General features: G+C 35.6%; 2 protein-coding genes across 4 annotated transcripts in view; one reads left to right on the forward strand and one right to left on the reverse strand.

Moving 5' to 3' along the window:
• Positions 1-32,430: 32,430 nt before the first annotated feature.
• On the reverse strand, positions 32,431-109,254 carry LOC6040972 (spondin-1). Of its 3 annotated transcripts, none has more exons than XM_038252259.1 (8): positions 109,146-109,254; positions 96,591-96,783; positions 49,897-50,210; positions 34,254-35,755; positions 33,872-34,193; positions 33,647-33,811; positions 33,430-33,584; positions 32,431-33,366 (listed from the first exon to the last, which is right to left on the reverse strand). In XM_038252259.1, the coding sequence occupies exons 3-8, from the start codon at positions 50,120-50,122 to the stop codon at positions 33,058-33,060; spliced, it is 2,679 nt and encodes an 892-aa protein (XP_038108187.1). In that variant the 5' UTR covers positions 50,123-50,210; positions 96,591-96,783; positions 109,146-109,254; the 3' UTR covers positions 32,431-33,057. The 3 variants fall into 3 exon arrangements, with proteins under 3 accessions (XP_038108187.1, XP_038108189.1, XP_038108188.1); XM_038252261.1 differs by having other exon boundaries at positions 109,161-109,251; XM_038252260.1 differs by having other exon boundaries at positions 109,071-109,227.
• Positions 109,255-143,724: 34,470 nt separating this feature from the next.
• Positions 143,725-144,179, forward strand: part of LOC6040975 (ornithine decarboxylase) — a 1,447-nt gene continuing 992 nt past the window's right edge. Inside the window, exon 1 of the mRNA XM_001850243.2 lies at positions 143,725-144,179. This exon is cut by the window's right edge and continues 834 nt beyond it. Coding sequence (XP_001850295.2) covers positions 143,779-144,179 — 401 coding nt within the window. The 5' untranslated portion in view covers positions 143,725-143,778.

Below are 144,179 nucleotides of genomic sequence, written 5' to 3' on the forward strand. Positions count from 1 at the left end.
AATCAATCACTCAAATTTGTTTTATATGGGGTCGCAGTTTTTTGTTCATATTTCGACTATCCAAAGTTTCATATAAACCATTGGATAATCGAGCTTTAGATAAAAGAAACTTCGGATAGTCGAGTTTGGAATGTTACAATACTTCATCCTAATGGGAAAATTGGACAAATTATAATGATCCAAAACGACTTTGTGGTCATGAAAAATCAAAAATGTATCAAAGAATTGTTTTCAAGAACAATCAAATTCATCAGCAATATTGCCACTGAACATTTGTTTGAAATATGGCCAAACATTGTCATCATCTTTTCAAAGGTCACGTTTGCACGATACTGCCCCCATAACCCTTCGCTATAAATCGCGACAGCCACAGATCGAATTCGATTTAACCCGATCAAATCGAGGCAAACAATTCCGCCAAAGGTTCAACAACAAATCAAACGAAACTTTTTCGCTCGCTCTCGATATTTGCACAAAGTCCTTTTCCTGCAATAGCAGGGCGATGGTGGAGGGGTATGTTTTAACAATGTTCAAGTTTTTTTTACTCGCCCCACCCCTCAACAATACCTGAATATCTGAGTGAGAAACCAGGGGGAAAACTTCTTCCCTGCTAAGATTGATGGCCATCGAAAAGGAGCAACTTTTCGGTTCGTTCTGGACAGAAAAGGAGAAAAAAACATCAAGATTTTCATCGGACTGAACATTTTATCAATCAGGACGCGCCGCGTATCTTCAGGGGGTGTGAAACTAGAAAAATACTTTAAATGTAGGTGGGATGTTAAAATTTATGCGGAACAACGAGTGTGGGTGGCAAGTTTCCACTTTGCTGCTTGGGGTAGGGGAAAACTTTTCTCTCTGGATACACTTCATTAGCAGTGTTTGATTGGATGCTCCGTCGTTCGCTTTGTTTTAAATTAGCAGGAAAAGTTCGTTGAGTGCTTTATTGATTTGGAATGTTTAATGTTCCCGGGAAAATCTGGAAGTTGTTGATTCTTGTGAATTGATATTTGTGTCATCTGAGAAAACTTTTGTGCGATAATTAAAAAAGGGAAAAAATGTGTTATCCCAGGAATAATCTTCCTCGCCCACACCTTTATTAAATTCGTTCCAAAATCACCTCTCATTTAAATCATTTTCCGATTCAGGTTGACCTCAATATGCCACCACAACGGACAATTTAATCGTTAAAAAGCGTCACATTCTACCCAAATAGCCTTGCCGAAGGCAATAAAGACGACCCTTGCACACACACACACTTATTTTTTCCCCATTTTGCAATCCCAGAACCGAAACCACCGCCATCCATCGTGGGCAAGGGAAAGCCTTTTATGTAGGTTATCAGTGCCACCCGCATTCGGTGACCCGGGGAATGAACCGGCCACACCGGATGGGACGAAACAAAAATTTTAATGAAAAAATAAACCCTTTTACGAACGGTCAGCTTGATGGCTGGGTCATTTGGTGAATGTGGTCGAATTTAATTGAACTTCATGGAAAAAGGTCATTTTATCGAAATTTGAAAACAGGTTTGATTATTTTACATTTTTGTCAAAATGAATTAAGGCAAATCTCAAATTATGGATTGTTGGGCGTTTCAGTTGTACAGTTTTTTGTCGTAGCAGAATTGCACAAAATTTCATCAAAAAACTTTAAATTATATTTTTGCGATTCCGTCGTGAAACTACTTACTTTTCCTGTCATTCTTGAACGACGAAATAGCCTACTTTTCTGTACCAAAAATAACAGAATCGAATAGCAACACTTTTCAAAATAAATGCTGACAAGTTCTACTTTTCAGCACTCAAATGGGTGCTGAAAAGTTGAACTTTATAGCACTTGTTTCGAAAAGTAACACTTTTCAACACATTTTTGATTTAAACGATTCATTGACAGAATACATGAAAATTTGACATAAAATTTCACTCAGTGTGTCTTTTTGGGAATTGCAAAAAATGTTGTATGGAACTCGTTGCAAAACTTGTTTTTTTTAGCACTCTTCGTATTTATCCAACTCGGTGAACCTCGTTGGATAAATGTACGACTCGTGCTGAAAAATCCTCTTTTTGCAACTTGTTGCATAAACTACTATTGTACCAGCCTTCACGACTTTTAGCAAATTTTGAATTTAGAAACCACAGATATTTAAAAAGACATAAACACCTTTCGAAAAAAAAATCATAATTAGCAAACTTTTGGTAGTATCACAACTGTAGTAATGTATAAAAGCCCTTTGTTGAAAGTTGATACTTTATATTTTTTAATCGGCTAGAATTTTTAAATTTAGTTTTTTTGGCTCCCCTTCGACTAAAAAACTAAAAAAAAATCTTGCCTTATTTTTTTACAATAATCATTTATTTATTGTTGGATACAAAAAATGTATTTCTTCTTTTACATTCGTATCTCTGGTAACAGGTTTATTTTGAAACAGTTACCCAATTTTTAGACAAATTCTATTCAATTCAGTTCAGTTCCTAAACTCGACAGATTGCTTGCAATCGACCTATTTATCGTCAGCAATACGCAGAACATCGTAAATTACTGTATTTTCCTTTCAATTATGGTTCATACCTATAAGCCAAAGAGTACACCCAACTGATTCTCCAAACATTTTTCAAACAAAAAAAAATTTAAGGCTTTCTTAATTTTTTTAGAAAACTGGAAACACATTTTCTTTCCTATTTTCAAAATGTTATTATTCTTGTTCAGCCAAAATCGAAATTCAAATAGAACGTTTGAATAGAGTTAAATCAAATTCAGTAAATATTACCAGGAAACCCTTTCCAATAATTAACGTGAAAAATAATTGCAACATACACTCGTGATTTCACACTGTTCCGAGAAGTGATTTTTATTCGTAAGTAAGGCCGTTGCAAATATTTTTTGAAGTTTATGTCCCTCGACTCTGATCAAAGTTGAAGGGTGGGGTTTAAAAAAGTTTAAAAATTGAAATTACAGGCCACGGTGACAACATTTTAGCGAAAAAAGTGTTTCAATCATTAATTTCCAAAATTTCTAAGCACTGACGAAAATTTTATTTTTGCATTGCGGTTTTATGAAAGTTTTTAAACGAGCCCAATCATGCTAAATATGATTATCAACGCACAAAAAGTCATTTTAGACAGGGCCGTGCACAGGATTTTCGAAAGGGGAGGGTTTTCTCGAAAGGGGCGCATGGGGTGCTTGTTTAGATTGCGAAAGGGCGCTAACAGTCAATCTTTAAACTCAATAAATAATACTTTGGTATATTTTACATATATTTTGCTGGTTCGAATCCCGCGGCGGACGCTCTAAAATTCTAAGTGTAAATATGGGTATCCGGCGCCGTCGCTCTGTGCCTTACTCAAATAGGGCGGCGAAGTCCTTGTAGTTAAAAGGAAGACAGTGGTTGGTCTAGTACCGGCCGACAGATATAAAGTCAACTTCGTTTTTATATATTTTACATTGGTGCAACAGGAGACTACACTTTTTGAATTGGTGCTGCAAATCGTGTTGAATAGCACCATGAAGGGGGGGGGGCGTTAATTCGGAGTTTGAGCGAATTTGAGATTTTTGCGCAAATGAGAGTTTTGGCGTAAATCGGAAGAGGCATGGGCCGTTCACTTGTGGAGCGTAAAACGGGGTTTTAGTGAAGAAGTGTAGCGGTAATTGCTCAAAACAAGTTTTCATAAGTTTTTTTTTTAAATATTAAGAGTAGTTCTCAACGATTTCCCAAATTTTTTTCACGATTTTTAGCTTTTAATTTTTTTGATTTGGATGAAACTTTGCCATGCACCATGCATTCCATATGTCAAAAGAAGCACAATTGCATAATTCGTTTTTCTATACAAATGTCCATACAATTCTGGGGCCGGTCATATTATTCATCTGGTTTAGGAGATATGATTTTTTTTGAAGAAAAAAAACGTAAAAGTGGACAAAAATTGTTGAAGCAATTTTGTTAACAAAATGTACCGTTTTCAGGTTAAAGCTAATTTTAGGACTGCATTTTCAATTTATTTTGGTTTCTTTTCAAGAAAATTTTGTACAATTTTCTCTCTGAAACTTTCAAATCGAGCAATTTGTTTCTGACATACACAATCTCAAAGAAATCAAATCGATGAACTTGATTTTTTCTAAGAGTTAACCCTTTGCTGCCCATTTTTTTTTTCGATTTTTTTTAAATTTTTCCCTTGACATTTTGAGCAACTTTAGTTCTACGAAAAAGTTTACGTCTCTTGTTTTTTGTTGTTTTTGTTTCATTTATAGTTTTAATATTTGCATTTATCTTGTTTAGTTGATATTTGTTTTTGGTAGTATTTGGCCTATTCTAGCACCTAATTTGTCATGTTTTTACAGCCAATTTTTCATTATTTTTTTGCATGTTTTTAATTTTTTTACTCTAGAACAAACCATTATCATTTAAATTGTTAAAAAATGCTTAGAGGTATAGTCTGAAATAATAGAAAAAAAGTACAGAAAATATTAGTGAAAAACACAGCCAAGAAAAATTTACATTGGTAAAGTCAAATAAAACAAGTCACACGTTCAACCCTAAAAAAAAAACAAATTTTAAGAGTTCACCTTTCCAATGCTTTTTAAAGGTCGAAAATTGGTAAAAAAAAGATTTTTGGCTAATTATTAGATCGAACCCCGCCTAGAGGTGGGGTTGGGTTGTAGCTGGATAAACTGAAAGTGTTCAACTGATCATAACTCGGAAACTACTGGTTTTCAATCGGCTTTTCTTTGCATTCCCTATGTCAAAAGAAGCAATTTTGCATCATTTGTTTTATCATGCAAGTCTCCACACAATTTTGAGGGCTGGAATGGGTATGTAAACGTATGAAATTTTGTATCTTTGGACGGAATTTTCTGAAAATCTGAAAAATTAGATAAGAAACTTCATTTTTGGGTCAAACATTTGTAACAGATTTTTTGAGTATAAAAATTAAAAAGATAATTTTGAATATATTTCTATCGATTCCTTGACTTTTCTGAAGAAACGTCCTAGAAAATCGATAAAAAGTAACAAAGTTGCTACAAGAAACAAAGATATATTTCGATTTACCCCAGAAAATGTTCCGAAAAGGCACCTCTCTCATAAACAAAATTTAAAAAATGATAAAATAATTAACATATTAAAAAAAATACTATCAACGCCTGAATAGCACCATAGAAATGATGAAAATATTTTGAAAATTAGATTTCAAAGAAAGTTTCACAACACGTAAAAAAAATAATCAAAAAAAAAGTTAGCTTAAGCAACATAAAAATGATAAAAAATTGCGCCTTGTGATGAAATAATTTTTTTAAAATTTCACTAGAGGTGGCCTCATGACAAAATAAAAAAAATGAAAAAAGTAGAGCAACATAAAAAAAGATCAAAGATAAATATTTTAAAAATAGGATTTTACCAGCGGCGTTTTGTTGATAAAATTATTTGACTATCGGCGCTCCTCAAGCTATAAAGACTATTCAAAATTAGTCAAACAAAGTTTGCCAACCGGCGCAAAAAGTTGTTGTAGCTAGAACACTAAACAGAATTTTTATTTTTTTATGTTACCGTACGCCAAACTTTGTTTTGCTCTTATTAAACAGTCTTTATGTTGCTAGAGGGGCGTCGATAGTCAAACTTTTTTTTGTTTAATGTTTTAATTTTGTCATAATAGCGGTTCCAGTAAAATCTTATGTTTAAAATATTTTTATCATTTTTAAGCTGATTTGGGCACTGATTATTCAACTTTTTTTTCAATATTTTTACCAATATTTTCCCCACTCATAAGGGCGCCTCCAGTAAAACTTACATATTGAGAATTTACATAAAAATGTTTACGTCATAGGGGCGCCCCCATTCAATTTTCCATATCGAGAATTTGCATGATTTTTTTTAAGTCGTAGGGGCGCCTCAAATCAAAATGTTCATATCGAGAATTTGCATGATTTTTTTTAGTCATAAGGGCGCCTCCAGTCAAATTTTCATAAAAAATTTGTATGATTTTTAAAAGTCGTAGTGGCGCCTCCAATTAAATTTTCATAATTTTCATAAAAAGTTTTAGTCATAGGGGCGCCTCCAGTCAATTTTCATAATAAGAAATTGTATGATTTTTTAAAGTCGTAGTCACGCATCCATTAAATTTTTCATAGCGAAAATCATCATGATTCATGATGAAGTCGTAGGGCGCCTTCTGTCAAATTTTTGGTTTTGAAGATTTGTTCTAAAAAATTTAAGTCACAAGTTGAATTTTCATAATAAGAATTTGTATGATTTTTTTTAAGTCATAAGGGCGCCTCAGTCCAAGTTGCCATATCGAGAATATGCCTTTAAAGTCGTAGAGGCGTCTTCAGTCATATTTTTACATTAACATTATTTTTTAAATACATATTTAAAAAAATAATTCATAGGGTGCTTCCAGTCAATTTTTCATATCCAAAATTTGCATGATATTTTTAAGTCGTAGGGCGCCTCCAGTCAAATTTTTAATGTTGAGAATATGTTTAAAAAAAAATAGGTCGTAGTGGCGCCTCCAGTTAAATTTTCGTATTGAGAATTTTCATAAAAATGTTTCATTCATAATTATCATAGGTCACATTTTCATAAAAAGAATTTGTATGATTTTTTTTGAGTCAAAAGAGAGCCTCCATTCATTTTTTCATATCGAAAGTTGGCCTGATTTTTTTAAGTCGTTAGGGCGTCTCCAGTCAAAATTTTATATTGAGAATTTGAATTGGAAAAAAATTAAATCGTAGGGGCGCCTCCAGTAAAATTTTCATAATTTTCATAAAAAATTTTTAGTCATAGGGGCGTCTTCAGTAAAATTTTTCATATCGAAAATGTATGAATTTTTTGAAGTCGTAGGGGAGCCTCCATTCAATTTTTTATATCGTGAATTTGCATGATTTTTTTAAGTCGTAGGGGCGCCTCCAATTCAATTTTCATATCAAGAATTTTCATAAAAATGTTTTTGTCATAGAGGCGCCTACAACCAAATTTTAATATCGAGAATTTTCATGTTTTTTCAAGTCATAAGGGCGCCTCCAGTCATTTTTAAAATATAATTAATATATTTTTTAATGTCGTAGGGGCGCCTCCATTCAATATTTCATATGGAGAATTTGCATGATATTTTTAAGTTAAAAGGGACCTCCAGTCAAGTTTCTATATTGTGAACTTTTATTTAAAAAAAATTAAGTCGTAGGCCTCCAGTTAAATTTTCATGATTTTCATAAAAATGTTTAAGTCAAAGGGACGCCTCCAGTCAAATTTTTCATATCGAGAATTTGCATGATTTTTAAGTCATAAGGGCGCCTCCAGTCAAATTTTCATAATAAAATTTGTATGATTTTTTTAAAGTCGTAGTGGAGCCTCCAATCAATTTTTCATTTCGAGAATTTGCATGATTTTGTTAGGTCGTAGGGGCGCCTTCAATTCAATTTTCATATCGAGAATTTTCATAAAAATGTTTAAGTCATAGGGCGTCTTCAGTCATATTTTTACATTGGGAATTTGTATTTAAAAAAAATAATTCATAGGGTCGCTTTCAGTCAATTTTTCATATCAAGAATTCGCATGATTTTTTTAATTCTAAGGGGGCGCCTCCAGTCAAATCTTTAATGTTGAGAATATGTTTAAAAAAATTAGGTCGTAGGGGCGCCTCCAGTTAAATTTTCATATTGAGAATTTTCATAAAAATGTTTCATTCATAGTCATAGGTCAAATTTTCAATATAAGAATTGGTATGATTTTTTTAAGTCATAAGAGCGCCTCTAGTCAAATTTTCATTATAAAATTTGTATGTTTTTTTAAGTCGTAGGGGCGCCTCTAGTCAAATTTTTATATGGCATATTCGTACTGCAAAAAATTAAGTCTAAGGGGCGCCTCCAATTAAATTTTCATAATTTTCATGAAAAGGTTTTAGTCATAGGGGCGCCTGCAGTCAAATTTTTCATATCGATAATTTGCAAGATTTTTTTAAGTCATAAGGGTGCCTCCAGTCTAATTTTCATAACAAAATTTGTATGATTTTTTAAAGTCGTATGGGCGCCTATATTTAATTTTTCAAATCGAGAATTTGCATGATTTTTTTTTAAGTCGTAAGGGCGCTTTCAGTCAATTTTTTATATTGCATATTCGTATTGAAAAAAAAAGTCTTAGGGTCGCCTCCAGTTAAATTTTCATAATTTTCATAAAAATGTTTTAGTCATAGGGGCGCCTTCAGTCAAATTTTTTACATATCGAGAATTTGCATGATTTTTTAAAGTAATAAGGGCGCCTCCAGTCAAATTTTCATAACAAAATTTGTATGATTTTTTTTAAAGTCATAGGGGCGCCTCCAGTCATTTTTTTTATATCGAGATTTTTCATGGTTTTTTCAAGTCATAAGGGCGCCTCCAGTCAATTATAATAAAATTAATATGATTTTTTAAAGTCGTAGGGTGCCTCGATTCAATATTTCATTTCGAGAATTTGCATGATTTTTTAAGACGTAGGGCGCCTCCAGTCATATTTTTATATTGCATATTCGTATTGAAAATAATTAAGTCTAAGGGACGCGTCCAGTTAAACTTTCATAAAAATGTGGTAGTCATAGGGGCGCCTCCAGTCAATTTTTTATATCGAGAATTTTCATGTTTTTCAAGTCATAAGGGCGCCTCCAGTCAATTTTTATAAAAAGTTAATATGATTTTTTAAGTCGTAGGGGCGCCTCCATTCAATATTTCATTTCGAGAATTTGCATGATTTTTTAAGACGTAGAGGCGCCTCCAGTCAAATTTTTATATTGCATATTCGTACTGAAAAAAATTAAGTCTTAGGGGCGCCTCCAATTAAATTTTCATAATTTTCATGAAAAGGTTTTAGTCATAGGGGCGCCTGCAGTCAAATTTTCATATCGATAATTTGCAAGATTTTTTAAGTCATAAGGGTGCCTCCAGTCAAATTTTCATAACAAAATTTGTATGATTTTTAAAGTCGTATGGGCGCCTATATTTAATTTTTCAAATCGAGAATTTGCATGATTTTTTAAGTCGTAAGGGCGCTTTCAGTCAATTTTTATATTGCATATTCGTATTGAAAAAAGTCTTAGGGTCGCCTCCAGTTAAATTTTCATAATTTTCATAAAAATGTTTTAGTCATAGGGGCGCCTTCAGTCAAATTTTTTACATATCGAGAATTTGCATGATTTTTTAAAGTAATAAGGGCGCCTCCAGTCAAATTTTCATAACAAAATTTGTATGATTTTTTTTAAAGTCATAGGGGCGCCTCCAGTCATTTTTTTTATATCGAGATTTTTCATGGTTTTTTCAAGTCATAAGGGCGCCTCCAGTCAATTATAATAAAATTAATATGATTTTTTTAAAGTCGTAGGGGTGCCTCGATTCAATATTTCATTTCGAGAATTTGCATGATTTTTTTAAGACGTAGGGGCGCCTCCAGTCATATTTTTATATTGCATATTCGTATTGAAAATAATTAAGTCTAAGGGACGCGTCCAGTTAAACTTTCATAAAAATGTGGTAGTCATAGGGCGCCTCCAGTCAATTTTTTATATCGAGAATTTTCATGTTTTTCAAGTCATAAGGGCGCCTCCAGTCAATTTTTATAAAAAGTTAATATGATTTTTTTAAGTCGTAGGGGCGCCTCCATTCAATATTTCATTTCGAGAATTTGCATGATTTTTTAAGACGTAGAGGCGCCTCCAGTCAAATTTTTATATTGCATATTCGTACTGAAAAAAATTAAGTCTTAGGGGCGCCTCCAATTAAATTTTCATAATTTTCATGAAAAGGTTTTAGTCATAGGGGCGCCTGCAGTCAAATTTTTCATATCGATAATTTGCAAGATTTTTTTAAGTCATAAGGGTGCCTCCAGTCAAATTTTCATAACAAAATTTGTATGATTTTTAAAGTCGTATGGGCGACTATATTTAATTTTCATATCGAGAATTTGCATGATTTTTTTAAGTCGTAAGGGCGCTTCCAGTCAATTTTTATATTGCATATTCGTATTGAAAAAAATAAGTCTTAGGGTCGCCTCCAGTTAAATTTTCATAATTTTCATAAAAATGTTTTAGTCATAGGGCGCCTTCAGTCAAATTTTTTACATATCGAGAATTTGCATGATTTTTTTAAGTAATAAGGGCGCCTCCAGTCAAATTTTCATAACAAAATTTGTATGATTTTTTTTACAGTCGTAGGGGCGCCTACAGTCAAATTTTTATATTGCATATTCGTATTGAAAGAAATTAAGTCTAAGGGGCGCCTCCAGTCAATTTTTTTATATCGAGATTTTTCATGGTTTTTCAAGTCATAAGGGCGCCTCCAGTCAATTATAATAAAATTAATATGATTTTTTTAAAGTCGTAGGGGTGCCTCGATTCAATATTTCATTTCGAGAATTTGCATGATTTTTTTAAGACGTAGGGGCGCCTCCAGTCATATTTTTATATTGCATATTCGTATTGAAAATAATTAAGTCTAAGGGACGCGTCCAGTTAAACTTTCATAAAAATGTGGTAGTCATAGGGGCGCCTCCAGTCAATTTTTTATATCAAGAATTTTCATGTTTTTTCAAGTCATAAGGGCGCCTCCAGTCAATTTTTATAAAAAAGTTAATATGATTTTTTTTAAGTCGTAGGGGCGCCTCCATTCAATATTTCATTTCGAGAATTTGCATGATTTTTTTAAGACGTAGAGGCGCCTCCAGTCAAATTTTTATATTGCATATTCGTACTGAAAAAAATTAAGTCTTAGGGGCGCCTCCAATTAAATTTTCATAATTTTCATGAAAAGGTTTTAGTCATAGGGGCGCCTGCAGTCAAATTTTTCATATCGATAATTTGCAAGATTTTTTTAAGTCATAAGGGTGCCTCCAGTCAAATTTTCATAACAAAATTTGTATGATTTTTTAAAGTCGTATGGGCGACTATATTTAATTTTTCATATCGAGAATTTGCATGATTTTTTTAAGTCGTAAGGGCGCTTCCAGTCAATTTTTTATATTGCATATTCGTATTGAAAAAAAATAAGTCTTAGGGTCGCCTCCAGTTAAATTTTCATAATTTTCATAAAAATGTTTTAGTCATAGGGGCGCCTTCAGTCAAATTTTTTACATATCGAGAATTTGCATGATTTTTTTAAGTAATAAGGGCGCCTCCAGTCAAATTTTCATAACAAAATTTGTATGATTTTTTTTACAGTCGTAGGGGCGCCTACAGTCAAATTTTTATATTGCATATTCGTATTGAAAGAAATTAAGTCTAAGGGGCGCCTCCAATCAATTTTTTTATATCAAGAATTTTCATGTTTTTTCAAGTCATAAGGGAGCCTCCAGTCAATTTTTATAAAAAAATTAATATGATTTGTTTTAAGTCGTAGGGGCGCCTCCATTCAATATTTCATTTCGAGAATTTGCATGATTTTTTTAAGACGTAGAGGCGCCTCCAGTCAAATTTTTATATTGCATATTCGTATTGAAAAAAATAAGTCTTAGGGGCGCCTCCAGTTAAATTATCATAATTTTCATAAAAATGTTTTAGTCATAGGGGCGCCTCCAGTCAAATTTTTCATATCGATTTGAAAAAAAAATCTCTTTGGCATTTTAGCAACATAGCTAAAAAAAAATCGGCCCTTCGGGCCGAGGGGCGCATTGGGTGTAACTAACTTAATTTGCCAGGGGGGGGGTTAAACCCCTAAAACCCCCCCCTTGTACACGGCCCTGATTTTAGATTAGAGCAATTTTCTTAAATTTCGGTCTTGCGTTTTTTTTTGTATTTTTAATTTAGCTGAAAAAATGTTGGTGCCTTCGGCATGCCCAAATAAGACATTTTGCATAATTAGTTTTTCCATATAATTTTACTTAAAAAATTTTCAGCTGCCTATACAAAAATTATTTTTGAAAATTCAAAAATATCTATCTTTTGAAAGAATTTTTTGATCGATTTGGTGTCTTCGGCAAAGTTGTAGGTATGGATAAGGACAAGACTGAAAAAAATATACACGGTAAAATTTTTTTGGTGATTTTTAAATTCACTATTTGTCTCTCAAACTTGATTAGCAAAAAAGCACTATTTTTTCTGATATGTTTTAAGGGACATCAAATGCCTACTTTTCAGAAATTTCCATAATGGGCGAAGAATTGTTGACCAAGTTTTGATTTCGAATCAATTCAATCAAAGTACTTTAGTGAAATTTTGATAAAGTGCATCGTTTTCAAGTTACAGCCATTTTTAGGTAACTTTTTTTAAAAATAGTCGCAGTGTTTCATTTTTTTAAATTAGTACATAAGTTTGGCAGCTCGTGGCCGAATGGTTACGCTGTCCGCTTTGTAAGCGGATGATTCTGGGTTCGATTCCCATCTGCTGCAACCTTCCATCGGATGAGGAAGTAAAATGTCGGTCCCGGCCTTGGTTGTTAGGCCGTTAAGTCATTCCAGGTGTAGGAGTTGTCTCCATGCCATAAGTACAAACAACACACCAAACCTCGTGGTGAACGGACACTAGAGCTGCGGTATTTTTTACTACCTAAGCTCAGAGTTATTTCAAAACAAAATTCACAGTCTTTTTAAAGACTACCTGAGTTATTTTCCAAAATTCTAAACAGTCTTTTCAAGACTAACCCCACCTGAAATTTTGTTGTATTTTACAAACGAAGCCATCTTTTAAGAGAACTTTGCTTGCAAAATGCGTCAAAACAAAGGTAAACGCAAATCTTCTGAAGATTTGGTCGTTACGTCGGTGAAGCGTTTGAACGCTAAACCGGCTAACGGAAACAGAAAAAGAAAACAGCCTCTTCTGAGGTCTGATTCTGATTCTGAATGTGAGGTCAATCCTCCAATTCCATTGACAAACAGTTTCGGTGTTTTATCCGAAACTGATGACAAGAACCTTCTCCTCGTACTGAGCCTTCTGCCGTCGAAAAACGAGTAAAGGCTCCGCCAATTGTTGTGACTTCCGTCTCCGATTTGGCCAGCTTTCGAACGCAACTGAAGAATTGCAAGGAAACTTGCAATTTGAAAGTTTCGTTCCAGCTTGGTCGAAGAGGAGAATGTCGCTTGTTGACGGAATCTTTACAAGATCACCAAACTTTTGTTGGTTATTTGAAAAACCACAAACACAATTTCTACACGTATGAGACCAAGAATGCTCGGCCATTCAAGGCGGTCTTGAAAGATCTCTCCAACGACTTGTCGGTGGATGAGATCAAAAACGAACTTAAGGTGTTGCTGGGCTTTGCCCCATCCCAAGTAATACCAATGAAGAAAAAATCAAACGGGAATATTTCTCGCTTTGGTTTGACTTCACAATTTTATCTGATTCATTTCAACAGAAATGAAATCAACAATTTGAAACTTTTGGACAAAGTTCAGTTTTTGTTCCATGTACGGGTAAAGTGGGAGCATTTTAAGAAACATGGCGGTAATGGCCAGAATCTGACCCAGTGCCGGCGTTGCCAGGCATTCGGTCACGGTACTGATCATTGCGCCATGGTTCCAAAATGCATGGTTTGCGGGGATTCTTCTCACGACAAGGACAATTGTCCCGTGAAAGAAGTCACCCAATTTAAATGTGCAAATTGTGGTGGAAATCACAAATCAAATTTCTGGGATTGCCCCATCAGAAAAAGGTTTTGGATTCTCGTGCTAAGCATCAGCCGAAATCCAAACCGAAATTTTCTCAAAGTCAGGTTGTACCTGCATCTTTAAATCAAACGTTCGTGCTGTCTCACTCGAACAATTCTAGAAATACCCCTACCGTGGAAAAGTTAGGTAACAACAATGGCATTTCTTATGCTAACGTCGTTTCGGGTTCATCCACGAATTTTAAATCCTCTACCAATTTTCAAATTGGGCAGGTACCTCAAATCTCATTTGAAAATTTTTCTGCTGGCAACGCTTTGGGATCTTCTGATCTCGGCGATGTTACGTTTGAAAAAATGACTTTTTTGCAAAACTCACTGTTTGGTTTGATTCAAACAATGAGTAATGCTACATCCATGATGGAAGCAATCCAGATTGGATTAAAATTTGCGAATGATGTTGTTCTTACCCTGAAGTTTAATCATGGATCTAAGTAATTCCATCAATATTATGAATTTTAATGCTCGCTCTTTAAAAGCGAAAGAAAATGAATTTTTAACTTTTACGAGTTCATAACGTGCATGTTGCTGTTATAACCGAAACATTTTAAAAACTGGCACTTATTTGAAAAGTGATCCAGATTATAAAGTTATAACTAATAACCGAATGAATCGAAATGGCGGTGGAGTTGCAATAGTTATCCACCGTAGTATGACTTATAGCACGTTACGTGACTTTAAGTTAAAAGTTATTGAAAGTTTGGGCATTGAACTTGAAACTTCTTTTGGGAAAATTATGATTGCAGCTGCATATTTGCCATTCCAATGCACTGGGGAAAATAAAAATTATTTCAAAGGGGATTTGAATAAACTTACTCGGCATAGATCTCGATTTTTGATCATCGGTGATTTTAATGCCAAACACCAATCTTGGAATAATTCAAAAGTAAATTCCAATGGTAAAATTCTGTTCAGAGATTGCACTTCTGGTCTTTATTCGGTTTTATACCCGAATGGGCCAACTTGCTTTTCTTCTGTTAGAAATCCATCAACAATTGATTTGGTGTTGACAAATCAAAGTCAGTATTGTGGTCCTTTAGTGACTCATGCTGATTTTGATTCTGATCATCTTCCAGTAACTTTTTCACTTTCTCATGAAGCAGTTACCAGACCCAATAGTTCTGTGTTTAATTACCACAAAGCTAATTGGGACAGGTATCAGCATCATATTGAGAATAATTTAAATCATGATTTTGTTTTAGAAACCAAAGCTGATATTGATTCAGCCTTGGAATCTTTAACTAATGCAATTTTGGATGCTAGGAATATTGCTATTCCTAAAGTCCAAGTCAAATTTGATTCTCCCATTATTGATGACGATCTTCAGCTTCTGATTCGTCTGAAAAATGTTCGCCGAAGACAGTATCAACGTTCTCGTGATCCTGCACTGAAGCGAATTCAAAAGATTTGCAAAAGGTTATTGACCACAGATTCACTCTCCTGCGAAATGAAAAGTTCGCAAGAGATGTCGAACAAATTAAACCTTATTCCAAACCTTTTTGGAAACTTTCAAAGGTTCTTAAGAAACCTCAAAACCCATCCCTTCTTTAAAAGATGGTGATAATATTCTATTAACTAATGGGAAAAAGCTCAAAAACTTGCTCAGCAGTTTGAGAGTGCTCATAATTTCAACTTGAATGTTTTGAGTCCTATTGAAAATCAAATTTCAATAGAATTTCAGAATATTGTTGAACAAGAATTTTCATCAGATGAAGTTTTTAATACGGATCTGAATGAAATAAAATCTATTATCAAAAAATTTAAAAATATGAAAGCCCCTGGTGAGGATGGCATTTTTACATTTTAATTAAAAATTACCAGAAGCAACTTTAAGTAGCTTGGTCAAAATTTTCAACAAATGTTTTGATTTGGCATATTTTCCCAGTAGTTGGAAAAATGCCAAAGTAATTCCGATTTTGAAACCGGATAAAAATCCTGCTGAAGCCTCAAGCTATCGGCCCATTAGTTTGCTTTCATCTATTAGTAAATTATTCGAAAGAATAATTCTTAATAGAATGATGACGCACATTAATGAAAATTCAATTTTCGCTGATGAGCAGTTTGGATTTCGCCTTGGGCATTCAACTACTCATCAGTTGTTGAGAGTTTCAAATTTAATTCGAAGCAACAAATCTGAGGGCTATTCTACTGGCGCTGCTCTTCTAGACATAGAAAAAGCATTTGACAGTGTTTGGCATAAAGGTTTGATTGCGAAATTGAAAAGGTTTAATTTTCCGATTTATATCGTGAAAATTATTCAAAATTATTTGACGGATCGTACTCTGCAGGTATGTTATCAGAATAACAAATCTGATCAACTACCTGTACGTGCTGGCGTCCCTCAAGGAAGCATTTTGGGTCCAATTTTATACAATATTTTTACTTCTGACTTGCCTGATTTGCCCCCAGGATGTCAGAAATCACTTTTTGCTGATGACACAAGCATCTCCGCCAAAGGCAGAAGCCTTCGTGTCATCACAAGAAGATTACAAAAAAGCTTGGATATTTTCAATTCTTATTTGAAAGAATGGAAAATTACTCCAAATGCTGCAAAAACTCAACTTATTATTTTCCCTCACAAACCAAGGGCTGATTTTCTTAAACCAAAAGTCATCACATTATAAAGATGAATGAGGTAAATTTAAAGTGGGAGGATCAAGTGAAATATCTTGGACTTGGTTTTGACAAAAACCTTACTTACAAGGATCACATTGAAAGTATCCAGGTTAAATGTAACAAATATATTAAATGTTTGTATCCACTTATAAACAGGAATTCTAGACTTTGTCTCAAGAATAAACTGTTAATTTATAAACAAATTTTCAGACCTGCCATGCTTTATGCTGTGCCGATCTGGACAAGCTGTTGCTTAACCAGGAAGAAAAAACTTCAGAGGATTCAGAACAAAATTCTGAAAATGATTCTGAAACTTCCTCCCTGGTTCAGCACCAGTGAACTTCATCAATTAGCCGAAGTTGACACTTTGGATGTTATGTCCAATAAGATAATTGATGCATTTCGACAAAAATCATTGCAGTCTTCAGCTGCATTGATCCGCTCTTTATATAGTTTATAAGTTAGTTTTAAGGTATCCCTTTTCCCTTTTGTACATGTAGGACCTCCTACATTTGAAATCACTGAATAGCGAAAGCTACAATATTTCATGAATAAATGAAAGTTGCTAGTATTTAAAATTGAGGCGAAAAGTCATTGTTTGTGATTGGACACTCAATAATATTTTAACTGAATGAATGTACATGGAAAAGAAATTTGAATAAATATAAATTAAAAAAAAAAAAAAAAAAAAACACACCAAACCAAGCCTACTCCGGTGGAATCGCTGGCGGCGGTTGGACTCGCAATCCGAAGGTCGTCAGTTCAAACACTGGGGTGGAAGGTTCCTTGGAGTAAAAGAGGTTTGGGTGCTCTCCCTATTCAAGCCTTCGGACTCCTAGGTTCGAGCAGAAACTTGCAATAGAGACCACAAAAAAGACCCGGGGGTCGTTAATGTGGCTTAAGTTTGCCCACTTTTGAAAAAAATATTTTTGAGAAGCTCAGAAAATTCTTTATATTTTGCTTTTTTGATTTTTGTTGAAACGACCCTCAGTTGCTGAGATATTGCCATGCTAAGATTTTGAAACAGGAAATTTGTTGTTTTCTAAGTCTCATCCAAACAACCCACCATTTTCTAATGTCGATATCTCAGCAAATAATGATTCGATTTTCAATATTAAAATATGAAACATTCGTGACATTTTCCGATCTTTTCGAAAACAATATTTTTTATTTTTAAAATCAAGTTTAACATTTGAAAAGGGCGTAATATGAAATGCTTTGCCCTTTTGAAATGTTAGTCATGATAAAAAAAAAGAGGTTTTCGAAAATATCTGAAAATTTCATGAATGTTTCATATTCAACATTGAAAATTGGACCACCAGTAGCTATCGAGATATCGACATTAGAAAATAGTGGGTTGTTTGAGTGAGACTTAGAAAACATCAATTTTCCTGTTTTCAAATCTTTGCATGGCAATATCTCAGTAATTAAGGGGTTGTATCAACAATGTTCAAAAAAGCAAAATATAGAGAATTTGTCAGCTTTTAAAAATATTTTTTTCAAAAGTGGGCAAACATGGGCACTTAATTTAAAAAAAAAATAACTGGGACTTTTTTCAAAAAAGTTACCTAACAATGGCTATAACTTGAAAACGGTGCAACTTATCAAAATTTCACTAGAGTACTTTTTGATTGCAGATTCGATTCAACATCGAAAAATGAAGTTGAAAAATTTCTGCGACCAATATTCTGATTTTTGTAAAAATCAGTATTGATGCGAAAATTCATAACTTGGTTGATGTTCTTTTTACCCATTCTGCAAATTTCTGAAAAGTTGGCATTTGATGTCCCCTTAAACATATCCAAAAATAATAAAATTACCTACAAATTTGCCGAAGACTTGTTGTCTTCAACAAAAAAATCCTTCAAAAGATAAAGATTTTGAATTATCATACATCATTTTTGTATGGCCAGCTGCCAAATTTGTATGGAAAATTATATGAACAAACTAATGATGCAAAATGGCTTCTTTGGGCATACTGAAGGCACCAAAAAAGTTTCAGCCAGATTTAAAAAAATATAAAAATTAAACTTAAAAAAGACCGATTTCGTAGAGAATTGCTCATTGTTCTCAGTTGATTTGACTTATATTTCCATTGAAATTTTTAAGTTTTTTGAAAAAAAAAATTTTGTCCTCGAATTGTTAAGACCAAATTTGAAGAAGGGGGGGGGGCTTTGAAAAATATTTGCATCGGACTAAATTGTAATAATAACACTCTAATAAGTACTAACAGAATCACGCTTGCGGTTGTCAATGGGAGCATGTAATCACAATGTCGAATTCGGCGAATTTAATTTAAGTTTTGCTATGATTTTCATGAAAGCTGTCATAACAATAGCATAACCGGTGAAGTGGAAGTTATGTTGACCGGTTCATTGGTATCTTGTTCTGGCATTTTAAAATATGCTTTGTTCAGACATTAAGCATGTTAACGCGTTTTGCGACTTTTTTTTAATACTGTGCAGAGCTGTGTGAAACTTTTGTTTGTATTGTCCTAACTCGAATATCAATCGGCATTTTTCACATCACTGATTGACATATTTATTATCAAAGGACACCCCATTAATGCATCCTCGATAAACATGACAAAATTGGCTAAATTGAAACATCACATTTCAGCATCCCTACCTTCCTCCAAAATGCCATCAACATTAATAATAGCCAATTAAAGGGTGGGCTTTTTGCGTGCTCAACAATCGGATTAGTGTCCAACCCAACCATCATAAATTGCTTTTTGGATGTCCAAAGCCTGCCTCCGCCCTGCATAATTGCTGGGCCAGGCCAACTCATCAAATTCCGCCAAACGACACGGCATCGGAACATTAATCATCATTCCGCGATGCTCTTCAGGCAGGTGTGTAGCTACACGTGTACCCGACCACGCGTGGGCAGATGATGGCAGGTGGAAATCAATTAGGCAGAGCTGGGAACACTGTTTCCTCTCATCTCCGCTGCTGATGGGTACCTGTTCTCCGGAATCGCGCTTTTCGCGTTGGCAGCCAACCACAAACAGCGCATCTGCTGCTCGGCAATTTGTGGTTTTGTAATTGGGGTTGGAAAACATGATTTTCCATTGTTTGGAGCCCTGGTTTGGGCTTCCTGGTGGGGCCGTGATTGAGATATAATAAAAAGTGAGGTTTTCGTGGATGGGAAAATTATGAAATCGTAATTATTGAATTTTTGAGAATGTAGTCAATAATGCCCATTATCTATGCATTGCGTTTCAACAAGTTGAAACGCATGCTACAATTAGGCCAACGTTCTGATGTGGGTTGGTGAAATCCTCCCAATCACAGGAATTCAAGTGGTGCTTCAATGATACTCTAGCGGATTTCCCAAAATCGTGAACAAGCGTTCGTGAAAATGGGAACCACGAACAAAGTGTTCAAATCTCATGGTACGATTTTGAAAAACGTACCATGGCATTTGAACACTTTGTTCGCGGTTCCCATTTTCATGAACGTTTGTTCACGATTTTGGGAACTCGATTTTCTCCGTGTAACGTCTAGCCTGGACTCATTTCGTTGCCATTTGCACTCCATCAGCTGTCACCATCACGAGTTCGCCCGTCCACTCGGACTCTAATTTACTGAACGACCACATGGTTTTAAAGTGGCTTCCCTGCAGGTCCGAAAATGTTTACTCTGGCCTGCGGTTCCCCGAGTTTGTCTTTGATCCGCCCCCTTGTTGAGCCTAGGTTGGGTCCATCATGAACCGTCCGCACAGGTTGATGCCCGTCCACCTTTCGGTTGAGCTTCCAACAGGCGAAAAGTATACTCGTCTGCTGCAGTTTGATCCCCGGGGAATCACCATTAAGCTGCGAGGGGATGATTTTCGGAGAAATTGGGATTTCAGCTGCGAGGAAAATGCACTTTCGAGAGTGAGAACTAGGTCAACTTGGACGGGCATGAACCATAGGCGTGCAGCCTTTACGTGTAACCATATGATAATTCTCGGTAATCCGTTGAATTAGGGATCCCCCAGGGGGAGCCTTTTAGGCGGTGGTTGTTCCTGACTCGAGGGTTGTGTTACCGAGAATCAATTTAGCATCAAATAGTATTAGGCTTGGCAGCACGGACATGATGTAGTGCGGCTTAATTTTCACTACCTATCCCAATTTCTTGGTATATTGTTATCCTAGGTTTAAATAAGCTATTATTGTGTTTATGGAGCCAATTGCACTCGAAAACTACTTTTAAGAAGGGCGTTATTCAAAAATGTATTTTATATTGGGTAATTCTCCACCAACTCACACGAAATCGGAAAAAGTTGCCCCGACCCCTCTTCGATTTTCGTGAAACTGATCACGAATCCGAGGTCCATTTTTCGATATCTCGTGACGGTGGGGCGGTACGACCCCTTTGATTTTTCTGGGTTTTTACTAAGACACGTTTTTCGGTGATAGCTCGCAACCGTGAAGAGATAGAAATTTGGTGTCAAAGGGACTTTTGTGTAAAATTAGACGCCCGATTTGATGGCGTACTCAAAATTCCGAAAAAAACGTAATTTTCATCAAAAAAGTAAAAAAATAATTTTAAAATCGCTGCCATTTTCCGTTACTCACCTGTCAAAAATCGTGAGACATGTCATTTTATGGGAAATTTATAAAGTAGTTTTCGAATCTGAAATAACCCAGAAGGGTATTTTTTTCATCTAGAACAAAATTTTTCATTTTAAAATTACGTGTTTTTTTTTAACTTTGCAGGGTTACATAGAACAGAAAACAAAAATAAAAATTTTGATATATAGACATAAGGGGTTTGCATGTATTCTTCACGAGTTATCAGAATTTTCCAAAAAAGTTTTTTGAAGAAGTTATGATTTTGACAATTTTGGTCAATTCTTCGAATGTGTAACCCCAAAAACTCAATCGTGTGCTTTTGAAAGTATTTTTTCGGAATGTTCAGCTAATTTTGCATAAGAATGACAATAATGATCAAAAACCCATTTTTCCCAATATTTTTATTTTAAATACTGCTGTATCTTCACAAGGATTGGACTAAGAACAATGGTCAATACGCACACTGCGATGTAAAATTGTCTGGAAAATCGAAACCCACTATCGGTTTTCGAAAATTTTGAAGTTTAGACCACTTTTCAAAACAGTTATGGGTAATTCTCTACCAACTCACACGAAATCGGGAAAAGTTACCCCGACCCCTCTTCGATTTGCGTGAAACTTTGTCCTAAGGGGTAACTTTTGTCCCTAATCACGAATCCGAGGTCCGTTTTTTTGATATCTCGTGACGGAGGGGCGGTACGACCCCTTCCATTTTTGAACATGTGAAAAAAGAGGTGTTTTTCAATAACTTGCAGCCTGAAACGGTGATGAGATAGAAATTTGGTGTCAAAGGGACTTGTATGTAAAATTAGACGCCCGATTTGATGGCGTACTCGGAATTCCGAAAAAACGTATTTTTTATCGAATAAAAACACTAAAAAAGTTTTAAAAATTGTTCCATTTTTCGTTACTCGACTGTAAAATTTTTTGGAACATGTCATTTTATGGGAAATTTAATGTTCTTTTCGAATCTACATTTACCCAGAAGGGTATTTTATTCATTTAGAACCAAATTTTTCATTTTAAAATTTCGTGTTTTTTCTAACTATGCAGGGTTATTTTTTAGAGTGCAACAATGTTCAACAAAGTTGTAGAGCAGACAATTACAAAAATTTTGATATATAGACATAAGGGGTTTGCTCATAAACATCACGAGTTATCGCGATTTTACGAAAAAAAGTTTTGAAAAAGTTGGTCGTCATCGAGAAAAATTGTGACATAACTTTTAAAATTTCATGGAAGTGACGTGTATTTTTCTTTCAGTGTTTTTTTTCAGAAAGCTTGTCTAGATTCTTACAAGTTTGTCTCTGACCATTTTTTTATACGATGCATCGGCTTCGAGGTACAGTGTATTTTTAACAACCCGGGAGCATATTGACAGCTCCCATACAAACTGAGCGTTTTGAAAATGGCGAATAGTTTAAATACATATAGTTTTTGCCTTGTTTTGGCTTAAAACGACAAAATAAGCATTTTGGAATTATTTTCTTTAAAGACATATTCATAAATACGCCACGTTCAAATATTAGTCTAGAACAGTTGAAGTGACCATGCCGCAAAAGCCGTCACGAAAAAAAAAATCCTATGCAAATTTTGAGTTGCGTATTTGTTGGCGGACTCCGACGAGGCCCACTTGCCAGCTGTCGGTGAATACGCGCAACTCACGAAAACTGTCATCTTAGGGTCGGGTTGATTTTTAATTACAAAATAACAACAAAGGAAGTTGGGTAATTCTCCGCCAACTCACACAGCAGTTGCCCCGACCCCTCTTCGATTTGCGTGAAACTTTGTCCTAAGGGGTAACTTTTGTCCCTGATCACGAATCCGAGGTCCGTTTTTTGATATCTCGTGACGGAGGGGCGGTACGACCCTTCCATTTTTGAACATGCGAAAAAGAGGTGTTTTCAATAATTTGCAGCCTGAAACGGTGATGAGATAGAAATTTGGTGTCAAAGGGACTTTTATGTAAAATTAGACGCCCGATTTGATGGCGTACTCAGAATTCCGAAAAACGTATTTTCATCGAAAAAACACTAAAAAGTTTTAAAAATTCTCCCATTTTCCGTTACTCGACTGTAAAAATTTTGGAACATGTCATTTTATGGGAAATTTAATGTACTTTTCGAATCTACATTGTCCCAGAAGGGTCATTTTTCATTTAGAACAAAATTTTTCATTTTAAAATTTCGTGTTTTTTCTAACTTTGCAGGGTTATTTTTTAGAGTGTAACAATGTTCTACAAAGTTGTAGAGCAGACAATTACAAAAATTTTAATATACATACATAAGGGTTTTGCTTATAAACATCACAAGTTATCACGATTTTACGAAAAAAAGTTTTAAAAAAGTTGGTCGTCATCGATCATGGCCGTTCATGGTCACCCGCGACAGACACGGACGACGAAACAAAGAGAAACGCAAAAAGTAACTTTTTCAAAACTTTTTTTCGTAAAATCGCGATAACTTGTGATGTTTATAAGCAAACCCCTTATGTCTATATATCAAATTTTTTGTAATTGTCTGCTCTACAACTTTGTAGAACATTGTTACACTCTAAAAAATAACCCTGCAAAGTTAGAAAAAACACGAAATTTTAAAATGAAAAATTTTGTTCTAAATGAAAAAATGACCCTTCTGGGACAATGTAGATTCGAAAAGTACATTAAATTTCCCATAAAATGACATGTTCCAAAATTTTTTACAGTTGAGTAACGGAAAATGGGAGAATTTTTAAAACTTTTTTAGTGTTTTTTTCGATGAAAAATACGTTTTTTCGGAATTCTGAGTACGCCATCAAATCGGGCGTCTAATTTTACATAAAAGTCCCTTTGACACCAAATTTCTATCTCATCACCGTTTCAGCCTGCAAATTATTGAAAAACACCTATTTTTTCGCATGTTCAAAAATGGAAGGGGTCGTACCGCCCCTCTGTCACGAGATATCAAAAAACGGACCCCGGATTCGTGATCAGGGACAAAAGTTACCCCTTAGGACAAAGTTTCACGCAAATCGAAGAGGGGTCGGGGCAACTTTTCCCGATTTCGTGTGAGTTGGTAGAGAATTACCCAGTTGTTGTCTTCTTATTCCAAAATTGTCAATCTTACGGATCCAATCCTGCATGAGGTTGTAAAAACAGTCAAACTTTGTTGTAAAATATTTTGTAGATAGTAATACTAAAATGTATGTAGCAAAAATCCTGCTGCAAAAACCTCAGGGCGATGTGCAGCTTTTGAAAATGAATCATACGTGAAAATTGCGGATCTTTTCGAGAAAAATATAAGCAAATTTTAAAGTCAATTCGGATATTTGAAAGGGCATTTTCATTATTCTTGAATGACAAATTATGATAATATTGTTATCAGAAAGACAGAGAACAATTTACGTATTTTTTTTAAACGGTTGAGGTATCGGAATTTGAAAGTTGAGTAAAATAAGAGTGAAAATCAAAAATTCTTATATTTCCTATTTCTTGTTCAATTTTTCGAGTTTTATTTGAAAAGTTTTTATAAACATAGGGTATCCCATAGCTTATCGAGTTTGAAGAATGGAAAAAAGTTTGGTTTTGTACCTCAGTAACCAATGCTTCAATTTTCATTGGTTGTAGACAAATTGTTAGAAATGTTTCTAATGTTTTCAAAAAAAAAAAAAACGTTACTTAATCCACCTTTAGGTGGTTGGTGCCTTCCTCTCATTTATAGTGATTTCAATCCCCCTAAAGTGTCCACATGTTTATGGATCTCCCCTAACGTTTGCAGCACCTAAGAAGTCCTAATAAAAATAAGTGATGAGTACAAAAACAGACTACCTACAGACTTTTTGTCAAGATTATACAGACACGGCCTTTGAGGAAAATGGCATCCCTCTACATGACTTTTCCGTGACGATCAGACCCAACCAGTTGAGGTTATGTGAATTCAGACAATTTTTTAAACTGCTTGTAATTTAAGATAGGTAAGTCAGATCTTGAATATTATTACTCCACCTAAAAGGTCTTCTCATATGCTTTCTAAAAATATATAACATGTGAGGGTTTCATGAAAAAACCACCCTTTTTACCATAATTTTAATTTAATATGAAACAGTTTTTTTAACATAACTTTTTAAATACATGATCAAACTGCATGATTTTAAATAGCAACTTAGGGGACGATAAGACAGATCGATTAAAACCCTTCCGGCCAAAATCGGTTGAGCCTGTGACAAGATATTCCAGTGACATTGATTTGGTACACATGTCTACATACAGCCAAACACACAGACATTTGCTCAGCTGGTGATTCTGAGTCGATATGTACAAATGAAGGTAGGACTAGGACAGGCCTGCCCAACGTCCGGCCCGCGGGCCGGATCCGGCCCTTGAAGCCATTTTATCCGGCCCACGACGGCTTTTCAAAATAATTCTATGACCGGCCCTTAAGGCTGTTCATAAAATATTAAATAAATAAATTGATTGTCTGAATTAACAAAATAATCTTAAGATCAAATTTTATAATATTATAACAACATTCTTCATGTTTGAATTTAATTCTTGTAATTTCTACATCGATATTTCCAAACTGAAAAATTTTGCAAGAAAACAAAATTATCCATTTCGTAAAATTGTAAAATTTATGAAAAAAAAACTTGAATCGTTGTCTAAAAATGTATAAAATTACTCTGAATTTAAATTTCTTTCGGTTTTTACTGTGTTTACTTCAAATCGAAGTTTTTTTTTCTATTTTCTATATTTTTAAATAAATAAGTAAGCGAAAGCTAATGATTTTTCCAGAACAACTTTTCAGTGATAAAGTTTTTTTAATGAAGCTTAAAAAGGCAAATTATTCATACTGAGAATAGATCGCGGCCAATATTTTAAAAATATAAAAAAAATGTCTCAATAAGAGAGCAAAAATATTTTTTTTTCGTAACTTAGAATTTGAAAAATAACGAATCAAAAATGATTTAATGCATATTTTTTACACTTTTTAAATTTAGCTTGTGTTTAAAATCATTTTAAAATATTTATTAAAATATTTGAATAAAGGTGCATAAAAACGCAAAAAGTTTGTTTTTTAAAAAGGATATACGAATCCAAATTTCGTTTGAATAAATTTTATCATGTCTCATTGATTTTTTATATCGTAGTGTTGAGGAAATTAAACTTAAAAAATTGCAACGACCATTGAAATTTGAATGTTTTTTTTTTTTAAATAAAAATTGCAATCGTTAAAAACAAAGCTATACAATTTTAAACAAACAAAAATTAAAATAACTCAAATAAACTCATTTTTGTATGTTATCCTTGTTTTTCATTCTTAAAATCAAGTTTTAGGAATCTTATTTGCAACACTAGTTTATTATTGGGTTCTTTTATTTTCTTTAAAAGAACCCAATAATAAAAGTTGAGCAAAAATGTGTTAACTTCTTCAACTTTTATCAAATATTAGTTTCGGCCCGCCACTGCTTTAGAAACATCAGATCTGGCCCGCAGGGCCAAAAGGTTGGGCACCCCTGGACTAGGAGGTCTAAATAAAAAGTTCATTTTCCGAGTGATTTTATAGCCTTTCCTCAGTAAGGTGAGGAAGGCAAAAAGGCTTGAGCAACTATGGGCACTATTGAAACATTGCGAAATTTTTGTGAAAATCACCTCAAAACGGTGCCCTTTAAGATAGTATACTTAACCCTCTAGCGTCCAATTTTTGTTCTATGAAAAACTTTACTTTTCTTGTTTAAAAAAAAAAAGAAATGAAATACTTTAATTTCCATTGCAAATCTTTAGTTTATATTTGCTTTTGATAGTATTTGGCTTGTTCTATCAGATCCTATCATTACATTTTGCCTTTTTAGTTTTTTCATGTTTTTACAGTCAGTTTTTTTGTTGCTTTTTAACATTTTCTACTATAGACTACTATCAATTAAATTGTAAAAAATAGCGATGAGGCATAGTCTGGGGTACTGCAAAAAATATTGTACATTTATTTATATATAAAATATGCAAAATGTTGAAATAATTACATTTTTTTAAACATTTTATAGTCCTACGTTAATCAGAGGTCAACTTTGACTACTAAAATTTAGCATATTTTACAACAAGTCAAATCTTCCAACCCTTATTAAAATAAAATTAAGAGTCAATGAGGAAAGGCTATAAAATCACTCGAATAATGAACTTCTTTATTTGACCTCGTAGACACACCTTCATGTATACCTATCGACTTTGATTTAAATTCTGAACAAATGTCTGTGCGTGTGTATGTCTGTAAGCCTGTGCACCGAAAAATATGCACACGATTATCTCCGGACTGGCTGTACCGATTTGTAGCGTTTTGGTCTCATTCGATCCGTCTTGGGGTCCCACAAGACCCTAGTTAATATTTTGAAGTTTAGAAAAGTACTTCAAAAGTTTTGCTAAAAAAACGATTTTGGTTCAAGTCCGGAAGATTGTAAAAAGGGTGGTTTTTGTATGAAAACCCGTCATGTTATACATTATTAGAAAGGTATTGAAAAGACGTTTCCAACGAGTCCAAAACATTGAAGATCTGACAAGCCTATCAAAAGTGTTATTTATACACTTTTCAGAGGCCGGATCTCAGATATTTTGATGAAAACGTTGTCCGGATCTATCATGCGACCCATCGTTGAATGGGTAATCAAAAGACCTTTCTAATGAGTCCTAAAGATTGAAGGTCTGATAATCCTTTCAAAAGTCATGAGCACTTAAGTGTTCATTATACACATTTTTGAAGCCGATTCTCAGTTATTTTGATAAAATTAAGTGTTATTCATACATGTTTTTGATGCTGTGTAGTTTATTCACTTTATAAATGTGAGGAAGGCACCAACCACTTAAAGGTGGATTAAGTAACGTTTTTGCTATGTGTTACAAAAAAGTGTTTCGAATTTGTGGATTTTTATTATTTCCAATGAGGTGTAAAGCGAATCATTACGGTCATTTTTGTGCTGCTGTCAAAAACTTATTTGAATTAATTTAGCAGCACTTATTGTTCTGCTTAAACTGGCAGTCTAAATGCTAAAAGCATGACTTCAAATAGACTGCAATGAATCGATTTTCTTCTTCAGCAAATGACAGGGCCGCTTCCATGTCAAGATTAATTGCTCCAATGTACTGGGACCAGGTGCGTTCACCAGAGAACTTTCATCTTGATGTCGGTCACTTGCTCTGTGATTTATAAATAATTAACATTCTTCTTCGTTCCTGACCGTCCGACCAGCAAATCCTTATCGGTATGTCCTGAAAGCCCTCCAGGTCTCCCAGAGAGTTCTTCTTGGCTTTGATCGAGTGCGGTGCTGTAATTGAATGCAATCACGGCCCATATATTCCAGCTCCCGATATCAGCTCAGCTGCTGCACTTGACAATCTTCCCTCATACATACCTTGACCGCAAATCATTCCGGATTGCAATCTGGGTCAGTTGCACTGTTGGGAAACGATGCTCGTAGATCTGTGAAAGTGGCTTGCTACCATTTACTCTGAAGTAATTTCACAGACAAACAGAGGTGAGTCTCAAGCTAAATATTGAAATCGAAATACACGTATTAAACTTGGGTTAAAATTGATGCCATGTAATCTAAATTAGTTTCTTCACTTTTTGTACACGGTAGGTCAGCCAATCACAGGACGGAATAAACCAAGATGACGAAGGAGTTTCTCCATGGTCGACAGCGCAAACAGCCGGAAGGCACTTGAATTTGTAACCAACCTCTCTGATCTTATTCATTTGCCAACCTACGGTTCGTTCCGTTTGAGTGAGTGTTGAATGGAGTGACGGACGTCTTGTCAGCCGGGGAATGAAATGTAGTAGGATCCTTGTAGCGAGTTGGAAGCTCGGTCAAGATTAGGTACCTTTGGAAAGGAGTGCGTTTAAATTGCTCCTTGATAATCATGGACTTTGAAGATTCCGAAGGAGCTTGTGGTTGTTGACTTTCGCTAAGGGCTATTCAGTGGTAGAGATTGAGTGTTGACGGTCTGAGATATTTACATGGATAATTTGAGCTGAATATTGCGAGCGTTATTTGCTTGGCAAATAATGATAGCGTTTTAATTAATTCCTATTTTTAATTTAACAAAATTAGTAAGAACCTAGGTTTATTTAAATTGTTTGCAAAGCAACAATACCGCTATGTTCGATTTCAAAGCAAACAATTTTCTCATATTTATCAAAGGACTACACACTTGTTTGGTACCTGCTATCAAAAATTCCTCCAACAGAGGATAACTTTTCAAAGCTCCCCTTTCAATCGCAAAAAAGCTGATCCAATAAAGGCGGCGGAAAACTTTCAAGAGACGGTAATATTTATTCAATATTCCGCTTTATCATCAATACAAGTTGATCGGTTTTTGTTATCGTCATCCTCGTCGAGGTCGAGGAAAGCCCCTCTCACGTTTGATTGGAAAAGTTTATCTCTTGAAAGGGTAGGCTGTGAGAGGAAAAGAAGGCTTCTTTCGGACGTGGGCTCTTCCCCACCAGTGATCTGTAAGTTTGTAGGGTGGTGAACTTGATAACCTGACACGTGGCGCTGCATTTGATGTGATTAGCCGTTGTTTACTTAAAAAAACATATTTCTTTACATTTCAAACTTTGAAAGTCCTTTTTTTCATTAGATGTTTGCCGGTGTTCATAATATTATTCAACAAAGCAATTAATAGCTGCTTCACTCATATTAAACTTGATGATATTGATCGACTTCTTACTATAACGGATCCAATTATTTTGAAACCAACCTGGCATATACATTTATAACAAAAAAAAAACCTTACCTGAGCATTTTGACGAAACCACCGTTCAATTACAGGAGCACGGGATGAATATTACATGTTGATTTTCCACGAACCATATTTCATTATTTCTTGTAGGCATGTCGAAAATATAGTCAACAAATAATGTGGGAAACGTATCATGTGGGATTACGGCTCCTGGTTAAAGGGGATAGTATCATAAAGATTCTTTCAAAAACGAGATTTTAATTTTACCATAAGATTGCTTGTTTTATATAAGAAAATAGTGTTCCGAATTTGCGGGTTTTTATTATTTTCGCACACAAAACGTTAAAATTTGCTCGACCGACAACATAAATCAAAAGGATCACGTGAAATTCTTTCGAATGAGGTATGAAGCGAATCACTACGTTAAAATTTGGATAATCTTCGATTTTTTATTATTGACGCTGATTATTTGATTATTAGTTTGTAATGATAGCGTGTTAGCGTTTATACTGAAAAATTGAAATTACATGCCAAGGTATGAACATTTCAATAAAAAAAACCCGATTTAATCCCACCAGGGGTGAGATAGAGCCTTTCTTACTAATGAATATAACTTCTTTCAATTCATAACATCGACTTGATACAAAAAATCTTATGATGAAACCAAGGTATTATTAAAGATGGGTAATTCTCCGCCAACTCACACAGCAGTTGCCTCGACCCCTCTTCGATTTGCGTGAAACTTTGTCCTAAGGGGTAACTTTTGTCCCTGATCACAAATCTGAGGTCCGTTTTTTGATATCTCGTGACGGAGGGGCGGTACGACCCCTTCCATTTTTGAACATGCGAAAAAAGAGGTGTTTTTCAATAATTTGCAGCCTGAAACGGTAATGAGATAGAAATTTGGTGTCAAAGGGACTTTTATGTAAAATTAGACGCCCGATTTGATGGGGTACTCAGAATTCCGAAAAAACGTATTTTTCATCGAATAAAACACAAAAAAAGTTTTAAAAATTCTCCCATTTTCCGTTACTCGACTGTAAAAAATTGTGGAACATGTCATTTTATGGGAAATTTAATGTACTTTTCGAATCTACATTGACCCAGAAGGGTCATTTTATCATCTATAACAAAAATTTTCATTTTAAATTTTCGTGTTTTTTCTTACTTTTCAGGGTTGTTTTTTAGAGTGTAACAATGTTTTACAAAGTTGTAGAGCTGAATTATTGTTTTTTTAAATTGTACTTCTTCAACTGTTTACTTTTCATACATAATCTATTTTAACAATATTTTATTAATTTCATATAAGAGTGAAACACAAAGATTGAAAAAACTGATTCTGTATGTAGAAGGCCTTATTCACCATAGTTCTCTCCTAAAATTTATTTTTATCATGTTGTTTATCGAAGCTGATTAACAACAAAAGGCAAAGTCATGATATATTACCCAGTGAAAAATGTTTTGTGAATCCGAAATCCATTCATTTTTATTTAGTAATTTTAAAAATATGTTTTTTTTTCAGGAACTACATTGGAATTGATTAATTTTTTATGCTTTTCCTTTCAAATAGGCAGTCAAAATTATTTAAAGTTTATGTGGATCAAATATTTAAAACCGAAATGTATTTAATTATCATTGATAAAAACAAAGTTTTCAAGTGATAGCCATTTAAAAATCAATAAAAATAAAAATATTTTTTTTATATTTTTTCATCATCTGTAGAAATTGACAGTCCTGTAATAAGAGCTCAGCTATTTTCCCGAAAAAATTTCAATATATCTGAGACAAATGTTTCAATGTTAAAAATCAAACTCAGTGAAATTTAAATCGACTAATATTCAGATGCAGAAATGAAAGCCAATGTAAATGTCACATTTCACATTTTCCTTATTTTCAGTTACAGATTTCTTTAATTTGCTTGAGAAAAAAGAACTTGCAAAGTAATGTCAAAGCAATGTTTTAAAAACATTTTAAAACTTAACGTTTTTTTGATAAATTTCACAATTTTAAAGAAGAGCCGCTGCAAATATTTGTCAAAGTTTTTGTTTGGCTCGTATCGCCTATAACTATTTTCAATAAAAATTATACGTGAAATTCACAATATCCAGATCGGTACAAAAAAAGTAACAGCATAATTTTTGAAAAAGCTATCGAATGAGCTATTAATAAATAATTAGAAATGAATACTTAAATTTAAATTAAATGTTTTTTATCGTAGTGAAAAGTAGTTTAGTAATTTATGTAATTAATTATTTGGGACCAGTATATTGAGTAATTAATTGGCAGACTGGTAAGCAATAAACGCTTCTGGAAATCCTTGGATCTTACTCCGTTAATGTATATTTAGTATCTAGCTAATTCTTCAAAATTAAGATATGGAAAACTATATGTCCACATCTCAAAACTTCACGTCTGGAGTTTTTTTTTAAAAAGGACCAATAAACCAAATTTTGAATTTTTGCTTTTTGAGTGTTTTTTAATACCCCTGACTCAAGGCGGTTTTCAAAACACCCAAAAAGCAAAAACTAAAAATTTGGTTTATTGGACCTTTTAAGAAAAAAATCCAGACGTAGTCTACGCCATTCCGGTTATGTCTGTGACATAACTACTTTGACTTTTTATTAAATTTACGACTAGTGCTTAAATAATCTTAATTTAGCAACTTGTTGCATTAAGGCCGTTGCAAATATTTTTCAAAGTTTATGTCCCTCGGCTCTGACCAAAGTCGTGGGGGGGGGGGGCAAAAAAATAAAAAAATATAAAAAATGAAATTACAAGCCTAGTTTTCAACACTTGGATTGAAAAAGTAAGAGTAAAATAATAAAATGAAAAATAATCATCAATTTATATTAGTTATGGAATTTGGATTAATAAAAGTTTAGCGAAATCGTTTTAGCTGCACCACTTTGGACTTTCTTTCTTGTTAATTAAAACATCAAAGTTCCAATACGTATTGCCATTCATCGATCCAAATTTTTATTGTAACATCACTTTGATTTCATCTGGTTTTATGCAGGTGTGAATTACATTGTTGCTTTATTTATTTCGGCATGCACAAAAACCAATAGCTATATACAAATAAACTTCGTTCACTGTTTTGAATATTTTTTTCAATTGTGTGTGTTGTTTTTTTATTGTTCATTTCTCAAATTACATCGAATGTTCCAATTTGAAGCGTTGTTTTTGGCTGCCCTAATGTGTGTACAAAAGTTGCTTCCCTACTTTACTTACATCTTGTGAGTGTGTGTGATATTTCTGGTTACATCTGTTCATTAGCCAAGTGGCTGTTAAAATCAACATTAATCTGCTCCTAAAACCACGTCACCGTTCCAAACTAAATCTAGCTCGTCAAAATTCCGCTCATATGTGTTCTAACTTTGCTTGCGTGATGAAACATCGTCTGTAAACTAAGTTGCGTTTTAAACTGCATCCGTGAAAGAGTGCATAAATACATGGTTGTGTGTTGTCTGTTTGTGTGTGCGCGCTAATATAAGTAATATTGCGAAAAGTTGAAACAAAATCTTCTCGCCTCCTTTCCCGAAAATTCTCCTCCTGCTCCTCCTCCTCCTCAATTGCCCAGCAAGCAAGGCATTATATCACATTTCCGCTCCTCGAGCCGGTGCGGACAGTACCGGGCGTTCTCCGGGTTCAGCACGTACCGGGTGCGCTGCTGGACGGCAAAGTCGCCGCACGTCTTGCTGCACGGTGACCACGCCGACCAGGCCGAGTACTCGCACTCGATCGGTTCCGGCGAGTAGCGGGTGCTGGGTCCCCACGACGGGTTCGTGTCGTGCCGGGACGAGTCGCAGTGGACGAAGCAGCGCTCGAGCTTGCGCAGCTTCCGCGGGCAGCGCTGGCCACCGTTGGCGGGATGAACCTGAAATTTCGCGTCGTCGTAAGATCTAGGAATGTTTGGTAAATGGGGTTGTGGGGGACTTACGAGAATGGTTCTGCTCTTGGTGCGGAAGCCCTCGCCGCAGGTTGCGTTGCACGGGCCACGCTTCCAGTGGGAAGTCTTGCAGTCCTGCTTGAAATCGGCGGAGAAGTCGGAGCTGCTCTTCTGGTCGCGGATCGGGATGTTGGTGAATTTGCGATCTAGTTGGGAAACAATGAACGAATCAGCTTTCGGGATTTTTCCAGGATGTAGTCCAACCTACCTTTACTGCACGTGTCCAGACAGTCCTCGCGAGACATAAAGTTGTTGTTGTTGCCTCCGCAGCCGGTGAAGAACAGGATCGAGCAGTCGTTCTTTTCGCTGTCAAAGTACCATCGCGTCTGCGAATCCCGACAGTGACCCGGCTTCGGTTCCAGGAAGCAGAGTTCTGTATTAAAAAAATTTCATTGAACAAACTACAAAAATAAATCTCCCGAATCGCTCTTACCCGGCACCCCGTACAGCCCATCGCAAGCCGGCAGATCATGTCCACAGAGAACTTCCTCGACGGTGTCCATGCCGTAGCACGGATCGTTCGCGTCCATGATCTGAAGGCTGTTGTCCCCATCTTCTTCGTCCTCTTCCTCATCGTCGTCGTCTTCGCTCGGTCGTTGCTTCGTCAGGTAATAGTTGACGAAGCGTTTGTGGTGCAGCCGCGTGTTCAGCGCCTTGCTGATCGGCATCCGGGTTCGCATCCGACGGCCGAGCCCGCACGTCACGCTGCACGGTCCCCACTCGGACCACTGGGTCATCTTGCACATCGGGTTGTTCTGTTCAAGGGGGAAGAATCGTTAAAAAAAGTCGTCAACATGATCGTTTCCTCAACCTACATCGGCACTTCTAACCGCTTGAGAAATATCTCCAGCGCACTCCTCACTACACGGTACGGTCTGCTGCAGCAGCGGTGGATTCGGCATCCGTTCGCACTTCTTGCGGGCGCCCTTCTTCTTGTACTTCCTCGAGCGGGTCTTGTTGCCCTTTCCGCAGGGTGTGCTGCACTCGCTCCACGGTCCCCACTCGGTCAGCTCGCACTCCGGATCGCTCTGGTAGCGTTCGTCCAGCTCCTGGCTCGTCTGGTAGTCGCAGTCCCGTTCGGATCCGACGCACGGACGGCGATCGAACAGCTTCTTCTTGCAGTCGCCTTGTTTGGCCTTGTTCGGGTACTTGTACGTGCGACGTCGGGTCTGCTTGCCCTTGCCGCACCGCGAGCTGCACTCGGTCCACTCACCCCAGGAATCCGTCTCGCAGGCCTGCTTGTTTTCGTTTTCTTCCTCGTTGTCCGAGTCACAGTTCTTCTCGTACAATCTCTGTCGCGATAGGTAAATCCTGGCCAGCGGCTTCATCTCGGCTCCACTTGGCTCGTAGAACGGCGATCGAGGGTCGTTCGGATAGTTAGACTTGATCCGGCGGATCGCATCCGGAGGATTCGTTGGCTGATCGGGAGAGATGTACGTCGGACCACTGTCGGTACCGGCGTCCCATGGGTAGAGATTCAATATCTTGTTCTCGATCCAAGAGCAGTTCGTGAGGCAAAGCTCCAATCCGGACACCCCGACAATCCAATCCGGTGAAGGATCCAGCATCGACACGATCGACACCAGATGGTGGTTGGAGTCCACCCGGAACACCGCAAACGTTTTCCCAGTCACATTCGGATAAGAGATTCCACGTGCCTTGATAATCGTTCGAATTTTGTCACTCTGATTCTTGAGTTCGCTCTCCAGCATTCGCGTCGAACCATGTTCCGCGACCTGCTTAAGTCCCTCACTCGCCACCTGTCCGTACTCCCAGAACCGGTAGTCCACAGTATGCGAAGCTCCAATCACGTCGCTGAACCTGGTCAACCACCCGTTCGACGGAAAATCCTTCGGATGGGTATGCCGAGACCACAGTCCCTCAAACGTCAACTCGTACTTGGCCTCATCACAAGCGCAGCACTCCTTCAGTACCGGCGGCTGCGTGTCCACCGAGTCCGCTTCGTCCTCGCAGAAGATCTTGCTCAGCGGGCCGTCGTCCATGTACCAGACGTCCCGATGCTCCACAACGGTAGCCCGAATCGCAATACACCCACTTCCGGCCGGAGGTGCGATCCAGTTGACCTGAATCTCACTCTTCGGAATCGAACTGGTCTGGGTGACTGCGTTCGGGCAGCGCTCGCTGAACTTGGTCAGCGCATCGCCCAGCAGGTGGAACGTGCCCACGTTGTGCAGACCGTTGCCACCGTTGTTGCCCTGCAGCTCCGGACGGTTTAGCGACAGTTCCTTTTCGGCGGCCAGGAAGAATCCGGAAAACTTGTGCGGCACCTGCATCGACCGGATGCCGACCAGGCTGACTGGAAGGAGAAGAAATGAAATGCATTGAGAGTTGTGCAGTGTTGGGATTCGAGTGAGAAGAAGGAATGGTTTTCTCACTCGCCACGAGCGCTCACGAGCACCTCGTGCTAGCCATTCGTTCCAAAAAAGCAATTTGTTTATCAGGGTTATGAATGTGAATGACACAATGGTAAAGATGTGTAACTTCAATAGTTGTGCTGTTTTTATTTTCGTTTCGGTTTGGTTTAAACTTCTAGCGAGCTCGCCCGTTTGCGAGCCGAGGAGAGAACGGGCAATCGGCGAGTTGCTCTCGGCAGCTCGGGACTCACGGCGAGAACATGAGAGAGAGGATTTTTATCGCGAGAGTGCGAGAATGCCAACACTGGAATTGTGAATAACCAAAAAGTTTTATAAGTTTTTGAAAGAGTGCATTTTTAATTAAATGTCTTGCAACATTTTTTTTTTCTTGTACAAATCCAACTGATAAAATTGCAAATTTTTCCGAATTTGTTCCAAAATAAAATGATGACTATAATGAGTGTTATTCAAAAAAACAATAAAATCGAAATATTTTATGGTACTGAAAAAACATGTCCTGAAATGGAAAGGTCCGATACAGAAAACAGAGATGAGTTGAGTTGACCCAAATAAATAAACCCAGTAAAAAAAAAATTAAGGTGGTGCTCCTTACAATACGTCATTCAATGTTTGCCAGCGGTTTCTTGGAAACATGCTAGAAAAAAGAAAACAATAATAGCTCATTTTACCTTAAACACGATTTTTCCCTCATTTCACATGGAAAAGCATTTTACAACTCATCAACCGATTTCGAATGCTGTCATCCCCTTTCCCCAATCCTTTTTCTTCTCTCCCCTTTTATTGTAATTGGGTTGCTTGCTGATTTTACTCTTTATTTCATATCTCAGCATTTTTTTTTGTGTTTTACTGTTTTAATTGACAATTAACCCGGGCGTGGAAATGACTTTTCCATTAGGGCGAACAAAGAGCTCTTTAACAGAGGGAAAATTGCTGCGCTGGTGCGAGTGTAGTGTAGTATTGCTAAAACGGATTTATAGGTGGGCCAGTGGCGTTGTTTGAGATTGATTGCTTTTGATCAGATAAAAATGTGTTTTTCAATTATATTTGCAATAACTATTTTGAATACAAATCCTTAATTTAAAAAAATAAAGCAGAATTTAAAAATCAAACTTTTGTAAAATTGCTACGCTCATGGTTCTTTTTATAGATTCGCATACCACCACGTAATCTCATTTCAATAAACACTAGCGAGGGAAAAATGGTTTGTTTTATGTTGGATTCACCCTGGCAAGACCCAGTTCCTATCCTCCAGTAGGGAGCTGATGGCACCGACAGGGTAAAAATAAATGATCGGAAAGCAATAATGGTAATGACTTTAGTTATCCGGGAGAAAATTTGAAACGGAAGTGGCACTTGGGTAGAAATGGGTTTGTTTTGGGATGGACCGGTTTTTTTTCTGGCACTTTTGTAAATCGAAAGACAGGGACATTGCTGGAAGGGTCGTCGCTTATGGGATTTTGAATGGCTTTGATGGGGCCATTAAAGTTGTTCGAGTAAATGAAAATCAAATCCGTGGTTGAGCTTCCAGCTTAACTATAGATGGGAAAATGATTTTGCAAATGGTTTTATTTTTATTTGCTTTTAGTGTTAATTCTGCCCATGTTTGTGCCATAAATTGTCAATTCTTCGAGATAGTGCTGTGTTGTCACACTTGCATATTTAGCAATAATGTACTATTTACCAAGAAAACCATGTCAGAAGAAAATTCTTGATTGACTAAAGCAGATTAATTTGATGATTTTTTTAGCTTAAAATTATATGTTCAGCTCTGAAACAGTGTTGGAGATGCAAATTATAATTTTGTTGAATAATTGCCTTTGCCTTGCTTGTGTTCACTAATATGAGCATCTTGAAATGGTATTTTTTATCTACTTGAGCAGACAGTCTAGGTCTTTCAATCATGGATTTGATCAAGACAAAGGGGGTAGTTGGTTGCACAACCCATTGCTATGATATTTTTTGAACAGGTTTCATTGTTTCTTCTTTTACTATTTCAGATCCAAAAACTCCCTAAATGGTTTCATTATCTCGTGAAAAAAAAAAATATCCACAAAAATTACATTTTGTCACCAAATCATTGACAAATTCTCTACGAAACCGGTCTTTTTTGCAATTTTAATTTTTGCATTTTTTTTAATCCGGCTGAAACTTTTTTTGGTGCCTTCGGTATGCCAAAAGAAACCAAAGTTTGTCCATATAATTTTCCTTACAAATCTGGCAGCTGCCCATACAAAAATGTTGTGTGAAAATCATAAAATCTGTATCTTTTGAAGGAATTTTTGATCGATTTAGTGTCTTAGGCAAAGTTGTAGGTATGGATATGGACTATACTGAAAAAAAAGGTAAACGGTAATTTTTTTTTTGGTGATTTTTAATTTCACTTTTTGTCACTAAAACTTAATTTGCAAAAAACACTTTTTTATTGTTTTTTTTTTTTTCATTTTCTGATTTGTTTTAGAGGACATCAAATGCCAACTTTTTAAGAAATTTCCAGAACGCACAAAAAAATTTTGGCTAACTTTCGAATTTTTGAATCAATACCGATTTTTTCAAAAAATCGAAATATCGGTCACAAAAAAATTTCAACTTCATTTTTCTATGTAAAATCGAATTTGCAATCGAAAGTACCTCAGTGAAATTAGAATAAAGTGCATCGTTTTCAAGTTATAGACATTTCTTGGGAACTTTTTTTGTTCTAAAAAGTCGCACTTATTAATTTTTAATAATTAGTGCCAATATTTTTGTAAAATTTCCTATATTTTGCTTTTATGAGCTTTGTTGAAACGACCCTTAGTTGCTGACATATTGCCATGCAAAGATTAAAAAAACAGGAAAATTGATGTTATGTTTTCTAAGTCTCACCCAAACAACCCACTATTTTCTAAATTCATATCTAAGCAACTAATCATGCGATTTTCAATGTTTAAATATAAAATATTTGTGAAATTTTCCGATCTTTTCGAAAACAATATTTTAGTTTTTTGAATCTAGATTTACATTTTAAAAGGGCGTAATATGAAATTCAGCTTTTCAAAATTATTTTGTTCAAAAGTGGGCAAACATGGGAACTAATTTCAAAAAATGAATAAGGCCGTTGCAAATATTTTTTGAAATTTATATCCCTCGGCTCTGACCAAAGTCGAGGGGGGGGGGTCAATAAAAATTGAAATTACTAGCCTAGGTTTCAACATTTGAATGAAAAAAGTGTTTTAAAATGAATTGACATCATTTTTGTATGGGCAGCTGCCAGATTTGTATGGAAAAATATATGGACATACTAATGATGCAAAATGGCTTCTTTGGGCATACTGAAATTCATCGAAATCCAACAAATCGAATATTGATTTTTTTTTACGGAATTTCCCCAAAAATATTATTGGTTTTAATTAAAAATTTTATTGAAATACTAAGTCGAATCGAAAATGACTTTTTTCTAAATTTCGCCAAAAAATATTATTGGTTTAATTTTATATTTTTATTTAAGCACCGTAGAATCGATTGCAAAATTATTTATAAACATTATGGAACACAAAAAACCTAAAACTCGGGAAAAACAACATTTGTTTGTATTCATTAATTGAAAGCAAATTTGTGACAGGTGCAGAACTGTATAATGTGTGAAGTATTTTGATACTTTTTGCTCTTAAATTTTGAAAATCTGACTTTTAGTTTCCAGAAGTGTTTTTTTAAAATAAAAAATGATTTAGTAAATACATTTAGAAAAGAAAATTCTTGGCACAACAATCATATTGAAAATACATTTGCAACGATTATCTCTTACTTCAAATGAAATAGATAGAGATAAATCCTAATCCAAAATACTTCAAATGAATTTCTATGTTAAAAAAAAAACACGGAAAACCTACAGAAAAACTATGCAAAAAATTCTGAGACACTGCAAATTTGTGCAAGCATTTTGTTACAGGGACATTGATAAACCCCGTAGATAAGATGTTGGAAATCTAAGGCCCACTTTTTCTCTTTGGTCTTGTTTAGTTTTAAGGATGGTCCAAAATTTTTTGACAATTCAGCTTGGAATTTTAAGCCAATTGATTTTGCAGGACTTTGACTTGAAATGAACAATTCAGAGTGGTAATAATTGGAAAGGGGAAAAAAATACTTTAATGGCAATATTTTCTGGAAGCAATAAAATGTTATTAAAAAAAAATCAACTACATGACCGTAGTAGGTTAAGTACTTCTGGTCTTGACTGTACCTTCTTTGCAATCAGTTGCAAATAGAGCGTCCAATTTCCCGGGGTTACAAAATTCCCGGGAAACGGGAAATTTTCAACAAATTTCCCGGGAAATCCCGGGAATTCCCGGGAAATTTGAAATTTAACGAAAATTATTCTGATCCTGTTTCTGATAAATCTTTTGCAACAAAATTGTATAGAACAGCAACTTTAATGGTCAAAATGAGTGTGAGGATCAATGAATGGCTTGACTGCTTGTCAAAAATCATGCAACTTTGAGAAAATATATAAACTTTCTAATTTGAATGCCGTCTTTCCAATCGTCCCTAATAAAAGAAAAAAATATTAGTATTTTTGTTGAAATGAAAATCTATGCTCCAAAACCATAAAATTGCTTTGAAATTTGTCAAGTTAAAATGAAAAAAAAAAAAAAAAAATCATGCAGAAATTTGGTTTCTCATGACAAATAATTTATCTCAGAACAAGTATTTTCAACTTGTGAATAGATAAATAATCATTGAATTTAACTTAGAAATTTTATTTCTAGCGCTTCTTAACTTGGAACACTATTTCATGAAATCACAACTCATAGTTTTCAAATATTTGGAGGGAGTTTTTTTTTTAAATATAGTTGCATTCTTTGGATAAATTTCATATGATACGAAGTTGTTTTTTAATGGTTTTGCATGGGTTTATAATATGATTTTATTTATATATGGTATTAAATATGGTAATAAATAATTTTGAGCATTTAAAAGTGGTTGAAACTAAACGACATTTTTTTATATTTAACAGTTTATCAGTTCAATTTGCATCCTCAAATCTCAATGTTGATCTTGGCCGGAACATGTAAATATTTTATTTTCAAATGATATTACAAAAAAAGTTTAAAAGGTTGTAAAAATAAAATAGTTTATATTTGTTGTCCAACATATAAGCAAACAATTTTCCTAGTGGTGAATGCTTCAAAAATAAATATTATCTGAATTAAACCTTGACAATTTATTTTACAGACAAGCTGATTAGTTCAATATGAACAGTGTATTGAAATAAATAAAATCAAATAATTTCAAAACATTTGTGCCAAAAAGGTAGGAAAATGTATACTTCTGCTTGTATTTCGGGAATTCCCGGGAAATTTACAAATTTCCCGGGAAACGGGAAATATTTTTTTCCGGGAAATCCCGGGAATTCCCGGGATTTTTTTCCCGGGACGGGAAATTGGACGCTCTAGTTGCAAATGAGTTGCAATGAGATTTTTTTAAAGTTGTTACTGAAATGTTCATGTTCACCTAAATGAAACGTCTGTAGCAAATTTTTGTTATCAAACTTTTTAAATTTGAGAAAAGGAAGTATTCATAATTTCATCATAAAACCGTGAAGATTTATTTTTATGTTTAAATTTTAAAAGTAATTTTGATATTTTGTTTTATTTGAAAACAAACATCAACTCGAAACTTTTAAATTCTACGAATAGAATCTGAAGTTCCGATATGAATTGATTAGCATGCCTTCCGGATTCCGATACAATAACAATAACATAATAAAATCATTTCCGGTATGCCCAGCAGAAGCAAACCGAAAAAGGGCCTATCTTTGTACCATAAGGCAGATGATTTATTCCATCCCACATCCGCAGGTCTAGTCAAACAGAATGTTTATTTGCAATTCAAATCAAATCCAAACAGAGAGAACATATCGACGTGATAGTGCTATCTTGTCGCATTTTGACGCTCCAAGAAAAAATGGGCGTTTTAATGTTTGACAAAAATTGGAGCACGCAAAGAAAACAATGAAAAACACGTTTTGTTTGGCTGACCGATTTGTGTATTGTCCAGACATTTGGTTGCTTCAATCCCGAGTCATAATCAAAAATTCGACTCAGATGCAGATGTGACAAAACTGCATCGGAATAAAACCACAATTTATATGAAGAGTGACAACATTGCATGAGTTTTTTTTTACAGTTTATGTTGAATATCTCAGGATTGATATAGAATGTTGGGAATCTCAACTTGGTCCAAACTCGACATGCGACAATATAGCACGATTACGATGATATGATATATGAGTTTTGTTGAATCGGAATTCATGTTAACTGGAAAAACTCCAACAGATTGTTTGCAATTGACTTGCAATAGAAACACACATTGTGTTTTTACTGAATGAAAATATTTAATCATAAACTGAGGCCCTTGTGTACAGTTCAAATCATTGGCTAAGATAACATTGTTTTGTGGCATCTGGAAGCAATTTCATGGCATTCGTCAAGATTTTACGAACTTAGTTTGAGCTGAAGGCTGGTAGTGCTAGCTAGTTACTAGTATGAGACCTGAAAGAGAGTATTTTACTGTTTTAAACCATTCATATTGCACACACAGAAGTACTTCATATCGCCCAACCAAGAATCATATATGACCAGATTCCGTTTAAGGACATGGCAACAAAAAATGTTGATCCATCGAGAGCCGAATTCCTCCCATCAGCAATTCTGTGTGCAATCAGCGTTTTAAAAATTTTATCCAAATTGTCACAGAATGTTATTAAGTTGAGTGAATTTCGTTGAGAATAAAAAAAAAAGATTATATGTTGTTCATATTAAAAATTAAAAATATGTTAAACCAAACGTTGATATTTAAAATTCGTTTTGTTAAATATATTTTTATTCCAGAGAATTGTTCATATGAAATCCAAAAAGGGGCCACCAGAGGAAAAAAACATATCCCAACTGGCTGGGCCAAGGCCATCATCATGCCCATGCTGAATTTTTCAACCAACCTCGCGTGGAGGGAAAAACGGCCGGGAAAATCCCGAGGCAGACGCGGGGAAATTTACATACTTTTCATGATGAAGTGGGTCGCACATATTCCGCAAACATACTCGCACAAATATTCTCGGGAGTTTTTTTTTCCCCAGAACTGTGAAAAAACGAAACCGATTTGCTCGAGTAAAAAGGTCAAAATTTATGACCCGTCAGTGCGAGGCGCACGGATTCGGTGGATCGGATCTCGCTAGACTGATGATGGTGGCGGTCTGCGAAGGGCGCCGCGGGGAAAGTAGTTTAGCTCGGCACTGGAACGGATCATAATCTGAAATTTAAATTTTTCCAATGCAGTTGGCGGTGGGCTTTGGGTGGAACGGGCGAACTTTATAGGAAAAGCTCTAGAGTTGACACCGCGCTGTCGGGAAAGTTTGTTTGGTAAACATGGGTGAAATTTATGGAGTTATTTTGCATTTTGAAATTGGTTTGAGGCAAGTTTTGGATGTTTTTGGTTTCAAGTGAACAAGTTTAATAACCAGGAAAAAGTTGGGGAGGATCAATTGCTCAGCATTGGAAATACTTTATATCGCGGAATGTTTGAGGACTTTGTAGAATATTCTATTAGTTGGCTTATATGTTTTATGGTCTCTGGAAAGCATTCATATTTTTTTCATTGCAAAATAGAAACAAATTAAGCATCAATAATATTCAGTCAAGTTTATATCACTGTCATGTTTATATCACCGACATAAGTTAAAAGTTTCGTTTAAAAACACCGACCAACAAAATTTCTACTCAGACTCAACTCGAGGGGAAGCATGAACTTTGGGGTCCTTAGAAACACGTACACTTTGAATTTTTCAAAACTCAAGATATGTTTAGAAGCATGACCCTTATATATCAAGAAATGCAAGATTTTTAAAATCCACAAAGTTAGCAATTCAGTTAAGCATACATAAATCCCAGCACTGCTTACATTACACATATTGATTAGTTTAGGTTCGAATCATCAGGAAACAAAATTTGGAGGATCGAAGTAGCCATGGACGAGTTTGGACGTAATTTTTTTTTCGGTGTCGTGAATTTGACGTTTTCTCCGGTTTTTTTTTTTTTCAAGTTGTTGCTCGCATCTTTTGGCCATTTTTTACAAAATTCCACGACGTTTTCGGATTTTTTCTTCGGATGACTTTAATCTGCAAGAGAATCTTAATATGGCTGAAGACAAAAGTGAAGCTCTCCGTAAACTTTTTCGTATGGTGGAACGGTGAAGATTCCCTTCCGGCAAAGCCAGAAGCTGTTTGCATCCTGCAGAGCCTTTTCCTTCACTTAAACAGCCCCTAAATGGAAGCAGATTCTATTCGATTTGGTTCGTCGACGGAAAACTATCAAGAACCTAGAGGAGGTGACGATCGCCACGCCGTCAGGCTGTGTCCAATTCCGGTTGCAGGAAAATGAAGATTGAAGCTGCCATTTAAAATATCCAGATTTTGGTGAGATCTTTCCATAATTTTTTTGATAATTTTTTTTTACATACTTACCAAACCAATATAAATCATATACTATTGAATCAATGAAATATCTTTCCTACCCCTTCTCCATCTTCCATTTTCCCAATCCCCATTTCTCCATTTTCACGAACCCCATTTAAATATAATTATTTGCCAAATTTACACTTACACACCCAACCACTACTATTTCGGAGCGTTTGGTACGGTATGTCCACGCATCCTTCCTCCCTGTAGATTCTGTGAAATGTGATCCGTTCACAGAATCCTCTTTGCGGTAAACACAACGCAGTAGGGCTGGCCGCTTTAATTTTGCAATTCATTTTCGGGTGTTCTCGGATGTACTGCAATTATTAATATTGACAAGAAAAGTGCTTGGGGCGTAATCTTATCACAAGACTTTCCAGCATGCTTTCATCGGACTGGCTGCGTTTGTGTTAGATTAGATTAGATTAGATTAGATTAGAATCATCAGGAAACAAAATTTAAAATAAAAATTGGGAAGTTATGAGCATGGTGAGCAGTTCTCTATGGAAACGATCTTTTTTCTTTAAATTTTAATTTTTGTATTTTTTAATTCCGTTGAATTTTTTTTGGTGCCTTCGGTATGCCCAAAGAAGCCATTTTGCATCATTAGTTCGTTCATATAAATTTCCATACAAATTTGGCAGCTGTCCATACAAAAATGATACGTAAAAATTCAAAAATCTGTATCTTTTGAAGAAATTTTTTGATCGATTTGGTGTCTTTGGCAAAATTGTAGGTATGGATATGGACTACACTGAAAAAAATAAAACACGGAAAAAATTGGTTATTTTTAATTTCATTTTGTCACTAAAACTTGATTTGCAAAAAACACTATTTGTAATTTTTTTATTATTTTTTATATGTTTTAAATGACATCAAATGCCAACTTTTCAGAAATTTCCAGAATGGGCAAAAAATCTTTGACCGAGTTATGAATTTTTGAATCAATACAGATTTTTTTCATAAGATCGAAATATTGGTCGCAAACATTTTTCAACTTCAGTTTTCGATGTAAAATCGAATTTGCAATCAAAAAGTACTTAAGTGAATTTTTGATTAAGTGCACCGTTTTCAAGTTATATCCATTTTTAGGATTTTTTTCTGAAAATAGTCGCAGTTTTAAATTTTTTGCCCAACCTTTGAAAAAAATATTTTTGAAAAACTGAGAAAATTCACTTTATTTTGCTTTATCGAACATTCTTGATACGAACCTTAGTTGCTGAGATATTGCCAGGTTTAAAAACATGAAAATTGATGTTTTCCAAGTCTCACCCAAACAACCCACCATTTTCTATCGTCGATATCTCAGCAACTAATTGTCCGATTTACAATGGTAAAATATAAAATATTCGTGAAATTTTCCGATCTTTTCGAAAAAATATTTTCAAAAATTTCAAATCAAAACTAACATTTCAAAAGGTTATAGAAATAAAAAATATATAAAATATATTATATAATATATATTGAATGTTTGAACCGTTTGAAATATTAGTCTTGATTTTAGATTTTCGATTTTTTTTAGATCGGAAAATTCCACGAATGTTTCATATTTTAACATTGTAAATCGGACCATTATTTGCATGGCAATATCTCAGCAACAAAGGGTCGTATCAACAAAGTTCAATAAAGCAAAAATATGGAATTTTTTTTCAGCTTTTCAAAAATATTTTTTTCAGAGGTGGGCAAACATGGGAAGTTATTTAAAAAAAAATGGAAAACTTCGACTATTTCCAAAAAAGTTACCTTGAAATGTTACCTAAAAATGGCACAAACTTGAAAACGGTGCACTTTACCAAAAATTCACTAAAGTATTATTTGATTGCAAATTCGATAACTCGGTCAAAGATTTTTTGCCCATTTTGGAAATTTGTGAAAAGTTGATTTAGTCCATATCCATACCTACAACCGAAATCGCAGAGTATTGCTCTGGTTCAAAAAACTACAATACAGCAATTCCATTTGAAAAGGGCCTAAACCGAAAAAAGGTCTCCGACCTGGCACAATTTTTTTTTCTTGGGGTTCCTTGGCCAAAACAATTAGACCTGTTTTTTTTGTTTGGCCATTAGGGTGACCTACATCGTGCTAGAGTGGCTAAAAAATGACAATTTCGTAATTTTTCGCAAAAACCACTATTTTCAAATAATATATCTCCGCACCATTTCATCCGATTTTAGCTGTCTAAGACGTAAAAGCAAGGTTATGAGTTTGGCTATTTGGGGAAAATAATAAGAAGTTTTAAAAATCTAGATTAACATTTGAAAAAGTCACATGAAAACTTAAAATGGCGTTTTGACTTCTTCAGGAATTTGGAAGAGTACTTGAAGAGAGTTTTATCCTACCGCGGTCCAAACTGCTATGCTGTAGCTATCTTGAAGAGCTCTTGTAGAACTCCTGGAAAAAATGTTACTTGGGAGGTGACTGTCAAGTCACCTCTCCTTTAATTTAAACAAAAAAAAATGTGAACCGATTTTTTAAAGCACTGTCTAAAGAAGCTTCATTCAAGAAAAACCGTATCTATTTTTCGAATCATACAGTGTCAATCTCCCAGAATAAGTGTTGTAAACCCTTTTAAAAGATTATTCTAGATTCTAGTAAAATAAAATTATATTTGTAGAAAAGAGCCCAAAAGCTTCATTTTTTAATATTGAAAATCATAATTCGAGATATCGAAAGTGAAAAAAGAGCTCGCAACATTGTACAGTCATATCTCGGTTTAGCACCGCCAATGGGGGATGAAAAACCGAGGCAAACGTCAAACAATTTTGGTTTTTTGGAATCGAGATGATGGCAGCTATCCATAGTTATTAAAGTTACAAAAAAAAATTTCACAAAAATACGTATCATTGTAAAAATGCTATAGCAATATGGGTATGAAATGATCGTGTTTTTGTGAAACATTTCGAATGTCATTTTTTTAAATACTGTAAATTTTCACAAAACTACGTATTTTTGAAAAAAATAGTACTCTAAATTTCAGTTTTTTGCAATATGTTATTAAATGATCGGGGCTTTTTTATACATTTGGAATGTAACTTTTTTTGAAAACACTAAAAAGGTTTTACAAAACTACGTATTTTTGAAAAAAAAACCCAATTTTTTCAGTTTTTACAATATAGGAATCAAATGATCAGATTCTTTCATACGTTTTGAATGTAATGACAGCTTTTTTTTTTGAAAATATTCAAAATTTCAGTTGAGTAACATTTGCTCGGATTTTTTTCAAACGTTTCGAATGTAATACATTTTAAAACTATAAAGTTTTGAGTGTTTTTTAGCAAGTATGATATATCTTATAAATTTCTTAAAATATATCGATCATTTGGTACCCATATTGTGAAAAACTGAAACTGATTTTTTTCGAAAATACGTGTTTTGTGAAAAAAATTAGTGTAACTATCGAAATATATGAAAAAATCCTAATCGTTTGATATCCATACTGTAAAAATTCAAATCTTAAGCTCCAGTTTTTTTTAATTTGAATATTTTCAAAAAAATTGTTATAACTATCGAACTGTAGGAATTAATCCTAATCGTTTGATACCCATAGCGTAAAAAACTAAAATTTGGATTTTTTTTCAAAAATACGTAGTTTTGTGAATTTTTTTAGTCTTTTCAAAAAATTATAGCATTCGAAATGTTTGAAATATCCCGATCATTTGATACCCATATTGCAATAACGATAATTTTGAGTATTTTTTCGAAGAACATTACATTTTAAAAATACTGGAAAAATACGTATTTTTGTGAAAATTTTCATGTAATTTTAAGTGCATTCGTGCTCTGGGCTTCAGTTAAGCACTGAGCCGTGCTTATCCGAGGCAGCTGAACGAATCAAAACCGGGGCATGACTGTATGGAATTTATCAAAGGGATGTTTTTGGCAAATAAGTTGAAGATTTTAAATTTTAATCTATTAGAATATTTCGATGAGACAATTTTGTGCCATTTGTTGCTAGTTTTTTTTTTTTTTTTTTTTTTTAAATAACAATTTATTATGCTACAATTATTACTGACAAATAAATTTCCTTTAGAAGATATTTTTGAAAATGAGAAAATAGAAAAAATATATTGCTTGGTTTTGTTTGTCTTCAGGTTTTAAATACACCAAATCAATAATTCGTTTAATGTTAGAATATATAACGAAGCAATACTGGTGTTTCCAGTGAGGATTTGTAGTTATTTTTTTGTTTCATTAATATGAATTGAATTTAACTTTCATATAGAGCTTAAAAAGTTAATCCTGAAACAATAACGAATTTCTCCTAAAAACTATTCTTCGAGCTCCACACAAAAGTGGCTTAACGACGTGCTCTAAATTTTTAAGGATCATTCAATCGCAATAAAAATGAATGTTTTGCGAGCACACCAAACTTCAATATGGTTGGTATGTTTGTTTCTGCTGGACATAGCTAGGATTGGATTTCCTATTTGCATTTTTATTTGCGTTCTGTTGTTTTAATGTGCCATAAAATCGATATGGGACTGCAAAAACTATCGGAGGGACACATGCTAAACAAATAGTTTTGTGTTGTTTATTTTTTGTGTCGATGGTGTAGTGTTTTTTATATCGTAGATATTTTGATATTTTTGTATCGTTATGGATCCACAGAACAATACTGCTCCAGCATTTTTTTTTTTTTTGCAAAAACTATTTCGAATCGAATAAATTATTCAATTCCAAATCACAAACCAGATTTATCGAACCGGACAATCCCACACGTCCCCGACATTTTAGTGCGTATCGGTGAGCTTGTCCCACCACATTAAATGGCCCCCTTGGGACCAATCACAAGACTCGGGTGTACTTTGAAAACCAGGAACTCGGCTTTATTGCCCCATCACACCGCGGGCAACCACGTCGTGAAATTTTATGACGCGTTACTTATTCATCGACATGACCGCCTCGATGGGCTCTTCTGGTCCGATGTCCTGCTCTTTTGGTCATTGGGGCCGGAGTCCATCCCGAAATCAACTGGGGCATTGATTCGAACGACTTTGTGTTGTTTGGTGTCCGAGCAGTACCACAGAGATGTGATGTTGTTCTGATGAAACATTTGAATTTGGGTTACGTCGAACCCCTGACTCAAGGCGGTTTCAAAAACACCCAAAAAGCAAAAACTGGAAATTTGGTTTATTGGACCTTTTTTTTTAAAAAAACTCCATAAATTCCAAATAAATATTTGAAATCATCGATTTTAGGTTACATTTTTTACCAGCAAACCCTAATAAAATATTACCCTTGAATTGTTTTTGGGGTGATTGCTATAAACTTGCTGCCCCACACATGAGGTTTAGGTTTATGTCGTCACATATTTTTCACCTAAATGGATGAACATAAATTGTAACCAGGTTCGAACAGGCCATTAAACACGGCAGTAACGTTTGTTAACAGGGACTTTGTGCTCAAAGACATGGTGTAATTCTGATAAAAGGTTCCCATGGAATGAACATATTTTGTCGTAGAAATCGGATATTTATTTCACCTACTCTGTGAAATTTTAGTAAAGCTCGTTTTACTTTAAATTTGAATATGAACCATTGACATTGTAACAAAAAAAAAATCATAGGTACTCACTTGTGTACGACTCGCCCGGCACGTACTTGTCCGGGTTGCCGGAGATGCGCAACCGGAATCGCCCATCGGCGGGGGATTTGCTCGCGCCGGACCCTTCCGGCGATCGGTCACATCGTACGGCCGACGCGGGGTGCAGCTGGCCGGCCAACACCACCAGCAACAGCAGGACCAGCGATGCGGTCTTCGTCGTCGTCGTTGTTATCGTTTTTATCGTTTCAGGCTTCATTGGTTGTTTCGACTTCTACTCGGCTGAGAACTACATCCGGTCCGGAACAGGGGTTTGGACCCACTTTGGGAACTTGTTTCGGGGGGTTCTGCAAAAGAAGTGGGCGAGAGAGAAATAAATTCGTCAATAAATAAAACATGGCTTTGTTGTTGTCTACAAATTTTCGGGGGGTAAAAAGCTGAACGACGGGGCGACAAATTGATGCCTGATGATTGATGGTGTCATTTTTCTTTCTTTCACCCCCCCCTCAGGGGGTTGGGTCGAAACCAAAAGGAATTCAATAAGTATCGAATTCCGTTCTTATATCGGAGTTTTTTATTCATGCATTTCGAGTCTTCAAGCATCGCCTCAGCAACAAAAAAAGAACCTGAATCCCAGTGGATGACAATGATTGGGAATGCTCCATTTCCATCCCTTTTTTCTACCGAAGCGACAGAGAAAAATCGGTTACGATCATCACATGGCTTTGTGAGCGGTAAATTTTCTTCGAAACCAACCGAAAACCAGGACCAAGATGACACAAGCTGAAAGAGAGCTTTCTTTGAACTTTTCGCATGTACGTCAATAGAGCGATTCTCTGCAAAATCAGTGATCGTTTTTTAATCAACTCTTCACAGATCGTTGTTTTCTTATAGCCAGAATCCGAAAGTATTAAATTTTTTGAAATACAATTTAAAAATAAAACAAACATGATAAAATTACAACACCTTGATCGATTCTTCAGAGACCTTCCCTTCAGCTTAAACGGATGTCTTTACCACTACTCCCTACCCTCCCTCCTCGTTGCGGAACACACAGGTCGTTCCGGGACAACAATACGGGTTGACAACGATGAATCGAGCAAAGGAAGAGATTACGTTTCTCCCACCTGAAACCTCCCGGGTGACAGCCGGCACCGCCACCGACCGACGGTTAGGCTCTCTTGTCTTTGTAGTCGATGTCATTCATCCCCGTACACCACACAGATTCAAGGAAATCCTTCGAGGTGGACCACAAGCTATAGAGAAGAGAAGCCACACCGTTCTCATACCGGTGCCACTTCCGATAGCTAGGCGTTGTCTTGTCTTCCCTGTCGGTTGTGTGATGCCTCTTTGGTACGCTGTCGAAATCAGTTTGGTGCACTAGAAGAGATACTAGTTGGGGCATTGGGGTGTAATATGACTTTATATAGTTTGTCCATATAATTTTCCATACAAATTTGGCAGCTGCCCCAGTGCCCATACAGAAATGATTTATGAAAATTCAAAACTCTGCATCTGTTGAAGGATTTTTTTGATCGATTTGGTGTCTTCGGCAAAGTTGTAGGTATGGATAAAGACTACACTGAAAAATAATGGTACACGGTTAATTTTTAGGTGATTTTTCATTTAACTTTTTGTCACTAAAACTAGTTTTGCAAAAAAAAACACAAAATTTTTTTTTTTTTATATGTTTTAGGGGACATCAAATACAAACTTTTCAGAAATTTCCAGGTTGTGCAAAACATCTTTGACCGAGTTAAGAATTGTATAATACTGATTTTTTTCAGAATCGAAATATTGGTCGCCGAAATTTTTCAACTTAATTTGTCGATGTAAAATCGAACTTGCAATCAAAAACTACTTTAGTGAAATTTTGATAAAGGGCACCGTTTTCAAGTTCAAGCCATTTTTTGGTAACTTTTTTTTTTAAATAGTCGCAGTTTTTCATTTTTAGGTTCACATGCTTGCACCTCTACATTCTACATTTTGCTTTTTGTTGGCATTGTTGATACGACCCAGAAAAATTCTAAATGTCACCCAAACAACTCACCATTTTTTAATGTCGGTATCTCAGCAACTAGTGATCCAATTTACAATGTTTAAATATGAAACATTCGTGAAATTTTCCGATCTTTTCAAAAACAATATGTACATGTAAAAAATCATAAAATTTCATATTACTGAAAATTTATTAAATCAACTTAAAAGATGATTTTCAATCACTCCTGAAAGTTTCATGAAGATATTTTATGATTCATGTAAGTTACAGACGATTTAAGCTAAAAAATTTGCCATGCGCAAAGCGAACTGTCAAACTTTGCTAGCTTTTTTCTCTGAACACCGAGTTGATTTACGTGTGCCACGTAAAGACTTGCAAGCCATATCCCGTGTGCATGACGGAGCCCGAATTGAAATTTAGCTTTTTTTTCAAATACAAAAATAAAAAACTTTCGATTTTTATATGAAAAACATAAAAATATTTTTATTTTTTTAAATAAACTTTTCGAAAATCGGCCTTCGTCATGCACACAGGACCGGCTTAACGAGTCTTCACCAAAATTTTGAGCCGATTTGGTCAATGCGGTGTTGAGATATCGGGGCACCCGTTTTTTTGAAAATGCTAACTTCATATAGCTGTATATCGGCAATGATACAACTAAATGTCTTCAAATTTATTTTGATTATATTGAAAATGTATGTTTTAATGTTTTGAAAACAGATTTTAAAAAAGTTTAAGTTTGTGCTCAAGCCAACCTCTCACATTGTTGCCGATTTACATGTATGTAACCCCTTAAATCAAAATTTCATCAACAACAACATTTCAATAGGTCGTAATATTGAATGATTGGCGCTTTTGAGATGTAAGTTTTGATTATTTTTTTCGATTTTTTGAAAGAATCAGTATTTATTACATAATTCATAACTCGGTCAAAGATTTTTTGCACAACCTGGATATTTCTGAAAAGTTTTCAGTTGGCATAACAGATATTTAAAAAGAAATTAATAATAGTGTTTTCGTGCAAATCAAAGTTATATTAAAAATCATAAAGTTTGTTTTTAAAGTGCATCATTTTTTTCAGTGTAGTCCTTATTCATACTTACAACTTTGCCGAAGACACTAAATCGATCAAAAAAATCCTTCAAAAGATACAGATTTTTGAATATTCATGCATCATTTTTGTATGGACAGCTGCCAAATTTGCATGGAAAATTATATGGAAAAGCTTATGATGCAAAATGACTTCTTCTGGCATACTGAAAGCACCATAAAAGTTTCCTCCGGATTAAAAAATAAAAAATTAAAGTTAAGGAAAAAGCACAATTTCGTAGAAAATAAACAAAACAAAAAAAAGAGAATTGTTCAGTTAACAGAATCTACATTCGAGGTACGTCAATTTTCTTCAAACCCAAGTTATTGTAATAAATCATAATCATGATTTTACTTTAAATTTTGTTGTTTGTTTTACCCCAAACACCCCTTCTCAAGTGCAAATGAAGATAGATGCACTGGTGATGCACTTTTCGACAAGACCATAATTCCTCGACATGGAGCAATTGTTTCTAGCTCTTTTGTACGAACACTGTCAGGCTGGTATCGTTATTAATATCAGGGATGATCGAAAGCAGGATGATTTAATTTTGCGGTAAAGTAAAATGATAAAGAGCTGGAAAATGCTAAATGATTTCAATTGGATTCAGATTTGTGACAGAGAAAAAATCGTGTAATTTCATTCTTTGCAGCTTGAAAATTTTTGACGAGCATGACATGGTTGACTGCCAAATGAGGTGCTACTCCGTTAGTGACAGATCAGCTGCAGTTATACACAGAAAAAAAAATCAATTTCCGAAATCGTGAATTATAATCATGACCCACGAAGGAATTTATTCATGAGTATGATGCATTTTCACTTTCAATGAACTCACGACTTTGAGAATTGACTTTTTTCCGTGTAAACTGAACCAAAAATGATCACTGTTTATTTTTGATTCATTGTTCTACCAGTGTGATAGCACTTCAGAAAACCCCCCAATAAATGCATAAATAAATAATAAATACAATCAAATACAGGTTAATCTCTTAAGGGGCTGCTCTACAGCATTTGGAAAAAGTGCCGTGAGGACCACTGATTTAACCCCTCAAGGTCCCTATTTTATTTGTCAATACCGGCGCCTTCTAAAACGCCTCGTGGCGCGGTGGTTAGAGGCTTCGGCTGCGATCCCTAAGTTGCTATGGGGCGCGGGTTCGATTCCCGCCTTATCCTTCTGGTCTTCTATTGGATGGGGAAGTAAAACGTCGGTCCATCTGCATAAAAGAGGTTTTGGGTGACTCACCACACATAACCTTCGGATGCCTAGAAATGAGCAGGAACTTGCAATAGTGACCAAAAAGACCCGGGGGTCGTTAAAGTGGATTGCTTTGCTTTTGCCTTCCCAAGAAGCCTGCAGTCATCAGACATGGAGTTTGTCGCTTCCTGACGACACCGCATGAGACGCTTGAATACACAGCATCTCATCCAAGCATCACGTGAAAGATATGCTTCTTTTTTATGTTAGTAGGATAAGGTATTGGGGTGTCGAAGCCTCCCGAGTTACGATTCTATGGGGAGGACTTTAACACTATAGTCCCGTCGCCAACCCTCCAAGCTACGATGCAATTTTTTTCACCGCGATTAACTCGAACTCAGCGTGCATTTCAATATACGATTATTTACAAAATAGTGAAGCAAAGGAAATTTGGACATTTTACGCAACATTTCATACATAAATACATTAAATTTAAAAACGCCGTGCCTACTGTTCAATGATGATGTAGCTTCTTGAAAACACCAGACAAGTATGGATTACAAAGGGAAACACAAAACAATCACGCGGTAACGCTGCTAATATTACTACATTAGACCACCACCACGAGCCTCCACTGCAAACCATGCACACAACTCACAACTCGCTGACCAATTAGACGAATACGAAATTGTTGTCAAACACGGGGATGAGAATCTCTTTATCTTTCTTTTTATATTTATTCAAATTTCTTTTCCATGTACATTCATTCAGTTAAAATATTATTGAGTGTCCAATCACAAACGATGACTTTTCACCTCAATTTTAAATACTAGCAACTTTCATTTATTCATGAAATATTGTAGCTTTCGCTATTCAGTGATTTCAAATGTAGGAGGTCCTACATGTACAAAAGGGAAAAGGGATACCTTAAAACTAACTTATAAACTATATAAAGAGCGGATCAATGCAGCTGAAGACTGCAATGATTTTTGTCGAAATGCATCAATTATCTTATTGGACATAACATCCAAAGTGTCAACTTCGGCTAATTGATGAAGTTCACTGGTGCTGAACCAGGGAGGAAGTTTCAGAATCATTTTCAGAATTTTGTTCTGAATCCTCTGAAGTTTTTTCTTCCTGGTTAAGCAACAGCTTGTCCAAATCGGCACAGCATAAAGCATGGCAGGTCTGAAAATTTGTTTATAAATTAACAGTTTATTCTTGAGACAAAGTCTAGAATTCCTGTTTATAAGTGGATACAAACATTTAATATATTTGTTACATTTAACCTGAATACTTTCAATGTGATCCTTGTAAGTAAGGTTTTTGTCAAAAGCAAGTCCAAGATATTTCACTTGATCCTCCCACTTTAAATTTACCTCATTCATCTTTATAATGTGATGACTTTTGGTTTAAGAAAATCAGCCCTTGGTTTGTGAGGGAAAATAATAAGTTGAGTTTTGCAGCATTTGGAGTAATTTTCCATTCTTTCAAATAAGAATTGAAAATATCCAAGCTTTTTTGTAATCTTCTTGTGATGACACGAAGGCTTCTGCCTTTGGCGGAGATGCTTGTGTCATCAGCAAAAAGTGATTTCTGACATCCTGGGGGCAAATCAGGCAAGTCAGAAGTAAAAATATTGTATAAAATTGGACCCAAAATGCTTCCTTGAGGGACACCAGCACGTACAGGCAGACATGCATCCGCTCTAACTTCTCTTTTAGAAGAAATTGTTTGGCATTTCACGTAGAAGATACCCAGCATGTTGTGCCAGTGATTAGAATACGCTAATTACGCTTGTCTTCAAGGCTCCCGAAGACCCTAAGAGATTATTTTGAAACCCAACTGAGATATAGGTTAAGAACTCTTAATTGCACTCAAAGAGCTTTTAAGAAGTTCTTCTTGAGAGCTTAAGAGAACATTTACATGAAAATATAGCTAAAATCGGGTTTACCAATGAACCAATGTTTTCTACACATTATTCAAGTCAAAAACAAGAGATTTTTACCTAGCAACAAGCATAACATTACTTTAAACGAAAATGCCATCTAGAACAAGCTGAGTGCCTTTTGTAAGAGCTCATAGTGCCGATGCATGTCTGCGTACAGCTACTGTTGAGACAGGCGGGAAGGTGCTACTCCGGGCACCGTTTTCGTGAGCAGGGCGAAATAAAATTCTTTTATTTCCCACATGCTACAAAACTGTAATTTATTATTACTCTTCTCATTGAAAAGTGCCAGCGACAAAATTGGGCGAAAAGTTCATCGCCCGGAGATCGCGAGTTGGCGCGAGCGAATGAACACCGCGAAAAAAGATTCGGGGGTGCATTGGGGTTAAATGATTATTTCGTTATTCGATTTAATTAGAAAATAATTATTTTTTCGTAAATATCGCTACTTTGATGCGATGTAATTAATTTTACAGTAAATTAGGCATTGTTACATCAAATTTGACCTTTCAAACGCACTAGAATGGCCAAATTTTAAAACAACAATGTTTGCCAATTTGACCATTTTACCCCAATTCCCTTGTAGAACAAAAGAAAAGTTCATCCGCGGACTGTCAGCAGCGCGCTGTTTTGTTTGCTAGATCAACATTTGGAAATGTCGAACGTTGAAGGAAATCGCTCAAAAATGGAAATTAACCGATTTCAAATGTTTTGGCCGCAAATGAAAGTTTAGGGTGGCTAATTTTTATTCCGATCTGTAAAACTTGCTCTGGCGAGGGTTCTGGGCACTGCGGCAATCGATTTTAACGGCGGGTTGCTTCCGGTTGCATTTGATTTGCGGAGAAGGTTTTTCAATCCATCAGGGGCTTATTGGGGGCAACAGTTTCGGTAATCCGGAACTTCTGGTAAGTTTAATATTTGCAGTGTTTAGCATGAAAAACAAACATAGACTAACTACTTTTTTCGAAAAATCATAACTCCTCGACATTTTAACCGATTTCAATTGTCTTATACGCAAATGAAAGGTGATAAGTTAGCCTTTCAAAGAAAAATAGTAAAAAGTTTCAAAAATCTAGCCTAACATATGAAAATGGCGTATGAAACTTTAAAATGCCGTTTTGACAGTGTCTGGACCAAAGAGCCTATGTCTGGAAATATTTTTATCGGATTCCACGGACATTTTTACATAACATACTGAAAAATGGGAGGAGTTCATTAACAGGATTCCAAGATATGATTTTTTGAAAATAAAATCCGTGTTTTTTTACGCGCCGCGCGCAAAAACCGGAGAATGCCGAAATTGGCAAAAAATCAACTTTTTCACTAAAACTGCGATAACTTTAAAATTTCAACGATGACATGTCTGGGTACCAAAAGTTGCGTCTTTTAATTAAAACAATTTTGATCCCCAAACAGGTCATCGCTGAAATTTTAAAGTTATCGCAGTTTTAGTGAAAAAGTTGATTTTTTGCCAATTTCGGCATTCTCCGGTTTTTGCGCGCGGAGCGTCAAAAACACGGATTTTATTTTCAAAAATCATATCTCGAATCCTGTTAGGACCATCCATATACCACGTGGACAATTTAGGGGAGGGAGGTATGGCGATTGTCCATGCTCCAAACAAAAAAGTTTTTTTTTGTATGGTCAATTGTTCACGAGGGGGAGGGGGGGTTTGGGTTTTCCAAAAAAAGTGTCCACGTAGTTTGTGGATGGTCCCAATTTTTGGTTTGTTACGTAAAAATGTCCGGGAAATCCGCTAAAAATATTTCCAGACATAAGCTCTTTGGTTCAGACACCGTCAAAACGGCATTTTAAAGTTTCATACGCCCTTTTCATATGTTAGGCTAGATTTTTGAAACTTCTACTATTTTTCTTATCACCAGCTTATCACCTTTCATTTGCGTATAAGAAAATTGAAATCGGTTAAAATGACGAGGAGTTATGATTTTTCGAAAAAAATGGTTTTTGCGAAAATCGACGAAAATTTCCATTTTTCAGACCACCGGCGCAGGTCACCCCAATGGCCAAACAAAAAAATACGGGTCGAATTATTTCGGCCAGGGAACCCTCAGAAAAATTTTGAGCCCGATCCGAGCACTTTTGTTTTTTCCATGCTGTTTTCGTGGGGAATTGCTGCATATAGACCTCCATTGATCACGCATGATCTCAGGGGGTACCGGAAAACAAACCCCGTAATGGCGGACAATAGGGTCCTAAAGCCCTAAGTCAATTGTTATGTTCAACGGTAAAAAAACAGATTAAAAACCATCTCTGATCACTTTTTTCATTTAAATGCAAAAAATAGGACAGGACTGTTGCCCCCCGAATAAGCCCCTGGTGGATTGAAAAACCTTCTCCGCAAATTAAATGCAACCGGAAGCAACCCGCCGTTAAAATCGATTGCTGCAGTGCCCAGAACCCTCGCCAGAACAAGTTTTACAGATCGGAATCAAAAATTAGCCACCCTTACCTTTCATTTGCGGCCAAAACATTTAAAATCGGTTAATTTCCATTTATTGAGCGATTTCCTTTAACGTTCGACATTTCCAAATGTTGATCTAGCAAACAAAACAGCGTGCTGCTGACAGTTCGCGGATGAACTTTTCTTTTGTTCTGCAAGGGGAATTGGGGGTAAAATGGTCAAATTGGCAAACATTGTTGTTTTAAAATTTGGCCATTCTAGTGCGATTGAAAGGTCAAATTTGATATAACAATGCCTAATTTACTGTAAAAATTAATTACATCGCATCAAAGTAGCGATATGTACGAAAAAATAATTATTTTCTAATTAAACCGAATAACGAAATAATCATTTAACCCCAATGCACCCCCGAATCTTTTTTCGCGGTGTTCATTCGCTCGCGCCAACTCGCGATCTCCGGGCGATGAACTTTTCGCCCAATTTTGTCGCTGGCACTTTTCAATGAGAAGAGTAATAAATAAATGAATTACAATCAGAACGTTCACAATTTAACAATAAACTTACAATTATGGTGTCTTTTCGCAGCTGACCTGTCCAGCTGCGCCCGTGCTCCCGCTTGCTCAGATTGTTTTGATTCTTCTAATCGTTTGCCAAGCGACAGCACGGGCACCAGTCAAACAAAACAAACACTAACACTGACGTAGAACGAGGGGACTGCTTCGGCCGTATTTGGGACGTGCTCCGTCGCAACAGGTACAGTCATCCCACATATTCGGAACGGTTTCCAGATCGGCCAATGTTCAAAAAATCATAGCACATCGATAATTGAACTTAATGATTCGCTTTTACCTTCATTTGAAAGCTTTTCTTGCGATCTTTCGAATGCTGAATCGAACATCTGCAAATTTTAACTTTTATATGAAGTTTTTGAAGAATTACTTTGACCCTTGAAATCCACAAATTCGGAACACTTTTTTCTTACGAATGTAAACAAACTTTGGATCTCTCCAGGAGTACATATTTGTTACCAAATAATGACTTCACACTCTGAAACCAATGAAACTCAAGCTTAGTGATTTTTTATACATGGTTTGATAACTTTTTTGTGAAAATATCAGTTAAATTCAGGAGTTCCACAATTGTGGGAGGCACAATAACATCCCACAATTATGAAACAGGCCATTTGGAGGCAGTGTTTTGGTGCTCTGGACAAAATAGTCTTGGAATGAAGTTTTTTGTTCAAAAAGTACTACTTTTACTAGTGAAATAGCAAGATAATGTCCAAATGAAGGTTCTAAAAATAGTAAGGTCAACAGAAAAGCTGCATTTGGCATGCTATTGACAAATTATCATAAAAGTGTTCCGAATTTGTGGGTGTTCCAAATATGTGGGATGACTGTAGTTGATCGGATTCGCTGTTCTGATAACATACCTGCAGAGTTCGATCCGTCAAATAATTTTGAATAATTTTCACGATATAAACCGGAAAATTAAACCTTTTAAATTTCGCAATCAAACCTTTATGCCAAACACTGTCAAATGCTTTTTCTATGTCTAGAAGAGCAGCGCCAGTAGAATAGCCCTCAGATTTGTTGCTTCGAAATAAATTCGAAACTCTCAACAACTGATGAGTAGTTTAATGCCCAAGGCGAAATCCAAACTGTGCGTCATCGTTCTATTAAGAATTATTCTTTCGAATAATTTACTAATAGATGAAAGCAATCTAATGGGCCGATAGCTCGAAGCTTCAGCAGGATTTTTGTATGGGAATCTCTTACGAACTCTCAAGTGATGAGTAACTGAGTATACGAGAATTCTAAAAATCTTTGTCTTTTATTATGTAATGCTAAAATTGGGATTAAGATGTACAGATTTCCTAAAATCTAAAAATTGCTACTGTGTTTTAAATGAATTAGTCGTTCCGGAGAAATGATTTTTGAAAACTTTTTTTTCTAGAAAATTGTCAAAAAACGCAATTTATTCTCCACCCTAAGTCGGTAATGGTCACCCTAATCACAAAAAATACGGATCTTATTATTTTACCCAAAGAATTCCCATACCAAATTTGAGACAAATCGGAGCACTTTTTATATGGATTCTGCTAATTCAACTTGGAAACGCAAAATCCTTAAACAGTCTTCTTGATTTTATTTGGCGGAGTTTGGTAAGTTTTTCGCTTAAGGGCATCTCCAGCGCTGGGGTGCAAATCAAATTTGCACCCGGCTCATGAATTTCGAGATCAAATTTGCCACCTTGAAAAAACTCCGTCATCCCCACCGCTAGGGTAGCAAATTTGCCACCGAAACAAGGCCACCGCGGGGGGCAAATGTGGGTTTTTAGCATATTGTGCTCTCGTTTACCTTCAAAATCAATAATTATGTGTTGATTCATGCCTAGAAATGCTAAAAGTTCATTAAACTTTTTAATCCTATTGAAAATTTCAAAGAATTTTATTTTTCGAAAATGTCGAAAGTTAAACAATTTGCTACCCGATTTGATTCCCACCAAATTTGCCCTCGAGTTTGCCCCCGAGTCTCCCACCGCGCGTAGCAAATCAGGTATCAAATTTGATCTAAAGTTCATCTATAGAAGAAAAATATGTGTCGGTACCTGTCGGGTACTCATTTTCTGATACCCGACAAGTACCGGCAAGCCGAGGGCAAAGTTTTGAATGAGTGTTTCGGAGATTTTGGTATGTCTGCACTTGTGTATGATTTAAAAAAATTAAAAACACAATAATAATTCAAAAATACGAAAATTCCAAACTACAAAAATTCAAAAATTTGAAAATTCAAAAATTCAAAATAACAAAAATTAAAAAAATCAAAAGTTAAAAAAAAACCAAAAATTCAAAAAATAAAAAAAACAAAAATTCAAAAATTTGAAAATTCAAAAATTTAAAGATTCAAAAATTCACAGATTCAAAAATTCAAAAATTCCAAAATTCCAAAATTCTAAAATTCTAAAATTGCAATTCGCAATTTTCAGTGTAAGAACGGGCCTTGACCGATCTTTTGCACCAGGTTTCCGACGAACACGCACTGCCCTTACACCTACATCTCACCCTTGCTCTGAGTCAGTACGAGCAGCACGCTAGAACACGCTTTGAGTGTTCGTGCCAGGCATACACACCTTCTTTTCCGGTTACGCATTTTAACTCGGCCGGGGGTGGTACATTACGTAGGGTTTGATGTAAGTATAAGCGCCTAACCATTTAGAGTGTGCCTAACAAATTTCATTAAAGCAAAAACTGTTTTATTTTTAGTTTGAATTCAAAAACTAATTGTTATTTACTGTGTTTTGATTTCTACTGAAAGCTTTCCTAGTGTTGAGTCGTGTTTATATGTTGCTATTTCTTTTGTCGCAATGTGTTGTTACAATTTTTGGTCCTAAGCATGTTATAAAAGTTTACCAAAAATACAATAATAATATTTGTGTTAATTCTTTAACCATTCCATAAATTGAGTGAGGGCTCAAACCTCACTTGTTTGAAAAAGGGTGAAGATTGAAAACAATTGACATCAAGAGGTTGAACTTTTTTTCCGCTCCGCGTCATTTTTCCCAACTTTGGAATTATTGGTCTTGAAGAAAAAGTGAATTTTGTTAAAGTCGTCGGGAAGTGAAGTGGTTTTCTAACATCCTGGATGGATCGCTGTGCTGGAGGAGGACGGTTCAAACAAGGACGTGTGCTCGTTCCAGGGTGGCCGTCGAAACTTCCCGGAAGAGCAGGGTGGTGTTGGGTTCGACCGGGAAATATACAACAACCGGAAGCATGCGGAACCTGGCCCGAATTGGAAAGATGGCGAGCGCAGCGAGCGAGGCGGTCCTCGGTCACAGCGTGAACGATCCCCGTCAAGGTAAAAGTCTTGCGAGCGAAAAAGAATCGGAGCCGTGGGCACGGATTACTGCGCCGGCACCGTTTTACGTGGCAAGTTCGCTTAGAGGTGGAAAAGGAGGACGACGGAGGCAAGCGGAAGCAGCCCAAGCGCAAATCTGGTGTCTGCTGTTGTTACAATCCTCCTGAAGACGTTTGGAGAGAAGCTATCTGGTGAGCTCGTTCTTTTTATGAGACAACCATTCTTTCATATATTCTGACATACACACACATCATTCAAGACAACCACGCCAAATTATTACTATAAAGGAGCGGCCGTAGCTGACTGGTTACGTTGTTCGCTTTGTAAGCGAATGGTTCTGGGTTCGATTCCCATCTGCTCTCAACAAGAAAGTTTAAGAAATATTAATTGAAGCTCTGAACATGAACATTGAACATTTTTTTTTTCTGAACATGAACAAAAAATCAAAATTGCTCGAGTCGGGGTTCGATCCCCCGTCCTATGGATTGTTAAGTAAAAATGCAAAACACTGAGTCATCACGACTTGGTGAGCTACGACCGGAATTAAGGACACTGTTACCACTAAAACTATATACGTGCTGGGTCTTTGTCCAGTTGACAAGGGTTCAGAAGTTCTAAATAACGTTTGAATCCGATTGATGCAAACGTTCTTTAGGGCGGGGCTTGTCGATTCAAGCTGAGGTACCTCGCGCTCGGCTAGCCAGCGTAGAAATGGGTCACCGAAGCTCGGCAGAGCTAACACCATCCAAATGCCTATGCGAGTTATTTGCATGTATAGAATGTAAATCTATAATACATGGAAACAACTCAATTTGTAAGAAGCGACCGCGTGGTCCCGTTTGGTCGGTTGCACACACACACACACACAGATTGAAAACAATTGACATCAAAAGAGAATTTATTTTATAAAAATCAAGTATCAATAGTAAGAGAATGATGAGCGTATTTTGAGGAATAAAAATGAGAAGCTAGATGTATTAGATGTAAAATTAGACAATAGTTAATAAATAGAGATACAAAACAAGCTTAGATTATAGTAATGATAATTTATAGGACAGATAAAGAATTATTCAAATAAATAAATTCGCAATAAAATCAAAAAAGATTAGGCAAATGATAAATAGACTTGATATTACTCTTACATTAAGGAAAAGTATATTTTTAAGGAAAAAAAACAAAACAAAGTTTGTTACAGCAGTATCAACTGATAGAAAAGAGTAGAAAAGCTTTGAGAGATAAGAGAATCAAAAGTTAGTTAAATTAAAATCAAATGTTGGAAATTAAATAGAAGAATCAGTGAAGAATTGGGCATCAGAAGAGCAAAATAAAAATAGGAGATAGGTGGTAGCTGAGAATTAAGAGAAGAGAAACCCTGTTGTGCGATGTTTCAGGTACATCCACAACAGTTGACTCAACATACTGCGAATCAAAACAATACCGTCTACAATCACAAATTACTTCCCTTTCCCACATTGTCGCGCCCCTTTCTTTTAGCCGTCTCGACTCTGACCCGCGGTGGTCAAAGGTTTACGTTTCCACAGGCCACCAGCTAGGTCATCATGAAAACGAAGCCAACGTGAAGGTAAGAAAATAGGACACTCGCAAGGAACCAGAGCTATACTGTTCTGATCAAGATAATTCGGATGATCTAACAGAACTACGGATGTAGTTAGTTACGCTCCTTCCAGGATGTTCCTTACGTGGACGTCAACCGAAGAGCACGCAACAAGATCAGTGCCATTGCATGCTCTTAGGTATCAATCCTTGGCCTGCAAAAAAAAATCTAAAATTCTAAAATTCTTAAATTCCAAAATTCTAAAATTCATATTTTCAAAAGTTCTAAAATTTAAAAATACAAAAAAGGCCGGATCTCAGATATTTAATGAAAACGTTATTTTTTTTTATTTTTGTAAATTTTCCATTTTTTTACATACTTTTAATTTTTTTTATTTCTTTAAATAAGTTAACTTTTTTAAATTTTAAAATGTTTCATTTTTTTGTTTTTTTTTCTTTTTTTTATTCTGATTTTTTTTATTTTGATTTTTTTAATTTTTATTTTTTTTCAATTTTTTTTTGTTTTTTTTTTTAATATTTTTCAAATTTTCTTTAATTATTGATTTGTTTAATTTTTTTTTAATTTTCTTTAAATATGTATTTAAAAAAAAAAATGTAATTTTTTTCTTTTTATTTTCAATTGTTTTTAAATTTTTCAAAATGTTTTTGATTTTTAAATTTTTTTGTTTTTATTTTTATTTTTTTTAATTATTTTCTTTTATTTTTAATTTTTTGTTATTTTTTTAATTTTTATTTTATTTTTCTTGATTTCTTTTTAAATTTTTTTTAATTTTTATTTTATTTTTTTTCTAATTTTATTTAAATTTTTGTTTTAATTTATTTTTTTTATTGTTTTTTTATTTTGTCATTTTTTTAATTTTTTATGCATAAAAAACAATTTAAATTTTTTTCCGTGTTTAATTAAGTTTTCCGTGCATCATTCCATTTGCCGCAGTAGCAAACCAGCAGAATAGCGGGTAGCAAAGTGAAATCCCGAAGAACTGAGAGCAAATTTGCTACCGCGACAGGTACCGCGGTGGGGTTGACGTCGGGTGCAAATTTGATTTGCTTCGATGTTTGCTACCCGCGCTGGAGATGCACTAAATAGCCCTTATTTTGATATTTTAAACAAAGCATTAATTAGAACGAAAAAAATTCATCGTTTATTTTGCCATCATTCATCATTATTTTTTTTTAAATAAAGATCATTCATTTATACCAATTAGATTATGATAGAGATAGATAGCATGGTCGTAAAGATTTGGAAGAGTTTTTTTAAATAATTTAAATTCTTAAACAATCTTTTATCTTGACTGTTGCTTGGGTTTTTCTTGTACACATCAAGAATTAGAGCATGTAAAACGTACCCCATTTCCGGTGCATCTTCAGCTCACAAGCTTTCTCGCCTCTATCGCTTCAGTGCTGCTCGCGTTCTTCATAAAGCATGGTTTAGCAGCCACCAACCAACGCTACAGTTTCTATCTTCTCAACCCAACATTGTCATGTGGGGCATGCATGGCTTCCTTTTCCTTGCGGGGACGCATTCTCACCTCTTCAATGACACCTCGGGCAAAACGAGAAGCCGGAAGCAGCAGCAACAGCAGCAGAATGAGATGCTCTGATTAATGCTGATCATGGAAAGAGCCTCGATTTACGATACGGCACGTAATCTTGCCGTGGAGAGGTTTACGGCTTAAGAAGATTGATGTTTTAACTGCGGTGTTATTACTAAGAACTTTTTTTGGAATCCCTTCCAAGTTAGCGTACTCCTTTACAAATGTTGATGAACAATTTCATTCCCGGAAGAACCCCCTGTTATTTGTCCCATCAATTCCAATCGTTTACGCCGGACGCGGTCCAGTTGAGCAATGGATCCTACTGTGAAAATCAATTTTCACGAGTCATCACCACTGTGAGCTGCTGTTGTTGATACTCGATGACAGGCCGTTCGATTTGCAGAACTGCGCTATTTTGAGGGAAATGAATATTATCGATTGCGTTCGATAAAACGCCGAGCTGACAAGGTCACAGAGCGTGTAACGTAACAATACAGACAATCAGACGAGAAGTTTTTTAAAGTACAGATTCAGCTTTTTAACGGTCAATTTAAAATGTCTAAAACGGAACATGGTCCACTTAAAGCGTTTCAAAAAGATGGCTTAAAGGAAGAGCGGATTTTAAATAAAAAATTTCAATGATTTTTAAGTCTTTTTGTATGTAGTATCAAGTTGGCCAAATTTCATGAAAAGCGAACCCCTTTCTGTCCCTAAAGTGATCGCAACTAACGACGACTCGCAAGCCACGAGCATGAGAAATTGATTGCTGTTTTATGAGCTTCCGCGCATTTCATGCATGAAATTGAATGGAGCTCTCACCCACTTTCTTCACTCCTTCCCAGTGATGACAGAATTCCGCAAAGCTCAATTCACTTTCGGCACGTGGGCTTTTGCTGGCGGCTCTAAGCTCGTATGAAATATTCGATTACCCTTCCCATTGCTGTCAACGAATTGGTACCGTTTTGCAAAATCTGCACCGTCGTCAGCACCGGCCAGGTTTCCAAAAACACCCAGAGGAAACATTAATTCCACCGATGATGATGACGTAGTGGGTGGTGGGTGCCATTTTCTCTAATGAACCACCACTGGCAAAACATTGCGCTCATTAGTGCAGTTTTAGTGCAGCAGGGGAGAAATGAATTGTGCCGGAAAATACAAATTTCCAAAATAATTTGGCAGTTCCGTGACTAAACTGGCGCCTTCCGCGTTCTACCTAGTTGCCACCCTCGTTAAACTATGCGATTCTCACATTTATAGCCGGCTATGGCGGGCCAAATTGGACGGTGTCGCTGCATGGAGGTTGTACACTTGGAATGCAAATATTACAAATCAGGTTTTTAAAATTTTACATGAATTTGCATGTAACATTTTATTGAGGTGAAAATTACAGGCTAATTAGACAATACTAAGATAAACTCATTTTCATCGATTTGAATTCTTTGTGAGGCTGTATCTCAAATACTAATAGCCCGATTTTTGAAGGCTTGGAGAGAAAATGGTAAAAAATGTGCTTAGCTTTTCAAAAAAGGGGTGCTTTTTTTTAAAAAAGTATTTTTGAAATGCAAAAAAAACCTATAAGAAATTCAGCTGCGTGTAAAAGGCCTGGATGTGAAATAAATTTGTCATTTTTTTGTATGTTATATTACACCATGAGATATGTAGCCTAACAGTATGGGACACTTTCTTCTACATCGGATTGATGGCCGAGCAAATTAAGGCGCCAGTCCTTACTGTGTACACAAGTGTCTTTTTTCACAAAGATGATGTGCATTCTTTTTCATGCGATTTTACCATACACAGCTAAAAAAGAAGTAATCCAGCTGCTTGTAAAAGACCTGGGTGTAAAATAAATATTGCATTATTTTATGCAATTTAATGTAATTTTACACCCTGAAACATGTAGCCCAACAGTATGGAAAACCTACTTTACCGAAATGTCAAGCCCATATATTATGTCAAGCCCAATATATGCGTTTATCCTTTCAACTTTACATCGGTCTGATGACCGAGTGGACTTAGGCGCCAGTCCTTACTGTTGGTGCTGGGTTGGAATCCCGTCGGTTGCAACTTTTTTTTTGTGTATACAAAAATTTTACATGCAGTCCCAAGCAACACACTTTGTCAGATAAACGTATTTCCTAACTGGTTGTATAACCGAACGGCCTCGTTACCACAACTTGTTCTACAACTCCTGTGCATTGGAAAAAGCGCACTTTTTTCTTTTGTATAACTTGCCAGAATAAGATGCAAGTTATCAGAGTAAGTTGTACAAATGTATCTGACAACACTGTTCTAGCTAACAAGAGATTCGACGAAAAAAGGGGGCGTGGTTAACGGCTGTGCTGTCAAATCAAAGCGCACACTGAAAAGGAAAGATAGATTGAAAACAGTTGTCTAACCGTTACCCAACTTACATGTAAACAAACAGTTCTTATCAGAATTTCAATCAACGACGAAGCCAATATGAATAGTATTTCTGACTATTTTGGTACGCTTGTTTCTGCCCGATTTATTTAAAAATTGAAATTGTATGAAAAAAAAATAAAATAATATTTTCGTGCTCTCTAACTGTGATTCTTGTGAAACCCTCTTCATGGCGAACTTTTAGATCTTCATTTTTTTGATGAACTTTGTCTTTCACAAGATTCGATCCGATGACTTCGACGACTTTTTGTTATCTCCACGGCAGGTCCAGGCGCGCTTCCACATCTCTCCACGAGGCTTCATAGTAAACAAGCTGGCCTAAACGTCAATAAGAAGGCTGCTGTCAGCTTTGTTATACTGCAGTGAGCTATACAACTTAACTCCAGAAAAGGCTGTCATTGGAAATAATGTTATATAAGTTTGTTTCAAGTCAGTTTTTATAACTCCATTATGTAACTTTGTTATAACAAACCGTTTCAACTGTCATTTCGATTGCCGTACCACGGAGTAACATTGAAAATTGGTGTGATTTTAATTTGTTGTTTTCTCTATCATGAATTCCGTAAGCTGATATTTTTTGTAGCTTTTACCGGTGATATTTTTATAAATAATCGGTCAACGATTAAAATTATTGCAATCTTTGACAAATAAACATTATTGAAACTCTAAATTCCTCACGTACAAATTTACACCACCTAACAACACGCAATGTCAAGTTGAATATGTTTGTTGAATATCAGTTATATAACCTATTCTCCGATAACATTTATATAACAAAGCGAGAAAACCTAAGGTTATTTATAGAATGGTTGGCCACGCCCATTTTTCAAAAGATGCCGTCACATGGCAATGTTAGATAAGCAGTGAAACAAACAGTGCAATATTATTCTTATTCAACAAACTGTTTTCGAGGAAAACAATGCAGATGAGGGAACAGCATCATGGCATATCAAGATTTTGACGTTTAATTACAGCTCATAAAAAGCGTTTTCGACTGAAATCAAGTGATAAATACCTCAAACGAAAGTGAGCAAGCAAGTTTATATCGAAGGTGTTCCAAAATAAGTTGTTTAAACAGTGTAAATCAGCAAATTGGATGGAACCCTCCAAATAGGTGAGATTTTTTCCTATGTTGTGTTTTGTTGGAAAAGAGTGAAGTTGACTGTGTTTTAACACTTTTGAGGCACAAAACACGATAGTTACATAAGTCAGTTATACAAGCAGTAAAACAAACTATTATTTAAGTTATGTTCAGATTTTTTTCTCGTATGTTTATCAAAAACAATTTTCTAACTATTATTCAACAGTCGACAAGTTATGAGTGCTACTTGGGGTGTGTAATATTAAGTGTTTATTTTGACGAAGGTGATGTGCATACTTTTACATGCGATTTTACCATCGGATTTTTTGCTGTGTAGGATTTTTGCTGTGTAGCTACAGTGGACTCTCTCTGTGTTGAGAGCGGGAGTTATCAAATCATAGAACGAATAATTCAAAGCATACTTTTGAAGGGACTGGAGAATTCATTGACAGGTAGAGCAATATTGACAATTAGAGAGTCGACTGTATTACTTAAAAACGGTACATTTTATCATAAATTTGTGATTTACTTTTCAATTGCATTATTTTTGCTTCACTAACAAGTATCAAAAAGATTTTTTTTCCAGCACAAGTCATACATTTATCCAACAAGGTTCATCGAGTTGGATAAATACGACGACGAGTGCTGAAAAAATCATGTTTTGCAACAAGTTCCATACAACATTTTTGCAATTCCGAGAAACGACTATTGAGTGGAGTTTTAGGTCAAATGTTCGAAACAAGTGCTGAAAAGTTCAATTTTTCAGCATCCATTTCAGTGCTGAACAGAACTTTTAATCATTTATTTTGAAAAGTGTTATTATTCGATCCTGTTATTTTTGGTTCGGAAAAGTAGACTTTTTCACTGTTCATGAATGACAGGAAGAATAAGTAGTTTCACGATGGAATTGCAAAAAACAAAAGATTTTTAATAACTTTTTTTAGCCGGGATCGATATTTCCAAAGAAAAACATGTTTTACAAAAAAAAAAAATTATAAATCATTAACCAGATTTTTCACCATTATAATGGCTCAGAAGAAGTCTTTTTTAGTCCCCAAAAACATCAAAAAGATTTGAAAATTAAAAAAATGGGAATTAACTTTTAGTGATGAATTTTTCCGTGAACCTATTTTTCCGAAAAGTCAAAATCACAACTTGCAACTTTGCCCAAGACACAAATTGAACAGATTTTCCCGTACAGATTTTCATATATTTGTATTTTGTACAAAGGACCATCCATAAACCACGTGGACACTTTTTTGGGATGTTTTGTGAAATTATGGAAATTTACAGGTCCTTTATTAGGGTACAAATTTTATTTAAAGTTTTTATAAACCCCCCCCCCCCCCTCGCCCATCAATATTAAAAAAAACTGAAAAATTTCAATTTAAATTTAAGTGCAATCAGCTGAAATTGATTTAAAATGCATTCCCCAGCGTTTAATCTAATCTAATCTAATCTAATCCAATCAGACCCTATCGCAGCCAATCTTTCGAAGCGATCCTGGAGAGTGCCCTTGGTTAGATTACGCCTAGCACTAGAGGTGAGCAAAATAAAAGCGAGCCGCTCAAAGAGCCGGTTCACTGAAAAGAGCGAACGAACCGTGGCTCACAAAAAACCACGGTTCCTTTTTAACTTCTTTTGAAAGAACTGTTTCAAGATGACATAATTTATGTTATAAATATAATTAATTGAATTAAAAAAATGTATTACTAAATTTGTTTTTGAGAAATGAAAAAGCAATTTCAAATAATTCAATGCTTATAAAAATTCAACCTAAAGGTAAATGATTGTCTGAACAAAATGAAGAAAACTTTTTATTGTTCAACTGATTGTACATTAAAGTATTACCGGAATACAAGTTTGAGCATTTTAAATTTCATAATTTGTTAAATATTGACAAAAATTTACTAAATTGTTTAGAGATTTTGGTGTAAAAATAAATCATTTTGTCTGATTAAACTTGTAGAATGTAGAAAAGAGGTCACAGAATACTTTTTCTGAATAAAATATTAGCACTACTTCAATTCTTGCAGAACTACACGCAATATAAAATAGTCAATATATAGTTTATATATAATATAAAATAAATAGTCAATTTCGAGCACCCTAGATTTAAGTTTGAATGTCATTCAATTACTCTAGTGTTTAGGTTTGAGTAGAAATCTTGACCACCAAAATCTATAGTTTTCAAGGGCATCTTCTCTTTTTCAGTTTTTGTTTTATCAAATAATTTATAAAAAGTCCAATATGAAATAGCATATAAAATTACACGATTCTTCAAAATATACCTTTTCAATCAAATTTTGAAAAAGAGCAAAAGATCCGTTTAAAAGAGCGGCTCTTTTTAAAGAGCGAGCGAAAATGCGCGGCTCCAAAAATAGAGCGGTTTTGCCCACCTCTACCTAGCAGTCTTATTGAGATTTATTAAAATTTGTAGTGCGCCATTGCATTCGAATGCATTGAAACATCACAAGCGTTAAAGCGGCCAGGCCTATTGCGTAAAGCCGAATCGCCGAGATGATTCGTAATTGGGTTGAGTTTGAGCACTGAGTGTTCGAACAACAACACAATTCTGGATCGACAGGGGAGGAAGAAGCGTGGGGACACATCACCATACGCTCCGAGGTTTTTGTTACCAATTCAAAGGACGGGGCATCGAACCCCGCCTCGAACGACTTTGATTTTTCGTTCATATTCATCATTTCAACATTCCTGTGTTCTAAACTTTCTCGTTGGGAGCAGATGGGCATCGAACCCAGAACCACTCGCTTACAAAGCGTACGCCGTAACCAGTCAGCCACTGCCGCTCCCCTAAAATGCATTCCCCTGCGTTTAAAATCATTTTAGCATATTTCAGTTGATTTAAACATCTTTTAAATTTTGGAAAATTTTCGATGTTTTGTATTTTTTTATTTTCGTCAAATCTAACTTTTTTGAATACTAATGATTGCAAAACAACTGAATTTGTGCAAAATGCATTTAAAAATACGTTTTGCATTCAAATGTTGAGACTATGGCTCGTTATTTCAATTTTTATATTTTTTTTCTTGTTTTGCCCCCTCGACCCCGGCCAGAGCCGCAAGACAAAAACTCGGAAAAATATTTGCATCGGCCTTATTATTCTGATCGATTTGATGCCAATCAAAAAGCTTTTAAAATGTTGGAATATTCATTCTTTAATACATGAATTGTCTGGTAAATTAATTACATTCTAAAGCATTTTGTTTACGTAAACTTTACGTAGCTTTTTTTTGTAAGTTTGGTTTGCAAAACTTTAAAAATAAATTTGTTTGATCCAAGGGTCCTGATTGCTCAAAATCAACCACTCCATTCGCGAGCACAAATAGCAGGCAACGCGATACTGCCCTGATGAATTCCTACTGTTTGTCACTTTGAAACCATTCGCTCCCGAACACTCTCTTTTCTACTCTCCTTCTCTCTCTGATCGGCTCAGTCTCCGAACGGCTAAGGCAGGCCGAACGTCGCCGATCACTCTGAACTGAAAACATTTTTTCTCTGATGCGCTGCGTTATACTCATTGATTTGGGTTGCCTAAAATCAATGTTATCAATTAAATTGTGCATTTATTTTGATTTCATAACATTATAGGCACCAATCAAAGAAACATCCACCAAGAAAAAATCAAATTGATGACAAACTGAGGGCGGGAAAACAAAAAGACTGCCGCGCTGCCGTTTTGTGAGAATGGCTCTTCGCTGAGCGTGGTAGTGTGTGAGTGTCGTCGAGCTACGGAGTATGCAAAAAATTTCACGATGTATTTGTTCGCTGAGTGAACAGTTCGGGCCACTCGCTGACTGCTTGCGAGTATCATTCGCTCATGAATGCTAGCGGGTTAGAATAGGCGACGAATGGATAGGCGATGAGTGAGTGGTTTCTGTTCATCGAACCGAAAATCAGGACCCTTGGTTTGATCACTTTCTACTTCGATAAAGATGCTTTTTTTAAACTGTTATTGAACGACAATGTGCTGATATGCCTATAATAGCTGTTTGATGGAAATGCATGTCGTTCTCCTTTTTTTACACTCATATGTTATAATGAATTGCTTATAAAATCCTTTGGGAACCCTGATATTTTTTAAAGCATATTGTTACAAGTGATAACTTAATTGAAATTTGATTTTTAATTTTGCGATTATAATAAAACAAAATAATAATTAACGAACACCTCCAAACCCACTGTGTGTCCCAAAAGTTAGCGCACATCAACGGCTTTAATTAACGAGAGAAGGTTTGCGTAGTCGAATAAATAGTGCTGCTTGTTGATGTTGCTCAACTCGCCGTGGTTTGTTTGAGCGCGAAATTCCTCTAATCAGTCCGGGTTTGTAGAAATCACAGAAAACGTGCTTCCTCCTCCGTACTACTCAGTGCAGTTTTCTACTGTACTTCCTGGGAGCTCGTTTTGTTTTTGCCCCACTGCACGATTCAACCGGGGTGCAAATGGTACTCAGTTGGCACAAGGGGTCAACAGCTGTTTGTGTTGAGTTCGTTGAAGCATTTCGGCGGATGCAGAGAAGTAAAACTTCCCCGTGGAGTGAATCTATGGAATTGAATATGGATTAAAGTTAATTCAAAAGTATTCTTTCTACAGTGAAACAAATTTGTCACACCTGCATCATCTCAAGTGGATTGCCACTTTGCACCGTTGTCCTGAAATATAATCCGGTCCGCTCACGGAACGCGACATACCAACATGTTAAATTCCGAGCATCTGCCGAAAATGGTGAGACATGCACGGCGTGGAATTCCAGGCCAACTCGAGACAACCCAACCGAGCAAAGCTATTTATCCGAGATGGATTGTACATGACCAGAATTCCAAATTATTTCAGGTCAGACCCCTGGCAGGTATTCAAAACAGACAACACCAGGGGGACGGTATTATCGCCGCGGCGGTGATGGTTCTCATCCGTCATAATGGCATTAAAGTGGATGATGTTGATTGACAGCACGTGCGGGGAGCAGTGTTGCCATCTGCTGGATTTAGGCTTGAACCGTTATAGTGTTAATATGGTTAGTGAAAATTGTAAAACATGTTTTTTGAAAAGATTTTTCTAGAACAAAAGGAATCAAACGAAAATACTTTTCAATAAACCCCCTTCTGTATTCATCCAGATTTTCTGAGAACGCCATGAATGAACTTGTGGAGTGGGAGGATATTGCGTTCTGTTTGTGCCGATTAATTTGCTAGCTAATTAGCTCGAAGGAGCTCTGAATGGAATTATTAATTAGTCGTCTGTGGATTATTAAGGATTCCATCGAGTGAGAGAGAGAAAAAAAACCGTCCAAGGCTAAGCTAATGATTGGCACGTGCCGAAGTTCATTGATTGCCATATTCATTTAAATCAATTGGGGCAACATGAAATAATTGAATTAACGAGAAGACAGTTATATAAATATAATTAATGTTGTTTCTTATATGAAGTTAAACACCTTATAGAAATTACAACAGATGGAATTTGAAATTGTAGTCAACAATGTTGAACAACTTTTCAAATTCTACCTAGTCAATTATTTTTTTCTTCAAAACTTTAATTTATTATGTCAAAAACCTATTTTTTAACTTCTAAATAAATGGATTCTCTTAAGGTCATGTGATTAACTTATTTAGAAATATTAAAAAAATACAACTGCACAATTAGTTTTTCTAAACAGTTTTGTATTTCATTGTATTTCAATAAGCACACGTCTTGAAGAAAAAAAGGGTTCTCACAACCATCCCAAATCCACCCTCTGACATCACCCGACAAGCTGCTGACATCGGCACGATGCCGTCACATACTGAACTGACAGTTGATTTTGATGTCAAACAAAGATTCCATGAACAGTATAACAATACAATCCCATTGAATGGTGTACATGTACAAAGACGCCATCAAACCATGACAGCAATCGAATTTGCCCTCAATTTCGATTATCCCGAGTGTTCTGTCCCTATTCTAGATCCAACGCTCGTTTTGTGCGCTCAGTCGTCTCACCTGCACCAGATTAAGGTCCAATAAATGGCCCGCCAACCCTACCGGTGTCCATCGGCCATATCCATACCCGAAGCGATGCCGTCAGTCAACCCATACAAGAGCTGATTCCAACTCACTTAACCTGTTGTTGTTAGTGGTGGTTATATCCCAGGACACTGAAGTTGAGTGAAGAAGAAGAAAAAAGGAGAATCAACAGCACGGTGTTCGGCCAAGCGGCACTAAGCTTTGGGTCGGAACGTGGAGGGATCACATCGTTTACGGGGGAGAAATGGAGGAAAAACTGGTGGAAAAACCACTTCCGGTATTACATTATTTTCTCATATCTCATATCCTGTGTGTGAGTGTGTGGAGCGGTTTGGTTAAGGATGGACCGATGATGATGTGAAAGAGCATTGAAGGATTGTGCGAAACTTATATGTCGACGTCATAAATTTGACTAGCCATGGGAAAACTCGGTGAGGTTGCCTTGAACCTGAGCTTTTAAAGCTTGAACTATAAACTTACTTACTAAAGCTTGTACACATTTAAGACTGAAAGTACCTAATATGTGCACAATCATGCAGAGCAGTTCTCTACGAAATCGATCTTTTTTTAAATTTTTATATTTGTATTTTTAATCAGGCTGAAACTTCTATGGTGATTTTGGTATGCTCAAAGAAGCCATTTTGAATCATTAGTTTGTCCATATAACTTTCCATACAAATTTGATAGCGCTTCATACAAAAATGATGCATGAAAATTCAAAAATCTGTATCTTTTGAAGGAATTTTTTGGTCGATTTGGTGTCTTCGGCAATGTTGTAGGTATGGATAAGGACTACACTGAAAAAAATCATACACGGTTAAAAAAATTTGGTGATTTTTAATTTAACTTTTTGTTACTAAAAATTTGATTTGCAAAAAAAAACACTGTTTTTATTTTTTTTAATATTTAAGGGAACATAAGCTTTTCAGAAATTTCCAGGTTGTGCGAAAAATCTTTGAACGAGTTATGAATTTTTGAATCAATACTGATTTTTTTCAAAATATCAAACTATTGGTCGCCAAAATTTTTTAACTTTATTTTTCGATGTAAAATCAAATTTGCAATCAAAAAGTACTTTAGTAAAAATTTGATAAAGTGCACCGTTTTCAAGTAATAGCCATTTTTAGGTAACTTTTTTTGAAAAAAGTCGCAGTTTTTCATGTTTTTAAATAAGTGCACATAGTTGCCCACTTTTGAAAAAAAAATATAATCTTTGTGGGATCCTTCGCAATGACCAAACTGCCCACCATTGAAAAAACGGCTAATATCCACTTTTGGCAAAAACGAGATATTAGCACCAGGTGGTAGAGGACGTTCCAACGCATCTTCTGGAACTTGAATTTTACTGAAATAGTGTCTAGACTTGGCTGCCGATGCGAAAAACCAAACGGCTAATATGCCACTCTTATGGGAAATTGCCTTGACGGAGATTTTGTGTCAAACACTAAAACGCGTTTTTCTCGGAATACTTGATTTGGCATAATAGCCGAATTTTCAATTATGGGCAGCAAAGAAGCCATTTTTTGTCATTGATTCACCCATACAAGTCTCCTTACAATTTTGGCAGCTGTCCATACAAAAATGATACGTAAATATTTGAACAGCTGTAACTTTTGAGTGGATTTTCTGATCAATTTGGTGTCTTCAGCAAAGTTGACTGTTCACACGGAGAAAAAAGAGTTCCCAAGTCGTGAACAAGCGTTCATGAAAATGGGAACCACAAACAAAGTGTTCAAATGTTAGGTACTTTTTTCTAAATCGTACCATGGGATTTAAACACTTTGTTCGTAGTTCCCATTTTCATGAACGCTTGTTCACGACTTGGGAACTCTTCTTTCTCCGTGCAGAAAAAATAGGCATATGAAAAAATTACTGATTTTTCGCAAAAAAATCTGATATTCCGTTTGGTTTAATTTTCAAATTTTTGTGATATGTTTTAGGATATGGACGTTGAAAAATATTTGCAACAGCCTAATGATTGTTTTAAAAAGTGATATTTGGAAAAAATAAGTCAAAAACTATTTGAGTAAATTAAAAAATAACAAAATTTTACGGATTACATATTTTTTATGAAGTGCACCATTTTCAAAGTATAGCAACTTCAAATTCAATTTTTACTGCAAAATTCCAGTTTTTCGATTATTTAAAAAGTGTCCATGATTGTCCATTCATAATAATATTTTTTTAAATGTTCAGATATTTTTCAATAAGATTGCCAAAGAAACATTGAAGGTTGGACATCTTATTGGAGAAATGCAGTGAATTAAAGAAAAAGATAAAAAAAGGTTTTGAAGTCTCGTTCAAACATTCCCACATTTTCTAATGCTAATATCTCAGGATCTAATGATCCAATTTTTAATGTTATAAAATTAAACTTTTGTGAAATGTTGTAAACATTCCGATTTTTTTTATTAATTTGTTTTTTTGCCAAATATTTAATATTATGCCAATACGAAATGTTAGACCTAGTTTTTTTTAAATATCACAATAAATTGTTACAAAATCTGTCAACTTCTTTTCGATTGCAATATCGATATGAAAACTCAAAGTAAAAAAATAATATTTTTTTCCAAAAAACTAACTAATTATAAAATGTGGATTTTGGGAAAATGATTTTGTTTTAGGTTTCTATCGACGAAATACCGAAAAGCTTAAAAAGTATTAAAAACCGATAATTTGCCATTATGGTCAATTCTGAGCACAGATATAGATTTAGCGAAAAATATTGAATGAGAAAATATATAATTGAGTAATTTTCGATTTTTTGTAAGTTAGACATTATCAAATTAAGATGTCTCAACTTGAGACTCTCAAGTTTAAACTAATATCCTTGAAATTTTTTTAGCGTTTCTAGAGCAGACTCTTGTCTTTTGAAAACAACCTGGCGCTAAAATTTAGACTTTCGGTTTTTCGAGATATTTGAGTTTTGAATTTGTTTTTTACCTAAAAATTGCCATTACTTTTTACCTTTAATTCCAAAATTAGTTTTCGAAAATCAAAAATGTTTGTTTTTTAATGCTCTAAAAGCGTTCAACTACTGCTCTGAAGCTATTCACAAAATTAATCGCGGAAGGCGTATTTATATTTCGAGATAAAGTTTCGGTATCATTGACAAAGTTGCTTGGATTGGCATGCCCAACACATTTCTAGAAGAGAAAAAAAATCTTATTAGTATTAATGCAAAGTTATATTACACAGAAAAAAAAAATCATGGTAATATTACATCTGGGAAGGGGTACATCTTTTATGTCAGAAAAAATGTGTAATTTTACCTCTGGAAATGTGTTATTTTACCACTTTTCTGGTGTAATGTCACTTTTTTAGTCTAAATTGAGGTAAAATCACATCATAAAAGAGGTAATAATCAACCTTCCAAAATTACAGCTTCCAAATTTACATTATTTTTTTCTGTGTATTTAAAAAAAAAACGAAATCGTTAACGGGTTATTATGAAAAAAAGAAAAATCCACCCAAACTAGACGGTGACGAGCGGGAATTCCCGGGAAATCGACTATTTTTGACCCTCTCGATTCCCGGGAAATTCGGTCGAGACTCCCGGGAAATTTTTAACTTATAAATATCGAAGCAAAATTATATAAACTAAACAGAAAAAAAACATTTGAACAATTCAAAATTGTTTTGAACATTGAATGCTAAATGTTCGATGTTCAAGTTCGAATAAACCAATGCTTCTCTAATCTTATTATTCAGAAAGTGTAAATTTTAACATGCCAAAAATTCCAAAAACTATAATTTAGAGAAGCAAAAAAATAAATTTGGACCCCAAAATTCACCTTTAAAATATTTAGCAGTTACATCCCAGAAAGGAAACCAAACGTTTTATTTTCAAATATTTTTTTGTAATTTTTTTCTAAGAGGGAAAAGATTTTTCAAGTTGAGTTCAATTCCCATGTCTTCTCTTGAGCATAGCAATCCTCATAATCTAGTTTTTTTTTTAAAGAACGTATGGATTTTCTTGATAACTGTAAATATTTCTTCAATGAATAAAAACAGTTGACGTTAAAAATTACAAAAAAAGGGTTTAATTTGTTGTTTTGAGTCGTTGTTTATATCATATTGCGAAATTCTCGATACTGGGAAATTATATATTAGCTGTATTAGTTATTTTTTTTTACAAAAATCTAATAACAAGTTTGTGCAACTTTTGAAAAATCACTCAGTGCGAATTAAGATTCGTAAATATTTTAAACTACAATTTTGAGTTTTAAAAAACTTAGGAATCGATTTTGTATTTGCAGATTCAGAATAAAATCGAAAGGTTTTCTTTAGAATCTCCAAATAATGAGGCTACTTAAATTAACGTTTCATAGAATTAGTATGAATTAATTGTAACTGAATTTATTCAAAAGAAACAAATTTAATACTTTTCATTTTAAATTTTGGCACTATTGGCATAGTAAAAAAAAAACTCCCGGTCCCGGGAATTCCCGGGATATGGCCAAATTCAACTCTCGATTCCCGGGAAATTGAAAATCTCGAGGATCGTCACCCTCTAACCCAGCGATTCTCAACGGGGGTACCGAGCCTACTTGATTTACATGGCAGGGGGTACCGGCGTAGAAAAAGGTTGAGAATAGCTGCTCTAACCCAAACCAATGATTTTCTGGGACCATTCTGCACTCTGGGCAGAGTTTCAATATTTGCAACGATTAAACCTTACAATTAAACCCTATCGAGATTGTTATACAATCGTAAATTTTTGTACAATGTCACCCCTTGGCTCAAAGTTACCCCATTTTAAGTTTTTTTTGTGCAATCTAGTATTCCTTGTCTTCAAATTCCCTGATGTAGGAGTTTTTTTTAGATATTTCTGTATAAAGGCTGTATTAGGCTTAATCCGGCTAAGTCAGTGCCGTTATTCGTTTTTATATCATTCTGATACATGTTAGTACAATATAAAACCATGACCAGTAACGTTTTGGAGTTTAAACATTGAAACTTTGATCTTTTCCTACGCATTTCACATGCGATTTCTCCTTTATTTCTACTCGAAACACTAAAACTGACCGTAAGTGCCAAGCCAAAAGTGTCATGAATCGTTCAGATTTTTTGCGTTGTACTTTTTCGTCAAGGTTATAAATATCCTTCATTTTAATAAAAGTCTAACAAAAATAGCAACAAAAAAAGTTTCCTGGAAAATCAAAAACAAAACGTTGCCACAACTTCTCACATGAGTGAATACACATCTGCTAAAATTTAATTTTTAATATCGATTCTAAGCAAAACAAACCCGAAACTGTGCCACAAATGAAGCAGAACAAATCTTAACTGAAGTGAACCCAAATAAAGGCCAAAATCATGGCACAAAATAGGGAGCGCAAATGAGCCTTTCCGTTTTAATCAACGTGACATGGTCACTGAATTTGGCGCAAATCAATGCCAAATTTAGCTGAACGAAATTGACACGGGGGACCCCAAAAAATGGTTCATTATTTCGACTCGCTCAGGTGGAAATGGGCTGGGTAAAGCTCACTCAAATTGAAACTAAACATGGTTCCGTTGCTGCAGGGGAATATAAGAAAACTTAACGGCAGAGCTTTTCTTGGAAGCACATTTTCATATAACTGTCACTGCTGATGCCAACCGGCAACATACACTCTCCATTCACACCAGCAGTTGCAGCAAAGCCCGGCAAGTTGCCGCAAAATGGGAAATTTAATTAAAGAAATTTTTCCACCCGGCAGTCCCTCGCTGCTCGTCGCCATCCGATCCACAAGTGTCAGCCGATGGCCACCCAACACAGTTATAAAAATCTAGATTTTTTAGTGGAAAAAATAAGTATCTCAGTTTAATTTTTTAAAAGTTTCTAACTAAATGAAATTGAAGTCTCCCAATGAAAAAGTATTCAAACTTCTCATTATTTTTTGCTGTGATCCCTGATGTGGTGTGTTCCATGAAATGGAGCTTACTTTTTGACTCTTCTCCGCTCTGTGTGTGTGCTTTTCCAGTCTTTCCCCCTTTTTTGGGTAGCAAAAAGCTCTTCATCCACAAAAAAGCACGCCCGTTTGCTTGCTTGGTGCTGGTGGTGTTTCTGCTCTAAATTCGTCTGGAATGCTCAACCAAAAAAAAAGAGCAAAACTCACAATTTTTGCTCTATGGCTGCTTGGTTTGCAAACATGGGAATGGTGGTGTTGCAAAAAGTTCGGGCTTTAGGACGCGGCAAACAGAACAATTGGGCACTACTGTTGGGAAGGGGCTTCCGTTGATATTGTAGGACTTTGTTTTGGAAACTGTTTTTTTGTTGTTGCGAAAACGAATTTTGAATTAACTAAAAGAGTTGCATTAGGTTTAAAAGCTGTGTTTTTATGTGTTGATAAGTATTATTTTGATTGCTAAACCTAATTAAAAGCCATTTTTGAATCCAACGGAATCATTTATATATTCAGCAATTCCATACGAAAACAGCATGGAAAAAACAAAAGACATAGTAAAAATGTCCAAGGAATCCGATAAAAATATTTCCAGACATAGGCTCTTTGGTCCAGACATTGTCAAAACGGCATTTTAAAGTATCATACGCACTTTTCATATGTTAGGCTAGATTTTTCATACTTTTTACTATGTTTTTTTGAAAGGCCAACTTATCACCTTTCATTTGCGTATAAGACAGTTGAAATCGGTTGAAATGGCGAGGAGTTATGATTTTTCGAAAAAAGTGGTTTTTGCGAAAATCGACGAAAATTGTCATTTTTTAGACCACCCTAACACGGCGTAAGGTACTCTAATGGCCAAACAAAAAAAATACGGGTCTAATTATTTCGGCCAGGGAACCCCTAGAAAAATTTGGAGCCCGATCCGAGCACTCTTGTTTTTTCCCATGCTGTTTTCGTGGGGAATTGCTATATTTTAAGAAAAATATTACGAATATTATTTTTCCAACGGTCTGACAACCATATCAAAAGTTTTGATAACTTAAGGATCAATTGCTCACATTTTGACGCCGGATTTCAGATATTTTTATGGTTATTATAATGAAGAAAAGATCTATAAATTTATATAAAAAAAAATACAGGTGAGCAGTTCTCTAGGATTTCGGTCATTCGATTTTTTTTGTATTTTTTAATCCGACTGAAACTTTTTTGGTGCCTTCGGTATGCCCAAAGAAGCCATTTTGCATCATTAGTTTGTCCATATAATTTTCCATACAAATTCGGCAGCTGTCCATACAAAAATGATGTATGAAAATTCAAAAATCTGTATCTTTTGAAGGAATTTTTTGATCGATTTGGTGTCTTCGGCAAAGTTGTAGGTATGGATACGGACTACACTGGAAAAAATAATACACGGTAAAAAAAATTTGGTGATTTTTTTATTTAACTTTTTATCACTAAAACTTGATTTACAAAAAAAACACTATTTTTAATTTTTTTTATTTTTTGATATGTTTTAGAAGGCATAAAATGCCAACTTTTCAGAAATTTCCAGGTTGTGCAAAAAATCACTGACCGAGTTATGAATTTTTAATCAATACTGATTTTTCAAAAATCGAAATTTTGGTCGTAAAATTTTCAACTTCATTTTCGATGTAAAATCAAATTTGCAATCAAAAGTACTTTACTAAAATTTTGATAAAGTGCACCGTTTTCAAGTTATAGCCATATTTAAGTGACTTTTTGAAAATAGTCGCAGTTTTCATTTTTAAATTAGTGCACATGTTTGCCCAGTTTTGAAAAAATATTTTTGAAAAGCTGAGAAAATTCTCTATATTTTGCTTATTTGGACTTTGTTGATACGACCTTTAGTTGCTGAGATATTGCAATGCAAAGGTTTAAAAACAGGAAAATTGATGTTTTCTAAGTTTCACCCAAACAACCCACCATTTTCTATCGTCAATATCTCAGCAACTAATGGTCCGATTTTCAATGTTAATATATGAAACATTTGTGAAATTTTCCGATCTCTTCGAAAAAATATTTTGGAATTTTCAAATCAAGACTAACATTTCACAAAGGCCAAACATTCAATATTACGCCCTTTTAAAATGTTTGTCTTGATTTGAAAATTCCAAAAATATTTTTTCGAAAAGATCGGAAAATTTCACAATTGTTTCATATATTAACATTGAAAATCGGACCATTAGTTGCTGAGATATTGACGATAGAAAATGGTGGGTTGTTTGGGTGAAACTTAGAAAACATCAATTTTCCTGTTTTTAAACCTTTGCATTGCAATATCTCAGCAACTAAAGGTCGTATCAACATAGTCCGAATAAGCAAAATATAGAGAATTTTCTCAGCTTTTCAAAAATATTTTTTTCAAAACTGGGCAAACATGTGCACTAATTTAAAAAAATGAAAAACTGCGACTATTTTCAAAAAAGTCACTTAAATATGGCTATAACTTGAAAACGGTGCACTTTATCAAAATTTTAGTAAAGTACTTTTGATTGCAAATTTGATTTTACATCGAAAAATGAAGTTGAAAAATTTTACGACCAAAATTTCGATTTTTGAAAAATCAGTATTGATTAAAAATTCATAACTCGGTCAGTGATTTTTGCACAACCTGAAATTTCTGAAAAGTTGGCATTTTATGTCTTCTAAAACAAATCAAAAATAAAAAAATTAAAAATAGTGTTTTTGTAAATCAAGTTTTAGTGATAAAAGTTAAAAAAAAATCACCAAATTTTTTTACCGTGTATTATTTTTCCAGTGTAGTCCGTATCCATACCTACAACTTTGCCGAAGACACCAAATCGATCAAAAATTCCTTCAAAAGATACAGATTTTTGAATTTTCATACATCATTTTTGTATGGACAGCTGCCGAATTTGTATGGAAAATTATATGGACAAACTAATGATGCAAAATGGCTTCTTTGGGCATACCGAAGGCACCAAAAAAGTTTCAGCCGGATTAAAAAATACAAAAATTAAAATTGAAGAAAAAAGACCGATTTCGTAGAGAATTGCTCAGGTTTGACTCCAAGACAAAAAAAAATGCATTTTTTAATTTGATTTGCAAACACTCATTTGTCCAAAATGGGGTCGCAGAACTCAAATTTGATGTTAAAAAAATATAAAAAAAAAAACAAAAAAAAATATTTTTTCATGACTCGATTCTTCGAAATCCCATACAAACCTTCGGATGGTCGAATTTCAGATAATCAAAACTTCGGATAATCGAGGCATCCGCAGTAGAGTAAAGTAGTCATAAATGAGACACTTTTGCTTTTTCAAAACTGGTCTTAAATGTGTGAATCACGCTTTTTTAGTACTTCATATCTTTTGACAGGAGCGAGATAGCAGCATACTTTCTTCGGCAAAATTTTAGAGCCGGGGTGCCGAACCTTTTCCCCTGCGGGCCAGATCTGATTTTTTTGGAGCAGCGGCGGGCCTAACCAGTGTTGGATAAAATTTGGAAAGTATACAAACTAATAAAGTAGTTTAGCAAATTAAAATTATATGTCTTCAATTTTAAGAAAGAAAAACAAAGATACACCGACAAAAAATCAATTCCTTTAATCGTGAATTGTATTCATGAATTTGAGTACCACGATGGAATTTATCCATGAGTATGGTGAATTTGCACTATAAACATGAATATATTCCTTGGTGGTTCTCAAATTCAAGGATTTCGATAATTAACTTTTTTCCAAGCAACTATAAAAAATGCGAGAATTTCATTTATTTTATTTTTTTTTTCAATTGTATTAAATTGTATTTTCACTGAAATAAACTTACAATGAAAAACCCTGATATCATGAACATTTTGAAAACATTCAAATTTCATTGGTCGTTGCCAACTTTTATGAAGTTAAATTTCCTCAACACAACAATATATAAAAAAAATCGATTAGACATTGTTGAAATTTTTTGAAGCGAAATTTGGATAAAAGTCTTATTTACATGAATAAATTGGCAAACAAATTATTTACAATTATTTTAATATGTTTGTTTATCAAAAACGAAATAAAAACAGTGTATTGAATAGTTTTTAATGTGTTATTCGTTAAATTTCTATGAACTATAGTAGTTTACAGATGTTGATTGATGTTTATTAAACATTATATTGTCGCTTTCAGATTTTTTTTACTAATTTTGAGATTTTTGTCTTATTTTTTTAATATTTGTAGCTAGTAAAAGATTTTTCAGTATGATTAATTTACTTTTTTGTAGCATTTTTCAATCACAACTTTTTCGCCTAAAAGTTGTTCTGAGAAATAATTTATTTTTTGCTTGCTCATATAATCAAATATCAATTTTATTCAAATTAAAAAAAAAAAAACAATTTGAACTAAACACAGGAAAAACTTTTAGAAATTCATCAATTCCCACGAAAACAGCATTAAAAAAAACATAATTGCTCGGATCGGGCTCAAAATTTTTCTGGGGGCTCCCTGGCCGAAACGCAAATGAAACGTGATAAGTTGGTATTTCAAAGAAAAAAAGTGAGAAGTTGCAAAAATATAGCCTAAAAATTTTCAGGTTTTTCTAGGTTTCAAAATTTGGATGAAAAAAGTGTTTCAAAATGCATTTTACACGCGTCCAGTTGCTTTCCAATCAATAGTTTTGAAAATATCGATGAATTGACGGATTTTTCTTTTTCGCGAAGACTGTACATTGGTACTTATTTTATGAAAATTTAAAATTTCGTCAAAAGAGCTCAAACACAGGATTTTCATAATATAAACGCAGGAAAATGCATTTTTGGTGGTTTTCGGTTAATTGAACTTTAATTTTCATTAAAATTTTGAAGCTGTTCGAAAAAAAAAATTAGGCCGTCTTCCCTTCAAAAGAGGGGCAGCCTAAAAGGTTAGTCATTGAGCAATTTCCAGAGGCAGTCATGGGCCGTAGGTTGGGCAGCCCTGTTATAAGGTGATAACGTCGATTTTGTTCCGTTTCAAGTGAACAACAGTTTTTTATCTGCAATACTTTTCAATGCATTTTTTTCAATTTCAATGTGATTTGTGTTGAAAATTCAATTGTTGTTGTTTTCATTGTTAGTTTCAAAAAGAACCAAAATATTTATGAGATGCAGCTCTTTAAAAATCCAAAGCAATTTAAACTGTAGACCACAACTCATCTTTTGGGCCACAAATTCTCTTTGCTTGTAGGTTTTTTTGCAATTGAATTCCATCGCCATCATCCTCAACTGAAAAACTCAGCGTCAAAATACGTGCGTTCCAGTCGGGTTTCCCTGCATAATTTATGCTTGTTACCAACCAACTCCGCCGGGTCAAGTCGAACACACACACACACACGTTTTTGTGCATCGTCATCAGCACCATCGGAAGCAAAAATTTCCAAAGCTGCTCCTTTCCGAAAGGATTCCGAACACCAACACCTGAAGTGGCATAATCATCACTTGGGTTCCTTATTTTTTACTCTCTCTCTCTCCCTTGCAAGGGTTCTTCCACCTCGAGTACTTCTTGCCGAGCTGAGCTCGAGCTTTTCGCAGAAACTTCTTATTCATATTCCAACCGGCACATGCATTCATGCAAATCAAATCAAAGTGGGAACTCTGGTTGCGATGCTGCAAGGGAACAAGTTTCTACCAGCGGTGCTTGCTCGAAAGTGGAGGGTGGTAGCCCGAGATAGGGCTTGTTAGGAAAACGATATTTCTGCACTTTTGAAAGCGTTGTGAAAAAAATAGGAACTCACTCTGAAAAGCTATTGAAAGTGGAGAGGAATTTCCAGTGCCGGTGAGCTTTCATCGTCGTCGTTGTCGTGGAAAGTGATTTTTCCTACTCAGCAACTTGTACCAAGTGACTCATAAAATGAGAGATTCCTGATGCTGGCAACTAAGCGAAAAGCGCCAGACATTGGCCTTTGAAGCACAAATATAAGAGTGCGAACCATAATGGGGATAGGTGGGAGCAGTGCCATCATCAGTTCAAGTCGCTGCCAAAGTCATCCAGACTCCACTGGAAATCGGGTTTTTTTTTCATTCCGTTGTGTTTGACTTTTATCCAGATAGGGACGACCACCTGAATGACTTTAGGTTAAATTGCGCTGAGGAGCAAGTTTACTGAACGAACATGCACGGAAAAAATGTGGTTCGCAAAACTGAGAACAAATATTCTCAAGATTGAAAAGCATCTGATTACACCTGATTTAAGTTCAAGTATGTTTCCATATTTCTATGGTGTTTACTGAAACTATTTATTTTTTAATACAAGTTAAACAAATGGATCAAATATCAAATATACTGAAGTTATCATTACTTTAGGCAGGGTTGACAGCTGTCAGTAAATACACAATATTAGCTCAATGTGATCAATCTCTGAAGTTGCTTTTAAATGAATAGTTATGTCAATTTTAAACCTAATGACTCCTACCGATTATATGTTCTGTAATTTATATTATTATTATTTTAGAATATTATATATAATTCTATTCACAAATGAATATTTCGATTTCAATAGAAATATTTTTTACTTTTTTTAACATTTTTTATTTTCGAGTTGTTTGTTACGTTTTCGGATACCTAAAAAATCCTTTCAGCCATGATTCTTGTGGGGAAAAATCTGGTTTGAGAGAGTTTTGAAAAAGAAAAAAACATTTTTAAAAGCAAAATCGATTCAAAATCAAATGTACTCAACAGAAAGCCACTTTTGAGTTAAGGTTTTATTTAGTTTTTCGTTATTTTTGTGTTTTGTGCACTTCTGTAATAAATATCTGTGAAAAGTTGGATAAATGTCCTATAATTTTGCCTTTGGCACTTTGAAAATCTGGCAATTAGTTTTTGAGATACAGTCCTACAAAGAATTCGATTCTAATTGGACTGTAATTTTCAATTGACGATATCACGGAAACTTTTGGTTCGATTTTCAATGTTAAAATGGTATCTTTTGTGAAATTTTCGGGTCTTTTCAATAAACATAAATTTTAATTTAAAATGTAACTTTACTTTTGAAAAAGTCTTAAAAAGAATATTTAAAAATTTCACGAAAATGACAAAAAAATCACTTAAAAAATTCAAAAAAATCGCAAAAGTATCAATTTATAACATTTAACAGTTTTCGAGACATCGAGATATAGATAGTTGAAAATTTCAGACTAATTAAATGACACTTAAAAAAATAACTGTCATCGATTCGAGTTTTTTTTGAAGCTGTATCTTAGATATTAATTGCCTGATTTTCGAAACGCCAAAAAGTTTTCTTTAAAAAAATATTGTTTAAAAAATTTAAGAATCAAAAATGTATACCTAGATTTCAGTCATTCGATTTTTTTTGAATTTTTTAATCCGACTGAAACTTTTTTGGTGCCTTCGGTATGCCCAAAGAAACCATTTTGCATCATTAGTTTGTCCATATAATTTTCCATACAAACTTGGCAGCTGGCCATACAAAATTGATGTATGAAAATTCAAAAATCTGTATCTTTTGAAGGAATTTTTTCATCGATTTGGTGTCTTCGGCAAAGTTGTAGGTATGGATATGGACTACACTGAAAAAAAATGATACACGGTAAAAAAAAATTTGGTGATTTTTTATTTAATTTTTTGTCACTTAAACTTGATTTGCAAAAAAACAATATTTTTAACTTTTTTTAATTTTTGATATGTTTTAGAGGACATCAAATGCCAACTTTTCAGAAATTTCCAGGTTGTGCAAAAAATCTTTGAGCGAGTTATGAATTTTTGAATCAATAATAATTTTTTCAAAAAATCGAAAAACTGGTCGCAAAAATTTTTCAACATCATTTTTCGATGTAAAATCAAATTTGCAATCAAAAAGTACTTCAGTGAAATTTAGAAAAAGAGCACCGTTTTCAAGTTAAATCCATTTTTAGGTAACTTTTTTTGAAAAAAGTCGCAGTATTTCATTTTTTTAAATTAGTGCACATGTTTGCCCACCTTTGAAAAAAAATATTTTTGAAAAACTGAGAAATTTCTCTATATTTTGCATTTTTGAACTTTGTTGATACGACCCTTAGTTGCTGAGAAATTGCCATGCAAAGGTTTAAAAACAGGAAAATTGACGTTTTCTAAGTCCCACCCAAACAACACACCATTTTCTAATGTCGATATCTCAGCAACTAATGGTCCGATTTTCAATGTTAAAATATGAAACATTCGTGAAATTTTCCGATATTTTCGAAAAAAATATTTTCAAAATTTTCAAACCAAGAATAACATTTTAAAAATGCGTAATATTGAATGTTTGACCCTTTTAAAATGTTAGTATTGGTTTAAAATTTTGAAAATATTTTTTTCGAAAAGATCGAAAAATTTCACGAATGTTTCATATTTTGACATTAAAAATCGGACCATTAGTTGCTGAGATATCGACATTAGAAAATGGTGTGTTGTTTGGGTGGGACTTAGAAAACATCAATTTTCCTGTTTTTAAACCTTTGCATGGCAATTTCTCAGCAACTAAGGGTCGTATCAACTAAGTTCAAAAATGCAAAATATAGAGAATTTTCTCAGCTTTTCAAAAATATTTTTTTCAAAAGTGGGCAAACATGTGCACTTATTTGAAAAAAATGAAAAACTGCGACTATTTTCAAAAAAGTCACCTGAAATGGATTTAACTTGAAAACGGTGCACTTTACCAAAATTTCACTAAAGAACTTTTTGATTGCAAATTTGAGTTTACATCGAAAAATTAGGTTGAAAAATTGTTGCGACCAATTTGCACAACCTGGAAATTTCTGAAAAGTTGGCATTTGATGTCCTCTAAAACATATCAAAAAATTAAAAAATTTAAAATAGTGTTTTTTCCAAATCAAGTTTTTGTGACAAAAAGTTAAATAAAATATCACCAAATTTTTTTTTACCCTGTATCATTTTTTTCAGTGTAGTCCATATCCATTCCTACAACTTTGCCGAAGACACAAAATCGATGAAAAAATTTCTTCAAAAGATACAGATTTTTGAATTTTCATACATCATTTTTGTATGGCCAGCTGCCAAATTTGTATGGAAAATTATATGGACAAACTAATGATGCAAAATGGCTTCTTTGGGCATACCGAAGGCACCAAAAAAGTTTCAGTTGGAATAAAAAATACAAAAATTAAAATTTAAGAAAAAAGACCGATTTCGTAGAGAATTGCTCCCTAACATAAGCTGTAGCTTGAAAATGGTACATTTTTAAAATAATTTTTAGTTTTATTTCACAAAAAACCGCATTACTTCGATGATTTGAAGGTTTCGGGACAAAAGAGTTCATGTTTGTAAATATTTTTCCTTGATTCCTTGTTATATTTTACATATAAATGTAATATGATGTTACATGATAACATATAACTGCAATAACTTTAAAATTTAAGCGACGACCTTAACTTTTTCGGGTATCAAAAGTTGCCTATTTCATGTACGACAGTTTCAGTCCTTTTATCCTTTTATTACAACCTATGTTACATACAATTTCCATAGGAATCCGATAAAAATATTTTCAGACACAGGCTCTTTGATCTCGACCCCTTAAAAATAGAGTTTTCAGTTTTGTCTGAAAAGCCTTTCTAATAACCTTTCATTTGCATCCAAGACAGCTAAAACAGGTTGAAAATGGGCGGAGCTATGATTTTTTCAAAAACTAGGTTTTTGCGAAAAACGAAGATTTTTTTAAGGATCACCCCAATACGGCGTATGACATCCAAGCCAAGCAAAAAAAAAATGTGAATCATGTTGTATTATAATTTTCAGTTCTATGAAAAAGTTTTGTGCTTTTCCCAATTTTTAGAAAATATCCTCTCAACCTAATTTCTTCCGACCTTTTGTCTTTTGACCTTTTGGCTTTCGACATCCATTTGATTTGGAAATTCGTAATTCAAACAATTTAATTTTCTTCAAAGGTATCTGTTGTCACATGCATAAGTTCAATGTTTTGATTGTGAATTAGTTTTCAGCAATATTTTTTTACATTGCTTGACATTTAAAAAAAAAAAAACAAGCCCTTGTTTAAACGTCGTTCCCGGGTAGAAATCCCTATTACGGAGTTACTGCTTTGCTGCAGAAACATCACGAATGGCGGCGAGCTTCCCGTTCCCCTCGGTTGGCCCCAGCTCGCGTGGCTGGGTACATGCCGAATGTCACGATAAAAGGAAACGCTTGTCGAAAGGCTAAAGTCCACGTGGATGAAAGACCGTCTGTGGGTGGATTTGTGATGGGTTGGTGGAAGCTGCAGAAGAGAGCAAATATGGCAGCCTTTTCAAACTCAAGATGATTATTATCGTGCATCGAGGTACATCTGTGTGGTGCCAACCAACCACACTCACGTACACCACCTCAGAAGGCTTGAAGGAATAATGCAATGCTTGCATTTCCAGTAATTGGGACGAGAAATGCTGTAATTCATTTTGCATTCATAATCAGGCTCTTCCACATTGCAGTTTCATGCTGAAATTGTATGAATTCCATGAAAGCTTCTGGTTTCGGTGAAAGGCACAGGTACTTTTCATTTCCACAGAAATTCGTGCTGAATGCAAAAGTATCCCGTCATAAATTATTTAAGTCAGATTTTGCGAAATGGTACTGTTCATTTCCAATTAAACACACTTTTATTGAGTACGGCTTATTTGCTTGCTTTTTTCGACGAGCTTTTCCTTTTATTTCAGACTCAGCAAGCATAAAATATCAGGACAGTAGATAAAGCAGCAAATAAGCAGCTCTGTGACATTCTGTGTTTCGCAGAAACACAGGGAGAAACCACATCGACTTTTCGATTCCTGGGTTTGGTTGGTTGAGCAACTCGTTGTGATAGCGCTATCGCGCCACATGTGAGTTTTGTGAACAGATCAAATTTAAACAAATTTCGGGACAACTCACATCAAAATTTTATCCTGTTTTTTTTTTTCATTGACATGTCGAAAAGCGACGTGAGACAAGCTAGCACAATCACAACGAACTGACAGTCCCGACAGTCTTTCTTTGCACATAGAGAAGAGCCAGTGGTAACACGTGGTGTGGCTGGAGCTTTCCGTACGCCCACACTTATGGCTGCGGGGAGAAGTTGCCCTTGGTTCATTGAATATTTCCTGTCGGAAAGTTCATATGGGGGCACTTTTGGTGGGCTGGATTCGTGCAAACAACCTCGGGGTCCTGGGACCCGCAGCTGTTGATGGTGGTGACACACAGTTGATGTGGTTTATTGGAGGGACACAAGTTGACATTACTTTAATAGTTATATTTTCTTTTAAACAATGCTTATCAAATTGAATGAGTTCAAATTTGGAATTTAGCCTGGTGGTGAGTCAATTTTTGATTTAAGGGGATAGCTCCAAGGAAGCCCGGATTTAGACCAGAGCGTAGAGCCAAAACTGATACCGGAGATATAACAAACTCAAAAATCATGTTTACACGCAAATCAAATTTACCATCGAAAATGACTAATCATTTTTGCTTTTCTCATTGAGGAAAGGCTATAAAATCACTCAAAAATAAAACTTCCTAAATACATCTAATACCTTCACGTATCGAGAAATTAAAAGTGCAACATGAAGTTAAACTTTCTGTCAAGGTGCTGTGAAGTTTTCCATGACAGCTGCGAAAGTTTCACTCCATGTTACCGGCTCACATTTCTCTTTTTAATTTCTCGATATATTTCGACTCAGAATCATCTTCTGAGCAAATTACTGTGGAGATGTGTGTAGACATGATTTTCTTTCCACACGCATTAATCAGAACTGGCTGAATCGAATTTGGCCAGGTTTCCCATTTTATTCCTCCTTAAGGGTCCAATAAAACCCTATTTAAAAATTATTAGGTTAAGTGAAGTATTTTGAAAGTTGTGCTATGAAAAAGTTTTTTTGTAGATACAAAAAAAGGCGATTTTATACATAACCTCAAAAGGAAGAATATTTGTTGTTTACGTGCGAGAGTCACGCCTGTTGCGAAACGCCTGGATGCCACATTGCTTTAAATTAGAGTCTGCATATTTTCTGGAAATGTCTGTATCAGGTATATTTTTTTATTCATAAACTTATTTTTATCAGTTCCTTTTCGGTGCTGGTACCTGTTTTGGACCAAGTCGGCTCAATAAGCCGTAAGGCCGTAAACAGTGCAAATCTGGATTAGGACAATTTAGGAGTTGAACTACTTGGTAAATGTGAGGAAGGCATCAACCACCTAATTGTGGATTAATAAACGTTTTTTTTTTTATAATGTGCACCGTTTTTTTTTCATTTAGACATTCTTTATTAAGGAAAACAATCCCAGCAACATTTTTTTTCGAGAGGTTGAGAATAAAATTTATTGTTAGACATTGTTGACAGGGTTGTTAAAATATCAAAATATCAGCTCTCAGCAACTACAAATATCCCGACTGAATATTCATGCCTCAAATACAACTGCTCTTCTCTCCTTATTGAAACTCTCAGCGCCGAATATAGCCGAACCCGTTTTCTCGTTTTCTCTCTCATTCCCACTTCCACGATCATCATACCGCAACAGCGTTTAACCACAAAACCAATTCCGCAAACGAAGTTTAACGGGACGTCATGCGTGGTCGGCTCCTAATCGCCATCTCACGTTCTTTCATTGCAGTTTTCAGAGAGATTAAGAGACTCTGCGTTGAGAGCGCATAGAGCGAAAAGGGGAGGAGTTATAGAGAGAGAATTACATCGCTGGGAATCACTAGACACAAGAAGAGATCTCACAAGCTATAGTGACGGCCGCTATACCCTCGGATGTTTTTGGTGCAGAGATAATCAATTGATAGTTTTTCTATCACTCATTTGCAACACTGATTTGGCATTGGGGTTGTTTTTGCCTCATAAACAAAGAACCCCAAGTTTGGTGACATTTGGTGATCCGCGCTCGTGGCACTCTTTCTTTTTCTTAGATTTTTGAAAAACCTCATTCCGACGCTATCGTGCTATCTTGTCGCACCCGCCATTTTGACGTTCCGAGCAAAACGCGTTTTAATGTTTGACTTTGAATAAACAAAAACGAAAGCACGCAATGTAAACCATAACAAACACGTTTTGTTTGGCTGACCATTCTTTGCATTGTCCCGAAGTTTGGTTGCAGTTGGTTGACGGAGTCCAGAGATATAATAACAAGTGTTTACGATAGTCGGGCATGTACGTGCGTCAAACGCGTTCTGACCTGAAATCCATTTGGGCCAGTTGTCGCACTTGCATCAATTTTCAGGCTGTTTCAAGATAGCACGACCAGATTGAAACTACTTTCACATGTAAAGTGACAAAATTCACGGAGTTTTTTTCGGAATTCACTGGATGTTTCAGGATTGAAATCAAATTTTGGGGATCTGTGAAGGTCAAAAGGAGAGGCATTGTGAGCTACATAAAATGGCGTTCTTAACTCAATTTGGCCCAAAATGCACGTGCGACAAGTTAGCACGACGGTGACGATTTTTAAGATATCACGTTTTTAAGTTAGAAAGTCCTGTATTGGTTAGCAAATGTTTAACTTATCCATCCATTTTCTACAAAATATTTCGTTAGAGCATAGTAGGCCTTGAAATTTTAGGATTTTTTTTTTTGAATTTCGATACTAAAACAATTAAATGTTCCAAATAAAATGTTTGCCTGGAAAACGAAAACAGGGTTTTCTACATTTATTCTGGTTTTTTGAAAGGTCCAATAAAACAAATTTTCAGTTTTTGCTTTTTGGGTGTTTTTAAATACCCCTGACTCAAGGCGGTTTCAAAAACACCCAAAAAGCAAAAACTGAAAATTTGGTTTATTGGACCTTTTGAAAAAAAAAAAAAAAAAAACTCCAGAAATCATCCCAAAAAATCAGAGGACAAAAAATGTTTTTTTAAACTATCAAATTCTGATGGAAATAGAAGTCTAACCATCCTGCGTTTTCCTGCGTTGTTATCAATTTTTTTTGGGACCTTTGAAAAATATTTGAATTTTTTGATAAATTCCAATTTTGAGGAAAAAAAGCGCTAATTCTTGCATACATACTTTGAAACTAAATGATTGCCAGTGTAAAAAAAAAATTAAACTTTTTTTGGTTTCAACAAAAAAAAAAAAACACCCCTAGAATTGCGGATTTTTTTGGTTTGTAAGGATGACCATCTTAGTTGAATTTTTCAATATTTTTAAAAATGTATCATTTTTCTCAATCTTACCCCTTGAACATGCGGCATATAACATCCAGTATTTTGTTCTAGAAATCAGGAGGAAATCTAGTTTTTTCACGAAAACTTAACACGTAGCCTTATGTGTGGGACAAACTTCAAATGCGTTTTTCTCAGCTTGCTTTTTTTGCATATGGGACATTTATGCGAACATGGACAGTTTGAAGATTTTAAATTTTTTTAAAATTTCATTATCACTCAAAGATTGCTTCCAACTTTCTCCTGAGAAAAACTTCTATTTCTATCTTTTCGGCCGAATTCCTCGCTTTGCTTACGCTCTGAGTTCGGTAAACATTTTTAAGGCAATATTGAAATTCAATCTGATTTGTTTGCTCTACTTCAAGCCATTGTACATCGTGGCGGTATATAAATCAAACCCCGGGAGAAATGTATTCTGCCAACGAAAAAAAGATACCACACTGCGAGTTTGGGGGGTGAGGAAACCAAATCTGATGGAGATTTACTGTTTGTGCAACGAGAAGATGGATGAAGCTTGCAGCCGGGGCGGAATGAGCGGGCAGGGATTTAACGTCAAAATAGATGTGTATCATAACAAATATACCGAGAATGAGTTTAAATCGCAATATGCAGATAACATGAGGCGTTGACAGGGGTGAAAGCATATGAAGGAAAAATAAACTTCGGGTTTTGAGCATATAACATGAGTTGATTTATGTGCTAGGGTGGTTTGGGAAAAAGGCTGAGCTTTAAACGTTGGAGTCGATTTAAAATTCATAAAACCGGAAAGCTTAAGGTGTTTTTTTGGACTGACCTCAAAACGGTCGAACCTTCCAGACGTTGTAAAGGTATCTGAACCGTGAAACATGATTATTTTTGTTAAAAGCTCTCTCCACAACATCCTTTTAATTAACCAAAGTAATTAAAGCACAACATTTTACTCAAAAGACCACAGATTAAAACGAGTCGGTTTGTAGTTCTCAGCGGTGAAGAGGCCTTTCACCGAAAGAGATTATAAAACTTTATTTCCACCTTCATGCGAGTATATAAACATACGAAAGGCCTTTCCCCAGGAATTTAATTGAAATTTCCACCCCCAATCCAACCCAAACTTACTAGCGGGCCCAGTTAGTAGCGGTGGGCCGCAAATTGTGAAAACGACGCCGAGCAGGGAAATTTATGGTCCTTTTTTGACCCAGACACCGTTTTTGTTCTGGATTCCGGCTGAAGCGAAGGAGCAACTTTGCCGCAGCATTGCAGATGAATGTTGGATGCTGCTGATCGTTCGTTGTGCTGTTTGTGGAACTTGTAAAGTTTAGAAACTTTTGTGGTCATTACGATTCAAAGCGTTTTTGGAGATGAAATGTTGGTTCTTTTGTCATCAAGTTTGTTATCCTGAAAATCTTCGTAATTTTTTTAAGCAATGATAATTGAATTACAGTCTCAAATAACCAAAGACGAAAACAAACACCACCAACTCAACACCAAAGCAATCACTCTGCACAGTGTCACCAAAAGCATCAAATCTACACAATAAACATGCCCCCCCTACCTGTATATATCCGGTTGAAAAGTAAGCTTCGCTTGAACTTACCTGAACCTTCCGGTTGTGCTGTGCTAAAAGTCTGTTTTTTCCCTCTTCTTTTCCACTACTGGTTGCTTCAACTTTTCACTAGAGCCGGAAAAGCTCGTAATCCAATCGTGCGTTGCGCGTCGGGTTGGGAAACGGAATCCCACGAAAGAAAAGCTGCTTTCTCACTGTCTACGTTGGGGGAAAATCCTTCGCTCTGCACAAGAAAAAAAAAGTATACGGGGGAAAATAATAATAAAAATAACGAAAAGCAGATATCCAAATGATGCTTGCTCAGGCACTCCGGCCGTACCGAGTATTATCCTTTTCCGTTTATCTCGTTTTTCACCTTATTTTTTCCACATTCAAGATTCTCACAGAGTCTCACCGGAGAGCAATGCCAATCTTCTATTTCTTCGAGTTGGAAGCTTCTTTTTTATGACATTTTGTGTGCACTTGCTTTCAACCTTGTTTTCCTTGGCGATGATAAAACTGTACAACCTTATTTTACGGTTGAGCAAACACCCCGTACCTTGCCACTGCACAATTTGCCTCTCGATTTTCCACCCCTTTTTTTCGCCGAGTAGAGAAAGTATTATTTTACGGTTTTTTTTTTTCATTCGAAATGATGTTTTCCTCACGAAACTCCGAGCACATACTCAACTCGACAAAACAGGCTCATCCCCATGCCGACAAGCGAAGGCTTTTTTGCTTCTTCCAATTGGAATCTATTTCTGAAGGAATTGGGGTTTGACTATGTGTGGTACTCAATGTTGATCAGTTTCAAGTGATTGAATTCTGTGGGTGGGAGGGGATGGGTAGACAATATCGGCTTATCTTCCACAATGTTGGAAATGAGAAGGGACGATCTGGATTAGAAGTTATTGGAAAATTGAAGATTGGCTTGGAAACATAGAGAGCATCCGAGCGCTTATTGTCTCATTGTTGATAGGGCTTATCGGGGAAATTGTGTGTTTTGTTTGTTTTGAAAATACTGATAGTCAATGGAGATACGGGGGGAAATAGAAATCGTTAATGGATAACAAGTTTTAATTTACTTTTTCTGAATAACCAAATTAATGAAGCATTTAAACAATTGAACATCAATATGGCTAAATATTTTTCCTCTTTATTGAATAGGACAGAGAATTACCAAGAAGGTTAAATCAGTCAGAAATAAATGAATTAACAACAACAAAAAATTGTATAAAATATATGTCATCTAAATTTTTTCTGCTTTCTTTATATTATTTTGCTTCAATATTTATAAGTATAAAAGTTCCCGGGAGCCTCGACCAAATATCCCGGGAATCGAGAGTTCCAAAAATGGCAAATTTCCCGGGAAAATTTCCCCGCGATTTCCCGCTCGTCACCCTCTACTCTTTAGTTGTCACTCTTCATATGAAAAATATTTCAAAAATCAAATCAAATCAAATTATTCGCTCTGCAGCATTGCCTTGGCGTTCTCGATTGTGAGATTCCTACTCGAAACAAAGTGTCCGAAGGCTTGATTGTTGAGGCAATTGCAAACCTCTTTTGCCTTTCTTACTAATTTACACCTTAGCTTCCATCCACCCTGGGATTCGAACTGACGACCTTTGGATTGTGAGTCCAACTGCCTACCAGCGACACCACAGATACTGGACCCAGGGAGACGACTTCTACACCTGGACTGAGCTATCGACCTAACCCTCTAGGTTAGACCGGGCCAACATTTACTTCCCCATCCGACGGAAGGCGTGGTCAGACAAATCTCGTCTCGAAAAATGCCACCGGGACCGTCTGGGATCGAACCCAAGCCGACTGGGTGAGAGGCAACCACGCTTACCCCTACACCACGGTCCCGGTCATGTTTGTTTCAATCGTGATGATGTTTCAATCGTGTCGTAATACCTTCCCACAGCATGAAAATTGTAAGTGTGACAAAGGGCAAAGGGATTTCAGATCAGAACGCGTTTGACAGACGTACATGCCCGACTAATGAAAACATTTCAAAATTTCAGTTTTTTACAATATGGATATCAAACGTTCGGGATTTTTCAAACATTTTGAAAGTTGTAACACAATTTTATGAAAATACTACTTTTAGTCATTTTGAAAGTTGTAACACAATTTTATGAAAATACTACTTTTAGTCAAAAAACTACGTGTTTTCGAAAAAAAACTCAAAATTTCAGTTGGGTATCAAATGATCGATATATTTTAATAAATTTTGAAAGCTGAGCAATTCCAGCTCAAATCAGGAATTTTTCTGGTACTTTTGTACCCGACCCTCCTGATTTCAATGAAACTTTGTAGACATGTTATCCTAGACCTATATAAGACATTTTTGTGTATATGGAGCCAATTGTACTCGAAAATGACATTTTAGAAGGGCGTAAGTTATTTAGATATTTTTGTATTCTGTAATTAAAAAACGACTGTATCTCGAAGGCGTTGCATCGTACCAAAATTGGACGGGCTTTCTGAAAAAAATACACTGAGTGAAAAATACACGCCACTTCTATGGGATTTTTCAATTTTTATGATAAAAAGTTAAAATTTAAGGTGAAGTCACGATTTTTTTTGATCAAAATTTTTGAGGCAATAGCCTAAAATGTGACAAAAAGACTCACGAAAAATACAGGATGGTATGTCTCTCCTAAAAAAATACAAAAATCATTTGCTAAAAATGTTTTTTTTGAAAAAAAATGGTCTAAACGTCAAAATTTTCAAAAATCGATAGTGGGAATCGATTCTGCAGACAATTTTACATAAAAATCTCCATGGGCTTGGTTTGGATGCATGAGCTTACAGATATAAGCTTAATTACATTGCTCATAACTGAAAACAGAATATTTTTTTCATTGCGGTAGAAATCTGGATAGTAAATCATCTTACGTAAGTATTAAAACGAGTCAAATTGGAAAGCTGTCAAAGGCAATCTTATGGAAAACTGGACGAGCTTTTTTTTTTTTTATTTTTGAGACTGAAAAATCAAGTCTGTCATATAGAAAATGCCAAAAACCACCAAAAAGCTGTTTTTCAACATTTTTATTTTTAAAACCGCTGTATCTTCGCAAGGATTGGACTAAGGACAATGGTCAATATGGAGACTTTTATGTAAAATTGTCTGGAGAATCGATTCCTACTATCAATTTTTAAAAATATTGACGTTTAGACCATTTTTCTAATAAACATTTTTAGTAAATGATTTTTGTATTTTTTTAGGAGAGACATACCATCCTTTCATCCTTTCATTGAAATCGGTGAGGGTCGGGTACAAAAGTACCAGAAAAAATCCTGATTTGAGCTGGAATTGCTCTGTTATAACTTTTTTTTTTTGAAAATGCTCAACTTTTTAACAAAATTTTCTGATTAAATACTCAAAATTTCAATATCTTTTTTTTTTTTATTTAAGAAATGTTTGAAAAAATTCCGATCATTTGTTAACCAATTGAAATTTTGAGTGTTTTTTTTCGAAAATACGTGAAATCTTTCGAATTCGAAAGGTATGATAAAATTCCAATCATTTGAGATTTTGAGTATTTTTTCAAAAATACGTAGTTTTGTGAAAATTTTCAGTATTTTCCAAATGTTTTATGACATTTGAAATGTATTACAAAACCATTTGATACCCATATTGCAATAACAAGTATTTATTTTAAGTATTTTTAGTATTGTTAGGTTTTTTTTTAAAGTAAAAAAACTGCATTTTCAAAATACAGGAAAAATACGTATTTTTGTGAAAATTTTCATGTTATTTTAATAATAATGGTTAAATGCCATCATCCCGATTCCAAAACAATATATTTTTTGTTGTTTGCATGATTTTCCATTCGATTATAGTCAATGTCTCCCATATAACCAAAATCCCATAAGCTCTGTGCTTCAGTTATGCACAGTTGTGCTTCGGTTTCGCATCCCCCATATGCGGTGCTATACCGAGGCATTACTGTAATTACAACTCGAAACTTCGACAACCAAATTCAACCAAACTTCGGGAAAATGCATAGAATGGTCAGCCAAATCAAACATGTTTGTTATTGTTTACATTGCGTGCTCTCGTTTTTGTTTATTAAAAGTCAAATATTAAAATGCGTTTTTCTCGGAACGTCAAAAAGCAACGTTCGACCAGGGTAGGTAAACCATCACCATCGCACTATCATTGATGCATATTTCGGTGCGTTTCTCGTCTCTTAAAATTTCTCTTCTCTTTCGCAGCCGAGTGATGGTCGGCTTGCTATCGCGAATATCGAAAGCCCATCACATCGACGAGAAATACCCTCTCGTTGGCTCCGATGGAACTATCGTTCCAACCGGAGAGGCACGCACACGAAATTGCTGTATACATACACTGGAGCTCACGCACACAAATGAACTCATTTCTACAGGGCTTACGGACGAGAGAATTTAACGATTGCTCTTTCTCTTGCTTTTTGAGCGAGGGGACTGGCTGTGTGAGAGATTTTTTTCCGTCTTACGCATCGGTTTGTTCGTTGCTCGCTATTTCATCGGCGTCGTTTTCGCTTCGCTCTCTTGATGCAGTTTTGGGAGAACGCCGAAAATTTGATGATTTGAGCGAGGGACGATATCTAAAAGCCCTCGCCATCGGCGAGGAAACGAGAAAATACCATCCCTGCGTTCGACAAGTTAGCACGACGGCATCGAAATGGCGTCTTGGGCATCGTGGATATTTTTATTTTAAAGTATTTAAAAATAAAAGAATTTAATTGAAAATCAAGAGAATACATCTTTTTGATAGGCCTAATTTTCTCCTTAAACAAAGGGAAAGTAAAAAAATATGGCATGAGAGGGTTGATTCTTCAATTCCAATGTTTACATAATTCATAATAGTTTAATGATGGAAGCATACCTTCCTCATTTGTATACGAGTCTAAGCAGATCAAATGTTTAACAACACATCATCAAATCAGTTGCTAGCTTAATCTAGCTCTCTTGCGAATCCTGGAACTTGAAGCTTCTTTTTTTTCTTCAAACATCTCTGCCAACTCTTCCCCGGCACAGGGTACTCGCAATCGCAAACCTCCCGCGGCTAATTAACTTATATATTAATGGCATTAGCATAAGGATTATGCTGCCAACGAGACCATCAAGCGCCAGCCCAGTTCCAACGCTGGAAAGTCGGCGAATCGGACTCGGAGGCCCGTTTATGCAAATATTTGCTTTCGAAATCCACCCGACTTTCGCGCGCGCGTTCCTTTCACCGAGCAGCGACGAGCGGATTCTTTTAATTATTTATAAAACATGCTGAACCGAAATGGAGAAAAAAGATCGTTGAGGTTTTTTTTCCCGTCGAAAGCCATCCCCGAAGAGGGACCTCCTCTATTGGCGCTTTAGGACAAGGCAAAAAAGCTTATCTTTCTTGTCGTCGCTGTCGTGCTATCTTGTCGCACGTGCAATTTTGGCGAAATTGAGTTAAGAATGCCATTTTATGCAGCTCACAATACTTCATCTTTTGACCTTCACAGATTCCCAAAAAATCATAAATTACCGGAAAGCTCCGTGCATTTTTGGAACTTTTTATTGGTATTTCAGGTGAGAACGTTTTTGACACACGTACATGCCCAACAAACGTAAACGTTTTTAATTATTACTCGGGACTCCGGCAACCAAATTCAACCAAACTTCGGAGCAATGCACCAAACAAAAAAGTTTGTTATTGTTTCAAAAAGCGACGTGCGGCAAGATAGCACGACAGCGTCGTTGTGTGATTAAATATTTTCCCCCAGAAAAAAAACGGCGAGGATGCGGGCGAAAGTTTTTACCATCTTTGGGACACATTCACCACAAACTGTCTTAATCTTGGCGCTGGTTTAGAGTGCCATCAGGGGGTTTTCCGTCGCCGCTAGCCAGCCGTTGTTGGTTCTTTGATTTATGCTTGTTGCTGGGGATCCAAAGAAAACCCGCTGAAGCGCGTGTACGTTGAAAAAGATGATGTGGGAAAGGGATCGTGTTTTTCAATAAGTTTTTTTTTAATTGCCGGCAATATAAGGCCAAACTACAAAACAGTATCGAAAAAGGTTGAAAAGTTGATCTTTTCAGCTCTCAAATGGATGATGAATCAGAAGAATTTTGTCATTCAAAAATGACAGGAAAAGTAAGTTATTTCGCAACAGAAAAATGTTGCAAACATATTTTTAAATAGTCACAATTTCCAACAATTGAAATTACTCTCAGGTTTTTTTTTCACAAGCCTCCCCCAAAATCCAGCAAACACTTGATCTAATTTCGGAGTTCTTAAGCTGTCGAGGTGTGAGACAGCTATTTTTTTTTCGGCCCAGCACAGAATAAAGAGTCGGAAAACTTGTTTCCAACTTCCATGGAGTGGTTCTGGAAAACTTGGCTTTCACAAAAAGTGAAAGCTCTTTATCTCATTGTAAACCCACCCTAAAGCCGGTAAAAAACCCATCGGCGGGAAACTTTTTTTTCCGACGACAAGCCTGGGTGCGGCATAATTGATGCGAGATGAGTTAATAGAAAATTTTGCAACTCCTAAGCTTGACAGAAGCTTGACGGGGACGTTTGGCTGACGTGTGACGCGGGAGTGACAAAAATGGGATAAAATTTTGAGTTTTGTTTTGGTGTAATTTTTGGAGTATTTTGGCATTTGAGAAAACTTATCGAAAGTTATCATGAAAATACACTCATTCAGTCTGAGTTGAAATCGTTGTTGTTGCTACAACTATGTTGAAATTTAATACACAAAAGGCGTATGATCAATTGAAGGGCAGACAGTTGAATAAATGAAGGATTTCCTGCAGATTAAATTTCCACGAACGTCAACTAGATGCAGGTTCGTACTTTACCATGGTCAGGGCCTTAACAATAAGCTTTAATGAAAATTAATTGAAGCCATCTTGAATCGCATTACAGATTATGCTTTTGTGATGATAGCTCTCAATTGAGTGCTTTTGTCCTGTATCTCTAGTGCAACATATGTTCCTGCTTCAAACTTCACTGTCTTGAACAGAATCAAAATCTTCAATCTATATTACCTTCTTGACTGGCCATTTAATCCAAAACTTCATCCATTAGCTGGTACACTATCGGTTTAATTAACAGTAAAGCTGAACGTCATCACCGTAAGCGATGAAATCGTTGCTCCGTGTATAGTGTTTCTTGGCCAACAGGAAGCAGTTCATGAATATTGTTTACATTGACTGCGGAAATTGTTCGACCGAAGTAAATCACCCAGATTGGCTGTTAAATACCATTACTGGATGAGAAATCTTTGTTGCCTTTAAGAGGTACAGTCATCCTCAACAGTTACAAAATGTTTGTTTTAGTTGAATTAAATTAGGTAAAATGTGAAATTTGATAAAAACAAATAAATTAAATAAAAATGAAGTATTTTCAAATCGAGGGATAACTGTACAGTTAATTTTTGCACCGGAATAAAGCAGCCCCACCGGGTCCAGCCGAGAGCCAGCACGTCACGCTACAAGTTTGTTTCGGTGCGCACCAGCAGACACGTTCCATCCAGTGTTTGAATTGTCTGCCGGTTGAGCAGTCTACTGAAGCGGTCGTTCATAAATTACGCAACGCACAACCCAATACAATTTTATACCTTTAAAAGCATCACAACTTTTGAACCATCCGTAGCTCTATAAAACAGCGTTACGTAATGTATGGACGCTCCCCAAAGTGAAATTGAGCATTCCAAGAACTTTGGACAAACTCGCTGCACCGGATTTTCCAACTGAGCACACAAGACAAACTAGAAACGGTTGTCTTGTAGTTTTAGTGTACCAGTTGACACGGAAAATCGGCGAAGGATGTCTTCCGAGTGTGACAGATGAAGTGCTGGGCGACTCCATCAAACCATTCCGTTTATCACGCTAACGAATGTCATATTGTTGAGGAAATTTTTATTACGATGCGGTTGCATTGTGGACGTTACCTATGTTTGATTTCGTTAATGATGGTGATTCCATTGTGGTTTCTGTCAAAAAAAAAACACATAAAAACGCGTTCTTCTCGGAACGTCAAAATGGCGGGTGCGACAAGATAGCACGTTGACGTCATAATCATAATTTTCTATGTATTGCTTTCCTTTTAATAATAAAAATTTATAAAAATTGACTTAGCACAAAAATGTTTATGTTCAGTCAACTTATTAAGTGGAATCAATCCATAACCTTAATTGACGTTGCACAACAAATTAATTCTCACAACAAGTTCAAGATCGCACTCGTTGGCTCCTCTACTCAATTCCATCTAGCCCAAGCTTTGGGAATCTCCCCCCGGCAACTCAATTGGTTCAATTCAATAGACTCCCTAACACGCCGGCCATCGTGTCGGAGCACGTGTTCGGTCCACAAACCGCGCATCCCGAGATGACGCATTAATTGCCTTGATATGAATTGAAATGACCCCCGCACCGGGGAAGACTGCAACAACGCGTTCGCGGAGCCGGCCGTCCGTCAACCGGCGCGCCACTCGTACTCTGATAAGAGTCGCACGAATACGCCGACGTTTGAACTTTCAAGATCCGCTCCGTCCGTGTGGACGAGCGTTGCTGGGTTTGTCTGCACGCGGAGGGTTGTTTTGTGTGAGTGCACCACGATTGGACTCTCGTGAATCGCGTGAACTCATTCGTGACCCGCGAGGCGTCAGGAATTGCGATGTTGATTTGGCGTTGTTATGCGCTCTTGGTGCATTTATTTTTAAATTTTGGAAAACATTTTGTTATAAAATAAAAGTCACAAGTCAAGATATTTTTCTTTAAAGTTTTGAACCAACCCTTGAATAATTTTCAAAAGATCTTGATCTACACAACTCAATATTTTTGAGGTTGATGGTGGATTCCGACTCTCTGAACACGCTCCAGTCGACAGAATTTAATTTAAGTGAATTCTCAGCCAATAAATAAAATTGTAAATTGCATTACCATTAATTTACAATTTTATTTATTGGCTGAGAAATCACTTTATTTCAATTTTTTCATTGGGGTGTGTTCAGGGATCCTGAATCTATCATACATTGAAGAAATAAAAGCGTTTCAAATAATGTAATTATTTTGGGACAGGAATGTTTGTTAGATTAGCTCTACAAATTTCTAGAAGACACCAACTCGATACAACGAAATCCTGAATTGATAAATAAAAAAATTGTAAAAAAACTCATTTTATCAAAATCGTTTTAACTTGAATTACAAAAATGGCTCTTATGCCCTTCAGATGCATTTGGAATTTTGAAATTAAATTGAATTTTGCCTAAGTAGCAGTCTTTTAAAATTCTTGGCGTTTTTGAACCTTCAAACTTTGTATCCCGATTTTCCCCACTTCCCGTTGACCTAGAGTGCTCATATTTTGGCAAGATGCTAGTTTTATATGTACATTTCAGGTAGATTGGTGAGGTCCAAACTGTTCGTGGACTCCCTCTTAAAAACTTCAAAAAATTTCTAAGTTCTCGCTATTTGCAATTCTCATAAAAAATGCCTTAACAAATATAAAATATTGATTACTTGTTTAAAAAGTAAGTTTTTATAATTTTGTATTTCACGTCAAATCATTGCTTGGAGTCTCATCAATTATGATCTGTATTTGGGTAATTCTCCGCCAACTCACACAGCAGTTGCCCCGACCCCTCTTCGATTTGCGTGAAACATTGTCCTAAGGGGTAACTTTTGTCCCTGATCACGAATCCGAGGTCCGTTTTTTGATATCTCGTGACGGAGGGCGGTACGACCCTTCCATTTTGAACATGCGAAAAAGAGGTGTTTTTCAATAATTTGCAGCCTGAAACGGTGATGAGATAGAAATTTGGTGTCAAAGGGACTTTTATGTAAAATTAGACGCCCGATTTGATGGCGTACTCAGAATTCCGAAAAACGTATTTTCATCGAAAAAACACTAAAAAGTTTTAAAATTCTCCCATTTTCCGTTACTCGACTGTAAAAATTTTGGAACATGTCATTTTATGGGAAATTTAATGTACTTTTCGAATCTACATTGTCCCAGAAGGGTCATTTTTCATTTAGAACAAAATTTTTCATTTTAAAATTTCGTGTTTTTCTAACTTTGCAGGGTTATTTTTAGAGTGTAACAATGTTCTACAAAGTTGTAGAGCAGACAATTACAAAATTTTTGATATATATACAAGGGGTTTGCTTATAAACATCACAAGTTATCACGATTTTACGAAAAAAGTTTTAAAAAGTTGGTCGTCATCGATCATGGCCGTTCATGGTCACCCGCGACAGACACGGACGACGAAACAAAGAGAAACGCAAAAAGTAACTTTTTCAAAACTTTTTTTCGTAAAATCGCGATAACTTGTGATGTTTATAAGCAAACCCCTTATGTCTATATATCAAAATTTTTGTAATTGTCTGCTCTACAACTTTGTACAACATTGTTACACTCTAAAAAACATCCCTGCAAAGTTAGAAAAAACACGAAATTTTAAAATAAAAATTTTGTTCTAAATGAAAAATGACCCTTCTGGGACAATGTAGATTCGAAAAGTACATTAAATTTCCCATAAAATGACATGTTCCAAAATTTTTACAGTCGAGTAACGGAAAATGGGAGAATTTTTAAAACTTTTTAGTGTTTTTTTCGATGAAAATACGTTTTTCGGAATTCTGAGTACGCCATCAAATCGGGCGTCTAATTTTACATAAAAGTCCCTTTGACACCAAATTTCTATCTCATCACCGTTTCAGGCTGCAAATTATTGAAAAACACCTCTTTTTTCGCATGTTCAAAAATGGAAGGGGTCGTACCGCCCCTCCGTCACGAGATATCAAAAAACGGACCTCGAATTCGTGATCAGGGACAAAAGTTACCCCTTAGGACAAAGTTTCACGCAAATCGAAGAGGGGTCGGGGCAACTTTTCCCGATTTCGTGTGAGTTGGTAGAGAATTACCCATTTATTATAAAATTTTGATTCATAACATGAAAAAGGAACGTGATATACTGTCAAGAATTTCCAAAAATTACTCAGTGAAAACAACCTATAAAAATCTACAAAAAGCGATGCATAATCCGATAATTGTTCCTGAATATCTTAAGATGTGTTCTAACCTTATGATATTTCTGATTTTTGAACGAAAACAATGTAGAGTTTTGGCTTGTATTTATAGGTACGTCGATTTAGGTACAAATTGAGTAGAGGATGTCATTTTGTGTAGCTTTCTAGATATTCTAGAAAATCAGTTAAAATCCGTGAAATGTTGTCACTCTTCATAGGAAAGTAGTACCGATCTGATCATGCTATCTTGACACACCCTGCATGTGTGACAACTTGCAAAAAAGAATTTTAGATCGCATGTCACTTTTGCATGCACGTCTACTATTTTCTATTTTGATTGGAACTCGGGACTATAGCAATCAAATTAAATCAAATTAATACAAAATTTAAAAAAAATCTTATCGGAAGGGTGAAATTTGGGATGGTTGAATATAACCTCTTTTTAAAGTAATTTTACCTAAAAAATATGTAAAAATGTTAAATTCAACGGAAAGTGTTGTAAATTTCACCAGTTCACAATTCAAAGAACGGCAGTAAAATATTTTTTTCTCAATTGTTTTGTTTATTCATGGTCAAACATTAAAACGGGGATCTCTTGGAACGTCAAAACAAATTCTAAATAGCACGATCTAATTATCTAATAAAAAAGACAATGTTTTAACTTGTTTTATTTGACTTTAGGGTGCCGCTGGGTAAAGCATGTCTAACAATAAAACAGCATAGTAATACAATGACGGTTATCAAAAACTACTCAGAAAATATTTGAAAACTTTACATGACAACCGATTAACAACAATTGTATAATTAACAATTGAAAATATGTATCACAGAAACAAGATATGTTCAGTTTGTCATCGTAAAATGTTTTATAAGGGAAAAACTTGAAATTTAAAAAGGACAGAAATAAAACTTCAATTCACATCCATTGTTTCTTAAGCATTCGGCATTGTAAAATTTCTTATTTTCCGTAAAAAAAATCTCCAATCAACGGTGCAAACGTCATTTCACTATGACATACGCGATTTCTTGTTTGCAAGTGATTTTCCTTGCCTCCGTTCCGTTCCTTCTTCGCTGTTTTTTTGCATCACTACCCTCTGATAATTCGAACAATTAATCGCAGCACCATAGCAAGAGCACACTCATTCTTGTTTACGACTTACTGGGTTCTGTGTGTGTGTGCGTGCGTGTTCGCGCACGCCAGACAGAGATAGTGGTTGAAAAGTGTGTATATATTATTTTCAAATTCTTTTTTTCCCTGTATTATCAACAGCAAAATCACAACTGCGGTGGTTGCCCACGGCTTCACAAACACGATCCTGGGGCAGAACTTCAAGCTGAATGCGATTTTTTAATTTCACTTTTCCTCGTAATTTTCCTCTCTCAGCATCGTTTCATTTAATTTCATTCACACTTTTTTCCTCTGAATGATTCCCCAGGTAGCGCACGAGCACAATGCGAACTTTCATGGGGTTTCATCAAATTTCAGTTATCCCAAATCGAGCGTGGAGGTCAAGTGCACTCACTTTACACACTGTCGTAATCCTGAGCAAGCAATCAAAAAAGAATTAAAACGGCACCAAATTCCTCCACAAACCAACCTCCAAATTCCTCACCACTCTCACACACAAGGTCTCTTTTCCAAGGTCGAAAAAATTCGCGTCCGAACGGTTCGGCGGTCAAAAATAAACTGAACACGGTCCCACCGGGAACGTTGGTCAAAATATTGCGAATCTTGAGATTCTTTTGCGGAGAGCTGAGCGTAAGCAGAGGGATGCTGCGTGAGAGCGTGAGAAAGTGAGCTAAACGGAAGCAAAAGCCGGCGTGATCGGGGAGGAAAATCTTCTCTGTTTTGATTTCGTGCCATGGGTTTGGATGGAGACGGGAGGGGTGGTGGAGTTTTGTTTTGACCAAGTTTTAGTGAGAAGGGAGGAATTGATTCAATGCGGTGGGGAAGCGTGGTCGGGGGAACAGTGTGTGGCAGCGATGTGGGGACGTTTGGTTTATCACAAAATTAGAGCGTGAGAAAAGAATTTGGTTTTTGCTTGGATTGTTTTCAAAATGAATGAAATACTATTTCAGCAATTCCCCACGAAAACAGCAAGGAAAAAAACAAAAGTCCTCGGATCGGGCTCAATTTTTTCTGGGGGTTCCCTGGCCGAAATAATTAGACCAATATTTTTTTGTTTGGCCATTAGGGTGACCTACGGCGTGTTAGGGTGGTCTGAAAAATGGCCATTTTCGTCGATTTTCGCAAATCCACTTTTTTCGAAAAATCATAACTCCTCGCCATTTTAAACGATTTCAATTGTTTTATACGCAAATGAAAGGTTATAAGTTGGCCTTTCAAAGAAAAATATTAAGAAGTTTCAAAAATCTAGCCTAACATATGAAAAGGGCGTATGAAACTTTAAAATGCCGTTTTGACGGTGTCTGGACCAAAAAGCCTATGTCTGGAAATATTTTTATCGGATTCCCTGGACATTTTTACATAATATACCGCGCGCAAAAACCGGAGAATGACGAAATTGGCAAAAAATCAACTTTTTTCACTAAAACTGCGATAACATTACAATTTCAGCGATGACCTATACATGTCTGGGTACCAAAAGTTGCGTCTTTTAATTACAAAAATTTCTCCACCCAACCACAAATTACTTTGTAGACATGTTATTCTAGGCCTATATAAGCCATTTTTGTGTATATGGAGCCAATTGTACTCAAAAATGACATTTGAGAAGGGCGTAAGTAATTTAAATATTTTTGTATTTTGTAATTAAAAAATTACTGTAACTCAAAGCCGTGGCATCGTATCAAAAAGTGGTCAAGGACAAACTTGTAGAAAATTCGACGGGCTTTCTGAAAAAAATACACTAAAAGAAAAATACACGCCACTTCTATGGGATTTTTAAATTTTTATGTTTAAAAGTTAAATTTTAAGGTAAAGTCACGATTTTTTTTGTTCAAAATTTTTGAGGAAATAGCCTTAAAGGTTACAAAAAGACTCACGAAAAATGCAGGATGGTATGTCTCTCATTAAAAAATACAAAAATCATTTACTATGAAGTGTACGGACTCGGACTAAATTATGCACGCGTTTACTATTAAACTAAAACTTTATTAATATTAAGAAGGGTTTACAATTTGGACTTGACACGACGACGGTCGGCAGGGAAAGAGATCGACTCGAGATCTGCTCGTGCTCTCCAGGTCTTGTGCTATAAAAGCTATTCTCAGTACCTACAATAATGATACCAACTGACAATTAGGATTCAGCTATTGGCAATACTTTTATAGTATACGAGGGATACTACATCTCTCCCACGACAAACTAAGACTCACCAAAGTTTCCGGATAACTTTTTGAGTGACTACTGACGACTGACGACATTATGAAACTTGACTCCAGATCTGGTTAATTTTTCTTGCTAGCATTTTGACAACGACTTGACTTTGACGACTACTACTGACGACTACTACTGACGACTAATACTGACGACTCGACCTTGAATTTCTTTTGAAACTAAGACTATTGTTTCTTCTTCGACTCACTTACTTCCGAGCACATGTTCAGGCGAAGTACTTCCACGCTTTCTGACAACTCTGCAACGCGGCGATCCTCGTTTCGGTGGTCATCAGTTTCCGAACCAGATTGCTCAGACTCACCTTCGCGTCCACACCTGAAGCATGGTCCGAAACGACTGTTACTCACCTGACCTTGGCCTCTCCTTCCGCTCATAGACTGTTGACCACTTACCTTCTGAACTCTTGCAAACCTTACCTCGGACTGGATCGACATTTCCTTGTTCTGATTCAGGGCGGCCTCGTAGCTCCGAGCAATGCTGCAAGCCTTGTCGAAGGTCAAGCCGAACTCTGTCAGCAGCTTCTTCCGCAGGCTCTCGTCGTAGACCCCCACGACGAACTGGTCCCGCAGAGCATCGGACAGGAAAGTCCCGAACTCACACGACTGTGCTTTAGCTTTGAGGTTAACTACGAACTCCGCGATCGTTTGGGACGCGAGCTGTTCACACTTCCCGAAGGCGTATCGCTCCGAAACCACGTTTGTCGTCGGTGCTAGGTGCGCCTTGAACAGATCAACCAACGCACTGTACGTCTTCTTACGGGGACTATCGGGAGCACACAACCTCGTGGCCAAAGTGTACAGACTTGGACCGGCAACCGTAAACATCACTGGCACTTTTAACTCTTCCGAAGTTTCATTGACCATGAAAAACATCTCCAGACGGTTCTGGTACTCGTCCCAGTCTTCACCAACCACAAACTCTTCGATCTGTCCAAACATACCAGTCCGGATGACCGGGGCTTGGCTACCTTCAGCTGTTGGTTCCTCTTTCGGCGGCATGTTTCTAGGTTATGTTCACCGCACCACGTGTTCACTTGCCGGACGTTTTATCACTTTTTGCACACGCGACAACCAAAATAATCATAATTTACTTACGACTCACTTCGTTTATCTTCGTCGCCAAGTTGAAGTGTACGGACTCGGACTAAATTATGCACGCGTTTACTATTAAACTAAAACTTTATTAATATTAAGAAGGGTTTACAATTTGGACTTGACACGACGACGGTCGGCAGGGAAAGAGATCGACTCGAGATCTGCTCGTGCTCTCCAGGTCTTGTGCTATAAAAGCTATTCTCAGTACCTACAATAATGATACCTACTGACAATTAGGATTCAGCTATTGGCAATACTTTTATAGTATACGAGGGATACTACATACTAAAACTGTTTAAAAAAAAAAACGCCAAAATTTTCAAAAGCCGATAGTGGGAATTGATTCTCCAGACAATGTTACACAAAAGTCTCCATATTGACCATTGTCCATTGAAGTTACAGCGGTTTTAAATATGAATATGATTCTTCAGTCTCGAAAATATTTTTACCGGAAAGCTCGTCCAATTTCTCATATGTTTGCTTTTGACAGCTTGAAACTACACAAAATTTCTCAAACTTACAAAGAATTACTTGGAATTACTGCCTAGCTTCTAGCATATTAAAAAAAAGTATTTGAAGGATTGATTGGTAATTTCTGAAACGATATTTCTTTTCTCACAAAGCATGGCCGACCGGTCGGCTCACTGCTTCACTACTTACAACTTTATACAATTTGTTCGTGTTCCGCTGGCTGAGTGACTGTGAGTACTGTCCTTTATTCGTAAATCAGGTTACTACTTGAATTAACACTTGAATTCTGACTGTACAAAATTCAACTGGACTTCGGTATACCGGGTAGATTTCTTATCATTTTCAACGGGATTTCGGTAAACATTTGAAACAATCGGCAAAAAAATAACAATTTTTAGCTCTATTTTTAAACCAGATAATCTTTAAAGACAATAAGTATACCAATGTTTTTAGTATAATTTAAGTTTACCGATGAGATCGGTTGTTTTCTGCGATTTTGTTAGCGAATATGTCAGCTGTCATCGGACGATAAGCCTTAATAACGAGCTATCAGTCGCATGACAAAAAAAAATCTATAAACAGAAAGCAGATTTGCGGTAAACAAACCAACTTCAGTAGCACTCAGAGGTGTGGATTATTAGTAGCCTTATTGGATCGACTGACAGCTGTCAAAAGTACAAAACCACATGTTTGGAAATCATCCAACAATGGGGTTGAATAACAACGTCAAGTTTTGAAACTGGTTTTGACGTTTGAGTGCTTTTTTCAAATTGGTGAGCTTTCGCATTAGCGGACATTCGAAATACCGAAATCCGATTAACCGAATCTGCTCTGTACTTCTTACGGCCATCAGGCAAAAGCAAAATGCAGATTTCCCTTTGACCCACCGGCAGTAGCGTCTGTGTAATTTATACACAATTTGAAAGAACACTTGTAAGAAACGCTAAAACACGCCACTTCCGAAAGGTTGAAGAGTTACCAGAATTACTGGAATTATTGGAAATTACCATGATTGCTCCGGACTTACAGAATTACTTGCTCAAACTCCAAGTAAGTCCGAATTAGTGACCAGTTTGAAACTATGCTGGAAACCCCTTGATTGAAGTTTTCTTGATGCTAATGGTTATTACAGATGATCTTTCGTGTAAAAGGTTAGTGGGAGAGGAAAATTTTCAGTTTTAGAAGCAACAAAAAGGAATGAACCAAGCCATTCGAATGATATTGTTTTTTTTTTATTCTGCATCAAAATCATCAAACTATCAATGTGACCTCGAATGACAGTGTCACTAGTGCGTCCATCCCTCTCTAAACCGGCAATTCCCGAATCCCGGGATTTTTTATATTTTGTCCCGGGAATTCCCGAAATTGAAAAAAAATCCCGAATTATAATTACAAATGTTTACAGTACTCTAACTTGTACGTGCGTCAAACGTGTTTTGACAAGAAATCCCTTTGGTCGCACTTACATCAATTTTCAGGGAGTGCAAAATAGCACAACAAGATTGAAATTACTTTCATATGTAAAGTGACAATAATGCACGAAGTTTTTTCGGATTTCGTAGAATATCTCAGGATTGAAATCGAATTTTGGGGATCTGTGAAGGTCAAAAGGTGAGGCATGGTAAGATGCACAAAATGGCGACGGCGACCTATTCTCATTGTTCGTCCAATACTTTCCAAATGAGGCCAATTCATGAGGTATTTTTATGGGAGCGTTCTTTTGTTACGTAACGCAGTTACAAGGGGGTGCGCCATCTGTTACGATTTGTTACGAAGGGGGAGGGGGTCAAAAATCCCAAATTTTGCGTTACGTAATAAAAGAACGCTACTATGTTAATTTAATTTTCTTCTGAGTGCAATTGTTTTTGAAATGATTCTTCTTGTATGTTAATATTTTTTCTAGTTTTTTGGCTTTTATATTTGCTTCATTAAAAATGACAATATTATTATTATTTTGATGATTCTGTTGTTATTTAACTGTTATTATATCGTTTAGCAATGCATGCTTTGAATCATCCCTAAGCTTAAGTCTAGATTGTTATATCGAGCTTTCATTAATAAATTTCATAAAAATATTTAATCCAATAATCTCTAAAAATGATCACACTCTTACACTAATCCTAATCCTAAAATTATTCGGGCTGCGCTCCTTGCTCATCCCATCCGATTAAATTTCAAGTGACAACATGCATTCATCATGCAGTGCTGCATCTTCCACAGCATCCGACTGCCCATCGTGGAAATGCATTGTGGAAAACATGCAGCACTCCCATCTTGGCAAATGTTCACTGCTCAATTCTCAAGAGACCCTCCAGCAGCACAGAGGCTCCAACAACCAACATGGTAAAGTTGGTCGAAAGCCTTTTACCACGGCACTATTTGTACACTTTGAGCGCGTTGAAACCGATGTTTATGCAAATAACGTCATGATTCGAAATCCGGACACTTAGTAGCATATCATTTTTGTTATAGCTGGCAAAAAATCATGTAATAAGCTGGAAATGTAGAAATATCATAAGGATGTAGTATAAACAGTCAGTTTCAAGAAAATGCATGCAAAATATGTCTTTTCTAACAATTTTTCATCAGAATTTTAAAATTAAAATGACTTGTTGTGCTTCGAATTCCGGACACTGATAAAAGCTGATTCGAAATCCGGACACTTTTGCTTCGAATTCCGGACACTCGATTTTACTTATGAATCGCACAAATTTGGACTGAAATGCTAGTGAATGGCATTCGTTAGGTCTCAAATAGGCTGTTAACATCAAAACAATCGATAGTTTATATAAAAATTTGCTAGAATTTAAGGAAATCGAAACCATAAATTTCTGCTTTGCCTTCCCGGTGCTTCGAACGACTATGAAATATTTCAAGTGAAATGTTTCGCATTTTTGGTAAACTTATAATTTTGTTGTATTTAATTGTTTTGGCATTAACTACAGTATTCAAACAAACTTTAAATGAAAGTTGATGTTGGAATTCATCAACTAACACAGTTTTGACATTCATAACGCAAACTTATTTCCAAATAATTGATAAAACAAGATGAAGTGTCCGGGTTTCGAAGCGTCCGGGAATTCGAATCATGACGTTACAATGTTGAGTGTGCGAACAAACGAACGAACGGGCATGAATCCTACCATTTTCTCAGCTCAACGAAATATACGCAGACAGCAACAATTTGGTCCGGAAGTGTTGTGTTACGATGTGAATCTCTGCCGCGCTCTTGGATGTAAGTGTCGCTGGAGTAATGTTTGAGTTGGGCGTATTGTGAGTATTTTTTTCTGAAAACTTGTCAAGGTTAGCTCTTAACTCAAGCTTACTACAGTTTTAAGATTAAGGACATTTTTTTTTGTTACACCTTTCCCAAAACAAACAGGTTGTAGTCCTTCATATGGGAATTGTCTTTTCAAGGGTACGTCTGCAATTCTGCCGAGCCCAGCTCGCCAAAAACGGAAAGATGTTGTTCCCCAGAACTTGAAGCAGACACAGACAATTCCCAGCCGGTGAGGACGATCTCGTTCTCGTCTAACAATTGCACTAAAGTTGTAGCTCCCAAGCACCCAGCAAGTAAAGTGCAGAGATACTGAAGTTGCTTTGGATGCCCATAAGAGAGTAGTACCGAAGTACATTTTCTTACAATTTGGTTTTGCTTTGCGGTGAACATACCACACTCGAGGCTTTAGCGTTTCACAAGGCAGAGAGGCACACATACTTTTGGAAAGAAGTTGGTAAAACTGTTTTATGTGCTTGGGTTTTTCGGTTGGTTGGAAGAGTGATTTGTTTCTGCTGCAGACATGGAAGGCCGGCTTTGCTCGGGTTGGCTCGGAAAATGTACTAAGTTAATCGTTCTATTTTGTGAACAACTTGAGAATGAAGCGATGGGTTTACATTTAGTTGGGAGGTTTGCAGTTGATCCAATTTATTGGGCTCCTGTGAAAAGAATTACTTTAAATAAGACAAAATGTATACTTTTAGGATACGTTCGAAAATGCACTTAATTATCAAAGAAGCATCAAAGTAAGGCCATTGCAAAAAGAGATCTGAAATTTATCACTCCCTCTATTGCTCCAAAAACTCTGGAGACTATCATATATCTTGTGTATAAATCTTCAGTTAATTCAAAATACATTTGTTTTCATATATGGTAGGTACGTTCAAGCTAATTTTCCAAATATTATTAAAATAACTGACAATAAGAGAACATTAGTATTAAACAAAATCAGCAGTTCTGATTACTGGCACCATGAAAGAGGAGTGAATCGAAATATTTCGTCGGGTGGTCTCAAGCAACTTTTTTCTTAAGCTTTTTTTCGAATTCATAGGATATACTTCAAGAAAGTTGCAAAAAATCGATGGATTAATAAAACTTATAAAATAGTTATCGTAAATATTACTTAAGTGTTTCAATAAATATTATCATTATAACATTTATCTGAGTAGACCCGTGCACCATGTCAAATGTAATCAAATCCAGACATTTTGAAGAAAGTCAGTTTATATTTTACGAAAGTTGTGAATAACTCTGCCATTATTGAACCAAAATCGTTATTTTAAAGTTCTTACTGCAAGCTGTTGTACAATCATAAAACAAACAATTTGTGCTGCATATTTCCCCAAAAATCTAATTGCATCGAAATGGTGTTTAAATTAAAAATGACGGAGATTGCTATATTAAGTATAATTTTTAAGTATATTTTTTTATCGTATAACTCAATATTTTTACTATTGGGGTAATTCTCCGCCAACTCACACAGCAGTTGCCCCGACCCCTCTTCGATTTGCATGAAACTTTGTCCTAAGGGGTAACTTTTGTCCCTGATCACGAATCCGAGGTCCGTTTTTTGATATCTCGTGACGGAGGGGCGGTACGACCCCTTCCATTTTTGAACATGTGAAAAAAGAGGTGTTTTTCAACAATTTGCAGCCAGAAACGGTGATGAGATAGAAATTTGGTGTCAAAGGGACTTTATGTAAAATTAGGCGCCCGATTTGATGGCGTACTCAGAATTCCGAAAAAAACTATTTTTCATCGAAAAAAACACTTGAAAAAGTTTTAAAAATTCTCCCATCTTCCGTTACTCGACTGTAAATTTTTTTAGAAAATGTCATTTTATGGAAAATTTAATTTACTTTTCGAATCTACATTTACTCAGAAGGGTCATTTTTTCATTTAGAACAAAATTTTTCATTTTAAAATTTTGTGTTTTTTTCTAACTATGCAGGGTTATTTTTTAGAGTGTAACAATGTTCTATAAAGTTGTAGAGCAGACAATTAAACAATAATTGATGTATAGACATAAGGGGTTTGCTTATAAACATCACGAGTTATCGCGATTTTACGAAAACAAGTTTTGAAAAAGTTGTTCGTCATCGATCATGGCCGTTCATGGTCACCCGCGACAGACACGGACGACGAAACAAAGAGAAACGCAAAAAGTAACTTTTTCAAAACTTTTTTTTGTAAAATCGCGATAACTCGTGATGTTCATAAGCAAACCCCTTATGTCTATATATCAAAATTTTTGTAATTGTCTGCTCTACAATTTTGTAGAACATTGTTACACTCTTAAAAAATAACCCTGCAAAGTTAGAAAAAACACGAAATTTTTAAATGAAAATTTTTGTTCTAAATGAAAAATGACCCTTCTGAGTCAATGTAGATTCGAAAAGAACTTTAAATTTCCCATAAAATGACATGTTCCAAATTTTTTTACATACAAGTAACGAAAAATGGGAGAATTTTTAAAACTTTTTAGTGTTTTTTTCGATGAAAAATACGTGTATTCGGAATTCTGAGTACGCCATCAAATCGGGCGTCTAATTTTACACAAAAGTCCCTTTGACACCAAATTTCTATCTCATCACCGTTTCAGGCTGCAAATTATTGAAAAACACCTCTTTTTTCACATGTTCAAAAATGGAAGGGGTCGTACCGCCCCTCCGTTACGAGATATCAAAAAACGAACCTCGGATTCGTGATCAGGGACAAAAGTTACCCCTTAGGACAAAGTTTCACGCAAATCGAAGAGGGAATTAGTGCACCGTGCAGGCCAAACCGTAAGAAATTGGGTTTTCAATATTTTTTATTTTTTATATTTATTTTTAGATTTTTCCCATACCAACTTCACCTTCGAGTATCAATGGGTAAGTGAACTATGGTCAGGGATGGTATTTACTCGTTTCCTCGCCGATGGCGAGGGCTTTTAGATATCGTCCCTCGCTCAAATCATCAAATTTTTGGCGTTCTCCCAAAACTGCATCAAGAGAGCGAAGCGAAAACGACGCCGATGAAATAGCGAGCAACGAACAAACCGATGCGTAAGACGGAAAAAAATCTCTCACACAGCCAGTCCCCTCGCTCAAAAAGCAAGAGAAAGAGCAATCGTGAAATTCTCTCGCCCGTAAGCCCTGTAGAAATGAGTTCATTTGTGTGCGTGAGCTCCAGTGTATGTATACAGCAATTTCGTGTGCGTGCCTCTCCGGTTGGAACGATAGTTCCATCGGAGCCAGCGAGAGGGTATTTCTCGTCGATGTGATGGGCTTTCGATATTCGCGATAGCAAGCCGACCATCACTCGGCTGCGAAAGAGAAGAGAAATTTTAAGAGACGAGGAACGCACCGAAATATGCATCAATGATAGTGCGATGGTGATGGTTTACCTACCCTGACTATGGTACATTGGGTGGCCAAGTTTCAAAAAAGTGACCTTCTCCAAATATTTTTTGGTATTTTTTTCTCGAAAGTAAACATTCTAACTAAGAAAAATCCAAATTTTCAAAGCTCTAAGTTTGTTCATTACGGAGATACGCAAGGTGAAACTCAAAAAATGGAGTAAAAAACTAGCATTTTTCGTAAAAAAGGCTGATTGTTTAATTTTAACATAGCTCAGCCATTTTAAATGTTTTATTAGGACAACTATACATCGTTGGAAAGGTAATGAGATAAGCTTTGAAACTATTAATAGATAAAATGTTGTTTTCGAACCAAAAACTGAAGTTTTCATCGAATAACTGGAGCATTTTTTTGACAAAACATATTTTTTTGTGTTTGTTATCGAGTACTTTTTTTGCTAACCGATGCTAAACATGAAACTAAGATCACTTGAAAGATTGGATTATAATCTAACATTGCTGAAATTTCCAGCCTGCGATTTTTTGCGTTTTCGGAGTTATGCCATTTTGAACATTTACGTTTTATCAAAATTTGCTGCAATCTACGCCTGCAATATGCAATATGCGCCCGTTTATTTCACTTGCTTTGCTACCTACTTCGTGGGCATCGTCGCTTCAAAAATCAATACCTGGTTTCAAGAAGTTCGAAATGACTTTATTGGAATTTTCTGTTGCCTACATTTAAAATTGAGTAACTTAGTCAAAATAAGGTATTCGTACCGAAGTTTCTTAAGCGAAACTGGAGAATCTCAGTTTGATACCGAAAAAATTATTCAGCAAAATGTTGACTTAGCATGATGAATTTCTGCGATCAATCCATGAAACTGATCAACATTTAAGTTCTATGTTGGTTAGGACAAAACATCATAAAAAGTACCTTTAACATATCCTGAAGCTGTCACAAACTCTATAATCAAATGAATTTTAAGAATATGGTTTGTATTTTATCGTTTTACTTCATAATAAATATTTTGAATAAAATTAATTTTACTGTTATTTGATTTAACAATTAAAATTTTCGCAATTTATGTCCGTAAGGGTGGAGGGGTGGGGTCTCAAGTTATATGGCATGGACTCACAAAAAGAAACACACAGCAGTAAATAATAAATTTTTGACTTAAAATGAATTTATTACGCTTAACCAAATTTTGTTGGTGGGGAGGAGGAGAGGGGAGGGGGGTGAAAGAAAGAGGAGGGAGGGGTTGTGTCTTTAAAGTGGGGATGTATTAGCTTATCCATAATTTAATAATATAAACTTGCAATACAATATATAAGCAATTCTGTTGCACTTGCAAATGTATGAAAAGACTATTTATTATAAACAATCAACTATTGAAAAACATAAAAAGTCATAAAAATCGACGTATAGCATTTCAATACCATACAATTACCCAAATTTGTATGAAAAACATTTAAAAACCAAAAAAATAATTTGGCCGCCTGTTTGTATGGAGATGGCCCATAGTGAAGTGTTGACCGATTTTTCTCATATTTGGCCCAGAGTCCTAATATAGCTCAAGAAACAAAAATCAGCTTGTGGAGTGAGGTTTTCAAAATAAAAGTCCTATATTCTGGGCACCCTAATAAACACTTATTTGTAAGAAAAATCATGCAACATATGTCTTTTCTAACAATTTTACATCAGAATTTTAAAATTAAAATGACTTGTTGTGCTTTGAATCCCAGCTGATATTATATAGATTTGAAACTGATTCGAAATCCGGACACTTTTGCTTCGAATTCCGGACACTCGTTTTTTCTTATGAATCGCACAGATTTGGACTGAAATTTTAGTAAATGGCTGTTAACATCAAAACAATCGATATTTTGTAAAACAAAAAAATGCTAGAATTTAAGGAAATCTGATCCATCATTTTCTGCTTTGCCTTCCCGGTGTTTCGGATGCCCGTGAAATATTTCAGTGAAATGTTTCACATTTTTTTAAACTCTTTTCCAAACCTATTTGAAATGAAACGTGATGTTAGAATTCATCAAATAACACAAGTTTGACCATATCGCCAGCTGTGTGCTATCTTGTGACATAGACCATTTTGATCGATAATGAGTTAATGATTACGTTTTGCTATACTTAACAAACACTACAAGATGCTTTAACCCGATTTTGGAAACTCGCTTCCGTTTCCCGGATATCGCAATACACATTTGTGACATAGACCAATTTATCATCAAATTGATCGTGCACACTTGTGACACGTCATACATGTTGTTGGAAAATGTGGAAAATTTTTCTTGTTTTTCACAAAGTCATGTACACACATATTTTCTAAAGGCAATGCAACCTTTTGTTTATGAAAATATACTGATTAAGTCGATTAAACCATTGATTTTTTAAGCTTATTCTAGTTTGTATGAGAATTCTGTGCACACTTGTGACACGTAGTACAATTTTACTTTCGAAACACACTTGTGACACGTGCTTTTCAGATTTTTGTTTACATTATTTACTGTATCTTTTAACTGGTGTAACCAAATTAATTGAAATTTGGAGCGTTTGTTAAGCGATAGTATACGAACCGATTGCTTCAAAAGGTTTGGCTCTATCATTCATAGTTTTGAAATTATTTACCAACAAACTTTAAAAATCGATTTTCTCGAAAAGTACTAAATGGTTGTTGTCACAAGATAGCACACAACTGACGCTATGCGAACTTGTATCCAAATAATTGATAAAGGTCCGGAAGCGTCCGAGAGTTCAAAGCATGACGTTATGTAAAATCGAAGAAAATTGTGATTTTTCGTACCACAACAACACGGCGTAGGTCACCATTATTGGCATTTGCAAAAAGTGATTGGTTTATCTTTTTTCGGCACCCTTCGCAAACGTCCAACCATACAAAATTGCTGGCGGATCTTTTCCGGGAGGGATCCGGATAAAAGATCCGGCAACAATTTGTATTGATTTGCGTTGGCTGAGGGTGCCGAAAAAAAACGGAATCGACGTAACACCTTATAATGTGGCCCTCTTAAACCTTGCGGTTTCGTCAACGGATCCACAGGCGTGTATCGTTCTTTTTGCGACAAGACTCCGCCTCCCGGGTCTCCTAAGTGTGAAGGTATGGGCACGGGGAGAGGGCACCGAATACCTATATTTACACTTAGAATTTTTTGCGTCCGCCCCGGGATTCGAACCGGCGACCTCTGGATTGTGAGTCCAGTGCGCGGTCCGATTGATCCACACAGGCAGACAAGGGTGCCGAAAACAGGGACTTATTAATTAGGCCAAAGAATCCTCACTCCAATTTTGAGCCAAATCGTAGAACATTCCTGATTTTATTCAACTTCAAAGATAGCCAAAGAACTTTAAATAAGAAAATAAAAAAAATAATTGCTCCCCCAGCTACAACATCCAAACGGTCCAGTTCGAATCTGCAACTGTCAGTAAATTATTCCAGTACGTGATCGAACCCGCTGTCACGTGCCATCCGTTTCTTCTTTCATTTAAATCTGGCCCTCATCAGTCTCAATTTCACAAGTCCTTTTACTGCAATGCACTGGGATTGCTTGCTGCTGCTGCTGCACTGATTGGAGAATTGGAACATTTGCTCGTAATAAATTATCAATGTTTCTGTGCTCGGGGGGCTGCGTCAGCTTTTGCTTTCAGCAAAATTTCCAGAAGTGTCCTGTGCTGCTGATTGCTGCTGACATGTCCTGAGCATTCTTTTTTTCCAGCTCTTTTCTGGAATCAGACTCAATTTTGAATTGCGTCGCTTTGTTCGTTTTTATTCGAGTACTTTACTTATTTCTTTTATGTTTGAATGCCATTAAAGTGGACTGCAATCTGCATTCTCTCACGAGTTCGGTTCAATTTTGTTGAAAAGGGGAAAAAATGCAGTGCTGTTTTTTCACAAATATTTGGCATCAACTCTAAGAGATAAAAATGTGACAGGAAAAATCAATTCCGAAAGTTATCCTTTCGTAAATTATGAATCACTATCGGAAACTTTCCCCGGTGGTGACGACGAGCAACAACGTGTTGATTTTCCCACCAAGGCTAGAGAGTGTCCTGGCGCCCCAGACAGGAAGACGCTTTCAGAAACTTTTCCCTGCTTTACACAAGCCAAAAGCTGTTGCTTTTCATTTGCCCACCAACCAAACACTTTACTGGGAAGGGTGAAAAAAAGGGACAAAAAACCTCTCTCTGGTGTGAACTTGCTTCTCGCAAGCTTGTGGCACTGCTCGTCACCTGCTTGGATGGTTGGGGTTGGGAGGGTGAAAAAGGTGAAATTAAAAACAAATTTTCCTCCCAAGGTGTTTTTCGTCAACAAACAGCAGTAAATGGCGAATGGAGCAACAGAGTGGAAAAACTTGGATGAAATAAAAAAAGCCAGCACTGAGGTTGTGGGTTTACCACGAAAAAGGTTTAAGAGTTTCCCACGACAAACACCTCCGTGGTTTGCCTTGTTTTGTGTCCTGAGCTCACACTTGAATATGAAAAATTGAGCAGCTTTTATATTTTTATTTTTTCTATAATCAAAATAGTTTCTTTTTTTGTACTTTCATAAGTTTGAAGAAATCATCAACTTTTAATAACTTTTGAAGAAATCTTTCGACCTTTTCCAAACAAACTATTTAATTCGACTGATTTTAAAAATTCACTATATCCAAACAATACAAGACAATACAATAACTAATTAGTTGACAATAACTAATTAGTTGACATTGTGTTATTGTTCTTTTTATTTCAATCTTCTTTTTTTATTTAAACTTCAAACAATTTAAGTAAATCAAAGTTGCTTACTTAATTTTCAGCCTACAACGTCTTAAGAACTTTGTTCTTTGTTTTTCTGACAGCCTAAATGGACTTGTTTTGAGAGGAATGAAAAAAAAAACCTTCAGTGTTCATTAGGAAAAGCAATTCCTTTTTTGTATTAATTTGTCTTCAACTTTTTAACGGTTTCAGCAATATCTCTGAATTCTATAAATGAGCTTGAAAATTATGTTAAAAGAGTCATGTTGAGGACATGATCAATACATTTTGCTGAAAAGATGACGTTTTTCTCGAAAATTTTATTAATGAAACTTATTTAGTCTTATACAAATATTATGCTTAAGAACAAAAGAAATGTTTAAATTTTTTCACGAAGTTTTACTAGGATTCGGGTTATCTCAACTGCTTGAGTTTATTTAGGTACTGAAATACATGGTTTCATTAATCTTATTTTTTGTTTTTCTTCTTTCGTGTATTTTTTTCCAAATAATATTAAAGTGCTACCATTTCGCAAATAGAGTTTTCTTTGTATTTTTTTTGTATTTTATAAAACCTTGTCCACGCATTCCCTATTAAAAAGAAGTCATTTTGTTTTATTAGTTTTTCGATACAAGTCTTCATACAATTTTGGGGGCTGGTTAAACAAAAGAGATATGAATGAAAATATTCTTGAGCTTTTGTTGTTGTCTTCGCCAAAGTTGTAGGTTATCATTTGAACTTTTCAGAAAAAAATTGGTACACGGAATTATCAATTGTTTTATTTAAATTTTTATCACTTGAAAATTAAATTCCCGTGTTATTATTTTTATTTTACGAATTTAATCACATGTTTTAGGGGGCTAATAGATGGGGTGCCCAGAATATGAGACTCTTTTTTCAAAATCTCGTACCACATGCTGAATATTGTACCTTAAGCTGTTTAAGGACACTGGGCCAAATATGACCAAAATCGGTCGTCATGCTCCCATTATCAATTCCAAGGGGTTTCCAGCATCGTGTCAGACTGGTCACTAATCCGGAATTACTTGGAATTTGAGCAAGTAATTCTGTAATTCCGGATTTACTGAGTAATTCCAGAGTAATCCTGGTAATTCCTAATAATCCCAGTAATCCTGGTAATTCCATGATTCTTGTTTGTGAAAATATACTTCAGAAAATAATGAAATATTGAAAAATAACGGTTAAAAAGATAATTTCGATAAACCTTTTATGATTCTATTTATAGCCTATTAATTTTCATGTAAGAATCCAAAGTTATAGCTAGTACGGAATCACTCGGATTTTGAGTAAGTAATTCAGTAATTCCAGAATTACTCCGCAATTCTGCAGTAATTCCTGTAATTCTGGAATTACCTAGTAATTCCGTAGTAATTCGAGAAATTCCATAGTTACTCAGTAATTCGTGTATTTCCCATCAATTCAAGTAAATCGGCAGAATGCATTTTGCTTTTCCTTGATGCTTTTAAGGTTGTAAGAAGTACAGAGCGGATTCGGAATGTCCGCAAATTTGGATGCTCTCTAATTCAAATGTATTCGGATGAAAAACAACTCAAACGTCAAAATCAGTTGTCAAACTGATGTTGATATTTACCCCATTATTCGACGATTTCCAAGTAGGGAGTCCAAGTTTCCCGGAAAACGGAAAAAATATATTATTTATTCCCGGGAAATTTTTGAAAACGTCATAAAATCTATGTTTTCTTTATATTTGTTATGTTTTTCAAGCTTTAAATTTATAGAATTAGCTCAATACTATTAATATCAATCTAAACAAGGATAGCAGTTTTAAGATAGCTTAAACACATTTTTGCTGTTCTCTGTTGTGCTTTGAATTTTATATGCACCACATTTCTAATTCAAATTAAATAAGTATTTTATAAATATTTATTTTTTAAATTATTTCTATATGACATGACTAAAACAGCTTAAAAATTGGTTTAAGATGTATAAAAAACAAAATTGACAACAAATAAAATGGTTTCAATTTATGTAAAATTTTAGAAAAGTTTAAACATATTAATTGTTTAAACCGGGAATTTTGTGCACTGTTGCCAAGCACGTGGTTTTGTGCGTTTGACAACTGTCATTCAATCCAATTCCAAAGACTTTTCTCAATATGCTGGAAGCTAGGCAGTAATTCCAAGTTATTTTTTAAAAATTTGAGCAATTCTAAGTGATTTCTGGAAATCCCAAGTAATTCTGGGAAATCAAAGTAATTCATGACATATTGCCAGTAATCCTGGTAATTCCATTTAGACTGGTCAGTAATCCTTGATGCTGGAAACCCCTTGATCAATTCCTTAAGGTTGAAGTGAAATTTGAAAAAAAAAGTCCAGACTTGATTATCCGTAGGCCTCGGCAAAATTTATCTTCAGATAATCGAAACTTTGACTAATCCAGTGTTTTTCAACCGGTGAGGAATTCTCCCTTGGGGAGAATTTTGACATTCTTGGGGGGAATGATTTTGCAATAGATATCCATTGCGTTTTTGTGAATATTATAAATCTTTATTTGGATTTTTTTTTTTGAATCTATAAAGCACACAATATATCAGAATGTATGTGAATATCTTTGAAAAGAAACAGCAGCATTTTTTTAAGATTAGATTAAAAAAAGCGTTAAAAATATTTTTTTCAGATTTTTTTCCGTTTTTTCATAAGATTAGTTAGTTATTGAATTCTCTTAAACAAGAAAAGTTTTTGAAAAAATAGTTTCCTTAAACAAATTTCGGTGGAATTTTACATTATTTGAGTTATGAGCAGAAGTAAATTTTTTTTGTAATAGTTTTTAAAACTGAGCTGTACAAGATAGTTTTTTTTTCAAAATAAGCAGTTAAAATAATTAATAAAAATAGTAACAATTTTCACGAGTTTTTTTATTTGATCATGATGGAAAAATTTAAATAAATTTAAACTCTTTAAAACTGGTGAGAATTTGAAAAATATTATTTTTTAGTTTTTGCTTTGATACGAATTTTTGAGAACATTATTTAAAATAATTTCTGGGGTTTTTTCATCTTTTTGAGAAAAGTTCTATACTTTGAAAAATATTAGAATTACAAATAATATTTTTTACAAGTTATTTGTCATAAAATTTCTGCATTTGCTACATACAGGAACATCTATAAAAAAACTTTTTTCAATTGTTGCTAGTGAAAAAAAAAAAATGTTTTGAAATAATAAATCTTTTTGCAAACATGCTGAAATTATGACGTGAGTGCAATGTTACTAATTAGTTAAATTTTAAAGGGGGGAATGTAACGTCATGATTCGAAATCCGGACACTTAGTAGCATATCATTTTTGTTATAGCTAGCAAAAAATCATGTAATAAGTTGGAAATGCAGAAATATCATCAGGATGTAGTATAAACAGCCAGTTTCAAGAAAATGCATGCAAAATATGTCCTTTCTAACAATTTTTCATCAGAATTTTAAAATTAAAATGACTTGTTGTGCTTCGAATCCCGGACACTGATAAAAGCTGATTCGAAATCCGGACACTTTTGCTTCGAATTCCGGACACTCGATTTTACTTATGAATCGCACAAATTTGGACTGAAATGTTAGTGAATAGCATTCTTTAGGTCTCAAATAAGCAGTTAGCATCAAAACAATCGATAGTTTTTTATAAAAATTTGCTAGAATTTGAGGAAATCGAAACCATAAATTTTTTGATTTTCCTTCCCGGTGCTTCGAGCGCTTATGAAATATTTCAAGTGAAATGTTTCGCCTTTTTGGTAAACTTATAATTTTGCTGTATTTGGCATTAACTACAGCGTTCAAACAAACTTTAGATGAAAGTTGATGTTGGAATTCATCAAATAACACAGTTTTGACATTCATAATGCTAACTTATATCCAAATAATTGATAAAACAAGATGAAGTGTCTGGGTTTCGAAGCGTCCGGGAACTCGAATCATGACGTTAGTTCTTAAAACTCAGCCAAGGGGGGATGGACCAATAAAAGTTGAGAACCACTGGAATAATCGAATCGCGGAAAAAATATTGTTTTCGCTGTCTTATTTTGGATTGTTGAGCTTAAGTATGTACCCAAAACTACTCTAAAGTGATTTAGAATTTTTGATACCAAGATGGCGGTGAAGAAATATTGTTTTTTTTTTTCTATTTGATTGGTAATCAACCATTTCAATTTGGGGTAAGCTTTGCTGAATGGTTGCGCTGTTCGCTTTATAAGTGGAAGGTTCTGGGTTTGATTCCCGTCTGACCCTATCGAGAAATTGTGGAAAGTAGGAATTCTAAACACTTGAATATGATTGAAAAATTCATTACCTTGCGGCGGGATTCTATTCTCTTGGTCAGCAGACAAAAATGCTAACCACCAGACCATCGCGGCTTAGTTGACTAGAAGGATTATGAATGCTATACACAGAAAAAAATCAATTCCCGTAATCGTGAATTAAGTTCACGAATGTGAGATCCACGAAGGAATTTATTCATGAGTATGGTGCATTTGCACCATAAACGTGAATATATTCCTTCGTGGTTCTCATAATCGTGAACTGACTTCACGGTTTAGAGAATTGATTTTTTTCTGTGTAAGAATCCAAGAAACTTGATTGGAATCTGTGAACCTAAGAACAGGACAAAGCAGTATTGAATGCAAAGTTAAATTCAAGAACTTACTCGGTTGCATACTCGTTAGGCGAATATTGAACTTTCAACACTACCAAAATTTACCACAAAAAGCTTCGTGAACCGAATTGGAAAGCTGTCAAAATGAATCTAAGAGCATACGAAAAATTAAGGACTGGAAATAAATTTGACCGGCCACATCACTTACCACGATTATTCCTGGCTTCACAGTGAAGTTCACACCCATCTTACTAGCCCGCTCAAATCGCACGTGATACTTTGTCGAAGACACAGCCAATTTAGCGGTCTTCATCACTCAAGTATCGGACTAACATTCCCATCCACTTCCCCGTGTCTTACCGCTGTGATTGACTAGCATGATAGAGACATTTGAAAGTTGCGAATTGGTGATGATTGATTCCTACTCTTCATCTGTGGTCTACACTGAAAAAAAAAATAAAAGTACCAAATTCCTAAATTTTGGTAATTTGGGCTCCTTTCCTTATTAAGTAATCCAAAAAAAAGGAAAAAAGGAATTTGGTACTATTTTTTTTTCAGTGTATGGAGCAATTCTTGGAGGTCCTGGCCAATAACAGTGTAGCAAAAACGGGTAGACATAGACACCAAAATTTATTATTTATTTTAATCAACCATTTTAATTCTACGAAAATGGGGTATATAACACGAATACGACGTAACAAGTAGAAAAATTAAAAAAATACGAATTGTTTTTTGTTCATGATTTTATTACACCGATCAACAAAATTTTCTGCGCAGGCTCAACTCAAAGAGGGGCATGAAGTTTGGAGTCCTCAGAAACACGTGCACTTTGTTTTTGTCAAAGATATTCAGACAAGGTTGAATGGTTTTCTCCAGACTTTGTATGAAGAATAAGTGCTGTTCGCTACTCCCACATATTGCATGCATTTTTTTACTTGTATGAAACAGCGATGAACCGCCCGGATTTTTTGAGAATCACCTAATAAGCCTGTTATTTCCACGATACGATAACTTGGAAACTACTGGTCCGATTTCCATGTTAAAAAATATAACATTTGATAAATTTTCTGATCTCTTCAATAAAAATATTCAAAAAAAACACAATTTGGTCTGAAATATGACATTAAACCAATCTAATACTTGTAGACCGTCTCAAAAGTAAAGCTTAATGACGTTGATTTATTTTTTCATAAAAAAAGAGCTGCATACCGATTAAACTAGTAGTATAAAATAAACGCATACAAGTAAAACAGTTAACTTCAATTTATTATATGAGGAATATTATTTTCATATCGTCACTACGAGACCACGATCGCTTTTACCTCTCAAAGTAATCTTCATGAACGCGGAATATTCTGGCTTCCACAAAGCTCGGTTCACGCTTTGGCGAGCTTTGGTGGTGCGAAATTGTTTCCGCATGCAGAAGCTTTCATCGTTTGCGAGGTGACAACAACTGTCATCGTTCACCACAGTGGGAAGAATATAAATTATCATTTTTTTCTCTCCGTGTCACTTGTTCTCGCCGCGTTCATATGACGTGGTGTGTGGTGCTCCGTCCATCATCATTTTGTGCAAGTGACTTTTTACAGCGTTCTTGCTTTAGATTTTTTTGTTTGCTCCATTTTCTTGTAATTTTCCACGGGCGCTGTAACTTTTCGCACCTTTTTTGCATTCGTTTTTTTTCGCTGGCTTCTCAGCTAACTTGGCAAACAGGGAAATGCAATTATTTTCCAATTAAATATTCGTTTGTCTCCGTCTAGCGTGGGCTAACGTCGCAGTGCTCTGCAGGGTCTTCAGAGGAAGGTTGGTGGATGCAGGTGTTCCTTAATTAAAAACCTACAAGGACACACGATCACCTGGACTCACAGGAGGGTGGATAATTTGCATTAACCAGTTTCAGTACAATTTTTTAACCGAGTTTTTTTTTAATAAAAAAAGTTTTGGAAATTTCAGGCATATTTCAACATTGCTCTGGTTTCCAGTAAGAGCCCATTACCAAATAAATCATGCAAATCATGATTGCAATCAGAAGTTCATGGAAAATCCAATTTGTTTCTAGAAATTTGATCAAAATAATGAGATAAATTTATCGGAACGAAAAATAATCACCAAAAGTGCTCTCGATAGCACTTTCCATAGAATCCGAGCGGCCGAGCTCAATGATGCCAAATTCAATTACCGCCAAAATGAGCAAATTTTGAGGAAACATAAAACTGCAACCTGTACATCGGTGGCAGCCGCGTGGTCGTTAACGTAATCAGCAAATTCAGTTTGTTCAATCAGGTGAAATTGCGATGCACTTCCATCGGCAGTGGTTTATCGTGCAATATGCTAAAATGCTGACCCCAAAGTGCATGACAGACCCGCGCATTCAACGAAATTCAAAGCATCCCGAGAGCTTCGTGGAAATGTTCCATTTTTGCTTGTTTGAAATCAGCACTAAAACCACAAACTAATGCAACGTGCTGTTGGTGTTTCGTACACAGTGTGGGGAATTTGACGACCATTGTGGTGGGAACGTGTTTCGCGACATGCTGAGTTTTAAAACTGTTAGCTGGAGATACTTTGTAAAATTTAATCAAAAATAGAATTGAAAAAGTGAGGAATGTGTTTTAATATTAAACTGTAGAATTAACAAAAAAAAAAATCAAAATTGAAGAAAAACTTTTACCTGACCATTGAACTGATTATTTAAACAATACCACGATCTGAAAATTTGTGTCTGAGTCAACATGAGCTCAAACCACGAATTAGGCGATTGGTTTTTAGGAACAATCAGGTTTCTTGTTAGTGGAACCACGTGGTTTCAAATGTGGGTGGGACCCATGCTAGCAGGACTGGGACTGGTCTTAGCCTTTTCTATACATTTTCAGAAAAGGCCACTTTGCAGAAGAGATACAAAAGCGCAAATTTTGCAATGCAAAAACAATATTGAAAAGTAAAATTCTTGTAATCTGAAATTTTTATGATATTTCGCAGCAATCATCATAAATTTTGATTGGTTTTATTTCAATCAAATCAAAAATGAAACATTGTATTTCAAATATGGGTTTTTCATCTCTGAATGGTACGTAAATATTCAAAAATCTGTATCTTGGGAATGAATTTCCTGATCGCTAAGATGTCTTCAGAAAGGTTAAAGGTGATAATTATGACAATTCTGCAAAAAAAATATACGCTCTTTACTCAATTTACCATTTTTCATTTGTTGGATGACAAGTAGGCAAGTTTGACAAAACATCAGATCAGATTCTTGAAAACTTTTTTTTTAATAAATTGAATATGTCGTACAAATTGTGTTATTTTGTGTTTTGAAACTGTTTTAAAGCATTAAATTTGCAATCCAAAAGAACCTCACTTGTCAGGGAAAAATATTAATATTTGGTAATACTCTACACCCAAAACTGGGCAGCAAGGTCCGAGAGAACAATGGCCTCGAGTCGAGAGAATAGTGGTTCCATTCACGGACACAGAGAACACAGCTTGAGATAAGCGAAAGAACTATTCTCTTAAGGTTCATTTGCAAAAAAAAAGTTCATCCGTCAAACAAAAAACCAAAAGTGTCGACTACGGGAATAGAACCAGAGACCAGAGACATACTAACCCTAAGACTTAACTGCCTCGGCCACCACAGCTTGGTGAGTAAGGAGTGGTCAGATGTCGATGTATGACACTTGTTGGAGATTTATTGTTTCATTCAACAAATGAATACATTTGTTATGATGGTGTGAGTTGGTAGAATTATTCTTTCGATTTTGGCACTGAACCCCTAAATAAATTTTGAGGGAACGATTCTCACGACTCTGAATTATGGGTGTACCAATTCACACAAAATCGAGAAAAGTTGCACCGACCTCTCTTTGATTTGCGTGAAACTTTGTTCGAAGGGATAACATTTGTCCCTGATCACGAATCCGAGGTCCGTTTTTGAAATCTCGTGACGGAGGGACGGTACGACCCCATTCATTTTTGAACATGCGAAAAAATAGGTGTTTTTCAATAATTTGCAGCCTGAAACGGTGATGAGATAGAAAATTGGTGTCAAAGATGGCGTGCTAGGAATTCCGAAAAAACACTAATTTTTTTAACTCTGCCATTTTCCGTAACCTGACTGTAAAACGTTTTTTTTTTTTTTAAATCGAAATAACTCGTGATGTTTATAAGCTAACCCCTTATACAGCAATTCCCTAAGAAAACAGCATGATTCGAAAAAAAAGTTCTCCGATCGAGCTCAATTTTTTTCTGGGAGATCCTTGGCCGAAATAATTAGACCCGTATTTTTTTGTTTGGCAATTAGGGTGACCTACGCCGTGTTAGGGTGGTTCGAAAAATGGCATTGGCAGCCAGGGTTGCCAGGTTGCCAGATAAATCTGGGAATGCCAGATTTTTCAAGTTTCAGCCAGAATAAAGATTTACCCTTCTCTGTGCCAGATATTGACAGATTTTGCCAGATTTTTCACTTTATGCCCATCTTATACAACATTTTTGATTAAAATGAACGTATTTCATTGAAAATCAAATAAAAATAGAATATGTTTTTCAATAAGACGATGTAAATTCAACATTTTTGTGGTCATAAAATCAGTTAAACCAGAATTCTGATTTGATTTCTACAATTTTTTGAATCAGTTCATATCCTGCCCTCCCGTTCGCCATTCACAATTGTAAAATTTTCGTCTGCCGGATTTTTCCAGATTTTTAATCGATACTTTGCCAGATTTTTCAAATTTTGACCTGGTAACCCTGATGGCAACCCTAACATGTATAGGTCATCGCTGAAATTTTAAAGTTATCGCAGTTTTAGTGAAAAATGTCAATTTTTCCCGTTTTCGTCATTTTCCCATTTTTGCGCGTGGCGCGTCGAAAAATCCAGTTTTTATTTTCAAAAACTCGTATCTCAGAGTATCGATGACATAACTTTACCATTTTTTTATATGTTATGTGAAATTTTCCGAGGAATCCGATAAAAATATTTTCAGACATAAGCTCTTTGGTCCCGAGACCTTCAGAACAGCATTTTAAGTTTTCATACGACCTTTTCAAATGTTAAGCTAGATTTTTGAAACTTCTTTTTATTTTTCTCAAATAGCCAAACTAATCACCTTTCTTTTGCGTCTAGGACAGCAAAAATCGGATGAAATGACGCAGAGATATGATTTTTTGAAAAAAGTGGTTTTTGCGAAAATCGACAAAAATTTCCATTTTTCGAACCACCCTAACATGGCGTAGGTCACCCTAATGGCCAAACAAAAAAAAACGGGTCTAATTATTTCGGCCAAGGATCCCCCAGAAAAAAAAATGAGCTCGATCGGAGAACTTTTTTTTCGACTCATGCTGTTTTCGTGGGGAATAGCTGTATATTTATGTATCTACTTTTTTGTAATTGTTTGCTCTACAATTTTTAAAACATTGTTACACACTAAAAAATAACCCTGCAAAATCAGAAAAAAACACATAATTTTAAAATGAAACAAAATTAAATTTCTAAATGAAAAAATAACCTTCTGGGTCAACGTAGATTCGAAAAGTGCATTAAATATCCCTTAAAATGACATGTTCCAATAAATAATTTACAGTTGAGTAACGGAAAATGGCAGGGGTTTTCAACGGACCTCGGATTCTTGATCAGGGTCAAAAGTTACCCCTTAGGACAAAGTTTTACGCAAATCGAAGAGGGGTTGGAGAAACTGCTGTGTGAGTTGGCGGAGAATCACCCTATTTTGTTGTTCAAGTTTCTCCATTCCTGGAAATGTTTTTTTTAGTTGCTGAGAAAATTCCAATTTTTACATTAAATTTGGACAACTTGGTGCAACGAGTTCGAATGGACAAATTTAATTTAAATTTTCATATTGTGTACCAAATGATCTATTTTTTTAACTAAGCATAATTCAACAATTATTTGACTTTAAAGTTTCCACTATTACAAATTTAACGTGAAGACTTCCATCATTGTTATGATTTTTCGTTCAAAGATATAAATTTTGCGTCGCTTTCAATAATTTGACAAAATTTCTTCAACAAGTTGTTTAGAATAGTGCCCTACACATGCTGATTCCTTTTGGTAACGGTTATCCCATTCCTTGTAAAGTTATGGAAATCGTCATTAATCAATGATTGCTAACCAGGACGTCAATGACTGTGCCACAAAATGATATAAATTTTGAAGCACATTTGATTTAGATCAAAAATTCTTTCAGTGGCTTCAAGAAGGCAACAACCGGCACATGCTGATTCATTTTGGTGGCGAAATTCGTTAAATTGAATTTAATATAGAATATTTTATAATGATGATCAATTTTCTTCGAAAATGATCAACGGCTTCACCTTAAAGAGTTGAAAAAAGTATTTAAGGCTTTTAAAATGTTATGCACGATTTTGAAATCGATATAAAAATACCCGGAACATTAAAAAACTTTTTTCAGAAAAAGACATACATGAAAACTTTTTTGAAATCCCAAAATATACCTATTTTGTCTGAAATTCATGCTACATCCGATTTTTAATAAGAAAACCAAAACAATCAATACAATTTCAGCACATTAAAGAATATGCATTTCGAGATAAAGGTGTTTTTTGCTTCATATGACTGTCAAGTAACTCAGGGCCAAGTTTCAGAAGGTTTGCTGATGTAGTTCTTGAGATACAGCCATTTTAAAATGTTATTTCCGATTTTCGGAAAGCAAAAAACGCCTTTATCTCGAAATGCATATTCTTTAAAGTGCTGAAATTGTATTGATTGTTTTGGTTTTCTTATTAAAAATCGGATGTAACATCTTGAAAGGGCTGTATCTCGAAAACTACATCAGCGAATGTTTTTATTTTTTGCACAGAGATGCGCTATGGTGTAAGGAATCGATAGACCCCAAAATCTCGGAGTGCATATTTTTTTTTCATAATAACGGTATTTTGAGCACCGTGGTCTGGACTGTATCAATCTTAAATTTTGAAAGAACATGCTTCCTCATGAATTGAGAGCATGTAAGTTACTTTTTATTTTTGTTAGCAGGGCTGTGGAGTCGGAGTCGGAGTCGGAGCCGGAGTCGGTGGAGTCGGGTCTTTTTGGGAAGCCTGGAGTCGGAGTCGGAGTCGGAGTCTTAAAAACTCGTACAGCTGGAGTCGGAGTCGGAGCCGGAGTCGGCTAAATTTTACTAGCTGGAGTCGGAGTCGGAGTCGGAGCCGAAAATTTCTGATTACCCGGAGTAGGAGTCGGAGTCGGAGTTATCTGAAATTCAACAAAAAATATGTTTTTTTTTTATTTTTTTGTATTTGCTAAAAAACAGAAGAATTTACAAAACTTCTTATATTTTTAATTTTTTTTTTCAAGTTGAATGCGCTGCGTTGCCAATTTTATTTTTTTAGAGATCACTAAATGATAACCTGTTAATCAGCTCTTACCCTTGTATGTAGTTTCATCAAAACTCAAAAAAAAATATATATATAAACAATATTGGTTTTGTAGTCAGAAATATTTAATTGATTTTTGACTGCATCCTATTGCCAATATTTATGTACCCTTTAAACTCAAATTTGACCAAAATTTAATCTAGTTCTTTCTGAAAAAGTACACACACAGTCATCTTATACCCCCATAGTGAATGTCTTGGTGATTTTAAGTAAATCAATGTTCAGGAAAAAAGTTACGAGGGACATCAAAAAATATAAATAATAATCACTATTTATGGAAATCGCAAACAAAAAAATCACTGACAGCATAACTCTTCCAACAAATATTCAAGGATTATAACAATCTACTACTTGGAACTCAATCTGCGCATTTTGTTTATAACTTTGTACAAAAAATTAAAAGTGTCTGAGAATGTTGATCCTTAGGCAAACTATTTTGATATTGTTGCAAATTATCGTTGAACGAATCTCAAGATTTCAGGATAGGACAGGATTTCAAGATAAAAAAATATCCGTGACCTAGAAAATATTTATCCTGTGGATTTTTGTTTTTTCTCCAATTCTAAGTTTTTTCATATATTTACATGGAGGAGCACGACCATTCATAAAGCTTCGTTTAAGGTGAAGATGCAAGAAGTATCGTATATAAAAATTAAAAATTCAAATAAATCCAAAATTCCGAGGTACAATATTTTCTAGATCACGGATATTTGAAAGGAAGCGTTCTTACCACGAAGATTTTTTAAGATACATTGATTTGTAATAATAAACTTCTTCAGCCTTGGCGTGATGTCAATGTACGTATTAAAAATTTCAATGGAGCTTTAAAAAATAGTTTCGTTTAAAATTGTTATTTAAAAATACAAGGTGACTATGATAGTCACTGTGCTTCTCATAAATGTCAACTTAAAAGTGAGCAAATTGAATTTATATGTTAAATCAATCATTAAGGCCAGCATTCTTTCAATAATCATTAAAAAAATAACAATTTAATATTTTAGCTTTTAATCAATTTAATAAAAATTTGAGGTCCAAATTTACCTATCAAACTGTTCTTCTGAAAATGCCTTCAAAACTGGCGTTTTTTATTTCTGTTTGAATAACGTCTAAAACTTGTAAAACTAGAAACTTTTTTCCGGGTTTTTCCACTTAAAAAGTTTTTAAATAATCCTATTTATCAATGTTTTCGAAATAATAGTAAACTAACTTTTGAAATATTTAAAAATATGTGGAGTCGGAGTCGGAGTTGGAGCCAGCCATTTTTTTGAAAGCTGGAGTCGGAGTCGGAGTCGTCTATAGTTGGCGGGCTGGAGCTGGAGTCGGAGTCGGAGTCGGTTGGATCTGAAAGCCGGAGCCGGAGTCGGAGTCGGAGTCGGCTTATCTCAGAAAGCCGGAGTCGGAGTCGGAGTCGGAGTCGCTTGAAATATGACCCGACTCCGCAGCCCTGTTTGTTAGCTTGTGATCTTTGACATAAACGATTTAGATGAACATGGACATTTGTTTTTATTTTAAGTTAATATTATAGTCTTGATTTTTTTTTATAGCAGCACATTGTTTATGTTACTTATAATAATTTGTCCGGTCACATGCCTCAAAGTCCTTTGAACTATTTAAATTGAGTTCAATAACATAAATCGTCCCATAAAAAAACACAAGCTTGGTCCCAAAAGTTCGATTCAACCGCAATGCCGTAACATTCCCGAAAGCGTTCGCATTTTCCAGAAGAGTCGGCAATTTTGCAGCCTTTAGTTGGAATTAATTTCCACCTAAACACGCTGTAAATCACTCTGGTAAACACTTCTTTCTCACCCAACCCCAGGCTGATAAATAGATTGTTGTAGTGTACGGGGGCAGGTTTTTACCATCGTCCCATGTGTATTTATGGTGGCCGGAATGGGTTGAAAGTAGAGAGTCCTAGATCGCACTTAATCAAAGTCCAGTGGGGATCAACTTTTCCTGTAACCAGTTTGGTATTCAAGTTGGGTGGGGTAATTTGGTCATTGTCGTTTTTTTTCAGTTATTTTGTGTTTTAATTAAAAAAAAGTCATTTTAATTATCTAAAGTAAAAAAACCCAGCTTTGATAAAAAGAGTATTTTTTTCAAATTAAAGTGTTATTCATCTAGAATAACTTGTGCGAAGGTGGCCAGGATCTGGTAGAAGCCTTCGGTCAAGATAGTGCCACAAGGGTCTTTGCAGTGTGGACTGAGATAAATAATTGCCCCTGCGGTGTGGTCATGCTGGTGCAAAGGCCCAATGTGCAAAAGGTGATAGACTTAAGACTTCTTGGACCACAAATAGCTAGAATAGTGAATTATATTTCCATTTGCAGTTGGGTTCGAGCCCCCATCTTGCTTCCCTATTTTGTGATTTAGTCAGTGGAAAAAGGTAGGACAATATTTACCCCCAAAACACTGCGTTGTCCCGAAATTGATTGCTGTTTCGAATCGAAACGATTCTAATTTCGTGTGTCAACAGAGAAAGAATAATGTCCGACCGAACGTTTCGCCGGGAATCAGTTTTGACGAGCTTAGATTGTGCCTCCGGCGGTTAAATAAAAGGTTCCTCGTGAGGAAGCGATGTTTAACATTCCAGAACTGTTCGGAAATTCTATTAACTTGACTAGAATTTTGTGTATTCCTCAAATTTGGTGGTAAATATTTGAAACTCGCTATTAAAAATTCAGTTCTTTGAATGATTCAAATTTTCACCTAGATTTAAACTCTTAAAGTATTTTCATTTTCGATTTGTTGTCTATTCTGAAAAGCTTCACCAGAAATCTCCCCCTAGGGGGAAGCACCAAATTAACATAACGATTGTTTGATGATTGAATTTTGCTGTCTTGCTTGCCAGGTGAGTGTTCCCACACAAAAGGACCAACATGCCAGTCCAAACACTGCAGGACACACACACTTTCCACCGGAAGCAGCGCACCCCCAGCATTCGGAATCTAGCAAAACGAGCAAGAAAAATGTGCACGACTTTCGGTCGTGACAGTTTTGGTCAGAGGGAACATGAAACCACTTTCATATTCCCGAGGGGCGTTTATGGTTTGAGGTGCACTGTAAAAACGGGAACCACCTTGGGACGGAGTTGCGGTTTGGTTAGGGTGGTTGCCAAAACATTTAGGTTTCAGTTTTTTTTACCAACCCTCTAAGGATCAATTATATTTCAAGGATTTTTTTTCTTGTTCAGGAAGTAATTTTAATTAAATTTTGTTCTACGAAAATCATTACTTATTTTGTTGTATGTTTTTCTTGTTTCATTTATATTGATAAACTTATGTTTGTTTCTAACAATATTTTGGTTACTCTACCTCCTCCAGTACCGGCTTCCGGCAATAATCTTTCGAATTGCAAACAAGGACGAAAGTTAAAAAAGGTTTTGCATCATTAGTTTGTTCATAGAATTTTCCATACAAATTTGGCAGCTGTCCATACAAAAATGATGTATGAAAATTCAAAAATCTGTATCTTTTGAATGAATTTTTTGATTGATTTGGTGTCTTCGACAAAGTTGTAGGTATGTATAAGGACTACACCGAAAAAAAATGATACAAGGTAAAAAAAAATTGGTGATTTTTTATTTAACTTTTTGTCAGTAAAACTTGCTTTGCAAAAAAACACTATTTTTATTTTTTTTATTTTTTGAAGAGTTTTAGAGAACATTAAATGCAAACTTTTGAGAAATTTCCAGGTTGTGCAAAAAATCTTTGAGCAAGTTATGAATTTTTGAATCAATACTGATTTTTTCAAAAAATCGAAAAATTGGTCGCAAAAATTTTTCAACTTCATTTTTCGATGTAAAATCCAATTTTCAATTAAAATGTACTTTAGTGAAATTTTGATAAAGTGCACCGATTTCAAGTTAAATCCATTTTTAGGTGACTTTTATGAAAATAGTCGCAGTTTTTCATTTTTTTAAATTAGTGCACATGTTTGCCAACCTTTGAAATGAATATTATTGAAAAGCTGAATTTTTTTTTCTATATTTTGCATTTTTAGTTGCTGAGATATTACCATGCAAAGGTTTAAAAACAGGAAAATTGATGTTTTCTAAGTCCCACCAAAACATCACCCCATTTTCTAATGTCGATATCTCAGCAACTAATGGTCCGATTTTCAATGTTAAAATGTGAAACATTTGTGAAATTTTCCAATCTTTTCGAAAACAATATTTTCAAAATTTTCAAATCAAGACTAACATTTCAAAAGGGCCAAACATTCAATATTACGCCCTTTTAAATGTTTTTTTTAAATGTTTTTTTCCCGGGAATTCCCGGGATATCCCGGGAAATTGGTTGAAAATTTCCCGTTTCCCGGGAAATTTGTAACCCCGGGAAATTGGACGCTCTAGGACAAACTAATGATGCAAAATGGCTTCTTTGGGCATACCGAAGGAACCAAAAAAGTTTCAGTCGGATTAAAAAATACAAAAAAAAAAATCGAATGACCGAAATCTGAGAGAACTGCTCACATCATTTTTGTATGGACAGCTGCCATTTTTGTATGGAAAATTATATGGACACCAAAAATGTTTCAGCCGGATTGAAAATACAAAAAAAAATCGAATGACCGAAATCTGAGAGACTTGCTCTTTTTGCTTTTATGATAAACACGAATTCATAAAAACGTAAGTGAACTTAAATAATCTTATTTTGAAATTGATTGATGAGGGTTCGGTAGATTGAAACGTGAATCATAATTGAATCTCGATTCTGATAATGAATAGGTTGAATTGGCTATAAAACAAATATTCGTGTTCTTATAAATTGAGCTACTCTTATAACACCTGAAAATGCTTAAATTAAATACTAATGTTAATTTAGGATAAATTAAAACAATTGAAAATTTCGCCCTGTCAATCATTTTTTTTTTAATTTAAATGACAAAATTGTAAATGACAGTTCGCAAAATCATTTTTGAAAATCATCAATTTAATTTAACTTCAGAAACTCCCTGTCCCTCACAGACACAATTCCCTCAACTTTCAGCACAAATGGGTGAAACTTCTCCAGGGAACTTTTTTGTCGATTCAGGGAACAATACCCACTTCCAACGTGGAACTGTATTTCTAGAAAAAGAGGTACGTTTAACTCAGTGGGGAGCGAGCAAAGTATGCACGCATTCTCATTCTCTCTAAATAGTGTGGTTTGGAACCTAATTTCATTCTATTGTTTGAAAGCCCACTCACTGGCTACTGCCTCCGAAAAGCTTCAGGCTTTGTTTCCAAGGTGGGTGAAGTAAGGTGTGGGACTTAAAGGGGGCTTTTTCTGGCACTTGAAAGAAAAATATTTAAAAGGATTAATGCGGAAAAAGACTGCTCATTTGAAAAAGTTTTCACCGACATTGTTGAAAGATAACTAAATTAGGGACATATGATTTGCTTATATTGTGTTGGCAACTTTTACTGGCACTTTAAACTAGGTTATTTTGAATATGCTTTGAACACTTCATGACCAGTGGCTAAGATTGTGTAATCTTGTCAGTCACGTGGGATTCAGCGCTGATAGAGAAATAAAATGAAGCAAAATTTAAAAAAATGTTGAAGTATTTCTTTTAAAACTTGATTCTACATTTTAATTATGCACTAATTAATCATGCTTGGAATGATCTTACCAGCGCACAAACTTCAGTGAAGCTAGTGCTAATGAGGCGGAAATTCAATTTGTGTCCTCTAATCATCATATTGCGAGGGACACTTGTGCGGCCATCGCGTGTCGCAGAGCTGGAAGATCTGCAGACAGCACCCTGGAAAGCTCGCGGAAAGTGTCACTTCCGGTGCTATCACTGCAACGGATAGAGCAGGATGCGGACAATTATGACCCTGATTTTCACTTGACTGGGGGAAGCAAAGGAAGTTGAATAATGAATGGAATTGGGATTTTTTTGTGGTGAGTATTTGTTACCAGCTTTAATTTAAAAACATTTCCAAACTTAATCCCATTGCAAAATTCACTAATCCACTCTGCTTTTTTTTGTTCAAGCTAAAAACAACTTCGTAGCTCTTTTTTTTATCCCATAAATTTACGCACTAAAAGCAATTTCCGGTGAGCCATTTCGGCGTCCGCAGATTTTTTTTCTGGTCTCAAACAAGGGTCAATAAAACCCATTTTCCCGTCGAACGAACCTCGATTATCGGCCGGGGCCAGAGGATTTAGGCTCGTGGGTGCATTCAGGAATGAGAGAGAAAAAAAGCTATCCCACAAAATCCGACGATCCCGACCAGTAAAAAATGGCTCATAACGCGGTGAGTTGAAGACATGCAAATTAGCGGAACTGAGGAGAAAATGGTAAAGTTGGGTGAAATATTGCTAGGTTAGGGCGGGGTGGGATAAGCTGAGGTGCGATCCTGAAAGGTTGAATACATTATCAAGATTATGAAAATGGGATGTTGGCAACATTATTAAAACAACCTTTTTTGGATTGAAGTGGATATTGAGACTTTTTATTCAATTAAATCGTTTTCAAACCAAATTTAAATCAGACGGGTTTTGTCTTCTCGTAGCTTCATTTGTTTTGTTTTTAGAATTTATCAAAACTAATACTATCCGGAATACGACAGCACGTGTGTCATAGATAGGACATCATCCATAGAGTAGAGTAGAGTAGAGTAGAGTAGAGTAGAGTAGAGTAGAGTAGAGTAGAGTAGAGTAGAGTAGAGTAGAGTAGAGTAGAGTAGAGTAGAGTAGAGTAGAGTAGAGAAGAGTAGAGTAGAGTAGAGTAGAGTAGAGTAGAGTAGAGTAGAGTAGAATAGAGTAGAGTAGAGTAGAGTAGAGTAGAGTAGAGTAGAGTAGAGTAGAGTAGAGTAGAGTAGAGTAGAGTAGAGTAGAGTAGAGTAGAGTAGAGTAGAGTAGAGTAGAGTAGAGTAGAGTAGAGTAGAGTAGAGTAGAGTAGAGTAGAGTAGAGTAGAGTAGAGTAGAGTAGAGTAGAGTAGAGTAGAGTAGAGTAGAGTAGAGTAGAGTAGAGTAGAGTAGAGTAGAGTAGAGTAGAGTAGAGTAGAGTAGAGTAGAGTAGAGTAGAGTAGAGTAGAGTAGAGTAGAGTAGAGTAGAGTAGAGTAGAGTAGAGTAGAGTAGAGTAGAGTAGAGTAGAGTAGAGTAGAGTAGAGTAGAGTAGAGTAGAGTAGAGTAGAGTAGAGTAGAGTAGAGTAGAGTAGAGTAGAGTAGAGTAGAGTAGAGTAGAGTAGAGTAGAGTAGAGTAGAGTAGAGTAGAGTAGAGTAGAGTAGAGTAGAGTAGAGTAGAGTAGAGTAGAGTAGAGTAGAGTAGAGTAGAGTAGAGTAGAGTAGAGTAGAGTAGAGTAGAGTAGAGTAGAGTAGAGTAGAGTAGAGTAGAGTAGAGTAGAGTAGAGTAGAGTAGAGTAGAGTAGAGTAGAGTAGAGTAGAGTAGAGTAGAGTAGAGTAGAGTAGAGTAGAGTAGAGTAGAGTAGAGTAGAGTAGAGTAGAGTAGAGTAGAGTAGAGTAGAGTAGAGTAGAGTAGAGTAGAGTAGAGTAGAGTAGAGTAGAGTAGAGTAGAGTAGAGTAGAGTAGAGTAGAGTAGAGTAGAGTAGAGTAGAGTAGAGTAGAGTAGAGTAGAGTAGAGTAGAGTAGAGTAGAGTAGAGTAGAGTAGAGTAGAGTAGAGTAGAGTAGAGTAGAGTATGAATTATTTTTTGCTAGAAATTCCTTTTCCAACGCTACATCACCCAACAATTTCAATGCTTCGAATCGACCTCCGTACAAGCCTCCGACTATCTCATCCGCTAGTAGTCGTGAACGCACAAAAAATGAGCATTCCCACCGACCGCTGATAACAATGGCTAATTGCCGCGGCTCAAAAGATCACCCAGAATAAAGATGGTACTTAGTTGACTGTACTTGCCATCAAGTGGAAACTTTCCAGTTCAACAACCAACACCGACTAGCCAACATGTCTACCGCGACGAAACTTCCCTCCGGTGATCGCTCCAGCTTCAACCTGCTCGATGAGACCGAATCCGTCGAGGCGGTTCTGGAGCAGGTGCTGGCCGCACCCGCCGAGGAGAACCCGTTCCACCTGTTGGATTTGGACGACGTGGTCCGGAAGCATCTGAACTGGCTGCGGGAACTCCCGCGAGTCAAGCCGTTCTACGCGGTCAAGTGTAACGATGACGAGTCGATCGTGAAAACGTTGGCACTGCTTGGAACTGGATTCGATTGCGCTTCCAAGGGAGAGATTAGTCAGGTGCTGGGACTGGGAGTTGGTGCGGAGCGGATCATCTACGCCCATCCGATTAAGGCGAAGGAGTCGCTGGTGTTTGCCAGGAACAATGGGGTGGGGAAGATGACGTT

The sequence above is a fragment of the Culex quinquefasciatus genome, chromosome 2 (genome assembly GCF_015732765.1).
Source record: "Culex quinquefasciatus strain JHB chromosome 2, VPISU_Cqui_1.0_pri_paternal, whole genome shotgun sequence".
NCBI classification, from domain to species: Eukaryota; Metazoa; Arthropoda; class Insecta; order Diptera; family Culicidae; genus Culex; species Culex quinquefasciatus.

Bases quoted from the DNA above. Each gene is read 5' to 3' on its own strand.
- LOC6040972 (XM_038252259.1), bottom strand. From the start codon at position 50,122: ATGAAGCCTGAAACGATAAAAACGATAACAACGACGACGACGAAGACC. The intron at 35,756-49,896 runs GTGAGTACCTAT...TTCTCCTTCCAG, and splicing joins GCCGGGCGAGTCGTACACAA to TCAGCCTGGTCGGCATCCGG. The intron at 34,194-34,253 runs GTAGGTTGAGGA...CCCCTTGAACAG, and splicing joins AAGCGGTTAGAAGTGCCGAT to AACAACCCGATGTGCAAGAT.